Here is a 144179-nt window from a genome sequence, read left to right as displayed (position 1 = left end):
TATATTTATATTTATTTTATTTATATAGCCACCTGTCTCATATACGTCTCTGGGTGGCTTACAAAATGAAAAACAACAACACAAAAGTAACAAAATTCATGACAACAAAAAGCATGAAAACATTAATATAATTAAAAATATCAGAAGCATCAAAACAGAATAGCAATAGCATTTAGCTATTAAATAGCATTTAGTTATAAAAAATAGCAAAAGTATTCACAGTACTTACAGCCCACTCTAAGCAGTTTATAGAGTCAGCACATTGCCTCCATCAATTTGGGTCCTCATTTTACGAACCTCGAAAGGATGGAAGGCTGAGTCAACCTTGAGCCGGTCAGGATCGAACTCCTGGCAGTGGGCAAAGTCAGTACTGGGCAGTACTGCATTCTAACCATAGTGTCATCACAGCTCATTAGCAGTACAGATATTTTACAGGCTCCGTACCACCATTATCAGCTCCTCAGACCAAATGACAAAGCCACATCTTCCGATTCTTCTAGAAGGCCAACAAAATTGGGGTCAATCTGACTTCAGGAGGAATGATGTCCCAAAGGTTGGAGGCCTCAGTTAAAAAAGTTCTCCTCCTGGGTTCCATCAAATGACACCCTTCATGTAAAGGACCTATAACTGTGATGGTAAACCTATGGCACATGTGCCAGAAGTGGCACGCAGAGCCATCTCTCCGGGCACGCCAGCCGTCGCTCATTACTCTTCCAGATTCCGGCACACACATGCATGCTGGCCAGCTGGTTTTTGTGCACGCATGCATGCCAGAAACCGGAAGACCAGGTAACCGCTGTGGTTGCGTACACTGGAAACTGGAAGCTCAGCTTCCCAGTGCACACATGCTCCACCATGGCTCAGTGTAGAGTAGAACAATGATCCCATTCCATTCAATTCAGAAGCCGTTCAAAGTGTAACCATTGTTGTTTTAGGCCTGAAACACAAATGAAAGGGGGTCCAGATAATCCACTTCACCCAGGATCCTCTGAAGTTGCTGCACAACCATCTTTTCAACAACTTCCCTAAAAGGGGAATGTTGGATTCCGGACAAACATTCTCCAGCATGGTTGGCTTTAACAATGGCTCCTCCTTGGTGCAAAATTAAATAAAATTCAAGTGCAAAAATCCTCTATCTAAAGAATATCTGAGGGGCTGCCACAAAGAAGAGGGAGTCAACCTATTCTCCAAAGCACCTGAGGGTAGAACAAGAAGCAATGGGTGGAAACTAATCAAGGAGAGAAGCAACCTAGAATTAAGGAGAAATTTCCTGACAGTGAGACGAATCAATCAATGGAACATCTTGCTTTCAGAAGTTGTGACTGCACCATCAAGGGAGTTTTTAAAGAAGAGATTGGACAACCTTTGTCTGAAATGGTATAGGGCAGTGATGGCGAACCTTTTCGGCATCAAGTGCCCAAACCGGAAAGTGTGTGCACGTGCCGGAGCACCGGAAACCTGAAGACCAGCTGGCTGGCACATGCATACCTGTTTTTGGGGCTGTTTTCAAGCCGTTTTTTTGGGCTGTTTTCTGGGCGTTTTGGGGGGGCATTTTTAGGCTGTTTTTTGGGCCATTTTCAGGCCGTTTTTCAGGCTGTTTTCAGGCCGTTTTCCGGTACTCCAGTGCCCATGAAGACTAGCTGGTCGGCGCACATGCCCTTGCCGGAAACCAGAAGAGCAGCTGGCAATGGCATGCATGCCCACAGAGAGGGCTCTGTGTGCCACCTCTGGCACGCTTGCCATAGGTTCGCCATCACGGGTATGGGGTCTCCTTCTTGAGCAAGGTTGGACTAGAAGATCTCCAATCTTCTCCAAAGATCATTTCCAACTCTGTTATTCTGTATTCTGTATTTTTTTTTAATCTGAATCCTGTTCAGTATTTGGTTTGTAAACAGTGTTGGAAAGTATGAATGCTTATTGGACTTAAAATGTAAATTCAGATCAGTGATAAAGTACGGAAAATATTTAATGCCATTCCCCCCCCCCCATCTCCAATCTGTGTGGCTCTCTTTGAGAGAGCCACACATCTTCTTTTAATGCTTCTCTGAATTTTAGGGACATTCTCTTTAGTTAAAAATTGCACAGATCCATCTCCCCAACCTGGTGCCCACCGCATATTTGGAATTGCAATTTCTTGAGCAACTTGACAGCTTGGCAAACCAGCATGCTGAACACGTTTTCACAGAAGGCAGAGAGTATGTTTCCTAAAAAGATTAGAAACCAGAACCTTAGTTAGCTTTTGTTTAGCTGTTTTGATGAGGGTGTACTCCAAGGAGTGTGCCAGCCATGAATGAAAACCTTGACGATTATTTAAAAGCTTTATTTCCGTAAAAAAAAAAAAATGACAGCAAGAATTAGTACTGGTTGTCCTGTTTCAATTACGGCCAAGATGTTGAAACGACAACAAATACCATTACATTAGCAATATACATTTCTGGGGATAAAAATTGTCATTACTAATTGGGGTAGAACGTTTTATCATTTGCCCTCCAAACAAACAAAATCAGTATAAGATGTTTTTAGCCATCAGCTGCAAATCAACATGAGAAATGTGAAATGAGACTTGCCGGCAATGATCAAAAAACATCCTGTTTAATTTTGGTTAAGCTTACTTTAAAAAAAGAAGAAGAAGAAAGAAGAAAAAATAGTCTTAAACACGAAGGGAATAATGAAATTACAGTACTTGATTTCTGGCAACTAATCTATATACTAGAGGCAAAAGAAGAAACTTAATGTATGGCACAAGAAAGTTTGGGATTACAGAAAAGAGATATATATCCCTGGGAGTTTGCACAAGTATTGGTACAACACTTGGGCCAATCTCTCCGAAGGCCTTGTTGGAAGAAATATCCTTTTGGGTTCAGTTCCAAGTGGGGAAAAAGACACTGGAAACATGGAGACTGTTTGGAAAGATGGTTTTAATGGTGCACAGGATCACACGGCTTGAGTTCCTGAGCAGAAAAAGGGGCGAGATGCTGAGAGTGCCTTGGTTTTATGCCCTCTGTTGGGCTTTGAATTTGAGCTTGTATTCTGATTGGTTGTCAGACTCCCATAGGGCCATGCAGGAGCAACTCTGTAGTCTGTCCTGAGTCCCAAGCTTGGTTGAGCCTTGCTGGGTGATGCAATCTCCCCAGATGCCATGTGGTGTGTTCTGTTGCTAGATGGGTAGAGGGCTATTCCTATCTTTGTTATGTATAATGGACTGGCTCAGGCCTTAATGGCTCATTAACAAAGGTGTGGGGGCTGAGTTTCTGCTTTTTGGGGGAAATATTCTGCACTTTTCATATTTCCTAAAATATCTCATTTTCCTAGGAGAGGGGTGGGTGCTAACTTCCTACAGCCTAACAGTGCTTAAGGGGGCTGTTTTAAATCATGGAAGGGCAAACTGAAGTCTGATGACCCCTAAGTATTTTTTACTTTTTTATTTTTATCCTGTCTTTATTATTTTTTTATAAATAACTTTAAGCGACAAACATACCTTATGCTCCTCCCTTCTCCTATTTTTCACACAATAACAACCCTGTGAGGTGAATCGGACTGAGAGAGAGTGATTGACCCAAAGTCACCCAGCCAGTTACGATGCCAAAGGTGGGACTAGAATTCACAGCCTCCTGATGATGAGCCCAAAGTCTCCCAGTTGGCTTTCATGCCTTAGGTGGGACTAGAACTCTGCAGCAGTGGTGGGTTTCAATTTTTTTTTACTACCGGTTCTGTGGGTGTGGCTTGGTGGGCGTGGCATGGCTTGGTGGGTGTAGAATAGAATACACAATGATTGGACACATGATTGGACACACAATGAATTTATCTTGGTGCATACGCTCTCGGAGTACATAAAAGAAAAGATACATTCGTCAAGAATCATAAAGTACAACACTTAATGATAGTCATAGGGAAACAGTCAATATAAATCTTAAGGATACCAGCAACAAAGTTACAGTCATACAGTCATAAGTGGCAGGAGATGGGTGATAGGAACGATGAGAAGATTAATAGTAATGCAGACTTAGTAACTAGGTCTTAGAGGCTGGTTGCATCGCAAGGGATGTCCTTGAAACCTGGACATCCAAAAACTGGCCTCCTTTTTGGGGTGATCCTTCTGCTCTCCCACCTTCACGCTCCCCACCCAACCCAGAAACCTACAAACGTTCCCCCCACGGGCTCCATTTTCTCCCAATCTGAGAGCCATTTGTATGTATAATTGAAAATTAGCAGTGCAGCTGTTTGAAGAGAGTAATTTATCACGCCACATTGTTCGCGCCTGACACTTTAGACCTGGCTCTAACAAGGCAGTGGTTGCCGGGGGTTGAGCTACAGAAAGCGATTCGGCTGTAATGTCGCGTTTCCCCTGCTTTGTTGCTAATTGTAGCCTCTTTTTCTCCATTGAATTGGGAGTTGAGTAAAAAAAGAGCTTGTTTGCTCTATCCAATGCTGCTGCCAGGGTGGTTTGGGCTATTATCACAAGATACTCTTGATCTTTTGAAAAGCAGGAAATAGAATTTTTCTCCAACAGGGAAAGTAATTTGCGATGCGTCCATTAGTTCTTCATTAAAGCAAGATTAAATAGCACGGCAAATCACATCTGTGTTTGGATGATTAAAGGGTGGCATTTTAGAGGCCAAAACTAATTACTAGCCCAAATGAATGGGAGTGAAAAAACAGTCATGTTTTTACATTAGATAGTGTGGTTTGTAATTAGATTCAGGCTAATTCCACTATTTCTTCTCATTTAATGTGATGAGCCTGTCCTCATCGTTTTCTAGGCCACGCTAGCACCACTAAATGTATAATTTTGATAATACTGAGAGTTTTACTTTATTGAAATTTCTTTGCTACCTGCCACAAGTGACTCTTCGGTCTAGTAGTACTTCATTATGCAGAAACACAAGTGAACGCAGCCGCCACCGCCATTAAGACAGGAAGAAAGAAAGAAAAAAACCCGAGAAAATGAAAGATACGATCGCGTCCCTGCATCCTTAAGGAAGGGGATAGACCTTCGAAGATAGCTGTGACCGAACAGTATAGGACACAGCTGTGAAAAAAAAAAAAAAATCAAGGGGAAATTACTTGGTTGACATGCGCAGAAAGATGCGAACTAAAACGTGAAGGGGAAGTTCCACGAATATTTCATGCACAGCTGTAATAAGAACAGGTGCTGCTACTGCCGTTTCAAGATTGATCCTTGTCATAGTAGCACGATTTTCAAGAGACAGCGGAACGAACTAATCAACTCAACATCCTTTCAAAAGACTCTTCGGCTGGAGTGCTTGGGTACGAGTCCCATTTCTCTTCCAGCTGAACTGAACAAGAATTACAACTATGTTTTGATTTCCATATTCCATGTCAGGAAATCTAATGTAGGTCTTCAACTCTGCTATATTTTTGACTGTCTATCCACACTGGTCCCTACAGCCGGGCCGGCTGGGGAATTCTGGGAGTTGAAGTCCATACATCTTAAAAGTTGTTGAGGTTGAGAAATAATGCTCTACTGCCGTCATCTCCAACCTTGGAAAGTTTAAGACGTGTGGACTTCAACTCCCAGAATGCTCCAGCCAGCACGGTTCTCTGAGGAATTCTGGGAGTTGAAGTCCACAGGTCTTAAAGTGGCCAGGGTTGGAGATCCTTGGTCTTAGGTTGCTTTGTTCAGGGAAGAGCATCAGTGTCATATCAGTGTAGCAACAGATTTCCAGAAATATACAGTATATTAGGTGAGGTCCTAGGTGCTCCCTGAGCTTAGCTGTTTGCTTGCTGGCACTCAACTAGGTAACCAGGTGTGGACTTAAAATTTTTTAGCAAGGGGTTCTCTGCCTGGTTGCTGGGTAGGTGTGGCCATGGTGGGCGTGGCCTAGTCAGTCTCCTGCACCATGGTGGGGGGGCGTTTTTGCCCTCCCCAGGCTCCGGAGGCTTTCCTCGAGCCTTCGGGAGGGCAAAAATGGCCTCCACAGGCTCTGGAAGCCCTCTGGAGGCTGGAAATGGGCCCATTTCCATCCTTTCCAAACTTCCAGTAGGCCCGTTTTTCGCCCTTCCCAAGCCTCCGCGCACGTCCTACACTTACCTGCATCCAAAACGGGCCGTGTGGGGTCTCCTGGGAGGGGTGGGCGTGGCAGGTCCAGCCAGGAGTGGGATTTGGGAGTTCTCTTCCACAACCATTTGCACTACTCAGGTCACCCTGCGGACACAGACAAACCTCCAAGTGTCCTCAACAACTTTCTAAAAGGATGCAAATGACCAGCTGTCTGCCTGTAAGGAGTATAAATCCTTCCCTCTGACCATCCAGTCAGAGCTGAAGAAGCTTCTTGGATGAGAAGAAAAACGTCTTCTAAGAAAAACAAGAAAGTCCAGTTGTCTTTTGAAAAAAAAGCATTTTTGAGTCAATATTCTTAAAGGAAGTTATTGATTGCATCAAGTCAGAAAAGCACAGTGTAGTATCCTATTATAGATAGGAAATCGCAAGGATTTTTGACCCAAGATTTAATTGGCATGGCTTCCCCAAGGAGCCTGGAAAATTGCACCTTTCATTATGTTGCTGACATACAAACCTCTGCTCCTTGTCCCTAAACTACATTTCCCAGGATTCTTTACGGAAAGATGGCAATTAAATCATTTTAGAGTTCTAGTTTGCTGATTCCTTTGATGTCTTAGTTCATTTATACAGTTCACTGCCACAAGGTGTCATAACAGTCATTAGTTTAGATCAGTTTTTTTTAAAAAAGGAAGTTCATGACAATCTAACAACGGTTATTAACTGTCACAGTTCAATAATATGCTAAAGAAATATTTTTCTTAAATACATTATTCAAGAACCTGTACCAAGACTGCTAGGCAAGGGTATCCGCAGCTCTGTAGGTTTTGCATTTTACATCTTAAATGTATCATGCTATATATTGACTGCAATACTTTTCTGTGATTTTTAAATGTTCAGTTTTTATTTGTTCATTTTAATTGTAGTTAGAATCTACCCTAGGATGAGAGTGGGAGGAAGGATGGTGATGAAATGTTTGCTTACTTTATAAAGAAATCACATCAAAATTTGCCATGTAGATTTTATTTAGAAAATTAGCACAGTGATATTAAATATTTCTTTTCTATTAAATATATTTCAGAGGAAGAGAATAGGTTCAAAATAGACATTTAAAAGAGGAATGCTCAAATGGGTGAACATACTACTCCATATTTAATACCATATTTAGAAGCTTTCCAGGGTCCTTGTTGACATAGTGATGGAAACACAGTGATGCAGTAGATGTGGGACAAGAACAGGCAGAGCTGGGGTGGTGGTGGAGTTAAATGCATCATCAGTTTAGAATCCTTGTGTTGCCACACAAAAAAAAGCTAGCCTCGGAATTAGTGGTGATAGTTAGTTGACTGAATTCTTTGGATATAGATCTGAATAAATTTTTCTATGTGCAACTTTATGAATGATCCCGATTCTTTGTGCCTAACATTAATCTGGTTTACTCATGGTCAGCACCAAATTGGCTCTAGATAAGGGTTAACAGATATCAAGAGAGTTGTAATTGGATCTCCAGCTCTTCCTGATCTTTTCCTGCAGTAGATCGACTTTTCATTTGATCTAGCATTATTGTTGTTGTTGTTAGTTGCGAAGTCGTGTCCAACCCATCACGACCCCATGAACAACGTTCCTCCAGGTCTTCCTGTCCTCTACCATCCTCTGGAGTCCATTTAAACTCACACCTACTGCTTCAGCGACTGTTTCCAGCCACCTCGTTCTCTGTCTTCCCCTTCTTCTTTTGCCCTCAATCTTTCCCAGCATTAGGTTCTTCTCCAGTGAGTCCTTCTTTCTCATTAGGTGGCCAAAGTATTTGAGTTTCATCTTCAGGATCTGGCCTTCTAAAGAGCAGACAGGGTTGATCTCCTCATCTTTTAAAAAGCTGGGTGAACACCTTCCAATGAGTCATCCACCAGGAAAGGGGAGATAAATAAAGTTAAGATGTCAGCCTGTGATTTAAGTCCTGCCCTGCTAATGTTGGTGCCTCCCAAAGCATCTGATAAATTGCTCCCATGTCAAGAGACCTGGATAAATGGAATCTATACAAAGGTACAACTGGTAAAAAAAAACTACAGTGTTAGTTATAACAGTTGTTATAAATCCAAGGTGTGATAGGAAGGTAGATTTAGCTTTCTTCATATTTTTTTTAAATTTGCTGAGTACTTCCGGAAATCATAGACAGAGAATTCAGCAATCAGTCTCTCAACAAAAAAGGGATTTCATTTATCTCCATATAACAGTATAAATAAGGGAGGGAGGAGGATGGGGAGGGGACCCTCTGCAACCATCTTTTCACCAATGAAGGTGTACTAAAAGTAAAGAATTAAAGAAAAATTATTCAAGAAAGTCATGAGCAGCATTTTAAACCAGGGGTGGGCTTCAAAAATTTTAGCAAGGGGTTCTTTGCCTGGTTGCTGGGTGGGTGTGGCCATGGTGGGTGTGGCCTAGTCAGCCTCCTGCACCATGGCAGGGAGGGCGTTTTTGCCTTCCCCAGGTCCCAGAGGTTTTCTTCGAGCCTCTGGGAGGGCAAAAACGGCCTCCACGGGCTCCGGAAGCCCTCTGGAGACTAGGCCCATTTTTCGCTATTCTCAAGGCTCCGTGCGCGCCCTGCACTTACCTGCATCCAAAACGGGCCGTGTGGGGACTCCTAGGAGGGGCAGGGCAGGGTGGGCGGGGCTAGCCAGGAGTGGGATTTGGGGGTTCTTCGAACTGCACAGAATCTTAGCTAGAGGTTCTTCCGAACCCGTTTAGACTGACAGATGGTATTGACTCTTTATCTATTTTCCCCAAGAAATTGCTCTTTATATCTAGAGACATGAATGAATGAATGAATGAATGAATGAATGAATGAATGAATGCATGCATGCATGAATGAATGAATGAATGAATGAATGAATGAATGAATGAATGAATGAATTCACTGTTTAGGCATGATCTCTACATGAATCTACAGATCCTGTAGCGTATTCAGTATTCGATGAAGGAAAAATAAAATTCTTCTTGCGTTGTCTTGCTCTTCTCATTTTTCATATTTATCTGATTAGGTATCTGGTCTTGTTTATCATTTCTGCCACTTGCCTGTTCTTTTGGCATTTCTCTCTGCTTATATGTCTGGTTCCATTTTTCTTTGTAAGATCTTAAGCAAAACTTCATAAACATGAGGACTTAATGAAATGGTTCAGTAATTTCATTCAATGCATATTTTCTAGCATTTCCTTTCTTTGCTATAGGTACTATATATGTATATATGAAATTTTCCAATATCTTGGTCATACAACCTTGGTTTGTATTTGTTGACACACAACTTTTAGTACGTTAACTATTTCTTTGCCTGTAGATTTCTTTTTAAACAGTTCAGTTGGTATTTCATCTAGTGTCTAATGCCTTTCTGTCTAATAGCTGGCTTGTTAACTAGCTGACTATTGCATCTAGTGGAATTAATTTCTGACCATGCAGGTAGTCCTTAACGTATGACAGGTTGCTTAATGACCATTTGAAGTTACAATGGACATTTAAAAAAGCTACTTATGACCTATTCCCAAAGTTGCAACTGCTCCCCCTGTGGTTATTTTAATTGCATGTTGGTTGCTTGGCAACCGACTCACATTTACAACAGGTTGCAGCATCCTGTGGTCCCGTGACATCAATTTGTGACGTTTTACTGGTTACTGGCAAAAAAAATGCCTATTCAGAACAATGGATTTCCTTAACAACCATGTGATTTGTTTTACGACCATGATGATTAGTTTTATGACTATGATAAAAAAAGTTGTAAAATCAAATCTGGTCATGTGGCGCCTCAACATAGCAATGTCAGGCCTGGAAGCCATCTTTTGCATGGGGCCTTCAGGCCTGCCACATTTACTACTGTGGGAAACTGGGAGGGGTGATTGTATGGAGCAAGGGTGACATATAGTCATAATATATATGTATTTCGCTGTGCCCTCAAAACCATGTTGTTCTGCCAGGCTGGGCTATCAATATAAAGATTTTAATTGGTTTTAAATGGGATTTTAAATTCAGGGTTTTATAAATTGGGCCTATTATTTAATAATTTTAATTATTTTTTTTAATTTTGTCTGTCTTTGTGTTTTTAATTAGGCTGTACACTGCCCTGAGTCCTTCGGGAGAAGGGCAGTATAGAAATAAAATAAATAAATAAATAAATAAATAATAACATTCCGTTCTCAGAGAGTCAAGGACATCTTGCCCTGCACCTGGAGGGCTGGAACTGGGAGGCATCTCCAGTTGGGATGGTGGTTTGATTGCTGAAAAGCAATTAATGACCAGAAATTCCAGGCTCCATTTTGGTCATAAGTTCATAACTATCTGTATTTTTCTCTAGAAATGTTTCTATTATGTTTTTAAAGCATATTATCAAAACTTCTGAAGGCAAGTGATTAATTGTTCTTACTGTCAGGAAATTTCTCCTTAGATCTAAATTGCTTCTCTCCTTGATTAGTTTCCACCCATTGCTTCTTGTCCTGCCATCAGATCCTGCCTGCTTTGAAGAATAGTTTGACTCCCTCTTCTTTGTGGCAACTCTTGAGATATTGGAACACTGCTATCATGTCACCCCTAATCCTTCTTTTCATTAAACTAGTTACTAGACATACCCAATTCCTGCAGCCATTCTTCACAGGTTTTAGCCTCCAGTCCCCTAATCATCTTTCTTGCTCTTCTCTGCACTCTTTCTAGTGTCTCAACATCTTTTTTACATTGTGGTGACTAAAGCTGGATGCAATATTTATTTATTCTCTGTTTCCTGTTACTTTATTTTATTTTATTTTATTTTATTCTGATGTTGTCCATCTGGTTGGCAATAAAAGGAATTGTCCTCACAGTTTGTCTCCTGCATCACTGCATCAGCCCAGTCCAAATCCTTTTGTGATTCCAGGATAGTCCATTTCCACATTCCAATTATGGTATATATTGGTAGTACATTGTTTTTTATGTTAAATTTAGCATTTAAGGTTTGTTACAGAAACACCCAGTATTTTTTCCTGTAGTGCATCTGCAGAAGGTGCTTACAATTGTATAATAATGATATTTACTGGTTATTTAATAAAATTAGTATGTATAACCCTGTATTTTATTGACTTATCGCTGAGCACATATGTGTTTAATGACATCCTTTTTGAGTATAATTCCACTCTTTTCTTTCTTGTGGATCTATTCCCTGAATAGTATTTCATGTGTCACTCATTCTAGTTCATCTAAGTTCACATTGCTAAGATATTCCATTTGATATGCTGAAGGACTTCTTTGACAATTTCTGATTTTCCTTGGTTCATGCTAAATCCAGCTAAAACAGTTGCTCTCACAGTACCATAAAGTGACCCACACCACAAATGCTAAATCAATTTGTGCAATCCACCCATGAAATAAAGCTAAATATTTCATTTTGGGGCCGGGATTGAACAAGAAATGAATATACCCCTTTAAATAGTGAAATGATTACATATCCCAAAGGTGCTCAAATTTTGTGGAACCATAGCCTGTCAGGGATGCAATGGCTCAGTAGCTAAGATGCTGAGCTTGTCGATCGAAAGGTCGGCAGTTCAGCGGTTCAAATTCCTAGTGCCACGTAATGGGGTGAGCTCCCGTTACTTGTCCCAACTTCTGCCAACCTAGCAGTTCGAAAGCACGTAAAAAATGCAGGTAGGAAAATAGGGACCACCTTTGGTGGGAAGATAACAGCGTTCCATGAGCCTTTGGCGTTTAGTCATGCCGGTCACATGACCATGGAGACATCTTTGGATAGCGCTGGCTCTTCGGCTTTGAAACGGAGATGAGCACCGCCCCCTAGAGTCGGGAAGGACTAGCACATATGTGCAAGGGGAATCTTTACCTTTTCACCTGTCCGGTATGAATTTGTGAAGACAGAGCAAGAAGTAAAGCTCAGAGGAAGTTTTGACATGTTTCTACAGTGGAGAAAAAACAGACCTAACAACTAAGGGGCAGCATGACATGGGTTTTGTAATTTGTTAACTAACACAATTACTTTGTATTTTAATTTGACTTATTTTCTATATTCAGGCTCATTACAAACTGGAACGTAGGACAACTTTTATCCTATGGTTGTGTGGATGGATTAGATAGCTTCTAACATTCCTAAACTGAAACGGTAAGTGACAAAAAGGATGGCTGGATCCTATCTCCTGATAGGAAAAAAAAAAATTCTTAGTGTCAACGGGCATTTGGTTATCTGACTTCAAACAAGATTTGTGGTTGATTTACTGTGTGAAGGAGAGGCTATTCTTATCTTGTCGAACCAACTTTTCTCTTTCATTTTTCTTTGTTGTGTTAACTATAAAAAGGAGTGTAAGATGGGTCTCAAGGGAGATCCCACCTTACCAGGGCACCCTAATAAACTTCTTTTAAATTATCTTCCAATTCAGTTGTTTATTGGGAAGGTAAACCGAGGCAGAACCTAAGGCCAGATTTGGCTATCAAAACCAGAAAGGAGATGGCACCCCTCTTTTCTTCCTGTCCTTTAGACGTCACCAGGGCCAAACCCAGTTCCTCTCTTTGCCTAATTGTCAACTCGCAAAGCATCCCTGGCCTACTCTCGAGTTGCCATAGGCCAGGGGAAATGGGAAATCTGTGAAACTGCACAGCAGCCAAAAACAGATGCACATTCCACACTTATCTCTCTCAAGGCTGTATCCCAGGGTTACCTACAGCAGCAAGGGGAATGACCTCTACAACCTGTGAAATTGCTCCGTTGGCGAATGTGATTGATGACACACCCTGCGGGAAGGGGGGAAACAGGGTCATAATTGGAGCGTAAATTACGTAGGGTCAGAGCTGGCTTCAGTTGGGAACGTGCCGACATGAAACTCCTAATAAATAACTGGATTTTTTTTGAAGCCTGGTTCGAGACTCATGATTTAATTAGGGCATCCATCGGAGCTCTGACATTAATCACATCAGACCCACACTGACCCTCCCTGCCCCAGACAATTCCCTGCAATCCCATCTAAATCCCATCTAAACCAAAGAGTAGACGTCTCCTGACTAGCTCAATATACAGCCTAAGAACAGTCCATACATGGAGTTGCAACCTAAAGAAACCCCAACCTTTCATCTTTTCATCAGCTGATGACCTCAACATTCTATCTTCTTAAATAATAAACTTCTCCAGCTCCGCTGTTGCTCCCAAAAGCTCCATTTTGCCTAACAATAGTAATCATCCTATTGTTCCTATCATCAGGGGTCGGCAACCTTAAACACTCAAAGAGCCACAAAGGTCCTAACTAGAAGCCCCGCGTTCAATTCTGGAGCTGACTGGAAGTCCGGTTCCCTCACCATAAAGTCTCCTCCTAGCACAGCATCCTTTTTCCTATGCTGACCGGAAGTCTGGCTCCCCCCACCATAGAGTGTCCTCCTAGCATGGTGTCATTTTTCCTCTATCTGTCCTAACCGAAAGTCCTATCAATTATGGAGCCGACCGGGAACAAGGAGCCACAGCAGAGGGATGAAAGAGCCACATCCAGCTCCAGAGCCACGGGTTGCTGACTCCTGTCCTAGCTACATTGACAAAGCCTACCTAGCTTCCCCAAACTAACTAGCCAGTCAGATCCCTAGGATTTCTCACCTTGCAGCCCTCAACTTCTATACAAATCTTCTATACAAAGATAGCTTTTTCTTGTAAATCTTAACATCCTGGCTATAAAAGATGACTCAGTGGCATGCTCTTTATTTCGATTGTTTCATGACAGTTAAAAACTCACTTGCATTTTGCCTGGCTGAGCATACAGCTGGTGTGCATAAACCAAGCTGATATGCATGGAGAGAATTCCAACAGCCTGAATCAATTTTTAAGGGAAAATGTGCATCCATTTATGGATCCCAACATTCCACTGAAAAGTTGCTAAGCAAAGGGTAAACTGGAAGATATATAAAATACATACTATGCTATACTATTTGATCCTTGGCCGGCTCAAGGTTGATTCAGCCTTCCAAGGTCAGCAAAATGAGGACCCAGAGCGTTGGGGGCAATACACTGGGCTGTCCACTCATTCACACTCATAACAGTGATTTAGTGGATTTATTAATATTGCTCAGCAATTCCCTTCACCAAAACCCCAGAACTATCCCAATTAAGTCCAGCCAAAAGCAGACCAATGCTAGTCCACAAAGTACCGTATTTTTTGGAGTATAAGACACACCTTTTTCCCCAAAAAAAGAGGGTGAAAATCTGGGTGTGTCTTATACTCCGAATGTAACCCCGCTCAGCTTCTCAAACGTAGGTTTCAGAGGCTGAAAAAAGCATCAGAAACGAAGCTTCAGAAAAAAAGCCCCCAAACAGAGCTTCGGAGGCTTTTTTTCTGAAGCTCTGTTTCAGAAGTTTCAGAGGCAGAAAAAAAAAGCAAAAAAAAGCAAGGCACAGAGCTCACAACCAAGGAACCTGTTGCTAAAATTCACCTCTGGGAACAGCTGATTGGGGGTATTCCAGGAGGCCGATCCACCTGCCAATCAACTTTTTTCTTATTTTCCTCCCCAAAAACTAAGATGCGTCTTATACTCTGAAAAATATGGTAATGGCTAATGAGTTCACAAGGCACTTGAAGGTTACCCATACAAGACAAATCTACCAGGGAAAATTAAATCCGCAACACAAGAGGATTCACGAGGCAAGAAAAGTCCCGAGTTCACAAGGCACAATCCAAAGTCAACACACATCATCAATCCAAAGCAAGAATCACAACAACCAGAAAACTCACAGCTAGGAACTGAACATGTTCCCAGCATGGTCTCCATCTGTCTGCTGTGCTAAATAGCCAACTTCCGGTGCAGCCCATCAAGAAGGACGAGGCTGCCTCCACATGAGTAATCTGGCTGACCTTCTCTGCTTCTGCCTTTTCTCTGCCCTATGTGTTCTTGGATCAGTTGCAGAAGGCGGTTCCTCTTCGTCCTCACTGACCAGCTGCAGCTGCGGGTTTTCCCCACCTGATGCCTCAGGGCTGTCCTGCTGCAGCTGTGCTTCAGCCAAATCCCTCTCAGGTGGCTGGTCTGAGCCATTGACCAACTTCCCTCCTGACATGTCCAGAACGGTTCATCCTCCTCTGAGCTGACATCTGGAGAGGTATTTGGGGAAGCATCACATATACTGACTCTGTAAACCACTTAGAGAGGGGCTGTAAAGTACTATGAAGTGGCATATAAGTCTAAATAGCTATTGCTATACTACATCTGAATTTTGTTTTAAATAAAGTAATTTTATTTGCTTTGTTGTAAATGTACAGTGGTGCCATTTGGATTAGTACCCTTAGAAGAAGCTTTGGAAAGCCTTATCGTTCTCCCTTTAATCCATTAGCACAGGTTATATAAGATTTCCCTTCCTACACAGTTACCGTAATACAATTACTACCAACCTGCCTTCCATTGAGGACCTGTATACTGCATGAGTCAGAAAGAGGGCTGTGAAAATATTTACAGATCCCTCACATCCTGGACATAAACTGTTTCAACTCCTACCCTCAAAATGATACTATAGAGCACCGCACACCAGAACAACTAGACACAAGAACAGTTTTTCCCCGAACGCCATCACTCTGCTAAACAAATAATTCCCCCAACACTGTCAAAATAGTTACTAAGTCTGCATTACTATTAATCTTCTCATCATTCCTATCACCCATCCCCACCCACTTATGACTGTATGACTGTAACCTTGTTGTTGGTATCCTTAAGATTTATATTGACTGTTTCCCTATGACTATCATTAAGTGTTGTACCTTATGATTCTTGACGAATGTATCTTTTTTTTATGTACACCGAGAGCGTATGCACCAAGACGAATTCCTTGTGTGTCCAATCACACTTGGCCAATAAAGAATTCTATTCTATTCTATGATGTGCGATTATGACTTCATTTTTTTGAATAGAGATAGGATCCCCCCTCCCACTTCACATTGAATGATCCCATTCATATCTCAAAGGTTGTTTTTTTTTTCCCCAAAAAAGCAACTGGATCATATTTTTTCTTGAGGAAGAAGAAGACAATTCGCTTCTCACCCAAGAAGGTTCATGAGTTCTGAACTCTTCTTCCTCAAGAAAAAACATAGTCCAGTTATCTTTTTTTTTTAAAAGCACCTTTGAGACAACTATGACCTGGATGATTGAGAAACTCCACAGACATTGATTCCATCTATAATGGGGTTATCAGACACTTTCAATAAGGTCAATAAAAGGCAGAAAGAACAGTATATCGTGCATTCACACATTGCTTCATTTAACCCTGTGACAACAGAATTAATAGCAAACTTTGGACAGATGGATTGAAGGGAGAAACTTCACTTTTGAAGTTTTGATGGCCATTCCAATTTTACAAGAGTCGCTTGGTGTTTAAAGCAAGCATCTGGTGAGGCCCGAACAATCCTCATTTTGTCTTTTGGTACTTTTGAAGCTTGTGAGAACTCATAAAACTGCAGACTTCAAAAAGTAGCTATTATATTAGAGTTGGCTGCTGCTGCCTTTTCTCATTTAAGTACTGTTTTAAAATATCTCTGTATGCTCTCCATAATATATATGCTTTTTTTTTTCTTTTTAAAGAAAAAGAAAGTCCAATTGTTTGCTGAAAGGAAACCTAAGTGGTGTACGGGAAAGGAAATTCTTTGCTAGATTCAATTCTGCCTGTCTGTATTTTTTTTTTTCCCTGCCTAGTTCCAGCCCTGTTAAATTTCATTAATTTCCTAGAAGTTGAAAGTGAGAGGGAATAAGAAAAGGTAAGTTTTTAAAAAAGCACCTCATTCAAAATCATAGAGTGAGCTTTTTGATTTAGGGGGAATTGGGTTTAGAATAGAATAGAATAACAGAGTTGGAAGGAACCTCGGAGGTCTTCTAGTCCAACCCCCTCTTTAGGCAGGAAACCCTACACCACTTCAGACAAATGATTGTCCAACTTCTTCTTAAAAACTTCCAGTGTTGGAGCATTCAGAATTCTGGAGGCAAGTTGTTCCACTGGTTAATTGTTCTAACTGTCAGGAAATTTCTCCTTAGTTCTGGTTGCTTCTCTCCTTGATTAGTTTCCACCAGTGGTGGGTTTCAGAACCCATCATTACCGGTTCGCTCGTGGGCGCATGCGCACTTGCACATACAACACTTCTGCACATGTGTTGAGGGTAAAACTGCCCTCTGCAAAGTGGTGCAATGGACCAGACAGCGAATAGATATGTTGCTTAGCAAAACACACAGATACTCACAGACTCTGAACGTTTAAAGAAAAATAAACAGTCTTTACTTGTAGTAAAAAAAAAAAAACTTGGCTTCTCAAAACAAAGATAACACTTCTTCAAATAATCACGATTCAACAAAAACATAGTTTGCTTACAATTCCGGTTCTCTTCAGTAACACAGACACAGTTCCTTTCAGCAGTTCAACCTTCTCATAGCAGGAGCAGAAGTGAATGAACTTCCTGCCTTCTTTTATGTCTGCTTAGCACAGCCAATTAGTCATCTTGTTAGCAGTTAAAGTTACAGAACATAGTTTTCTATATATTACCTACCCAACCATAGGATAAGCATCCAACATTCTCCCCTTTGGGTAGACTAATATATTTACAATCTTAAACCATACTGTTCATATGTATCTATATGTTTCCTACTTCCCTGTGCTTTTGTGAAATGATCAGCCACATTGTCTTCTGATGCACAATATACAAGTTCTATCATCTTGTTCATTATACATTCTCTTACATTGAGATACCGAAGATCTGTATGTTTTGTTCTAGTCTTTACAGCTATATTTGTCGCCATTTTTATCGCTGCCTGATTATCTTCGTATACTATTATAGGATCTTGTATATCTAGAGTACATTCCTTACACAGGAACAGGAAGCTCCAAGACAGGGCCTAAGAGAGGGTATAAATCTCTCTCCCTCTCTCACCCATGTGCTCATTTTGCCCCAGACCTCAAACCATGTGGTCCTATCCACCATTAAACCATCTTTCCAAATAGCTTCCATGTTTCCAGTGTCTTTTCCCCAGTTAGAACTGAACCCAGATGGACATTTCTTCCAGCAGCTTCTTGTCCTGCCCTCAGGTGCTTCAGAGAATAGGTTGACTCTCTCTTCTTTGTGGCAACTCCTGAGATATTGGAACATTGCTATCATGTCACCCCTAGTCCTTCTTTTCATTCAACTAGGCATGCCCAATTCCAGCAACCGTTCTTTATATGTTTTAGCCTCCAGGCCCCTAATCATCTTTGTTGCTCTTCTCTGCATTCTTTCTAAAGTCTCAACATCTTTTTTACATCATGGTGACCAAAACTTGATGCAGTATTCCTTTGGCCTTACCAAGACATTATAAAGTGATATTAACACTTCACGTGGTTTCCTGGAAGTTTTCAAGAAGAGACTGGACTGCCATCTGTCAGAAATGGTGTAGGGTCTCCTGCTTAGGCAGTGGGTTGGACTAGATGACCTACAAGGTCCCTTCCAACTCTGTTAATCTGTAATCTGTAATCCTCAATTCAGTTTTAGGACTACTTAGGTAGAAAAATGTTGAGTCAGTTTTTAACTTTGCTTCCAAGGACCACATCACACATGATTCCCACCTCCCCAATACTGATAGTGCTTCATTTGCAATCATTCATTTGACTACCATTATAACAACAGTGATTTACAACTAATCCTTGCACTTACAACAGTTCACAACCTTGCCAGGGTCTTGTGATCAAAATTCAGGTACCTGGCAACCAACATGTATGCACAATGATTGCAGTGTCTCTATCCAGCACTGTAGATGAAGATGAATTGCACAAGAGAAATCTCTGTGTGAATGAAATTTTAAATGGAACAGTGATTGCACAAGGGCAACCCCACTCTCTCGGCTGAAGAGGCCTTAATCCCGTGGCACAGAGAACTGTTATAGCTGGGACCCCTCCTGCTCCAGTGAAGAACCAGAATATCTGACTATCTTGTCATGCTTGCTTCCTTGATCATCAGATTGTGGATCTATCTCCTCTTCTCTTCTAGAACTAAGGAGGAATTTCCTACCAGTTAGAGCAATTAATCAGTGGAACAACTTGCCTCCAGAAGTTGTGAATGCTCCAACACCGGAAGTTTTTAAAATGTTGGATAACTATTTGTCTGAAGTGGTGTAGGGTTTCCTGCCTAAACAGGGGGTTGGACTAGAAGACCTCCAAAGTCCCTTCCAACTCGGTTATTCTGTTATTCTCAATCTGCCAGGACCAGACTTTATATACCAGGATAGACTAATCCCTTATCTCACAGAGAGTTAAAGTCCCTCCACCTAGCCTTACCTGCTTTAGCCCATGAGCCAAGATGGCCGCTGCACCATGTTACAGCTATTTGGAACCTCAGGTGAGAATTGAGTACTGGGGAAAACCAAAGGTGAACAAGGAGCCATAAAAAGGGGCATGGCAGGTGCCTCCACCAGATGTTTTACCTCTCCCAGAACACTTTATACATCTCCATTATCTATCTATTATCCATCTATCATCCATCCATCATCTATCTATCTATCTATCTATCTATCTATCTATCTATCTATCTATCTATCTATCTACCTATCTACCTATCTACCTATCTACCTATCATCCATCCATCCATCCATCGTCTGTCTATCTATCTATCTATCTATCTATCTATCTATCTATCTATCTATGATCTATCTGTCTCTGTGTGTCTCTCTCTCTCTTTCTCTCTGTCTCTCTCTGTCTCTCTCTGTCTCTATCTCTATATATTTCTAGCACATATATATATATAATATTAAGACATAGTAATTTAGCAAATACAGTTGCAGAACTTCATAAATTATGGACCTGTTTTGCAATGGGGGAAACTATTACTGTAGAAATATATTCATCAATATTCAACTGGTGGGGGGGACAATCTATGTGTTATGCACATCTTTTGGTTTTGTATTGTTTTGTTTTTCCTTTCTTTTCTTTTTTTTGGATTTTGTATTCTAAACAAAAGTAAAAAAAATATCAAAAAAGAGACATAATTTTCTGAATAGAACTCAACTGTTTGGAATGACGTTATGAACTATATTTTATAAAATACAGTGGCTTAATTTGCATAGCATACCAAACCAACATTAAAGAAAGTGTTTTATGGCTTAGTGTAATGTGTGAATCAAAAATATATTATAAGTATTTAAAGAATTGTTTACAGGATGAACAAAATATGCTGACAACATTGTCTGTATACTACCAGTGTGTAAGTGTGGCATTCAAGTTGAGTCAGTTAAAGAACTGCATTGCTGCAGTTCATTAGTGCTTACTTCTTTTGTGGAAGGCTGAAATTGTGTTTGCATTGCTCTTGTATTTCTTAGAAAAATGAAATGATGAGGAGAAGGAAGAGGAGGAGGAGGAGAATGGCGCCAGAAGGGACCTTTAAGGTCTTCTAGTCCAACCCCCTGCTCAAGCACACAAGTGGCTGTCCAATTTCTTCTTAAAAACCTCCACTGATGAAGCACCCACAACTTCTGAAGTCAAATTGTTCCACTGGTTAATTTTTTTTTTTTTTAATTTGATTTATATGCCGCCCTTCTCCGGAGACTCAGGGCGGCTTACAGTGCGTTAAGCAATAGCCTTCATACTTTTGTATATTTATACAAAGTCAGCTTATTGCCCCCACAAACTGGGTCCTCATTTCACCTACCTTAGAAAGGATGGAAGGCTGAGTCAACCTTGAGCCTTGGAGAGATTCGAACCAGCAGTAAATTGCAGGCAGCTGTGTTAATAACAGGGCGCGTAGACCACTGTACTATCAAGGCTGTTAAGAAGTTTCTCCTTAATGTTAAGAAGTTTCTCCTTAATTCCAGGTTGCTCCTCTCCTTGATTAGTTTCCATCCATTGTTTCTTGTCCTGCCTTCAGGTGCTTTGGAAAATAAGTTGAGCCCCTCTTCTTTGTAGCAGCCCCTAAAATACTGGAATACTGCTATCATGTCCCCCCCAGTCCTTCTTTTCTCTAAATTAGCCATACCCAGTTCCTGCAACCGTTCTTCATAGATTTTAGTCTCCAGGCCTTTAATCACCTTAGTTGCTCTTCTCTGCGCTCTTTCTAGAGTCTCAACATCTTTTTTTATATTGTGGTCGCCAAAACTGTATGCTGTATTCCAGGCGTGGTTTTACAATACTAATACTAATACTAATATTAATACTAATACTAATATTAGAAATACTAATGCTTCACGTGATTCTGATTCTATGCCTCTGTTTATACAACCAAGGATTATATTAGGGGTTTTTTTTTTAATTGCTACTACACACTGCTACAGCTGCTGCTGTTGTTCTTTGGTTTTACAATTCCTTACGCACTGTTGTGCTATTACAGTTATGTAAAATGTAATATGAAATTTCAGTTTAATGTGATTCACTCATGTATCTAAACTACGAAATTATGTGGGGTCAGTTTTATTTATTTATTTATTTTAAAGTGTTATTATTTCATGACAATTGGCCAAATCAAATTATTTTGCAATTGATCAATAGGTAGGTTTACGATTCCTTGTTTTTGCTTCATATGAAACACCTTTTTTTTTCCTTTTTACAATGACCAGATGGAGTAGAAACCATTCACAGAACAAAAGAGCCCAACAGCTGTGGCTATACCAGGTTGGGAGGTTGCAGCAAAGGGCTTCCTTTCCTAATTGGCATTCTGCCAACGTTCTCATCATCCACCGCAAATGAAAAAGCCATTGGCAACACACTGTATTTGTCTATGGAGATTCTCAGTCATCTAGGTCATGGTTGTCCCAAAGGTGCTTTTTCAAGAGGCAACTGGGCTTTCTGTTTTTTCTTTGAAGACATTTCGCTTCTCATCCAAGAAGCTTCTTCAGCTCTAACTGAAGAATGGTGGGGATGGTGGGGAATGGAAGGATTTATACTCCTTGCAGACAGCTGGACATTTGCATTCTTTTAGTGAGTCCTTAAGGTCACCTGGAGATTTATCTGTATCACCAGGGTCCCCTCAATGGTGCAAATGGGTATGGAGCCTTCTTGGAACTGTTGAAAGGAGTGTGTTGTAGATTGAAGATAGAGGATTTCGTATCCCTTCCCCCCTCTTGAGAGAGGGCTGTTCAATTTTGACATAGATGGCCTCTTTGACCCCTCTTTCAAACCAGCAATCTTCTCTGTCCAAAATGTGGGCTTTGCTGTCTTCAAACGAGTGACCTGTGTCTTTTAAATGCAGATGGACTGCTGAATCTAGTCCTGATGTGTTTGTTCTCCTATGTTGTGCCATGTGCTTATGAAGTGGTTGTTTTGTTTCCCCAATGTACAGATCTGCATGTGGCTTGCTGCATAGACCACGCTGCTCACTGTACAACACACTGTATTGTATTCACCACACTTCCATGGCCACTCTTTCATCCCCCTGCCCAATCTTCTGCTGCCCTTCTTCTCTGCATCAAAAAAGCAGGATCCGCATCAAGATCACAGGAAGTATAATATTTTATTTTATTTATTTATTTATTTATTTGATTTGATTTGATTTGATTTTTATACCGCCCTTCTCCAACAGGACTCAGGGCGGTGAACAGCCGAGATAAAACATAACATATAAAATTTAAAAAACAGTTTAAAAGACATTAAATAATTTCGGCCCTCAATTTAAAACAACCCAGTTAAAACCAATTTCAAATTAAAACCGAAAGGATGGGATCAAGCCAGCCCGGCTAGATGAAATAGATGTGTTTTCAGGGCCCGATGAAAAGTCCGGAGGTCTGGTATCGTGCGTATCTCTGGGGGTAGGTCGTTCCAGAGAGCAGGTGCCGCCACAGAGAAGGCTCTCCCCCTGGTCACCAGCCGACATTGTCTGGCCGATGGCACCCTGAGGAAGCCCTCTCTGTGCAAGCGAACTGGCCGGTGGGAGGCTATTGGCGGCAGAAGGCGGTCTCGTAGATACCCCGGCCCTGAGCCATGGAGCGCTTTAAAGGTGGTCACTAACACCTTGAAGCGCACCCGGAAGACCACCGGAAGCCAGTGCAGCTCGCGCAGGAGAGGTATCACATGGGAGCACCCCATCGCTCCCATAATCCCCGTGCGGCCGCATTCTGGACCAACTGGAGCCTCCGGGTGCACCCCAAGGGGAGCCCCATGTAGAGAGCATTGCAGTAGTCCAGGCGGGAAGTGACGAGTGCCTGACTGACCGTGCATAGGGAGTCCCGATCCAGAAAGGGACGCAACTGGCGTATCAGGCGGACCTCTATATCACTCTATACAGGTAGTCCTTGACTTACAACAGTTCATTTAGTGACCAGCAGTGAAAAAAAAAGTGACTTAGGACCATTTTTCACACTTGTGACCATTTGCAGCATCCCCATAGTCACACAATCAAAATTCAGATGTTTGGAGGCCGACTCGTATTTATGACGGTTGCAGTATCCCAGGGGGTCATGTGATCAACTTTTTTATGACTTTCTGACCAGCAAAGTCAAGGGGAAAGCCAGTTCCACTGAACAATTGTGTTATTAACTGTAGGAAGTTAAAACCCACCCCTCTCCTAGAAAATGAAATATTTTAGGAAATATTAAAAGGGCAGAATATTTCCCCTAAAAGGGAGGCAGAAACTCAGCTCCCCCCCCCACCTTTGTTAATGGGCCATTAACGTGTGGGCCAGTCCATTCTACATAACAAAGATCTACCTCCTTCAGGCAGAGCCATTTAATTGCCCTTCATTGCATCACCCAGCAAGATTCAACCAAAGTTAACACACAACCTAAAAAACTACCTATGACCTCTGACAGCAACTAATCAGGATACTCTTCCTGTGCCTCAAAGCCAGAGAGGGTATAAAATCCAGGGACTCTCAGCATCTCTTCCCTTTTTTCGCCCAAGATCTCCAAGGCATGTGATCCTGTTCATCAATAAACCTTCTTTCCAAGCAACTTCCATGAATCCAGTGTCTTTTTCCCCACTTGGAACTGAACCCAGAAGAACATTTCTTCCAACATAACTAAACAATTGCAGTGACTCAGTTAACAACTGTGGCAACAAAGGTCGTAAAATGAGGCAAAACTTACTTAATAAATGTTTCACTTTTGCTTCTCATCCGAGAAGCTTCTTCAGAGCCTTTCTGACATTGCTGCTAAATAATGCTCAATATTGATTTTAATTTTTATTTACCAATTGGAACCATGGAATATCAGTCGGATAAAGGAGGGGTAAATGGATTCTTACTGTATTCATGTCTACATGCATCCATGTATAAAGATATTTTAAATTCAATGCTCGGATGAATTTTGCTGGCTTGTTGATCCACAGATAGAAATATATATTTCAAATTATATAGTTGTATATAGCTAAAATTATTTAGGTAACAGCAGCAGGGCAAAATATAAACAAAGACTATAGATGGGAGAGATGGGGGAATAAATCAAACAGCTATCCTGATAGAGTTTATGATTTTTCCCTTGTTAATTTGAGTCTCTCATTATAACATTAATGCATTTATTTTCACTAGCATTTTATACCCTAGATGGCAGCAGTGGAACAAAATAGCCGTGGAGGAAAATATAGTTTGCTAATCATAATTATATATGTTATTTTTGGTGTGTTCATTTAGGTGGTAATGAATTTATTTATATAGTTCATCAAGTTTAACTACTGAGGAGATGATTTTCTGAATGAAACAATAGAAGCTAATTGTCCAATACAGTTTATAGCCTTTACCCGAATTACTGGAAGAGCTTGATTTACATTATCTTAAAACTTTTACAACAGCCCTATGAGGCAGGCTTGTACTATTTCTGATTTTCATATCAAATACGCTATGAAACTTACCAGCAGCTGAAGGTAAGAACTCATGGCTCTACATAGTAAATTCCTAGATGAGGCAAGATTTGAATCAGGGAGATCATGCTAGTGACACTCGCAAAACATTAACGTTCTTAATTAATAATCTGAATGACTAATCTAAATAACTGTGTCTGAGATTCTGAGGAATAAATCAAGAATCTTGGTTTTAGCGCTGTCCAAGCGAAGGCAGAATTAAGCTTATCTTCCAGTTACATCTTTCTCATATCTTGCTAAGATTTTATTTGGCTGACTGACCGACTGATTGATTGATTGATTGATTGATTGACTGATTGAAAGTATCTGTAGGCTGCTATAGCAGTTTGGTAACAGGGGGTTTTAGAATTTCAATCTTGTCTTTTGTTATCATTAATAATTTTTATTAGCTTTATACTATACTGTTTTTATTATTATTGGTTTTCCTGTTAGCTATTTTGATATTAATATAGTATGTAGATGACAGACTAATAATTTGTAAACAGAGTGAATAGTTTGAAATTCTTTTGGCCTGTTCTGCAAGGGATGGGAAATTAACGTTGTGGTATTCTATCAATCAGCGTTCAATTACAGAGGATAATATGTGCATATGTGTTAGTCTTTTTTTTTAAAGACACCTTTTTCTTTTTAATGTCTTGCTTGTTGTGTTTTTTCTTCTTTTATCCTTTTTTAAAAAGTATTTTGGTATGTTGTATTTTAACTTTGTTTCAATAAATTAAATATGTGAAAGCACCTGTGGGCTTTTTGCGGCATCACAGAACACTTTAAAGTTACACTTTAAAAGTTTTCAAAACTATATACTGATTAAAAGTAACCAATGTAGAAAGCCCCCCTGCTCCCCAGAATAAAATATTCCACAGAATAAGAAAAGAAGCAGAATAGAATATTTTGCCTAAAGGAGAAGAGGCGAAAACTCTCCTTAACAAAGGCAGAGAGCAGCCCCTGTCTCTCCTCAACTAAAACAGCATGCAGGCAAAACTTAAGGAAACTAAGTTTCATTCATAAAGCAATGTATATATTGTAAAACCGGACTTGGCTAAAGCAATCTCCAAATAGATGGCAGAAACTGACAAGATTAGGCTAACACAGTGTCGGCAAATCTTTTCGGCACCGAGTGCCGAAACGGGAGTGTGCGTGGGCGCAAGGGAGCACCAGAAACCGGAACAGCACCTCCCCGGCGCGCCAGTGGTGAAATCCAATTTTTTTTACTACCGGTTCTGTGGGCATGGCTTGGTGGGTGTGGTGTGTCTTGGTGGGTGTGGCAGGGAAGGATACTGCAAAATCTCCATTTCCACCCAACTCCAGGGGAAGGATACTGCAAAATCTCCATTTCCACCCTACCCCAGGGGAAGGATACTGCAAAATCTTCATTTCCACCCCACCCCAGGGGAAGGATACTATAAAATCTCCATTCCCTTCCCACTCCAGGGGAAGGATACTGTAAAATCTCCACTCCCACCCCAGTCCAGGGGAAGGATACTGTAAAATCTCCATTTCCACCCAACTCCAGGGGAAGGATACTGTAATATCTTCATTTCCACCCACCCAGGGGAAGGATACTGTAAAATCTCCATTCCCACTCAACTCCAGGGGAAGGATACTGTAAAATCTCCATTTCCACCCACTCCAGGGGAAGGATACTGTAAAATCTCCATTCCCATCCCACTCTGGGGCCAGTCAGAGGTGGTATTTGCCAGTTCTCTGAACAACTCCAAATTTCCACTAACGGTTCTCCAAATTGCTCAAAATTTCTGCTACCGGTTCTCCAGAACCTGTCAGAACCTGCTGGATATCACTCCTGTGGCGCGCATGTGCAGGAACGCTGGAAACTGGAAGAGCAGTGCCCCGGTGCGCAAGTGCAGGAGCACCAGAAACCGGAAGAGCAGTTCCCTGGCGTGCATGCACGTGCCGGGAACCTGAGCTTCCAGTTTCTGGCACGCATGCACGCCAGAAACCAGGAGCTGCTCTTCCAGTTTCCAGTGCTCCCGCATGCAAAGACCAGCTGGCTGGTGCGCATGTGTGCGCTGGAACCTAGAAGAGCAACAGGTGACGGACGGGTGGCGTGCCCGGAGAGATGACTCTGTGTGGCACTTCTGGCATGCGTGCCATAGGTTCTACATTATGGGGCTAACAGGTTTAGATCAGGAACAAACACCTAGGATTTTCATTTCTCCTTTACCTTTAGGGTCAGTCACAACCTTGCAGACCATAATAGAAATCTTGCAACACAGTTAAATAATAAAGTGCACACAGACCTAAACATGTCAATTACAAAGCCTCAAAAACATATAAAAACTCATCTACCGGTACTTACCAGACTAATTTGCTAGCTGCCCCCAGAAACGTTTGCTGTTGTCACTGCTGTCTCTGGGCCAATAAACCTCCTTTCCAATTGCAGCTTGCCTCAAACCTATTTTCCTCTGCCTGCGTTTCTCTCCCAGTTTGAAATAAGACCCGGACCGGATTTAACCTCTAACACCAACATAAATGAACATATGGACAGCAGACCTAAATCAGTTCTATTGCAACCTCGAAATTTATTGGCAGTACATTAAAAGACCTGGTTGAACAAAAATGTTTTTGAGTAGGTCCCACAAAGACAATAAAATGCATGCCTCACTAGGGAAGGCAGCCTGGAGTTCTGAGCATCACTAGAACATTTGATGGCCAGACAGCTGCTTGTCACAGCTGTTTGACATGGGAGAATATCTGGAGCTTGGCCTCTAATAGGTGATCAGAGAACATTACACACTATCGCTATTTCCGTTGTCCAAGAACTAGTTTCAAAAAATCTGCAATTAACCATCTTCTGCTTTTCCAACTTGGAAACTTTGCCCCAAATTCTCTGGCCTGTTCCGAAGCTGCCGCAAATTCTGTTGCAAAACAAATGCATCCTGTACCATTCCGACCAAAGGAAATGCTTGTTTGTTTGTTGAGATGAGCAACTAAGATGATTAGGGGACTGGAGACTAAAACATATGAAGAACAGTTGCAGGAATTGTCTAGTTTGATGAAAAGAAGGTCAAAGAGTGACATGATAGCAGTCTTCCAATATCTACAGGCTGCCACAAAGAAGAGGGAGTCAAGATATTCTCCAAAGCACCTGAGTAGGACAAGAAGCAATGGATAGAAACTAATCAAAGAGAGAAGCAATTTAGAACTAAGGAAAAATTTCCTGATGGTGAGAACAATAAACCAGTGGAACCAGTGACTTGCCTCCAGAAGTTGTAGGTGCTTCAATACTGGAGGTTTTTAAGAAGAGATTGGACAACCATATATCTGAAATTACATAAGGTCTCCTGCTTGAACAGGGGTTTGGACTAGAAGACCTCAAAAGTCCCTTCCAACTCTGTTATTATGTTATTCAATGACAAACGTTAGTTGAGAACTGAGCAGATAGAAAGCCAGAATGGAAATTGAATAACCTTACCCAATCTGTTGTTTTCTCAAAATATTTGATTGCCACTCCAGGAAGATTGTTCGTTAAGGAGTTAAAGTTTATCACCTATGGATGGCATCAGCTGTTTTAAACTAAGGGCAGAACATATGGATAAAAGATTTAGAAGGTGGAAAACAGATGGGAGGAAACATTTTCATATCAGCTTTCTCCCTTGAGATTAACAGCTAATGACGTTTCTGAGTATGTCCTCTTTCAAATGGCACTGACATGCTATGATTTAGCTGTGCTGTTTAATATTGTACTTTGCTTCTTCTCCTTCTCATATTTGTTCCCCATTGTGATCTGGCTTTGATGAGAAGATGGATCAAAATTTAATTGTCTTCCATTCAGTCATGTCCGATTCCTGGAGAATACCTGGACGAACCCCTCGATTTTCTTGTCAAGGATTTTCAGAAGTGGTTTGCCATTGCCTCTTTCCTAGGGCTGAGAGAGAGAAATGGATCGGCCCAACTTCTCCCACTAACTTCATGCCTAAGGCAGGACTAGAATTAGCGCTCTCCCAATTTCTGGCTTGAATCACTATATCAAACTAGCTCTTGGATTAAAGTGTGGGAAATTATAAATCGGATTTTGCCCTTAAATTGACTTTAAACACTAAATCAAGGGTGTCAAACTCAATTTTACTGAGGGCCGCATCAGGGTTGTGTTTGACCTCAGGGGGCTGGGGGCCATGGCCAGCTTGATGTCACTCATGTCGGGGGCGCTCTGCCAGTGAAAACGGGCTGCTGAGTTCCATTTTCGGATGCGATGGTTTCCTACAACCCTCTACCAGCGAAAACGGAGATGTTTTTGCTGGCAGAGGCATCACAGGCCTTGAATTTGACACCTCTGCACTAGATGATGAAGATAGAAATTGAAAAATAGTATTTCATCTCATTGAAAGTAGCAGTATAGGGGATAATGCCCAACCCTTTACTTCCAAGGCTATTGTAGGAGGTGACCAGGCTGAGCCTGAGGGGAGAAGTCAAATGTGTCATCAGTTCGGAGTCCCTTTATGTCCACAAGAGTTCTAAGTTCCATCCACCTTGAATTCCTTTGATTTTTATCTACCGCCAATTTGCTTTGATCGTTGGGCTCAAGTGTGGTCGTAAATCAAGGACTACCTGTACATGTTTCTTAACAGAAATTTGAGAAAGCCTGTCGGGAAAGGATCAACAGTATCCCCACTCCACTCTGCTGAAAACCGGCTTCTTTAAAAAACAACAACAACGGGGGGGGGGGAGTAGTAATGTATAATTTGCCCCTGAGCATTAAGTCCCCTGCTTCTTTCTGTTCTGTTCGGATTATGAGACAGGAAGATTGGCTAGCCAGCGTGAACCACCATCCACGGCCACAAAAGTCAGTGAGGCCTTATCCTAATTTTATCCGATGGCTTCCTCCCAAACTCTTTGTTTGAACTGCTCTTCGAGAGAAGAACGAACATGGAAGACTTCAAGGCTTCCTAAAATTGAAAGCTTCTCCCTGGGGTAATTGAAATATGTGGTGTTTTTTTTTTAATCAAAGGACTGATAAAATCGGATTCCAGGAGCAACACAGAAGAAACAGATAAAGCCGAGTGGGAATTTGGTGAAACCGAGACAGAGGCATAGGCCTATTTGAAGACGGCCAAGCTAATTAGAATCGGTAACTCAGGCATTCTATTCCATGCTGTGCAAATGACCTCAGAAGTTTGAAATTTCCCTGTTCTAGTTTCTGTCTCTTTCTATCTCTCTCTCTCTCTCTCTCTCTGTGTGTGTGTGTGTGTATTTCAGAAGTAAAAATAATAATGTGACCGATGGATTTTATGTCCTTGAGTGGCCAACCCCCAAACAGGAGTCTAGAATGTGGCAAATTTCTTTTAAACAAAAGAGTTCTTTTGAATTCTACATATGTTTCTGCTTTCACCGCTGTTTAAAACCCCTCTTCTAAAAATTTCACACAGAGCTTTCTGAGTTGATATGTTCAACAGGGTTGGGGTGTGTGTGTGTGTGTGTGGAGGGAGGGAGGGAGGGAAAGAAAGAAGCAAGCAACAAGCAAACTGTTTTACGTTTTTGGGAAAAAAAAACCCGCCGTTAGAGGGATGAGGTGGTTTAAATTCAGGTAGATTGATGAGCAGAAATGTCAGCTTAGATTAAAGAAGAATAACTGTAGCTTTTTTTTTTTATGAGGCAAAATGGTCAGGGGATTTTAGCAAGGGGTTCTCTGCCCAGTTGCCAGGTGGGCGTGGCCATGGTAGGTGTGGCCTAGCCGGCCTCCTGCACCATCGCAGGGAGGGCATTTTTGCCCTACCCGGGCTCTGGAGGTTTTCCTCGAGCCTCTGGGAGGGCAAAAACGGCCTCCCCAGGCTCCAGAGGCCCTCCCGTTTCTGGCCTTCTTGAACTTCCGGTAGGCTCTGTTAGATATTAACAGAGTAGTTTTCCATCTGGTCCCTGTTTGGGCGGGAAGAATGTTTAAATGTGATTGGCTGAGCTGCCTGACAGCCCTCTAGATAAAGGCTGGCTGTTAGAGGGACTGGCTGCTGGATTGTAAATAGTTGCTGAATAAAGAGCTGTTGTCTGAAGCCTGACTCCAGTCTCTTCAATCCACCTATCTAACAGGCCCGTTTTTTGCCCTCCCTGAGCCTCCGCGTGCGCCCTGCACTTACCTGCATCCAAAATGGGCCATGGGGGAGGGGCAGGGGTGGGGGGGAGGGGCCAGCCAGGAGTAGGATTTGGGGGTTCTCTGAACTACACAGAATCTTAGCTAGAGGTTCTCCTGAACCCCTGCAAACCCCCAGGAGCCCACCTCTGAAAATGGTGCTCAAGGAATATTAAAACAGGGAGTCCTCGTCTTACAACCATTCGTTTAATCACTGTTCAAAGTTACAACAGCACTGAAGTGCTGAAGTGTCACTGAAGTGACAAGATTGTTTTTCACACTTACAACTGTTGGAGTATCCCCATGGTCAAATGATCAAAATTCAGGGATTTGGCAACTGGTTGACCCACTAGAGCAAGGACGCAAGGAGTGTTGCGGGTCCTGTCCCCTATAGAGATACATCTGACGGGACCCAGAAGAAGGGCCTTCTCCGTGGTGGCTCCCTCCTTCTGGAACATCATCCCTCTGGAAATTAGACTGGCCCCCACTCTAACAAGTTTTCGGAAGACTCTGAAGACATTGTTCTGCCAACGGGCTTGGGGAACCCAGAGTGAGATGGAGCCAATTAAATGGCTGGTATGAATGTGTGTTGTTGTCTGGGTAGGGGGCATGGTGAAATCTGAACCAGTTTACTACCAGTTGGCTGGCTACGCATGCGCGCTTTGCGCCAAATGTGCCAAAGGTGAGTTTCAGCAGGTTCTGACCAGTTCTGGAGAACTGGTAGCAGAAATTTTGAGTAGTTTGGAGAACTGTGCGGGGGTGAGTGTGTGATCAGCTGTGGCGCGCGATCTTTGGAGCCTTTTTTTACTTTTAAAAGCATGAATAGGTTGTAAAAAAATGCTTTTAAAAGGTAAAAAAAAGACTTTGACGATCGCATGCCACACCTGTGATCGTTGGAGCCTCTTTTTTTTACTTTTTAAAAGCATTTTTAGTACCAGTTCCGGAGAACTGATAGTAAAAAAAATGCCTAAAAAGTGGACAAAAAAAAAAGAAAAGTTCCGACGATCAGCTGAGCAATGCGTGATCGTTGGAACTTTTTTTTTATTTACATTTTTTACTATTGGTTCGGGTGAACCGGACTGAACTGGGAGCATTTCACCCCTGATGGGGGGGGGGTATTATTTTATTATTTTAACTTTTTTGTTAGTTTTATTTTTATTTCTTTTATACTGTGCTTTTATGTCCTGTAAGCAACCTTGAGTCATCATGTGCAAGTAGGCAACAATATATGTTTTCTAAATAAATAAATGAATGAATAAATTCATAAATAGATGTATTTATTTATACAGTTGCACTGTCCGGGGGTCACCGGATCACCATTTGTATTCTTCCCAGCGGACTTTCGACAATCAAACTCAATGGGGGAATCCAAATTTATTTAATAACTTGATGATTGACTTAACAACTGTGGCAAAAAATGTCATAAAATAGGGCAAAACTCACTTAACAACTGTCGTGCTTAGCAACAGAAATTTGGGGGGGTCAATTGTAATCGTAAACTGAGGGTTACCTGTAAAACAGATTGCAGCTGCACATGGAATTCAATTCTGGGCACAGCAGAGATTTCCTAATTCTTCCTCAATAAGGGCGTTGTGTCATGTCATGCCCAGATGTCATGTCATCCCAAAATTTTCTGCTTGTCAAAATTATCCATTGGACCAGTGGTGGGTTTCAAATTTTTTTACTACCGGTTCTGTGGGTGTGGCTTGGTGGGCGTGGCAGGGGAAGGATAATGTAAAATCTCCATTCCCACCCCATTCCAGGGAAAGGTTACTGCAAAATCCCCATTTCCTCCTGAACAGCTGGGACTCGGGAGGCAGAGAATAGATGGGGGCGGAGCCAGTCAGAATTTTTACTATCGGTTCTCTGAACTACTGAAAATTTTCCAGAACTGGTCAGAACCTGCTGAAACCCACCTCTTCATTGGACCCATTATAATCCTGTGTGGTCCAGAAGACACAGCCTTGGAAACAGGCCTTAACAGGCTTGGTGTAAATCCTTCTGTTTTTGTGAGATTCCTTGAAGACTTTAATCACACCATGTATTCGAATTATTACTTTTAGTATTACTATTACTACTACTATTTCATTTGTTTCAAAATCTTAACCTTTGCTGGCTCACGCTACAGTATATGAGTTTAGGCTACCTTCAGTGTCCTCCAGAATATTTGACGAAATATTTTCAAAAATCGTAAGATCCACAACCATCATAATTGGATGCAGAGGCATGAATATATATGCCAAGTTCTACGCTTCAGTCAATTTTGATTGATACAGGTTTCATAGCTTGCTCTTGGAATGTTCAATGTTGACTCAGCCTTCCATCCTTTCGAGGTAGGTAAAATGAGGACCCGGATTGTGGGGGCAATAAACTGACTTTGTATAAAAAAGAACACCGCTTGGGGGGGCCAAAAGCCCTACTAAGCAGGTATATACAAAAGTATGAAGGCTATTGCTTAAAGCATTGTAAGCTGCCCTGAGAAGGGCGGCATATAAATCGAACCAACCAATCAATCAATCAATCAATCAATCAATAAAGTTAGTCCTCAATTCCTCCCGGTTCCGTCCGGTTCCGCCCGGTTCTGCCGAACCGGTAGCGGTGACAATATGACGTCACTGACCCGGTTCTGCCCACCCACTCCCACGTTATTCTTACCTTTTATTTGGCCCCACCCCCAATCTATTGCTGCCTCCTGAGTCACAGCTGATCGGCTAGAGGGAAAAAAACCTGTTTAAACTCTTGCCCCGGGGCTTCAATGGGCTGGCCTACAGCTGACCAGTGTTAAAAGAAAACAAATGAGTAGACCGGTACAGCTCTGCAAGCAGTTAAAAGCCTGGTAGACCAGTACCTCTGTTAAATCCTAAAGAATTGTCACATGACCATCAAGCCACGCCCATAAAATAAGGCACACCCACAGAACCGGTAGTAAAAAATTTTAGAACTCCCCCCTGGTCTGAAGTTACAATGGCACTGAAAAAAGGGATTTACAACTGATCCTCACACGACTGTTGCAGCATCCCCAAGAACTGATGGATCAGCGGAAGCAAATCTACAGAACAATTTTTTGTAGCCGGTGGAAGATGATCAAAAACACTGATTTCCAGGAAAAAATGACATTGGGTTTTGTCTGGAGCTGCATCATGATCCTAGAATGCCCTTCTCCTCAATTCTGGAGATGCAAGAAAAGATGACTGATTTTTAGAGCAGGTAAGAAAAAAAACTATATTGCATATTTTTCTTAAACAATATTATTGGTAGAGAAGACTATCGATGCACGCTCATATGAGAACATGAGTGATTCAGGGGATGGATAACCAAGAGATATACTTGCATGCGTTTTTCTTTCTTCCCTTCAATCGTGTCCAATTCTCAGAGACTGTCTGGACAAGTCCCTGCAGTTTTCTTGGCAAGGTTTTTCAGAAGAGCTTTGCCATTGCCTCCTTCCTAGGGCAGAGAGAGAGGGACTGGCCCAAGGGCACCCAGTTGGCTTTGTGCCTAAGATCGGATTAGAACTCACAGTCTCGGTCATAAATCACTTTTTTTAGTCTCATTGTAACTTCAAAGAGTCAGGTTTATGGAGATTCTCAGGTACCCAGGTCATGGTTGTCCCAAAGGTGCTTTTTCAAGAGGCAACTGGACTTCTTGGGTTTTCTTTGAAGATGTTTCGCTTCTCATCCAAGGAGCTTCTTCAGCTCCTGAAGAAGCTACTTCAACTCAGAGCTGAAGAAACTTCTTGGATGAGAAGCGAAACGTCTTCAAAGAAAAACCAGAGTGTCCAGTTACCTCTTGAAAAAGCACCTTTAGGTCAAAGAGTGATGGTTCTAAGTCAAGGACTACCTGTATTTCAAATAAACAGGTCTGTGCATCAGGCTAGTTGAATCATAGTAGATTGTTTTCTCTTTTCTACCAATTAAATGTCTCCCTGGTGTATTATTGGTCTTACTCATATTATTTGCAGCCAAGATGGCCATCAGGAATTCTAGCTGAAGACCTTTGGAAGGAACCAGTTGGAACAGGGAAAGGCTAATATTGTCCATGGACTTTAGTGTGATCAATATTGTCAGTCTGATTTCCTTTGTATTGTTCCCTCTTTAGTTGAGCCCCATAAAAACAACCGGGTTTTTTTTTGGTCCAGCTGCAATGAGTGACCCCAGTATCAGCATATGAATACACTTTGCTTTTTAAACGCTGCTGAGTGCATATTTCCAGCACTAACAATTTTAATCAGGCAAATTCACATGCAGATTACAGCAGGCCAAGCCAACTCTTGTTATCATTATTGACCAGAACGGTGAATAATATTCCAAATATAGCCTTGCTGATATTTCTTGTGGCTGTCACATCAACTCACTTGGAAATTAAGCAGAATCTTAGCCAATTCAAAGTCTGCAGGGTTGTACATTATCCTGACTGATTGCTCTTTTATTCTGACCATGTTCTAATGTTATTTGTGTCCCTTTATGACCTAACTAGTTTGTGAAGAAGGCAGTTGTGTAGTTGTTTCGTTTTCAAAAACCCTTCATTGGGCAGGGCAACTTAAAGCCAGAAAACAGGAGGTAAAACGACGTTCGAGGACTAAAGTTAAACTGTTTGTTTTTATGAATCCCTGCCCTTCCCCCACTATTTAAATGTTAGATATTATGATTCTTTTCTGACTATCTTTGTCCCCCAAAGAATTGATAGTTTTCAGGGAATTAAACTTCTGTATCTGAATGTCTACTGCTATCAAGTTAAAAATTGAACAAATTGCATTGAAGGGGAAAAAAAGTATAGATAAATCTCTATTTGCGACCCACAATTGAGCCCAAAATTTCCATTGCTAAGCAAGACAATTGTTGAGTGACTTGTTCTTCATTTTAATTTACTTTTTTTTTTTGCCACAGTTGTTAAGCGAATCACTGCAGTTGTCATGTGAATCTTGGGGTTGTTAAGTGAAACTGGCTTCTCCCATTGACTATGCTTGTCAGAAGCTGGCTGGGAAGGGTATAAATCAGTGCTGGGTTGCTCCCGATTTGGTCCGGTTCTATAGAACCGGTAGTAAAACCCGCGGGAGGCTCCGCCCACCCACCATGTCATCATGTGTGATCTGCGCATGCGCAGAAGCGCGCCCGCTCCCGCTGCAAACCGGTAGTAAAGGTAAGTAGAACCAACCCCTGGTATAAATGGGTTGTAACTTTGAACGGTCACTAAATGAATGGTTATAAGTCAAGGACTACCTATATTCAGAATGTGAGTAGAATACACTACAGGTAATCTTCCACTAACAATTGTAATTTTGCCCACAATTTTGGACAAAAATCAAAATGGTTGTCAAGCACATCACCATGTGACAATCTTTTTTGTTGCAGCTGTTAAGCAAACACTGAGGTCATTAAACAAACTCATTGTTTGCTATAGGGCAGTTTTGCTGGAAATTGGAAGTAAATGCTGTTTTTCAGCAAAAACATTGTAAAATGCTGAGCACATTGTAAGCCGCCCTGAGTCTCCGGAGAAAGGCGGCATATAAATCAATTTTTTTTTAAAAAAAATTGTGGTCATGTGATGATGGGGCAACCGCAAATGGACATAAATGTAACGTTGAGATTTGTGTGTTTCGGACATCAGAACGTTGAATCTGGGTCATAAGTCTCATATTTGGGATCCGTTGTAAGTTTGAACATTTGCCAAGCAACCAAGTTGTAAATCGAGGACTATATATGGCAGTGTTTCTCAAGCTAGGCAAATTTTAGATGTGTGGAGCCAGTCTGGTTGGTCAGGGAATTCTGGGAGTTGACACTCAAGTCATCTGAAAGTGGCCAAGGATGAAAAACACTGGTATATGTACACTACTGTTACAAGGTCACAATTTCCTATAAGTGATTAGGCAAATGCATACAGATGTTATGTCTATCTTATATGCAGCTCTATCATTCCTCTCTATTGTAGTTGTTTCCTTATCACATTGCCTCTCCAGGATTCATGTCTATTGTTCCTTAGATACATTTCCTGTTCCTGTTGTTCACTATCTAATAAAATGGTTTTTGCACAGTGATGGCTTGTAGTGTGTTTACTTACTCTACATGAAACAGCAAATACACAGAACACCATTTTGAGGCATCTGCTAATAGCTATCAGATAGGAGGATTCCATTCTTCATAAGAACATAAGCAATGCTTGGCTGGATCAGACCTCTGGTCCATTCCGATCAGCAATCTATTCTTCCAACTTAGTGATCAATCAACTTTCATGGACATCTATGGAGATTCTCAAGCTTCTAGGTCAGGGTTGTCCCAAAGGTGCTTTTTCCAAAAGGCAACTGGACTTCCTTGGTTTTGTCTTTTAAAATGTTTTGCTTCTCATCCAAGAAGTTTCTTCAGTTTCTTCATCAAGAACTAAATTAGCTTTTTGGACGAGAAGCAAAATGTTTTAAAAGAAAAAAAAACCAAGAAATTCCAGTTGCCTTTTGGAAAAAGCACCTTTGGGACAACTCTCACAGACCAACACACCTAGGAAGCCCAGTAGTTTCCTAGCAGATGGCTATCAGAGGCAGACCCATTGCTGTTAAATTAAGAACCATGGATCTCCATGACTTCCAAGAATGAATCCAACCCTTTTCTGAAGCCAACGTAGATGGTATCATGCCACATCTTGTGCTAACAAATCTCAAAGTTTGATTATGTGTTGCATTAAAAAAAAAACACCTTTTCATATGTCCTATTCTTCCAGGGTTCATTTTCATTAGATGATCCTGATTTGGGGAAAAAAAGGTTTACCTTGTCCATTTTATCCGCCCCATTCACTTTTTAATATCTCAATCACCCACTTCCTATTAGTCACCTGCTTTCTAGTCTGAGTTTTGTTCCATATAGCATCAACCTTGTGAATTTTCAAGTTTTCTCTTTCCGCTATGTGTTCAAAATGGACAGTGATTAAGATATACATGTATGGCTGTAGGTATAAATATATATGTATATAGCATGTGTATATGTGTGTTATGTATGTGTATGTGTAGATATATACTTTAAGAGCAGGCAACAGAATTTCATTTTTAATGTGTGTGTGGATACCCACAGTAAAAAATGACAATAAAGGTTATCTTATTAAGAAAACCCAAGAACCCAAGAGTCATAATCTTCATGCAGATGCTGCTTCAATGTTGAACCATTTTAGCTGTCCTCCTCAGGAGCTTCTCACTTTATGTCCTGTGCTCCTGTCAACGACCAAAATAGCACACAATACCAATAGCCCTTGACTGACGACCACAATCAAATCCAAAATTTATGCTGCTACGTAAGACATTTGTTAAGTGAGTTTTGTCCCATTTTAAGTCCTTTTGTTTTACATCCAGTTGTAAGTGTATCACTACAGCTGAGTTAAATTAGTAGCAAGGGGATTAAGTGACTCTGGCTTTCCCACTGACTGCTTGTCAGATTGTAAAATGTGATCACCATCATAGTAAGATGTGGCAACCATCATAAATATGAACCATTTACCAAGATCACATAACCATTGGGAAGTATGAAAAACGGTCATAAGTCACTTTTCTCAGTGCTTCTTCGAACAGTCAGTAAACAAACTGTTATTAGTTGAGGACTATCTGTAGTTCTCATGCAGAGGCACACCATTGATTTGTTTTTTTAAAAAAATAAATTTTATTAATTTTTCCAAGTTTAAAATCAACATAAGACAAAAACATTGATCATACATAAAAACAAAAACCATACATTCCCCTCCCTCCCTCCCTCCCCCATTCATAACACTAAACATGCAAACACATCTATCCCGGCAGATAATATTCCTGCCCTCATTAATAAATAATTATGCCCACAACATGGAATAAAGTAAATAATCTCCAAATATGGTTTTCACACAATTATCTTTCAATCTAGATAAATATCTCTCTCCTCATATTGACTTAGGCCCTCACTTCATCTCAATCCTTTTATTCAACCACCGATACCAACTGTCCCAAGTTTGAAAAAAAATTCAGAATCCTCCTTTTCTTTCAACATAAACGTCATTCTATCCGCCTCAGTGCACTCTTAATATTTTATTTATAATTTGGGCACTAGCTGGTATCTCTTTTTCTTTTCCACTGTTGGGCGAACGCTATTCTATTGATTTGTATAGGATTAACTGCTCCAGGGCAGCCACCCACTCCGCCTTCACCTTTATTGCTCCCCCTATGGCTTGTAACCATAAAGCAACGTTTCTCAACTTTTAAAAGGTGGACTTTTAAAAGTCCCCGAATTCCCCAGCCACCAGAAACCTGACTGGGGAACTCTGGGACTTTGAAACCCAGGCTTCTTAAAAGCAGCCAACGTTGAGAAGCACAGCCAGCTTTTCCTTCCATTCGACTTTCTATCTATCTATCTATCTATCTATCTATCTATCTATCTATCTATCTATTTATCTATTTATTTATCTATCTATCTATCTATCTATCTATCTATCTATCTATCTATCATCTATCTATCTATCTATTTATTTATTTATTTATTTATTTATTTATTTATTTTTCATATTTGTATACCGCCCTACTCCCGAAGGACTCAGGGCGGTGAACAGCCATAATAAATACAAATACATATAGAAGTTAAAAATTTGAGCCCCACTTAAAGGATGCCCGGCTGTTACTGGAGGCCTCCCTGCCGCCTCCCCCCCCACCTCACCACAGGTGTTTTACACTACAACTCCCACGCCTCCCGCTCAGGTGCATAACGGCTTCGAGCCGCTAGGAATGCTGGGAGTTGAAGTCCCGCCACCGCCGTGGCGGCCAGAGGCAGGCGGATGAAAGTGGTGGGGGGGAGGGAAAGAAACACTAGCCACGCGAAGAAGACGCGCAAGCCCCGCCCCCTAGGGGGTGGGGGTGGAAAGGAAGCCAGAACTCGCCTTCGGGGCTTGCGCGAGGCGCCCGAGGAGGGACGCAGAACCGCCGAGGAGATCCTTCCGCCGCTGTGAGTCGCCCGCGGCGACTGAGGGCGGCGCCGCCCCCGCCTGTCGCGTTTGCCCTGCCGCTCCGCCTCCCACGGCCCTGGGCCTGCGCCGGGTGTGCGGAGGGGGTGGGGGGGAGAGCCCTGGGGGCGGAGGGGGGGGGCGCGTCCCCTCCTTGTTCTTCCTGCCTCCTCTATAACCCGCTCAGGTGGCGATAGTTTCTAGAAGCCCGTCCCGGCGTCCTTTGCGGCCCCAACATGGAGGAGCTGACGGTGGAAGTGCGAGGCTCCAACGGGGCCTTCTATAAGGTACGCCGCGCCCCGCTCCTCTTCGGGCCCCCTCCCTCCCCTCCGGGCCACCGGCTGAAGCGGGAACCACCGGGAGCTGCGACTTCGGGGCGGGGTGTGTGTGGGGGTGTGTGGGTGGCTCGGCCGCCATCGCCCCTCGGTCGACCATTGTTGGGGGGGGGGTGTCTTTCCGCCCTGGGCCGGAGAGGGGGAAGGCTGAGGGGCCTATAGGGGGTCGCTGGGGTGGGGGGTGAGGAGGGAGGGGGGAGAGGCGTCGGGGGCGGTTTGTGGTGGGCGTTTTGTTGGGGCTGCGGGGAGGTTTCGTCCACAGAAGTGGGAGCCCGGAGCCTGGGGTGGGTGGGAAAGGGATGTCGTGAGGGCTAAGGCGGCTTTTCATCTCTTCTTCCAGCCTTTGGAGGATGGTTTTCTCGGGATACTTTAAGCCCCCCCCCTCTCCATCCATACCCATAATAATAATAATAACCCAGTCCATAACCTTGGTCTCCTTTGGGTTTTTTTTAGTGCAGAGACATGGGGTGGGGGGGTGGGGTGGGGGCGGGCATGGTTTTTCAGGACCCCAGGATGAGTGTGGGGTTAGGGATAACTCTGTTCTTAATCCCCTCTTTTCTGCCCCCTTTACTCATCTCCATATTTTAAGGCCTCTTTACTCATCCCCCTCTTTTCTGGCCCCTTTACTCATCCCCCTCTTTTCTGGCCCCTTTACTCATCCCCCTCTTTTCTGGCCCCTTTACTCATCCCCCTCTTTTCTGGCCCCTTTACTCATCCCCCTCTTTTCTGGCCCCTTTACTCATCCCCCTCTTTTCTGGCCCCTTTACTCATCCCCCTCTTTTCTGGCCCCTTTACTCATCCCCCTCTTTTCTGGCCCCTTTACTCATCCCCCTCTTTTCTGGCCCCTTTATTTGACCCCCTCTTTTCTGACCGCTTTATTCATCCCCTCTTTTTTGACCCCTTTACTCATCTTTGATACACTCCAGGAGTTGTGAAGTCATAACAATTAAAATAAAATGTAAAAAAGAGACCCGCTGGCCTGAACGTTGCCCCTGGAACATTGTGTGAAGTTCTGATCCTCCTAAATTGAGGAAACTTTCAGGTCACAACTTTGTGGCATAATGGTGTGGCTTCTTTCGTCTTGGGTGCTCTCGGGAGTTTATTTATGTCATCCGAAAGCCTTTTCCCCTGCTACCCTCTCTGGAATGCCAGGATGTTGCAGGATCAATACAGGATACTCTTTCAGCTGTTGCTGTCAATCTGTCTTCCTGAGCCAAGCCTTGGATTCTTGAAAATCCTAGCCCTTTTTATGGTGTGTGAGGCCTGTGCGTTCCTTTAGAGAAGTACTGCTAGCGGTCAGTGGTGTGTGAATGTTAGTTTATCACTGCATTGTGTAAATTAATTGCATGTAATAACATGAATGTATGCTTGTTCTATCCTGCTATCAGATTCCATGTTCTTTTTTGTTTTTTGATTTCAAGTTGAATGAGTCGTGGTTAAGAACAATAGGGCTCATGGAAATTTGAAGGATTCTTAAAAAAGAGATGTTCCAAGCACTGTCCTTAATAGTTTAGTAAGACTAATGGGAGGAATCCCTATAAAATGTTATTTAATAGCTCTAACAACTATATTTCATACTTTTGAATTCCTACATAGCATATGAGCTGTGCTTTTCATCTGTTGTGCTAAGAAAGTCTGTCTTTTTAAACCAAATGCCTCAAGTTTTTGAACTGGGAGGGCTGTTTCTGTTTCTATAAAGTGTTTTGGCCTTTCCTTGCTTCATAATGTTGAACTATAAAATGAAATTTTTTTAAGACTTTAGTGTTTAACGTGTATTCCATATTTAATTTACTTTTTAAAAAAGATAAACTGGATGGACATCTGGAGCCATCAGTTGAGCCATTACTTTGTATATATATGTAAAAGAAGTTGGGATATATTCTGTACTGAAACATTTCTCATTTAGTTCGCTCAAATTTATTTTCTCTTCAACTATTTTATATCAAAGGAATGAGACAACGCCTGAATTTGTAGAAGATACCTCACCCCAAAAGTACCTGCAATCCACTAGTATTGATGTTTTAACAGAAGTTTGTTTCTTTATTGCTTTTGTGTATTATTGCTTGTGTGCACATAAATGAAGGGAAGTGGAAGTGATGTTGTTAGAACAGAAGCTGTTGTGATGGTATCCATTCCACATTAGTAGGTGTGTAGCTGGAGGCCTCTCCTTGTGTCCATTTTGTTACTAGAGACACAGGCCATCTCAACAACAGAAGGATCTATAATCTGCTCATTTAGCAGTTCAGGTCTCTTGGATTGGGATAGCTCAATGTGTGTTTGATAACACACAAATGGTTTATACAAATGCACTTGACATTGAGATACCCTTGAAGGTTGTCCAGAAGTTGAAATTGCTGCAGATCATAACTACCTTCTTATTAAATTATATGCTAAATTGCATCACATAACATGGGCCTGAAAGTGCTGCACTGGGCTTCCCTCAATTATTGGATCCAGTATTAGGTGTTGGCATTGGTCTATAAAACTTTTAACTAGGTACCAGGAATTTAATATTGTCTTCTCCAGTACAATCTAATCTATGCACTGAAGGTAGCTGGGGAAACCCAACAGGTTGATTTGGTTCAGAGTTCAAGGGCTAACTTTAAGAGTCATAGTGGCATAGTGGTTAGAATGCAGTATTGCAGGTTAACTCTGCCCACTGCCAGGAATTCGATTCTGACCAGATCAAGGTTGACTCAGCCTTCCATCCTTCGGAGGCTGGTAAAATGGAGACCCAGATTGTTGGGGGCAATATGCAGACTCTATAAACCACATAGAGAGTGCTGTAAAGCACTATGAAGCAGTATATAAGTCTTAAGTGCTATTGCTATTAGGACATTCTCAATAGCAATACCTCAGTTACAAAATTCTGCAAAGGAAAGGTAGTTTATCTTTTAGCTGTCAGCTGAAGATGTGCTTGTTTACCCAGGTATTTATAAAGTAATGATTCTTGAACCACACAGTTTTCATATTTCCTGTTTATTCGACTTTTCTTACAATTAACATTGTTTTTAATTTTGAAAGTAGTTTTAAGGAATTGTTATTTAACATTACTATATTCCTTTTTTAAGTTGCTTAGGAACTTAAAAGGTGGAAGTAATAATAGTTATTTGTAGTGGGATTTAAAATTACATTAAGAAGTTATATTAAAATAATCATTGGCAGATTTATTTTCTCAATGCTGTTCTACATTTTATTTAGATTGAGCTTGAATACTGAGCAGACAGCAACATCAAACTCTGTTTATATCCTGTTTCTTCGTTCAGATGGTTAAGTGGATAGCTGTAGTTATAATGCCAAATGTAAAATATAAATTAAAACTAACAGAAAAATAGACAGTTAAAACTTTGATTAAGGATATGAGTCCACAGCAAAAGCAAAATAAAGACCAAATATGACTTGTGACAGAATGTTTTGTATAGCCTAGGAATAAGGACAAACAAAATCCACTTCTGCATGCTGGATAAATGGACTTCTGAGAGGAGATACTTTATCAATAGGGTCTGGTCTGTTTAATATCAAATCCTTGATTTTAAGCAATTGAAATATCCCATTTTTCTGGTGTGGACTTTATAAAATATGATTATTTCTTTAGTTAGAGTTCCATATCACCTTTAAGCATTTGTAGGATTATCACATATTTTACTTGTTAATAGCTATTATAATCACATGAAAAATAATATAGTTAGACATACCGTAAATCATTTTCACATATTCTAAGAGATGAGTACTAGTGTTTTGGAAATCTATATCTAGTTTTCCCTTTATTTACGAAAAGTAATCTGAAAGACGTTGAGAGCCTGTCTTTTGAAGAACATAATATGCCAGAAACATTTTCATCAAAAAAGAATGTGTAATTTATCTGAGGCCCTCAGAAGATGCTGAATCACAACTTGTAGTCTCCATCATCATTAGCCACAGTTGTTGGAATTGCTGATCATTGCAAGGGAACACATGAAAGATCTTACTTTCCTTACCCCCAATTTAGGTGACAGCTTTCAGTAGCTAGATTTGGAAACTAGGTTGAAAAAAAATCAAGCAGGCTGGGTTTAACCAGAGTTTTGGAGAAGATCTCTACATCTTTATTTCTATATTAATCAAGCCAAATGTCCTGCCTCTGGAGAAATATTGTTGATGCCAATTTTCTCCCCACTCCACAAAGGAATTCTACTCTGCATTTCCTATTTGTCATATTATGATCAGTCAGTGTGATGATCATTGATCATAGCAATGTCATTAATTGCTACCACCAATAGCCTCCCACCGGCCAGTACGCTCTCATAGAGAGGGGCTCCTCCGGGTGCCGTCGGCCAAACAATGTCGACTGGTGGCCCCCAGGGGGAGAGCCTTCTCTGTGGGGGCACCTACTATCTGGAACGAGCTCCCCTCGGAGATACAGAGGATCCCAGATCTGTGCACCTTCCGCCGCGCTCTTAAGATCTTGTTATTCCACCAGGCGGGCCTGGCCTAACTTTCTCCCTCTTTTTAAATATTTTTTTTAATATTTTTAATATTCAGAGTTTAATTTGTTTTAAATTGATTGGGGTTTTTTTTAATTTGTCTGGGCCAAACTATTTAATTCGATTTTATTTCTGCTTTTTAAATTTTGTATGTATGTATTTTATTGTTGGCTGTTCACCGCCCTGAGTCCTTCGGGAGTAGGGCAGTATATAAATCAAATAAAAGTAAAAAGTAAAGTAAATTGAGAGTCATGAAAATCAGAATACTTAATAATGCTTAGTTCTGCTGAACTATAACTATTATGGTTAACCTGGCTGAAATTAGTTTTTTTTAAAAGTTACGCTCAAATTGCTGTTTCATTGTTTACCACAATTTGCATAACTAGAAGGCAGTGAAGACGATCTGCGTCAAACCAGCTGAAGTTTGTGGTGGGGAAGGAAGCACCAAAAGAAGAGTTACTTCTCATATTTTGTGTTCTGAAATCAACACTTATGTTTTGGACTTTCTCTTCAAGGAGTTCTAGGGGATTCTCAAATAATTGACAATTAATACCCCTCTAAAATAGTGAAATATTAATTAAACATGTAGTGAAATCATCCAGCAGATGACTTTTTATTGATTTTAACAAACTGCAAAAAACTTTTCCTGTCACGACTTAGATTAGCTGTTTGAAAAGACTTTTCATTTTAAGAGAGGTCTGAGGCATCGAAGAGGCCCTCTGAACATTATTTCAGTAAGTGGTTAATTTCTTAAATGAAGAGAGGGCCTTTGCCATCTATCTGATCCTTAACCATTTAGGATTTTGTCACATAAATATTCTTTTAGGAGAACTTTAATACTTGCTGAGAACTTTAGCACTTACATGGGAATACCTGGAGGCATAGAATAGGCAGAAAAGTAAGAAAAGCATATTGGATGAAGACGGTGGCAATCTATACCTGTTCTGTAGTCATAAAAAAATTCCATGGATTATCCATGAAGTCTGCTTCAGGCATGGAAATAAAGTTACATGTATCCTATAATTACAGAATATACCCCAGGACTGGCTTTTCTGTTCAGATTTGATTTGCTGTGAGCATTGTTGGAGGGAAGGAATGCTGAATAATCCCATTCCACAGGAGGCCAGCAGGTTGGGGGGGGGCAAGCCAACAGTTTGCTGTCTCTGGTTGCCCCTGCCTTTAGGAAGATCTTGTGTCCTGACATGAGGAATTTCCCTAGCTCCTTGGTTTTCAAAAAGATCTTGAAAACTTTAGTTTTTGGCAGAGAGGGTGCACACTGATGGTGCTGGAATTGTCTTAACTTAGTTATGTTAAATACAGTTTGATCAGGTTGTGTTATTTTGATTATAAACTGCCTTGAGTACTTTGTAGGAGTGGGTGATCACCTAATGTGATTGTTTGGGAATCACTTTTATTTATATACGAGTAGAATTAGGTTGCAGCTGTTCTGCATTATTGTATACTAATTAGTATTCTTACAAATTTTGAACCTAGCTGAGAAACGTGTGTAATATTTTGTTCTTTTAAAGAAGCATATACCGTCAGTGTTTCATATAGTTGTCTTAATATGAAGGCTAAAATTTCATGAATGAATTTGTTGAGAGAAATCCCTTGTTCTATATTACCCACCCTACAAGACAGAATGACTTTCTAAGAAGTTTTGGATGTGTTAGTCTTTTCTCTGGACAGAGTTTTCAAAGTAGTTCACACTACTACAGATAAATATGCAGAAATCTAAGAAATATTCAGTACTTGCAATTTTAAAAATCTTCAGCTGGAAACTCTGTAAGGCGTTACCTTTGTTTAGGTCAGAGTCAGTGTTGTCCAGAGAACAAAATAGTCCTGGCTGAAAAAAAAATCTATATCCATTTTGTCTAGTGGGAATATTTTTAATTTTAACAGTTATTTAAAATAATTTGTATTAATTGGACTAATTAAATATGGAGTATCCCTGATAGGTTTTTTTGAACAGAAGTGACAAAATTTGCTACCTTTCATATGTTTTGAAATCATTAATTTGACTATAAGCTATACCTGCCTCTACTTTTGCTTGCTTCTGCTACCCATGAGTCATATGTCTTTTTTAGTTTGAGTTCTCATTGGCTCTCTCACATTCACTTGTCACTGTCAAGTTGCATAGCTGTGAGGTTATTTTAGGCTATCTGATTTTGATAGTAGAGTTGTGAGTTAGCTATTGAGCATTTTAAATAGTATATCTTCTGTTGCTTTTTTGTAGTAATCAATTATTTTTATAGTAATATAAAAAAGATAGTTAAAAAGATAAAAACTAATAGAAACAAAAAGAAAAAATAAAGTGCAGAAAAAAATATATATAAAAATAAGCATATAGTTAAAAAAGCAAAAGAAATACATACATTTCTTCCCCCTTAATCACAAGTATAAACAATTTTAGTAACTTATCTTCTCTTAAAATACAACACATTATCTCTTCTTCCCATATCTCAACTCATATCCTCAAAAACTTCTCATTCATGTCTAGTTAACAAAAAACCACTAAAGGTTAACAGAGATAACAATTGATCTATTTTAACCTTGATCAGATAAACAAATTTATATTCCTTCCTTGTATTTTTAACAATCTTGATTTTTAGTGCTTTCAAATAATTTCCTAAAATTTTATTTCTTATTTTTTTATTTATCCCTTCTCACAAAAAGGATTTTAAGTCATCACTTAAAATGGACTGAGTGCAGTCCTCACAAGAAATCTACTCGCAGTTGAGCCCAAAAGTATCAAGGTAGTCAGTCCCCTTGGTCTACAGGTGGTCCTTGACTTATGACTACAATTAAGCGGCAAATTTCTATTGCTAAGTAAGGCAGTTATTAAGTGAGTCGTGCCTCATTTTATGACCTTTTTGCCACAGTTGTTAAATGAATCATTGCAGTTGTTAAGTGAAACATTAAGCTACTCTGGGTTCCCTCATTGACTATTGATTATTGGAAACTGGCTAAGAAGGTAACAAATGGGGATCACATGACCCTGGAACATTGCAGATGTCATAAATTCAAGTGAGTTGCCAAGCATCTGAATTTTGATCCCGTGACCATGGGGATGCTGCAGTGATCATAAGTGTGGAAAAGAGCCATAAATCACTTTTTTCAGTAGTGTGTAACTTTGAATAGTCACTAAAGAAATGGTTGTAAGTCAAGGACTGCCTGTATTGCTCTTTCCCAAAAGATCTGAACTACTAATACTAAGGAGCATTTTGGACTTTAATATTTGAAAATACTTGAGGAGTAATTGTTTGACCAGCATGTCTGAGCAGGGCTCCCTCAAGAGGAGGCTAAATTTGTCTGTAACTGCTGATACAGTTTGTAGCTGTTGATACTGATATACTTACTATAGTGAAATGTAACAAAGGCAATTGTTGAGACTTGTCTTCTGATGGGAGATTATTTTGACTGGAGATACAGCAAATTGGATTTGACATATTATACATAAAATGTACACCTTATTACTGAGCTGTGGTCCTTCACTTTCCTGTAGTAATGGAGCTTTTACAGTGGTGTTTGATTCCATAATATCTCAGTATTGACTCCCTTTCAATTGATACGCTTCCACTGCAATTCTGAAATCCTATTAAAATTGTTTCTGTAGAAATTTACTGTTTCATTAAAAGGTTTATGCAGTTTCAAATTTGCTGACTTTTATTTCCTTATTACCTGCTTTATACTTTGAGATCTATTCTGATGCATTTGTGTGGTTGTAGACTTTCCCAATGGTGTGTTGTCTGCTTATTTCTCACTGTAGACTAAGATCACTAGAAAGGATTAAAATGGCATTTTGATTAGTAATTTGAATGATAAATGATTTCCAGCATAATTATCTTTTTTATGTTAAAATGTTTATCTTAGGAAGAAATTATGAAAAATAGTGTTGGTTTCTATGTTGTGATATTCTTGTGTATAAACTGATTTTGTGTAAAGCCAAAACTAGTATTTTTACAGTGGCTTAACACTGTATTTTTAATTCAATTTAATTACTAAATATGTATGTAGAGGATTACAGTTTAAATCAGTGGATTTCTACTTATGTGTCTGAATTAATTTCTGAGTAGATTTGTGTAGAATGGGTCTGTGAAGCAGTAATTTCAATAATTTTGGTTATGGTGATGGTATTATTTGCTCAATTAATCAAAATTGTCTTTGAAGGTTACAGAGTTAAGCATTTAAATCAGAAAAACAACATGTATTAAGTAGATAAAAACTTAATTACATATAAAAGCAATATCCAAGGATTATGGTCATTTAAAATTAAAAGTAAACCAGTGCCCTTAAATGAGCAGTGCAGAATGCACTTGCCCATTTGTTAAGTGGGCAAAAATGAAAGTGTGTAATGCTTGTTCTACAAGCATGGCAATGGCTTTGTGTGACCAGAACTAATTGAATGTGTTGAGATGAGTTTAAAAAGCCCTGAATGGCTTATAGTTTAAGAACCTCAAGGATTGGTTCTGATATACCATCTAATCAGTGGGCTAATTGGGGAGTGGGGAGGCTTGTACTTGTGGGAATGGTCAGGAAGGAGGTCTCAGTGACAGTGCTTCAGTTATGGAAAACTCAGAAGGTTTCTATGCTTTGTTTCAGAAAATATATGAAAAGTATGCCATTTAATTCAGGCACACGTAAGCTACCGTGTTTCTCCGAAAATAAGACCGGGTCTTGTCTTATTTTCAGGAAGGCTAGGGGTTTTATTTTTTAGAGGTCTTATTTTTTCCCCCATGTACAGGGAGGTGGAGGGCAAGGGGGTGGGAAGCTGCCCCTCTTACCAGCAGCTTGGTCTGTGGAACAGCTGATCAGCGGGTGACCTCCCGCTGCCGCCTCGAAGAATCCTGGCCACTCTGGCAGTCGATTGAGGCTGTAAAAGCAGCAGGAGGCCCACGCGCCTTATGCCCCCTTCAAAAACAGCCTTACCTCAATCGGCTGCAATGGCCCAAGTTCTTGGCACACCCCAGCCTCCGCCTGCCCTGCTTGCTGGCCCTGCTGCTGCTGGGACACTTTTGGCTGCTGACAGCCGAGTGGCTGTCGGTGCTGCTGCCGGCCTCATGGGGGCTCTTCGCCCTTCTGGCAGTGCTGCTTTTGGCCGTCCTGCTGGGCTGCTCCTGCCTGATGTGGGGCGAGTTGTCCCAGATCTGTGATCTCCAGAGCGCACAGACACGAGATCTAGCGCCAGGTGAGCTGCGGAAGAGAGAGGGGCCCTCGGCTGGGAGGTTGCCTGGTGCCGCAGCAGGGCTGGGGCTGGCAAGAGTGTGCAAGAAACCTCCAGGTACCCAGAGAGATAGAAGAGAGGCAGCTCCTGATCAGCTCAGCTGTTCTGCGGGTCGCGATTAAGGGGCCCAGCTGCCATTAGCTGACCAGGGAAGGGAAGGGCTGCCTCCTGTGCTGGCCATGCCCACCCCTTCACTAGGGCTTACTTTTGGGGTAGGTCGTATATTAGGCCCACCCCCCCAAAAAAATCAAGCTAGGACTTATTTTCTGAATAGGTCGTATTTTTGGGAAAACACGGTATCAGTTGCCATAGAACAGAATAACAGAGTTGGAAGGGACCTTGGAGGTCAGCTAGTCCAACTCCCTGCACAAGCAGGAGAGTCTACACCTGTGATGGAGAACCTATGGCACATGTGCCACAGGTGGCACACGTAGCCATATCAGTGGGCACACCAGCTCAGCTCTGGTGCGCATGCACGCCCCGGCCAGCTGATTTTCGGGCCTTCTGGGCCCACCAGATGTAGGGAAACAGGCTGTTTCCTGCCTCCAGAGGGCCTGAGAGTGGGTGGGGAAGGGCCGTTTTTCTTTCTTACCTGGCTCCAGATCCTCTCTATGCATCTGTGGAGGGCGAAAACAGCCTTTCCCACTCCCTCGGAGACCCTCCGGAGGTCTGAAACGGCCCATTTCCCAACTCCCAGTGGGACAGGAAGTGACTTTTTTGCTGTCCCCAGCCTCCAGAGTCTCCTAGACCGGGCCATCGCATGCCAGAAGTGGGGGGGGAAGGGAAGGGAAGGGGGGTTGCACACGTATGCGTAGGGCAGGGTGCATAGAATTATGGGTGTGGGCACGTGCGAACCTCCCCCGCTACCCCTCTCCTGGCATGCGATGGCAAAAAGGTTAGCCATCACTGGTCTACACCATTTCAGACAAGTGACCAGTCTCTTCTTGAAAGCCTTCAGTGATGGGACACCTGCAACTCCTGAAGGCAAGCCATTCCACTGGCTGATTGTTCTCACCATTAGAAAATTTCTCATAGAGAAATTTAGAGTCCAATTGTTCATTAGGTTGACTATTTTTATTGCTCAAGGATTATTGGTTTTATTCAGGGGAATACAATTGAGAATTGAGGTCTACAGTTTGTACAGTTGCCATAGTTGCCCACCCCTGATTTTATTGTATTGTATTATTGGCAGCAGGGTGGATTTGATTTAAATCGAGTTGATTTAAATCACAATTTAAATCATGATTTAAATCACAATTTAAATCATGATTTAAATCACTAGTAAAAAGGCTTGATTTAAATCAACTCGATTTAAATCATAATTTTTAAAGAGCAACTGTCATCTCTGCTACTCCTTTGACCCACTGTTGACTCACCTATAGTCCCAGTGTTGCAAAATACACAGCCTCATGCTACATAACTAAGCTCCATTTCATGCTGAATAAACTAAATTATTTATGTATCTTAAATAGAAAACTATCTTACGATAGATTTTTACCCCAAAAGTTTTTTATTAAAATAAATTCGATAAAAATAAAAAAAAATCCGATTTAAATAAAAAAAATCTGATTTTCTTTATTTTTTTTTTAAAAATGATTTTTATCCACCCTGATTGGCAGTTATAAAGTTAAGAGCTTAGCGAGTAAGCAGATAGGGACTGTAAATAGGAAAATGAGGAGGTTAGGATGGGGTCTCAAATTTCAAAAGCCACCACAACAGAGACACGACTACGGTACTCAAAACCTCAGATGTTCCACACTACTGCACAAAGCATAAAAAGTAAACAATGAGAACTAGTGATCCTGATTCAAGGACAGAACTTGGTGGGATGGTATACATGATCGGCACATAGCATGAGAAGTCTACAACTTATTTAAAAGTGGAAAACGCAGCAAAACATGGAATGTTGCATTGTACATAAAGAAAACAATATATTTGCACAAAAATCTTGGAGTTGCAGTGTGGCAATCTTTTTGAAATAAGATGAATAAGAATAAAAAGAGAGAAATAAAATGGATACATGTGGTCTATACGTTTCAAAATGGTACCGGTTCTGTTTTTCCTTTTATTCATACCCAAAATCTTTCCCACCAGTTTGATTTTTCTCCAGGACATGTTACTGGAGTCCTTGGAGTCTCTGAGTTTGGTTGTACCAAGGACTCCACAGTTAAACCCTTAGCTACTGCAATAATCTCTTCTGTTGCTTTATTCACTTTTCCTCCTCTTAAGAAATTAAGACTGTAGGGCACAGAGGAGGTTTTAAGATAGGCCATATTTTTGTCAAGAGATCTCTAGTGGTTACAGGTGAGAGCAGTTGTCAAATATTTATTTTTTGTCATAGTCTAGGACTGTGTTACCTCATGTCCTGCCTGTTGAACTGTTTCTTCAAGCTGTTTGCCTTTCCTGCTGAACCATGAGACTTGACTTTAGGACTTGGAAAACCTTCCAGTCTTGAATAATTTAATGAACATACTAGAGTAATAGCTTCTTTTATTCATTCTATCATTCACTCTAGGAGCTACACAACTGGTTTGGCGCTATTTTTTCAAAATAGGATTTCTATTACTCACGTGGTCCCAGATTTTGGTTTGCCATGTATATCCAGGTACTGGTAAGCTGTCTTTCAATTATTGGCCAGTCATTTCATTTATGATTGCCTCATCACCTGGAATTGAATGTGAAGATGGAGTGAAGAAATGTGATAGTAGAACAATATTTGTCTTGCTCTCGGTCCAGCAATGGAACATTTGGCCTGACTTGTTGCCATTTGCAGAATTTGCTTTTAAAATACTCTTTTAAAAGTACTCTTTTAAAGTACTTTACTTTGTTGTACTCTTGGCATGATGCAGAGTTTATGGCTGTAGCACACATGGTTTACTCCAGCTTTGAGTTCCTTGAGCCTCAAATTTTCCCCATGGCTGTGCGTAAATGGATAGCGTATGTGCATAGAGAGGAAGGATCAAGAATTACCGTGTGGGATTTGAGTGGTTTTCCATTTAATTTTTACCTTACTTCTGCCTGTCCACTGCTTTCTCTTTGTGCAGGAATGGTTTCCCTGTTCCATGTATTCAGCATTTTCCCCTCCTGTTCTAAATTACACCTCTCTTCCAGATGAGGGGAATACACAATTCTATGTGCAGGAAGAGGAGGAGATTAAAACCTTTAATTCACTGAAAGGGCTGTCCTGACACAAAGCGATTATTGGAAGCAGTGTCAAATGTTGTGGAAAGCAGAGGAAATGGCCTTGAGGAACAGGTAGAAGAGTTGATGCCAAGGCTGGTCAGATTAAGAACATTGGCCTTGAGTTGCAACTCTAGTCTTTGTCGGTTAGGATCATTATTCTCCATGCAGTCCATGGTGGAAGGAGAGTGAGCATGAAGAAGGAGGTACTATCATAGCTAACAGGCCTTGGAAACATGGAAGATAGAAGAGAAAATTATACAGGGAGCTGGATCACTGCAGAAAATATTCCTTACTTCAGAAGAAGGTGGTAGCATGGTATGAGAAAAAGACCAACTCTGCCTTAATTAAGATAGGTATGTTAAATGGGAGTATTGATTTGACAAGCTTTCAGGGCTGAGTTACATTATCTTGCTAGCAATATAATCTTTGCAGAAACCGAAATGGTTTTGTTTTGTTTTGTTTTTGTTTCTTGAGTTATGCCAGCCTCGCAGACCTTGTCAGCCTTCAATATAGTGTTTTATAAAAAAACTCTTCTTAATAAAATGGTTAAAATATGAGCTATATGTTACTGTTGTTAGTTGGGCTCACAATTGGTTGAATGAATGCATCTCATTAATGGCTCCACTTCAGTTTGAGTTGAATGCCGCATGATTTAATCCAACACCAGGTCTGCAGATATTACAAAGCTGGGCTGAAAGAAACACAATTAAAATGTGACTCTTCAGTTGCTTGGATCAGGATGAATAGGGTTCTCTCTTTTAGTTCTGATTGCTATTTAAAGTTTTAGTTTGCTTTAGTGTTATGTGTTATATTTATCTTGTATCATTATTTAATTATTCTGTATGTCATGTTGATTTTGGTAGCTATATAAATGTTTCAAATAAATCAGAAAAATCTAGTCTGGCCTGCTTATGGACTGAAATTAATAAGAGGAAATATCACAGGGAATTCTACATCTGGGTAGGAAATAAGAAATATAGGTAGTCTTCAACGTACGACCACAATTGAGCCCAGAATTTATGTTGCTAAGTAAGAAATTTGTTAAGTGAATTTTGTCCAATTTTGCGACTTTTCTTGCCACATTTGTTAAAGTGAATCACTGCAGTTGTTAAATTAGTAACATGGTTGTTAAGTGAATCTGGTTTCCCCATTAACTTTGCTTGCTGGAAGGTTGCAAAAGGTGATCACATGACCCCGGGGACATTGCAACTGTCATAAATATGACCCAGTTGTCAAACATCTGAATGTAAATCACATGATGGGGATGCTGCAAGGGTCATAAGTGTGAAAAATGGTCATAAGTCATTTTTTCAGTACCGTTGTAGCTTTGAACAGTTGCTAAGTGAATTGTTGTAAGTCGAGGACTACCTGTATAGGGCAGGAGAGGTCTGGCTTGGTGATAGCACATGTGAAAGGCTTCTGGGTGACCTTGTCAACCAAAAGTCAAATGTGAGCCAGCAGTGTGATACATCTACTAAAAAAGCAAATGCTATTTTTTGGGAGTGCATTAACAGAATCATAGAGTCTACTCATAGGAAGTAATTGTACCAATTTGCTTACCTTAGTCCAATCCCATTTGGAGTCTTCAAGTACCCCATTCTACTACTTTTTCAGATTTCTTTCAGTTTTCTTTCAGATTTCTAGTGATTCTTCAAATCCAGGGAATAATCCTGGGAACTTTCATATTCATCATTCATTCATTTAATTTGTTTGTTGTTGATTGATATTTAGTTTTGAATTAATTGATATTAATGTGCAATGTTGGGATTTCTAGTGTTTGTACTTATTGCTATTCATTCAAATAATCGTTTGAATTGTACACAATAAATAAAACCTTTTTGTCCATCAGTCAGGTAACATTAGGAAATAATTTTTAATAGAAACAATTAAGAAAGTTTATATCTTTTCTTTTTACTTCTCTATATCACCTCCAGTATTATAAACTCATTGAAAGCTAGGAGTCTTATTCTATGATGGTCAAGGGATTCAACTTATGGCAAGATTGATGGCAGATCCCATGCAGACTTGGGATACACTACTCAAAATAGTAACAGATACAGAAATGAGGTTGCATTGTTGTTGTTAGTCGCGAAGTCATGTCCGACCCATCGTGACCACATGGACAATGTTCCTCCAGGCCTTCCTGTCTTCTTCCATCCCCCATAGTCCATTTAAGCTCACACCGACTGCTTCAGCGACTCCATCCAGCCACCTCATTCTCTGTCGTCCCCTTCTTTTTTTGCCCTCAATTGTTCCCAGCATTAGGCTCTTCTCCAGTGAGTCCTTCCTTCTCATTAAGTGGGCAAAGTATTTGAGTTTCATCTTCAGGATCTGGCCTTCTAAAGAGCAGTCAGGGTTGATCTCCTCTAGGACTGACCCGTTTGATCGCCTTGCAGTCCAAGGGACTCTCAGGAGTCTTCTCCAGCCCCAGAGTTCAAAGGCCTCAATTCTTTGGCGCTCAGCCTTCCTTATGGTCCAACTTTCACAGCCATATATTGCAACTGGGAACACCATAGCCTTGACTATACACACTTTAGTTGGCAGGGTGATGTCTCTGCTTTTTAGAATGCTGTCTAGATTTGCCATAGATTTCCTTCCCAGGAGCAAGCATCTTTTAATTTCTTGGCTGCAGTCCCCATCTGCGGTGATCTTGGAGCCCAGGAAAATAAAATCTGTCACTACCTCCATTTCTTCTCCATCTATTTGCCAGGAATTGAGAGGGCCGGATGCCATGATCTTAGTTTTCTTAATGTTGTGTTTCAAGCCAACTTGATGTGCTCTGCATATAAATTAAATAGTCAGGGTGACAGTATACAGCCTTGCCAAACTCCTTTCCCAATTTTGAACGAATCAGTGATTCTGTGTTGCATTAGAGCTTTACGCATTAGAGGTTTTATGCATTAGAGGTTGCATTAGAGCTGTGTAATTAAGGCGTCAGAAATCCTGGGGTGTTTCTTTTTTATGCTGGAAGAAGAAAGTACATTAGTGCTTAGTGACCACTTGTTCAGCAAACATTCGACGTTATAATGGCACTGAACAAGGAAGCTTATAACCAATCCTCAAGTTGCGCTTGTCACAGTATCCCTGCAGTCATGTAAACCCCATTTGTGACTCTCTACCATCTTCTCAAAAGCAAAGGTTAAAGGTAAAGGGGTCCCTGCGGATTTTACTCTGCTGGTCATTGGCCACTGTAGAGGTACTCATCTCCACTTCAAGGGCCATTAAGCCAGTGCTGTCTTAAAGATATTACTGCAGCCATGTGGTTAACATGACGTCACAGACACATACCTTTCCCACTGAAGTGGGAACTATGCTCACATTTACATACTTTTGAATTACTAGTTTGGCAGGAGCTGAGACAAGAACAGGAGCTCAATCTGTCGCGGGGTGCTCAGGTTGGGGGTGTTGACTTTCCAGCTGACAAGCCCAGCGGCTTAACCATTGTGCTGCCCCCTTAAGCAAAAGGGGAACCGAGATGGCACAGTGGTTAGAGTGCATTAGTGCAGCTACTTCAGCTGACTGCTAGTTCAGCAGATCAGCGAATCAAATCTCACCGGCTCAAGGTTGACTCAGCCTTCCATCCTTCCGAGGTGGGTAAAATGAGGACCCAGATTGTTGGGGGCAATATGCTATTTAGTATACTGTCTTTGGTGTTAGCTGCCCAGAGTCCTCGGAGAGTGGGCAGCATAGAAATATGAATAATAATAATAAATAATAAAATAAAATAAAAGTTAAAACCAGCCAGAAATCTCAAGTTGCAGTCATGACATTGCACTTAACGATCTCAAACGACTATAACTAGACCTACCATCCTAACTCATGTGATTTTTTTTCCCACTTGGTGACAGCAGCGCTTAACAGTGGAGTTCCTGGTCTGAATTGCAGTTGTTAATTGCCAATTAACTTTGCAGGTTGTTTGTCTGGTCTGAACATTTGCCTTTGGTAGTCTGTATTTTGTCACAATGAAAGTGACAGAATGAAAGTGACAAATTCAGTTTACTAACACAATGAAAGTAATCATTTTTTTTAGCAACATGTAACATTTCAGATCTTTCAACAGCGAGATTGGTGGCATATTTAATAAATAAAGTTTGGGAATTATCTATGAAGTACATAGTTCTTGGGAACTACAAACAGTTATTGGTCTGGGTAGGGAAAAGCCAGGAGAAAATTAGAATAGGAAGCAGGATTTTTTGTTCTATCAAGAATAATTCATTGGGGAATATTCGTCTTTATTAGTCTCGTTAGCACCGCAATAAGACTGAGAGCAATTTATTAGTATCTCTTGTTCAATAAATCCCTGTCTGTTAAATAAATCTACAATTTTTGGTATCTTTTGCGGCATTTCTGTTAAATAATATTTTGTAATTTTATTTTGTAATAATTTTTTTGTGCTATTAATTATTGTAACAATTTTTGTTCTTTTATCTCAGGGATTCATCAAAGATGTTCATGAGGATTCACTCACAGTTGTGTTTGAAAACAAGTACGTATTACAAAAAATGCTTTTCCTCCTTTCATTTTGTTTGCAGAATATGCCCATCTTTTTACTCTGAAGGGAAAGGACTGGTTGGCTAAATCACTGTAAAATTTAAAGATTCCAACACTTTGAATTGCATGCCATAGCCCCACTGTATTGGCAACCAGAGCAACCAAATTAAAATTGGTGTCACTTTACACTGTTGGGATTGTTCTTCCTGCAGTTTAGTCCTCATTTTCTAACAGCTGCATTTCTGACTTGTCTCTATACGCAATGGGGTTCTCTGCTAAATTAAAATTGATAGTATTCCATTTAACAGTCTTGGTGATAGTTGCATAATCTAAAATATCTATTCAATTTACAGTTGGCAACCAGAACGCCAGGTTCCTTTCAGTGAAGTAAGATTACCACCACCACCTGATATCAAGAAAGAAATTGGTGAAGGAGATGAAGTGGAGGTGATTAAATTCAAGTATTTCTTTGTTCGCTTATGCGGAAGTTTCTTCTGGAAGGTTAATGGTCAAACTTAGTGTGCTATCATCAAGACAATTGAACTTTTTTTTAACTGCTTCAAAAATGCAAAAAAAAAAAAAGCATAAACATCATTTAAAAGGAAAGAAATTTATTAGCAAAAATAAAAAAAGGAGTTGCTTTTGAGCAGGTTTTTAACCAACCATGTTTAAATTAGTAAAAAAATTAACCACAACTGTGCCATGAATATTAATTGTAATAGCTACACAGTACAAAAGATTGTCTTGAATTCCTGCCAAACCTGAAGCTGAGATATAGTTAGAAATGACCTCAAACTCAATTGCTCCATATGGAATTTACACTTCTGACAGAAGGCTATTTAATTTTTGTTTTAATAAAGTCCACCATGTGCCAGGGTGGAATATTTTAATGCCAAATAACTTTTGTCATGAATGTGTTTTTAATAATTACCCAAAATATGCTTTCTTGGAGAAAAGGCTCCCTCCTCAGTGGTGGATATGAGCAACATTTTGAAGGGGGATGTTTGGAATGCTGAGAGCATGTTGTAGGTGTTTTCACAAAATGGTTGCTATGGTAGGTTTAACCAGTCATACAATATTTATAGAAGGCAGATAGGATGAGGCTTCCTCCTGTCATATCCTGTAGACCCTCAAGATACTTTATATATTTCAACTTAAATATGCCTTTATTTTGGGCAAGTATGAACATTGTTTGAAAGCTTCTTGGGTGCTTCAAAGATATTCTTATAAATAAATTTAGTCCTACTGGTTTCTTTTTTTTGGTTGGGCTCTATAAAGCTAAATTCCTCTAGTTAGAGGAGTGATAAAAAGCAGTAGGCAAGATTTCATTGCCTATTCTGTAATATTGTCTGAAGAAAATTCAAATTGTTAACCTAATTCTTTTATTCTATCTAGGATGCGTAAGCTATTTATTTGAAATTTATTATTAGTATCTCTGATTAATTCATATATTCAGCCAGATGGTTTGTGCTTCTGTGCTTAGATTTTAAATATGTGGGATGTGTTGGAATGTCATAGCCATTACTTCATCATTTGACTTAGAGAATGGATATAGGGTAGCTAGAAAGAGGTATGACCTTATAATACTTTCTTGCTATAGTATAGTAGAATTGGGGTTTTTTTTTTTTTGTTTTTTTTTTTAATTTGATTTATATGCCGCCCTTCTCCGGAGACTCAGGGCGGCTTACAGTGCGTTAAGCAATAGCCTTCATACTTTTGTATATTTATACAAAGTCATCTTATTGCCCCCACAAACTGGGTCCTCATTTAACCTACCTTAGAAAGGATGGAAGGCTGAGTCAACCTTGAGCCTTGGAGAGATTCGAACCAGCAGTAAATTGCAGGCAGCTGTGTTAATAACAGGGTGCTTTAAACCACTGTAGTACCAAGGCTCTTGGTACTACAGGACCTACCAAGGGTTGGTGTTGTTTTATACAGAAATGGATTAAGTTATATTCAGTCTTAGGTTTTTGACAGTAATTTGTAAATTGTTTATAGTTTTTACACACACACACACACACACACACACACACACACACACACACACATATAGTTTATAGTAATTGTATATAGAATATCAAAAATCAGGCCAAACATGTTTCACATTAGATTATTGTGATGGCTCCATCCACCACATTTTCTTCAGTAGAGAAGTAAACTATATGTGGGCATGTTTAATTTCATTATGAAAGTATGTCTCATTAAGATTAATTGACAACATTATGAATTACATAATAGTTTCATTTCATTTCTATACCATCAACTATTAATTACAAAATTCCATTTTCTTCAGGTTGGGGGAAATTATTTAAAATCGGATTTTTTTTCTTCCATATAAACGTAGTTCTATATTCATTTTATTTTTGTGAACCTTTTATTCCACCATACTCAATTTCAAAGTAATTTGTAATAAGCATTTTTTTAAAAATTATGATAAAATGTTTGAATTAAAAAAAACAAGGGCACAGGAATTTGATCTACTTAAAGAAAAATATTTGTCTGCCTACCATAATACATCTACATTTTCTTTAGTATTTGAATTTCCATGTAATCAGTTTTGTAAGAAATTAATTTCAGATTTATCAAATAGTAATAATTTTTATATAAACATTTTGGAATGTTTAACGTTTTAGATATCTTTTCCAAAAAACTATATTCTCCTTTTATATTTAACTTATCGTTTAAAATAGGCTTTATTTACTATTGCCTAAGGAATAGGATTTTTTTTAAAAAAGACTAACAAGCCTGCTAATAATCTTTAAATTTAAGAAGATTTTCATAGTTAAGATTTTTTGATGCTCCATAATATTAACTTGTACAAAAAATAACCACTTTGGGGCACTTACATCTCAGCATAGAGAAGAGAGCCATCTTTCAACATAGGTACCACTTCTCTATGGTAAGAAGAAAGAAACAGAAAATAATTCAATAAATTGAAATTTCTCATGTCCGATTTTGGGAGCTCTGATGAACAATTAAGGAATAAATTAAATATTAAATAACATTTTAAAATGATTTTCATACTAAAGCGGACGTTCAAATCACAGTGATCTAAATGCTGTGTAATTTACTTTCAGGTTTACTCAAGAGCAAATGACCAAGAGCCATGTGGCTGGTGGCTGGCAAAGGTTCGAATGATGAAAGGGGAGGTAAGTAGAAGTGGGATTGTATCATGAGAAAGATCCATCTAAAGGGAACATTAATTTTTGTGAATTATTTGAATAGGTAAGAACCACTTAGAAGTTAAACTATATATATTTAGTAACTTGCTTCTTATCCATGGGGGTCCTTGGTGCATTCTGAGCTTGACCTTTCTATTGTGGCCCTGGGCAGTGAGGAGGTTGGGGAGGAACTTGGGCCAGTCCTGGAGGCTGGGGAAAGCTCAGATGATGGCTCTATGTCGGAGGCAGAGAGGAAGTTAGACAGCAGTGAGGCAGAGGAACAGCTGAAGCCCATTCCCAGTGTGCGCATGCGCAGAGCTGCCAGAAGACAAGAACAATTAAGGAAGCAGGGTGTCTACTTGCTTTTTTAAAGGAGTAAGGTCACACCTTGGAGATGATTGGCCCCTCCCATAGGACTTAAAAGAGGAGCGAACGGGATGTGGGCTTTTGCAGAAAGCAATTAGTTAATCTCGTTTCAAGATTGGAAAGTTCTGTTCGTGACTCTAATAGACTCGGTGCCAAGTTTGGCCTTGCTCTGCATTTGGAAAGTGGTTCTCTGGCAGCATTCCAAGTGAGATAAGGTGGGGGTTGATAAACATTCCTCTGAAAGACTGTTGGCCAAAGCCTTGTTGACTGAATGAATGGAATTCACAGTCATATTAATAAAAGAGGTTTTACCAGGATTAAGACTTTGCTTCATGCTTTCTAAGGAACCCTAGGTTAGAACAATTTCATTACTCAACTAAGTAACATCATCAGTACTAGAACTGCACTGTTCTAGCATAACTAGCAGTGATGATGTTACTTAGTTGGGTAATGAAATGTCTGCAAGAAAATAAGTCTTTGATAATGTATGGATGCTATATGACCGTGTTGCATTATTTTGAATATCTTAATAGGGCCTTCATTATAATATAATTATTATTGGGTCTTAATATCTTAATTAAAATCACACTCTATAACCTTACCTTACAAGGCAGTTATAAAGAGAAAATGGGGATTAGGAAAGATATGATACTTGACATTCTTGAGCTCTGAAGGGAATGATAATAAACATATAGTAAAGTATATATTCTGAATCTTTGATCAGTCACAACTTATTTTTAAAAATTAAGAAGAATAATCTTTTCTCAGTTTTATGTCATTGAGTATGCTGCTTGTGATGCCACTTACAATGAAATAGTCACATTTGAACGACTTCGGCCTGTGAATCAGAATAAACCTGTGAGCAAGAATACATTCTTCAGATGTGCCGTAGACGTTCCAGAAGATCTGAGAGAGGCGTAAGTACTCTAAAAATTCCTTATATTAGAACTATATCTCTATTAGGAATTGACTTTCATAGGATATCCTGAATTTTAACACTTTCTGTCTAATGAAAGAGTGAAGCAGCCTATCTTTGCAAATTAACACAGAAATTCTCTTTTTGGGCTGGCACTCATATTTTGGAAGGTCATAAAAGGATATATATAGGTAGTCCTCGCTTACAGATAATTTGTTCAGCAACCATTCAAAGTTACAGCAGTGCTGGAAAAATAAGTTTACAGCCCATTTACAACCTCTTCAGGGTCCCTGAGTCACATAATCACCATTACAGTCAGAACATGTTATCCTGTGCCTGACCTGTGGATTTTTCTTTCTCCCCCGCCCCTCCCAACTGAGCAGAGAGATTGGAGAGAAAGGGATTGCAAGAAAGTAAGCAGTTTGCTCTTCTACACAATGCAATTGTGCCAGCAGCCCGGGGCTGAGAACTGTGATCATACTATGCAAACAGCTTACAGTGCTGTCTTGAAATCCTTTCTCCAATCTCTACTCCAGGGGTGTCAAACTCGCGGCATGCAGGCCAGATGTATCAAGCGCTGGCCACTCCCACCCCCAGTTTAGCGAAGGGGAAAAAAGTTGCGATAAGTCATGTGATGACAATGTGACGATGCGAGTTTGACACCACTGCTCTATCCTGTAGAGGTTGGGGGGGAGGGGGGAGACAGAAAAGAAAGTGATTCCAGTAGGCAATTCCTTCTTTGCTAGATCCTTCCCTCCCAACATCGCAGAGTGTAGAGATTGGAGAGGAATTTCAAGAGAGCAAGCTGTTTATTCTTCTGCACATAGAAAGCAATGCAACTGCACCAGCAGCCAGGTGGCAAACAAAAGCTGAAACTGAGTACAGTAATCTTGTCTCTTTCTAGCTGGAAAGAGCAATCGTGGTCATGTGATTTCCCACTTAGCAACTGCTTTGGTTAGCTGCAGAGTTGCCAATTAGGATCGTTGAGTGAGGACTAACTGTATGCGCAAGCAAATTATTCTCAGTTTGCATAAATCTGAACGTGAAACTTTGATTTAGCAGAACTCAATGCAGTGGATCTCAGATGCAGCAGATGAAATTCTTCCTGCTTTTACATCATTTGTATAAAAACACTTTGAGTCTTACTTTTTTTTTTAAATTTGATTTATAAGCCGCCCTTCTCTGGAGACTCAGGGCGGCTTACAATGCGTTAAGCAATAGCCTTCATACTTTTGTATATTTATACAAAGTCAGTTTATTGCCCACATAATCTGGGTCCTCATTTTACCTACCTTAGAAAGGATGGAAGGCTGAGTCAACCTTGAGCCTGGTGAGATTTGAACTTGCAGTATCTATAGTATATAGAACTTGTATAGTAATATTCTGATTTAATGGACAATTGGGAATAATTGGTCTGTTAAATCAATGTTTCACCTTGTAATGTTTTGTTGTGTTTTATTCATTTGGAAATAATTTGGTATATGTTTTCAGTTTTTTTTCTCAATAAAAGCAAATGAGCTGGTTACAAGTTTTTTTCTGGCTGTGCCTTAGAGATTTTTCAGTATTTTCAATTTCTCCAACTTCGTGTCTTCTTGCTCACCTTTCAAAATGAATTAATTAATCCATACGTTAATTTCCTAGGTGTGCTAACGAAAGTGCTCACAAGGATTTTAAGAAAGCTGTAGGAGCCTGCAGAATTTTTTACCAGGCTGAAACAGCTCAATTAGTAGTTCTGGTAAGATAAAGTTTCTTTCTTTTTTACTTCATCCGTGAGCAAGTCATTTTTATGTTAACATTATGTTACCGATTTGATATTTTGGGACTGGCTTGTATAGAAAAATAACCACTATTAAAAGATATTACTATACCTTTCCACTGGTGAAAGGAAAACATTCTTTAGAGAATGCAGATTGAAGAGTTGCAGATAGGATCTCATGCAAGCTATAATCCAAGCTGTACTGTTTGGGCCTGGTAACCTTTGCCTGTTGGATCAAACAGCAACCTGGGACCTATAGCAATGGGTTTTGTATTATTTGGTGTCACTTTGATTGCTACAGCTGTTGCATCTGAATCTAGCTTTATGCTAAAAGCATACCAAGCTGCATTGAGCAAAGTAGATCAGCAGACCCTGTTTGCCCACTAATAATCATATGGATTTCACGAGGGACAGGAAAGGAGCCTCCCCCGATTGGCCTACTGGCATTCAAGCGTCCCGTGGGTAAGATAACACCGCCCCAAAAAACTTCCTTTCACAGAGGCAGCCAGCCGCCTCGGTGATCCCTGGCTAACACATGCCATACCCTTTTTTAAAAATGGATTTCACTGCCCTAATAAACTAATAAAAATAAATATTTCAGATTTAAGTAGAAAAAAACCCCTAGCATATCAGATTTATTTGTTCTCTTATCTGACACGTGTTCTAAACTAGAAATGAATCAATGGTAGGTATATGTTTGAAGATTCTCAGTTATCCAGGTCGTGGTTGTCCCAAAGGTGCTTTTTTCAAAGGAAAAACAAAGTCCAATTGCCTTTTTGAAAAAGCATCTTTGTGACAACGGTAGGTGAAATAAGTTTTTTTTTTTTTAATTCATCGCCTGTAAAATGAAGATCCTTACACATAGTTTTTCTTTCAGTCTGCCAGTGAGGCGACAGTAAAGAGAGTGGGCATACTCAGCGACATGCATTTACGTAGCATTCGAACCAAGTTAATGCTCATGTCAAGAAATGAAGAAGCAACAAAGCATTTAGAAGTGAGTGGGACTCAGCTGGTTTTCTCTCTCCCCCCTCCCCCTTTAATTATGCTTCTGGTTTAATCACTGAAACGGTGTTCATGCTTGAAGTTTTTATAAAGAATAAACATATTTTTTTTCTTTTCCCTAGTGCACAAAACAGCTTGCAGCGGCATTTCATGAAGAATTTGTTGTCAGAGAAGACTTAATGGGACTTGCAATAGGAACACATGGCAGTAATATACAGCAAGCCAGGAAGGTGCCAGGCGTTACTGCAATTGAACTTGAAGAAGATACTGGAACTTTCAGGATCTACGGCGAGGTAAAAGAGAACACAGAAAAGTCATGTTTTCAAGTTGGAAAACTCTGACTTCTTTGAGCTTAAGTCTAGAAGTCTGAATATAGACTGGACAAATAGAATAGAATAGAATTCTTTTTTGGCCAAGTGTGATTGGACACACAAGGAATTTGTCTTGGTGCATACGCTGTCAGAGTACATAAAAGAAAAGATTCGTCAAGAATCATAAGGTACAACACTTAATGATAGTCATAGGGAAACAGTCAATATAAATCTTAAGGATACAAGCAACAAGGTTACAGTCATACAGTCATAAGTGGGAGGAGATGGATGATGGGAATGATGAGAAAATTAATAGTAATGCAGACTTAGTAACTAGTTTGACAGCGTTGAGGGAATTATTTGTTTAGCAGAGTGATGGCATTAGGGAAAAAACTGTCCTTGTGTCTAGTAGTTCTGGTGTGAGGTGTTCTATAGCGTCGTTTTGAGGGTAGGAGTTGAAATAGTTTATGTCCAGGATGTGAGGGATCTGTAAATATTTTCACAGCCCTCTTTTTGACTCATGCAGTATACAGCTCCTCAATGAAAGGCAGGTTGGTAATAATTGTTTTTTCTCCAGTTCTAATTATCCACATTATACTGTGATTAAAATTCCAATATTTTAATCACAGTATAATGGAAATAATGAGGAATTGGTGGAAGAGAAGGCAAATATAGAATATTGTACTGCTCTTTTTACTTGTAATCTTCTTCAGACGTCCCTGTGGATTAAGTTCTACACAATTTAACTCTTGTTAAATGTATCCGTGTAAAGCTTTTTCAAATCTCACTTCAACTTTGCTTAAATTAGAGAGCCTACCTCCATGTTGGGTTTTGGTTCCTACTGGCAGTTGATAGAATAATCCCAATTTAAGTAAATAGGAAAATATTGCTAGGGTGTTCCTGATGAATTCTGTAAGGGTGGTTGCATAAAGGCTAATGAACTTGCCTCCCCCAGATGTCCCATTCCTTCAGGGAATGCTAGTAATGAATGGGCGAGTGTGCTTATAAGGAAGAATGGGAAGAAGACTTCAGGGAGTGTTTGAGACTGTTGAAAGCAGAAATCCAACTGAGGCCCTAAGGCTGCATTTGCCAGTAGAAGTTTGATCGCAGCCACAGAGGCTCCCCAAGATGTTGCCACACTGTAATATGCAAGGGAGCAGAAAGGGAACATGCAAACATCTCAAGAAGAATCACATTAACTATAGGTATTTAGTTGTGTTCCTCTCCCACCCCCAGTTTTGATGAATATATTTCATAGTATGCCATTCACCTTCATAATGTAACATTTGGTCTTCATGCTACAATACAAAGCCACGTGATAGATTAGGATGATCCCTGATTTGGGGAGAATCAAGTAGGCGTGCTTTCCTTCATTATATTGTATGATTAGGATGACTCTTCTACAACTAAAGGACTAGATCATGGTTGTCAAACTCACATCACGTTGCTGTCACGTGACGGTTTCATGATGTTTTTCCCTTCGCGGAGCTGGGGTGTGTGTGGCCTGCATGTAACGCATCCGGCCTGCGGGCCGCCAGTTTGACACCCCTAGACTAGATGGTGAAGTTCAGTTGGCTGCATGTTTGGTTCCTTTGCAGGAATACTGGTTAATTAAGGATTATTAAACAATAATCAAGGTTCTCCTCAGATCTGAGAAAATTTTAGATGGGTGGCAAAATGGATATCATAACGTTGAGCTTCAGATAAAAACATTTATTTAAATGGTTGTGTAAAAGTACAGGCACCAATTTGCAAATGTATATGGTAGTTTGGAGATGAAGTCCCATAATCCCATAGAGTTTAAGCAACTGTCTGATAGCCATCATTTTTAATTTGCCAGGTACAAATACTTGCATTTTCTCATTGCAAAAGAGAGTATATGTAGTTTTTTTCTCATTTTATATGGAAATAATTGTTCCCTAAAAATGTTTTAACTGTTAATGTTTAATGTATTCTTTTCTGTTTATTACCAGAGTGCTGAGGCAGTAAAAAAAGCTAGAAGCTATTTGGAATTTGTGGAAGACTTTATTCAGGTTCCTAGGAGTCTTGTAGGTACGTAATAATAATAACAGCAACATTTTAACAGTAGCAGGGAAAAGTTTCAACATAAAAATCTTTTCCCCATCTTCTCTCTCTCTCTCTCTCACTCGCTCTCTCGCTTTCGCTCTCTCACACACACACATACACACTCTGCCAAACTATTTCAATCGAACCTTAGCAAAAAATATTTATATTTTGAGGGCACAGCAGAGCCTAATGGGGAAGTGGGAATTACCCTTCTCCTCCTTTCAATCATAAAAGTCCATCATCAGCCTTAAATAATTATAAAGAATTCTTCTAATTGTTTTTCTTGTTGACGGTTTACCTGAGACCAAACTCCCAATAATAACTCACAACTTCAATATCTTTTATTTGTTAAAGGGAAAGTAATTGGTAAAAATGGCAAAGTTATTCAAGAGATTGTGGACAAGTCTGGAGTCGTGCGAGTGAGAATTGAAGGAGACAACGAGAATAAACTACCCAGAGAAGATGTACGATTTTAACTTCTTTTTTTCCTCTTTCCTTGGCAATGAATGTCCTATGGGGTAGGGTAGAAATTAAAGAGGGATCTGATGTTTTGTTTGTGGAATAATAGTGGGAAGGGTGTGCTGTTCATGCCATATGAGTTGCGGTGGCGCAGTGGTTACAATCCAGTACTGCAAGCTACTTCTGCTGACTGCCAGTTACTGCAGTTCGATTCTCACTGGCTCAAGGTTGACTCATCCTTCCATCCTAACGAGGTCGGTAAAATGAGGACCCAGATTGTTGGGGGCAATGTGCTGACTCTGTAAACTGCTTAGAGAGGACTGTAAAGCACTGTGAAGCGGTATGTAAGTCTAAGTGGTATTGCTATCTTGAGCTCCTGGAAAAAAGGCTGCATGGGTAGTTCCCAATTTATGACCACAATTGAGCCCAAAAATTCTGCTGCTAAGCAAAACATTTGTTAAGGAAATTTTGTCCCATTTTATGATCTTTCTTGCCACAATTGTTAAGTGAATCATTGCAGTAGTTCAGTTAGTAACACGATTAAGTGAATCTGGCTTCCCCATTGACTTTGTTTCTCAGAAGATTGCGAAAGCTGATCACATGTCCCTTGGAACCCTGCAGTCATCATAAATATGAGTCAGTTGCCAAGCGTCTGAATTTTGACCATGTGACCGCGAGGATACTACAAAGATCATAAGTGCAAAAAACAGTCATAAGTCACTTTTTTTCAGTGCTGTTGTAACTTTGAATAGTCACTAAATCAACTGTCGTAAGTCAAGGACTACCTGTACATAAATCTAACAAATATGTACTTGAGTAGCTGTATTGCTAAGGGACGTGGTGGCTCAGTGGCTAAGACGCTGAGCCTGTCGATTGAAAGGTCGGCAGTTCAGCTGTTTGAATCCCTAGTGCTGCATAACGGGGGTGGGTGGGTGGGGGAGCTCCCGTTACTTGTCCCAGCTTCTGCCAACCTAGCAATTCGAAAACACGTTAAAAAAAATGCAAGTAGAAAAATAGGGACCACCTTTGGTGGGAAGGTAATAGCGTTCCGTGTGCCTTTGGCATTTAGTCATGCTAGCCACATGACCACGGAGACATCTTTGGACAGCGCTGGCTCTTCGGCTTTGAAACAGAGATGAGCACCGCCCCCTAGAGTCGGGAACGACTAGCACATATGTGCGAGGGGAACCTTTACATTTACCTTTTTAGCTGTATTGTTAATTGTGAAATCTCATTATTTCTTTAATGTCCTGTGTCAGTAATGATCAGTTGGGCTCAAGAATTAATCCAGGATTTATGTTTCCCGTTGTGTCTAACCAGGTAACTTTCCAAAGATACTGTAGAAAATAGCTCAGATGCATACGGTTCTAAACTGGTATTTTGAAATACTGCACTCTTTCATTGAAGCATATGGATTCTCCGTATGCAGTCATAGGAGAATGCTGTGGGCTCTAGATTGTGCTCTCCTCTTTAGTCTAGTGATGGTATAGCAGCAAGCCTTCACTGATGCCTGTATGAGCTCTGTCTTGTACATCCAAGTAACTTCAACAATACGCCAGCATCTCTGGCAGAGTACAAAGGTTCCTCGCTAATTAGAGACACAATCTTGACATTAGCTTATTCTTGATCAAATGATTATATAGATCAGTTATGGCTTTTGTTCCCCATGGGTTGGCCATAAACTAGCTAATTCTTTTAAAAGTTGATTTCAAAAGTCAAAATCTGGGTTCTGTTATTTTTAACATTTCCTACAGATTTTATAAAACTCCAAGCCAATCAGTTTAGCCTCTCTTGAGAAGTCAGGTTAAGTTCTTAAGATTTACTCGTTTGTAAGATATACATAAAGCAAATCTTAACAACTGGCTCACTATCCAAATGGAATTGTATAGACAGCATACAAATAAATAGACCAAGCTTATGCATAGCAACAAAACAAAACAAAACAAAACCCTCAACCACTTCATACTAGAATATTGTTGAGACTGCTCTGGAATCATAATCATAAATAAGACAGATGCAGTCTAGCACATCAATTACATGGGTAGCTTAATTTAAAATAGTGTTTGGGTTTGTGTGTGTCCAGGCACACACATATAGTTGCAAGAATTATTTGTGATTTAGTTTGTGTATATATTTAAACAATATATTTTATCTTTATAGGGAATGGTTCCATTTGTGTTTGTGGGTACTAAAGAAAGCATAGGGAATGTCCAAGTACTTCTTGAATACCATATTGCCTACTTAAAGGTAAGCATTGCTTGATGTAATTTTCAGATTTAGTTTGAACCCACTCTTACCAATGAGGGGTTTGTTAAATGAATGTGATTTGCTGTTGCAGAGCTAGGAATCGGGATTGATTCTAATTATTTTCACTTAAATCTACCTTATCTTGAAGGTGATCATTCTGCTTTTTCCTTATGTCTTTCAGTACACATGGGCAAAATTTTTAGATCAACCTTGTTATATTCCCAAGATGATTGTTGCTATTTATTTTTATGTATCTTTATACTGTATTCTTCAACCCCTGTATAAAAGACTGTTCGTTTTCAGTCTAATCGCTACTTTTTCATTTTATAATTTCATAACTATTATAAGACTACACAGTAGTCTTCAACCTCAAGGATTTTAATTCTGGTAATTTAAAAAAGTTGATGTGAACAAATCTAGCTAATACCTAAGTGACACCTTATACCAAGAAATGTTGGAAATTGGTCCTTGATGTGAAAAAACAGATTGCTGCAAGTAAAAATTCTGAAACATTTAAAAAAAATGTATACCAAACTATCTAAAATATATTAGGGTATTTCCAGTGAATCACATCTTGTTGATTCTCATTGGCATTTAAGCAATCAGAAGCTCTTTGACCCTGTAATTTTGTGAACGTAATTATTTGTTAGCATAGTTAGAAACTGCTTTTTTTTTTTTTCTAAAGTGAAGAGTGCATAAAAAAATAACTTGGAGAAAGATAACGTTACATAGCTTAGTTTATATTTAATGCAACTCTCAATTCAGGAGGTAGAACAACTACGGATGGAAAGGCTCCAGATTGACGAGCAGTTACGTCAAATTGGCATGGGTTTTAGACCTTCGTCTACCAGAGGCCCTGAGAAGGAAAAGGGTTATACCACTGATGAAAGCAACCCTTCGTCTGTACAAGGCTCAAGGTCCTATAGTGGAAGAGGCAGAGGCCGGAGGGGCCCCAATTACACCTCTGGATATGGTAAGTGTATAAAGAGAAGCTATGAAAATTTGCTTTGCTCCTCTTGTCCTTAATAGAGAATATAACAAGGGCATTGTGCTTTTTTACCATATACACATACAGCACGTGTATATGTGTGTGATGGGTGTGGGTAGATACATACTTTCTTTTGAGAGCAGGCAACAGAATTTCATTTTTAATGTGTGCCAGTATGCTCACAGTAAAAAATAACAATAAAGGTTATCTTATATATATCTTTTTCAGAGTTTTCGATACACTACAAACCTTTAGAGTATCAAAATTATCAAAATGAATTTCAGAAAATGTTTATTGTTTCTTACATCTTAATTCAAACTTTTTATATTAAGTGCCCTCTGGATGTGATTGTTTATGGGACATCAAGTTGGTATCAATTCTTAGCAATACATAAGACTGACCTTCTCCAGGATGCTCTATCCCCAATGTGGCCCACTGTATTTGAGTGCATTCAGCTTGCTACTGATTGTCTTTAATTTCTCTTTCTTCCCCTCTTTCTTAGAATTATAGATTTCTCAAGAGTGTTAGGTCAGATTATTTATTCCTTCAGCGAAAACTCTGAAGTGATTAGTTCTATGATCTGTTTGTTGGTTTTCTTGGCTATCCATGGTGTTATCAAGAGTCTTCTCCAAAAGTAGAAAAGCCTCAATACTCTTTCTGTCCAGCTTTGGTTCGATAGAAAAGCAAAAAGTAAACCATTGCCTGCACACTTTTGATCTTTTTGATACCATGGCATCTAGATAGCTTTTCTAAGGCTATTTAGTGCAAGTCTCTAGTGTATTTCTTGCCATCTGGTCCCTTTAGTTCATCTTAAAATGTGGTATCTTCTTTGCTACTTCTAAGGCTGGTTTCTTTATATGCTGTAATTAGTTCTTTATATATATATTTTTAACTGTATCTCTTGACTTTTATTGCTTGCAGGTTATTTGCATTTTCAGCTCTCAGAGTAGTATCATCAGCATAGCTCATTTGATGTTTCCCTCCCTCCAGTTTTAAAACCACATTCATCTTGTGAATTTTGACATTTTTGCTGCATAGAATTTCAGTATAGTCCTTCCATTCCAGTTTGAGCTTTGAAACAGCCATTGTCTGTCCATTGGCATCCTCGGGTATACCAGTTCAAGAGTGGAACCTTTTGAGTTCAGTGAGCTTTTGGAAGACTTTTCTTGTATTTTTGTGTCAGTTTTCATATCTTTACAGATGTCATTGTAATACTCTTCTTGCCTTTTCCAACAAGTCTCTCAAATTCTTTGTAAATGCCTAGATTTTAGTGTTTTTTTTCAGCTTCTCTTCTGGCAATTTCTACCATTTGTTCTGACAGCTGGTTTGCATTTTTTGTTTTTGTTTCCTAGTCTTCAGTATTTTATTTTCACACTCACGCCTTTGACAACTGCTTTACAGAAGGCGTTATAGAACGCTGGCCTACCCAGAACTTTCCCATTGGCTTCGTATTTGATTACTAATAACGAAAATTTGAGTTACTGCGAGGTTCCATTGTGGCCATTAGAAGGCAGATTCAATTAATTTCTCTTCGAAGATATCTAGAAGGTAACAGAGTAACAGAATTGGAAGGGACCTTGAAGGTCTTCTAGTCCAACCCTCTGCTCAAGCAGGAGACCTTATACCATTTCAAGTGGCTGTCCAGTGATGGAGCAGCCATAACTTCTGAAGGCAAACCATACCACTGGTTAATTTTTCTCACTGTTAGGAAATTTCTTCTTAGTTCCAGGTTGCTTCTCTCCTTGAGTAGTTTCCATCCATTGTTTTTTGTCTTGCCTTCTGGTGTTTTGGAAATTATATTTTGGATATTTTGGAATTATATTTTGGATGTGACACTTGTGATTTTATTTATTTCTTGCTGCCCTTAAGTTTTATAATGAATGGGGACACTGGTTCATTATCTCAAAATATGTCTTATGCATGACAGAAAATGAAATTTTACCAAATCAGGGCACCTTTTATTAAAATGTGTATAGCACCTGTTTCGCCCATCCAGACTATATCACATTCTGCTGTAGAACAATGGCCCTTATGTAGGATTCTTTGTGTCCTTTGTTTTGGGAGTATTTTTCCCCACTAACAGTATCACATAGTTAACAAACAGCTAGGGCTCATTCCTTAAAAGCAGTAGACTTTAAAATATGTTGGCTCTTAACTATCTTCATATGCTTTTGAGCTCTCTTTGCATCAGCTGTTTTCTAATTTGGATCTCATCTAATACATCTAGTCTACCTTTTGGATTAAGTTCTACCTGCTGCAGATATAGCTACAACAAATAGTCCTGATATTAGATGTATAGTCTGCTAGGTACTGAATGGTAATTTCCTCCTTGTAAAAGCAGTAAATCCAATGCCTGTTAGGCTTTGTAGAACTGCATTTGGTATTTCTTTGTGTCTTTGAAATGATTCAGATCCTTATAAGTATTTTGCTGATTCATGCTTTTATTCTTTTGGTTCCCATTTTCTTCCTGAAGGAACAAATTCTGAGCTATCTAATCCCTCTGAGACGGAATCAGAAAGAAAAGATGAACTGAGTGATTGGTCACTAGCAGGGGATGAAGATAGAGAGGCCCTACACCAGCGTGACAGCCGAAGGCGCCCACCAGGAGGAAGACGTAGTGTTTCTGGGGGTCGGGGCCGAGGTGGTCCCCGAGGTGGGAAGTCATCTATCAGTTCTGGTATGGAAAACGTGTTTCAAATTTATGTCAGAAAGCTCTACTGCTATCATTTTCAAGTTCATTATCTCAATTCACAAAGTAATTAGATGTAAATAATTCTTTAGAGGGCTTCACATTTTTCATCTTGGCCAAACAGGACAGGTTGCTAGACGGTGGTGTTGGGGAGGCCTTGTGGATGCCACTGATGTTGGGACATGGGATTGTCTAATCCAGGAGGCCAAATTTAGATTGCGAGGTCTACTGGTGCATAACACGAAAAACAATAGCAGAAAAGCTTTTAAATTAATTCCTGGGGAAAAGCAGATAGATCCTGAGCACCTTCTGATTTGGAAGGTTGTAGATATTTCAGAAAATATCCTAAGAGATAAGGACAATGTTGCAAGTGGGTTAATAGAGGGACATGACTGACAGATGAAAAAGAAACCAAGGTTCATATCAAAAACCAATGAAGAGGGTCATTAATCAGGGTTATTAACTATTTGCTAAGCAACCAGTCGTGGTCAAGGACTACTTGTGGTAGGGCCCAAGTTTTAAGGGGGAACCTTCTAAAATATGACTGGTAAAAAAACAAACAAACCTGAAAAATTCATTGTTATTTCTGAGCTGGTAGTCTGCCTCCAGCGAACCACCACAGGGATTTCTGTACCTGCTTAAAGCATCCCAGAGTGCTTTCTCAATTGCTATGAGAAAGAAAATGCTGAACTAAATGGGCCTTGGCCTTGATTCACTGAGGTTATTAAAATTTGAACTTCGAATGCTTTTGTGTTGCCATTTTATTTTTTCTCATCCAATGGAAAGGGGTTCAAGTCTCTATCATCAGTCTCTCAGTGGGATGACTTTCTGAAAACTGAGCCAAAGAGGACGAAAGCTAATATAGTGGGATAATTCAGGAAAGGAAAGATCAAGTTTGAAAATAGACTGGGACTGTGGAGAATGATACTCCCAAGAAAAATTCTCCTCATTGGGAGACCGTTGGGCAGCTGCTTTAGGATATTATCAATTTCTGTATTCAGAGAAACGTCTCCTGCTCACAAACCCTTAAATTGAAGCAGCCTGCCTATATTTTCCAGTATGTGCATATAGATAAATATCTCATATAAACACCAGTGGAAAGAATTCCAGTAGCTATGATGTGCATATTCTTCCCTCTTTATTTATATCCTAATTTAAAGACCACCAGAAAGAGACAAGAAATTTATGTCTGATCATTTACCTCACAAGATGAACAAAAAACCAATTGCCTCGGATTTTCTGGAGGATAGAATTAAAACAATGGCCTTAATGTTCATAACCTCCAAAGTCTGTACCATCTACTCTTTAGCTTTTGTTTCCCTCTCAAGAGCAATATTCTCAGGTTTTCAAGAACGTTTCAGATTTTTCCTAGGTTGCTTGGCATATTAGTATGTGTGTTCTGGATTAGATTACTTTGTATTTGGTTACTCTCGCAACATTTTGTTTAAAATGGTAGATGAAAACAACACAAATTTATGTGCCACTTCTGGCCTTTGTGGGGTTTTTTTTTTTCCTCATTACTTTAGTGCTGAAAGACCCAGACAGCAATCCTTATAGCTTACTCGATAACACAGAGTCTGACCAGACTGCAGATACTGATGCAAGTGAATCGCATCACACCACGAACCGACGCAGGCGATCTCGCAGACGGAGGACTGATGAAGATGCTGCCTTAATGGATGGCATGACAGAATCTGACACGGCGTCAGTTAATGAAAATGGCTTAGGTATGTAAATCACTTGTAACAAAACCGAAGAGGTTCATACCCACAAACTTGTATAATTGTAACGCGCTATTACAGTCAATTACTCGACATTTTCATCGTCACCACTCGAATTGTAATTTAATATAGTGTTAACTGTTTGCATAATTAAAGATGTCACTTACATGTAACCAAAACATTTGAGGCCATGTACTTATAATTGCATTAAAATCCTTCTGGTTTGAACAGAACCAAGTTTACACCGCCTTGTTAGAACAACAGAGCATTTGTCTCAACAAACAAGTGTCCATTTTGTACCTACCATGAAGTGCAAAGTTGGTTCAGTCTTGAGGATTTCGAAATCCTGTTTAGAATAAATAAATGTAAACTTAACATCCATTTTATGTTTGGTAGGGCCTGAGTGATTTTGTTGCTTAAATTTGTGGAATTAACAGAATTAGAAGTAATTGAAGTCAGTAGGACTTCTTTGTGTGTAGGTGTCTCTCAGCATTCTGTAACTGCCATTTCATGATAATAGTTTATGCAAAGTACATCAAGGAGAAACATTTCTAATAAGATGGGGAAATGATTCCTTGAACCAGTGTTTAACTTTTGGTATCAAGATAAATTAATGCCAATTTAAACATGGTCTTATACAGTTGCTACTCCACTTGCAAGTATGAAATAGGGCTTTTTCTTTCTGCTTTGTGCTGAGAAAAAATATTCATCTGTAAGATGGTTCATGCCTCAACTTTGCAATTGCAGATGATAGAGACAAAAAAACCCAGCGACGCAATCGTAGTCGCAGGCGTCGCTTCAGGGGTCAGGCAGAAGATAGACAGCCAGGTAACTTAAGTGGAAAGGTGGCCCACCTCAGGTCACAAGCATGAAGGAATGCTCCATGTCTGTTTGTGTACCTCTAAAGCGTGTGAAGTGCCTTTTGTAAATAATTACTTAACTAGACTACAGGCTGAGAAATTACTAGTTACTCATCTTCCAGTAACTAACATTAGTGTCTTATAAACTGGTCATGCTCCCAGTGCAAGCATCATTAAAATGGAATGATTTGTAGATGTCAGAATGGCAATATATGCCATAATGAAAGCAACACTGCCTGGTGAGGCTCATTTCTGGCAACTACTTGTTAGTAGGAATGTTGGCCAGCTTATTAGTACTGCAATAAAACATGAAGTGACTTGCATGGTATTTGCCTGTCTCTCATTTTGAATCAATATGATCAGCATTTCAAGGACAATAGAAATCGCACAACTGCTGTAAAGCAAAAAATAGTTGCATGTTCTGTCTGCCATTGTGGTTTGATGCATCTTTAAATATGTACTAACATCTTAAAAGTGCAGATTTTAGTTTCCAGAACAATCCATGTTTGTTGCATTTGTAAATATCTTGCATTTGCTAAACAAGTTCAAGAACATGAATGTGTCCTCTAATATGTTTCTGTAGAGTTCAAAGGCTTATGAACATTTGAGTACAATTAAAAATGAAATGGATTTCACACCACAAAATGCTATAGAATAATAGACACATGATATTGATCAGTTAACCACAAAAATCCTTTGATGGATAATTAAAAATTGCTTTCTCAATCTGCTCCTGATGGTTTCACTTTAATTCTGGAGAACTGCAGTGTGACTTCACTGGAGAAATATAGTAATCAAAAATATTACACCCATAGGGATCCTTAACAAATTAAGGAAGTATGCTTTTTGATCAATTAATCTTAAATTCTGAGAGAGATAATGACAGCCACTGCTGGGAAGTATTTTCATATATGCTGCATATTTTTGGCCATATGGTGAATTTTATTAGTTACACCTTGTACATCACACAGAACTTATTTTAATACCTCTTTCTTCCAATTCTTTTCCAATACATTATATTGGAAAATATAGTTGCTATATGGAGTCAAATAAGCCAAGGTACACTCTGTCCTAAGAATACCTTTCTCCAAAAGAAGAAAAAAGATTTTTAAGACTTTTATTTGTATCCTGCCTTTAATTATTTCTATAAATCACTTAAGGTGGTGAAATTGGTTCCAACCCGCCAGACCTTCGGCCAGAGACCTGATTCAGCCACTTGGCTTGGGGCTCCAATGGGGAGGGGGCTCCACCTTGGGGGTGACTGATAAATAACAGGTCTCCCTCCCCCATCCTGTTCCCTGCCTCCCAATCTTTTAGTTAGGGTTGAGTATATTTTTATAGTATTTGATTTGTATTGAGTATAGGATTTGTGTAGTTTTATCCTTTTAACATTGTAAGTCGCCTAGAGTTACCATATGGTAAGATGTGTGGCCAATAAATAAAATAAAATAAACAAAACAAAACGTGTGATCTTCCTATTTTTCCCACAACAACCCTGTGAGGTGGGCTAGGCTAAAAGGAGGATTAGCCAAACCCAGCTGGCTTTCATGGCTAAGGTGGGATATTAATGCCCCTTCAATTTTTCCTTATATATTTCTCACTTCAGAAAAAATGTTCCTAAATCTAAGAACATCCTTCGAAAAGATCTCTTTGGGCTCTATATCCATCTGCTTCAAGTCTCTCACCAGTTTGGATTAAAGCATGTTTTTTTTAAAAAAATCATTTTCTAGGTTTCTTTTCCAAATCTGGACCATCTTTCAAATCTTCAGTACCTTTAAAAATACCTAACACCCCCCTCCTTTCCCAGGAAAGTTGTAGAGTTCTCCTTTGATAATAAATAAGGCAAAAATATTTTGAAACTGACTTTTTTTTAAAAAAAAAGCAAAAACAGGCCAATATGGATTTAATTTAAATTAGCTCTATGAAGCTTCAGGATTAATCATTAAGTCTTTCTATTTTGGAGGGCCTCAAAAGATGACTGAATTTGTATAATATGAGCCTTGGAACATAAAAGGATAAACATAATTTATCCTTTTCGATTGTTAACCAGGAGTTGGATATTTCCTAAACGTAAAAGTCTGAAAATCTTTCTCCTTACAGTTACAGTTGCTGATTATATATCAAGAGCAGAATCTCAGAGTAGACAAAGAAACCTCCCAAAGGAAACACTGGCTAAAAACAAGAAGGAAACGGTAAGAAACATATCAAAGTACAAACTAATACCTAGCTAGAGGGGGCACAATGGCTCAGTGCTTTAGAAGCCGAGGTTGTCAGCTGGAAAACTAACAGCCTAGGTTCCAGACATGACAGAGTGAGCTCGTAAATAAATAGCTACCATTTTGGTGGGAAGGTAACAGTGTTCCGTGTTTTTGCCATACATTCTGTGCTGCAGTATGATGTCATACTGGAAATGTCTTTGGTATGTGGTATGTCATCATATAGAAACGACTTTGGACAATGATGGCTGGCTCCCTTGGCTAACAGAGTTGGACATGACTGGATAGGGAAACCTTTTATCTGTACATAATACCTACATATGAATTTACTTCCAAGATTATGTAAATTACTACATCTATCTGTAGGTACTGGAAAAGGTTTGCCAATCTGGAGGGCTCTATAAAAATAGGAAAATTATGTTACAAATTTATTAGCCAATTTAGACAACTTCTGTTAAGAATATCTTGCCCTAATCAGATTCTCCAGCTTTCTAAGAATGGCAGCTTAAGGCAAGAATGCAGTTTATGTCTAGAAATAATTAATAAATAATTACCTACCTTGTTCATTTGAATGTTTTCAACTGGATTTTAGGAATTATTTAAATAAATAGGTACTACAGATAACTGGGTATAACATCCACTATTACATGTAAAACGTTCATCATCTCATCTTTCTAAAATTAATACCTTCTGTGGATTTTCTTATGAAGTCTGAAATTGGGGTGGGGGGTGTATTAATTATGCTGTAATGATTCACAGTTCTCTCGTCAACAATTTTTTTTTTTTTTTGTCCTTTAAAAGGTGAAAGAGGTGATTGAAGAGGTTGGCCTTTCTGAAAAAGCAGTAAATGGCCCGGCAGTGGTTTCTGGGACTGAATCTTCCAAGCAGCAACATAGTCCTGAAGAAAAGCCTAGTACTATACAAGAAGACGGAAATAAACAAGAAGAAGCTGTGTTGAATGGTGTTTCATAAACAAGAGTTCCTAGTTTACAGTTCTTTTACATTACATTTTACAATAGTGCTTGTATAAGCTTGCCAAAGATAGAATATGGATTGCGAGTCTTGACACCGCACTTTCAGTTCCTCCATTTTGGAAAACAACAGGGAGGGATCCTGAAAAAAAATCCAATGTTGAACATACTTTGACACCTACTGTGTTATAAATATCATCAGATGTGCCTTGAGAATAGTATATGTAACATTTAAATAAAAACAAATTGCTGGCTATAGGAAACGTTATTTTGTTTTCAAAATATGACAGATGTGGGGGGCGAATCCCTAACATAACCTACTTTATGAAAGCATTAGCTGCTTTTATTACATTTTTAATAATATGCAACCACTTCTTCACCTGAGGGAAAACTAGAAAAAAAAATGCAGTCTAAAATATTTTGCACTGAATTGTAATTTCTCCATTAGTTTAGTCTGGAAACTGGTCTGTTTTAATACATGTTTTTTAAATGCTGTATGTAGTGGGGGAAAACTGCAGACCACTGGAATACATTTATTAAATTCTCAATCTGCAGGGATATTGGGTGACATTGGCAGTGACTGTTCTACATTGAGGCTTTGTTTGATTTATTTATTAAACTGTACAGTATTTAAAAATCAAACATAGCTTTAGTTAAAACACTTAATTCTGAATTAGTCATGTCCATTAAGATAACCAGAACTACTGAAAAGATCAATTTCCAGAAAGTTTATTCTGTATAAACTACATATGTTAGTCCTTAGAGTATTTTTATTTTTGGTTGTTTGATGTGCAATATGTTTTTGTATGCTGGTAGAAAAATAAACCTTGATCTTCCATTGGTTGATCCTTAAACATTTGCTAGTTATTTGTTCTACAAGGGTTGGACATAAGTACTCATGGAGACATTACCTTTGAATGAAAGAATATATTGTCATTTTCTGAAAGGTTTATGTAGCTGGCAACACTGTTCCTCATTTAAGTTGCAGATCTAAATGTCTTTCCTTTTTACCGGTTATTTCATAGAAAGCAGTAATAGGACAATTTAGGAAAAAAATGGTAAAATTCAATTCACAATTGGATTCTCTCCGATTTATATTTTTGATCCTAAAAATCCTGGCATTCTAATTAGATATCCCATAACACAGATTTTATCTCGAGAGCAAGTCTGACTTCATTTTCTGATGTAGCACACAGAATGCATTGCTTTTGCAAAAAATCAATCAATCAATCAATCAATCATTTTTTTCAGAGAAACATCATTAGAACTGTCACAGAACCTCTTTTATCATGCTTCTCCCCTGTAGATTAAGAAAAGCTTAGCCTTTGGGTCATTCTTATTGCTTAGCATTCCCTATAGCTGTGAATCACTGCCTTGCAGTTCCTGCCATATTCTTGCCACTATAATTTCAAAAGCCTGCTCGCTGCTATCTGCCATCTAGGTTACTGTTACTACTACTACTGGTACTACTTCTCATTTTCTACTCCATTGTTTTTTTTTTTTGTCCTTTGTAAGAATTGGTGTATCCTGCCCATGACCCTCTGATGTGTTTTTTTAAAAAATCCAAAGTATTTAATGTTTATACCATGCAGAAAACTGGTGATAATTATTTTGGAAAGGGAGAGTTTACTTATGCTAATAAATTTGTGAAGCATTTCTTTTTATTTAAAGTCATTATATCTCCTAGATTTCTTCAGGGTAAGGATGCCAACTTCTTTCAACACTTCCTTCTAGAATCTTGTCTTCTATCTTATCATTTAATTCTGCTTCAATATGTTCTGGCCAACATCCTTCTTAAATATGTCAATTATAAATGGTCTCTATTCTAAATGTAACTTGATTGAAATACTATGTTTGCAACAGTAAATTTTTAAGATTCATAGTAACATTTTTTTTTAAAAAAATATTTCTATTAGCACAGTCTGCTAGTGATCCATTAAGATACCTAGCTTGAATTGCCACCTAACTAGATTTCTGCTACCTTAAAATTATGGAGGTTCTCTGCAAAAAAAGTCATTTTAACTGAACTTCAAGTTAAAAGCTAAGCTTCAAATCTATTAAAAATTCTTTTTTCTTATACTCATGACTACATAACATAGCTTTAACATTAGCAATAACATTTCTTTAGCTTTTTGCAGGTAATTTATGTGAGTTTGATACTTTCCTAGCTCTTCCTCTAGGTTGAGACAGAGGAATTATTAAGTAGCGTATGGTTAACCAGCTGTTACGCTACCAAGGAATAAATAATGCTGTTCGTATTTTACTATTGTACCAATAAGGATATCTGAGACAATGTTAATGGATTTGTGAAAAATAGTTGTTGACCACTGAAATATAGGTCGATTCAGTATATAATTTAGTGCAGGGGTCCCTAACACCCAGCCTGCGGCCCGCTACCGGGCTGCAGCTTCTTCAAAAACCAGGTTGCGGGAGAAATGGGCAAGCACGTGCATTAGGTTCCACTTGTGGGAGTGGCAGGCAAACTCCATTCACATGGAGCTTTGTGCACAGATGCAACTGCGTGCCATTTGCGTGAGTGGAGCTTGTGGAAGAGTGCAACTGCAGGCCATTTGCGTGAGTGGAGCTTTGTGCGCAAGCACCCTCTGCTTATGTGCAAAGCTTCATTCGCAAGAGTGCACGTGCGTGCACCGCTTGCACAAATGGAGGTGTGCGCATGCCTGCCACTCACCCTCCCAAGCCGCCAAACTGGAAACATTGGGGACCACTGGTTTAATATCTTATTTCTTGATCTTATGTGCAATATTCTTCCATTCTCCTAATGGTTGCCATGCCTCCCTGTTTCCATGTGCTCTTTCACAGAACTATTCTGTCTTCTTTCACCCTTCCTAAATATTGGAGATAGTTTGTTCACGTTTTTTGTAATTGTATTTCTTCCTATACTTCAGTAGGTAGGCACAAATACGACATCCATACTACAAGTGACAGAAACATGATACCATGAAGACGACAAAATTGCTCCAGATAGCTTCCTAAATATCTCCAGGTCCCTTTGGGAAGAAATCTATCATTTTATGTATTTATATTTATGACTGTTGATGCTGTGTCTTGAATTCTGCCTAAAATGTAAAATATAATATAATTATCTCTAGATGAATCTGCCATCTCCAAATACTTCATATCCTTCCCTACTAGAGTCCCCCAGAAAAATTCCCAGAGCTACTCACTCAAATGTAGAATTCCAAGAGCTGTCCTATAGAGCTTCTTGCTCTAATTAGGTTCAATTATGGACCATGCAACTCGAGTTGATCTGGGTAACAAATGAGGCAACCTCCAAGATAAAAAAAAGTAAAAAAAAAGCATACAGCTTCCAGAGTAGGTTGAGCAATATGTTTTGTAAGCTACAGAAGGCTTAAAACATAAAAGAACAGAGTTTTAGAAGCCACAAAATCAATTAAAATGCCTCAATAAAACTCTTTTTCCCCTCCATTTAAAGGGGGGGAAATTCTAGCTTACATCTAAGACAGAACATTATTCACAATACTTAATACTTGGATTTTTAAAATCCATGACAGCTTCAAGCCAATTTCTTTCCCATTTTAATAGTCTTGAAATGTTCACAAAGGCAGGTGCCATTATCTTGGTATGAAGAATTGAAAACTTGTTTTAAAAGCTCTTATTAGAAAGTTGGAGACTACCAATTAGGTTCTCATTCATGAATGGCTGTTTGACCAGCAGGAAGGTATAGACCATCTTACAAGAGTGACTGTTCTATAACAACACTTTCTTATGCAGTCATATAAAGAAATACTGTATGAATTTTATTGCTCAGCAATCATGGTAATAAAAATCATTTTTGAAGAATACTGCACCATAATTCTATGATAAAATAATACAGCTGTTCTCAGCTGAGAAATAAATTACTTTAAAATATTATTAAGCCTCACAGGTGTTTTCAGCAGAATCTTGGATGTTTGCACTTATCCTGCTAATTTTTTAATCTAAAACGATAACAGTGAATTTCAGATACTACTATCTGATTAATTGGTTCTGTACAAAGCTTGCACTTCATTAAAAGTGCATCAGAAGTTGTGGTTGACATTAATTTCTGAAAATAACCACAGGGAAGGATGTGCCCTACATCAAAACGATTTCCTTTTGGCATGTATGACAGCTTCATTTGTCAATTTTCTTTGGGCTATTTTGAAAATATATTCTAATTGTTAAGTCAGTGATGAGTTTTCATTTCTTAGCTTGAGTTTCCAGTAAATCCTTAGCTTCATTAATTTTGGCTGCAACATAAGGAGACCCACCTGGTAAAGAGGAAAATACGGTTGTCATGTTCACAAGACAGAAATTATTCCATTATTCTGGTAAATGAAGTATATGTGATCAGTGAACTGAATATTCAAAATAATAAAACAGTCATTTCAATAATAAAATGGTCCACATAAAAAAACATTTAACTATATTAGCAGCAGTAATGAAACAATAGTGTGCCAGGCTTATCAGAAAATACTAGTTTTTCCCTCGTGCATGCACAACTTTCAAATAAAAAAATTAGGAAAATAGAACTCAAAATATCTAAATTCAATTCTTAAAATGTTCCCATGCAGCCCCATAGGACAGTCTCGTTTTACATGAGCCATTTAACATATTAACATCTGATTTACCTTTATCAGGATGATTCAAAAGCATGACTCTTCTATGCGCTTCTCTGATTTTTGCTTTGTTAGCTGTAGGACTAACAGTTTATTTTTTAATTAGATAATTTATAACTAGGAAAAATATCAAATATCAGCCAGATTATTATTAAAAACACCAAATTACTGCACCTATGTCAGTTCACTACCTCATTTCACAATATGACTATTAGGAGGAAGAATGATATACTGTGTTCTTGAATTTTACAGTTTGCTTAAGAGATATTTGCAAGCTACGTTATTTTTTGTGATAATCTAGCAACAAACAGTTTATTCTGATTGTTCTGCAATTATACATAGAAATAAACTTATTCCCTCCCCTCCCCCATTGTCTTATTAGGATAGTAAAAAAAATCAGATCCCTTATTACACCACCCAGTTATTGAACTTTTGCTTAATTGACTGAGTGACTTACAAATGTGACAAATCTGTTCGCTTGAGAAAATAGCATTCAAAATTTTATAGAGCTGTGGTGATGCAGTGGGTTAGAATACTGTATTGTAGGCTAACTCTACCCACTGCCAGGAGTTCGATCCTGATCGGCTCAATTCAGCCTTCCATTTTTCTGAGGTCAGTAAAATGAGGACCCAGATTGTTGGGGGAAATATGCTGATTCTGTAAACGGCTTAGAGAGGGCTGTGAAGCACTGTGAAGCAGTATGTAAGTGCTATTGCTATATACCTCTTCATAGTGCTTTACAGCGTTCTCTAAGCCGTTTACAGAGTCAGCATTTGCTCCCAACAATCTGGGTCCTCATTTTATTAACCTCAGAAGGATGGAAAGCTGAGTCCACCTTGATCCGGTCGGTATCCAACTACTGACAGTCGGCGGAGTTAGCCTGCAATACTGCATTCTAACCACTCCACCACCACTTTAAATGCTATATAAGTCTAAGTGCTACTGCTATTCTAGAGCAATCTGAACACTTTGCATCCCTATATCCAGTCACTATCTTGGAGACCCTGTCATTAACAATACTGAACATAAAATTAGCTGTTACATTCTGATCAGAGTTACAGCCTGTATGATGCAAAAAGATTACCATAAGCTTTTTATTATTCAAATCATAGCTACAAAAATTACACCAACTAACATGTTTCCCATTCTTTTCTTATACAGTTTTCCCTGGAAAATATTCCTGTGATTTTTAATTTTAATTTTACCTCACTCCTAATATTAAGGCAGCTTCCCGCTTGTTCATTTTGCTTTCGAATCCACCTCTGTAATAGCCACTGAAGGCCTGAAATTAAAATACATTGTTATTACGAAAGCATTATGCTACCAATAAGAAATTAAAGATGCACATCACTCAGTTGTGGCAAATAGAAAATACACCATCCAATTACATACAGCATTGCCAAAAAGTAGAAGAGACGACACAATTTCTTACTTTTAGTGTCCTCCCACTTGGCTTAGTTCATCATTACCAACTAATCATTTTTTTTTCTAGCATGAGACAAAAATATTTCTATAAAACTCAGCAATTATTTTTAATTAATTTGCACACCTTAATAAACACAAGGCTTATAATGGGCAAATTTGGGATCTCATAATCCAATGCATTGAACTGTTTCTGTCTCATGTCCCGTGGTAAGCAAAGAAGAAAATGATATTGCAAAAGAATACGGAGTTAAAAACAAACTCACTGTTTTTGGCAGAGATTGCAGAGTTTGCTTTACTTGCGGTTCCATTTGCTTCATTGCTTGCAGCGCATAGCGACCTTGAAGGAAAGAAAAGATTCAATTTCAGCTATTTAGATTTGAGATCTGCAGAACCTGTAGACGCAACTAGACAATCCCAGGCCAAAATGGACAAAATGTAATGCTTCCACAGAAGCTTCCTACTACTGCAATAGGCTGAAGAGAGTGTAAACAGACATCCAGTACTTCCTATCCCACTGAAAGGATTTATTCTCCCCCCCCACCCCCAGCACTCAGGCTACTAAATCCCAGGAAGGGCTGCATACACCACTCTCAAAATTATTTTTCCCTCTGCCTTGCACAATCTAAATTCTATTTTAAAGGTCCGAGTACCATTTACTGATGCAATTTTAAAAAAGGCAATATATTTTAAGAATTTCACAAAGTCAACAATAAATAATCTAAATTAATGATTACTTAACAGGGGTACTAAATACATCCCTTAAAGAACCATTTATGTTATGTTTGGGCAGCAGAAACAAAAGAGCAAGGCAGATTCTCTTTATGGTGTTCCTTTCTTTCAGAAAATCAAGTTTCAAGTAATTTATATATACAAAACAAAGACAGCTGTGGTATTGTAATGCGAGAATACACCTGCAATAGAATTAAGAGAAATGCCTAACCCAGGGAAGTGTGCAGGGTGAGAAACGTCAGTTTAAAAAGTTGTCTTGAAAGGGAGATAAAAGTCAGTGGGATGAATGAAATTTCACTAGCGTTACTAATGCTTTTAGTATTACCAAGTTTTGTGATTGTCCATAGCTTTCATGGTAGACATTTTATAAATGGTCTGTCCCCTTCATAATGGTCATTTTGTAATACCTTTGTGGTACTTGGTCAGCATTCCAAGTATGATTCTACCCCACGAGAATGGAAATCCCCATAACCTGGCCATCAGCTTCCTCTGATGTGATAACAAATTCTGAGAGTGTATATCATCTTTTCATATAGGATACTGTACAAGCACAGGTACCTGAGGATCCATCCTCTCTTTTGAAGCTGGACAATTTATTGTGGATGCAATACAATGAGGGCTGTCATTTAAGTCAGTGGTCACCAACCGGTGGTCTGCACTGGTTGTGATCCGCAGAAAAATTTGCATTTTTTATATTGCACTAAACACTTTATTTTTTAAAAAAAGTCATATTAGTGGTCCGTGGGATTTAAAATTATGAATTTAGTGGTCTCTGAGGTCCGACCCCTGATTTAACGAGACCCCAAGGCGACCCTTGATTTAAGTAATTCCCTAGATTAGAGCACTTAGTTGATATTTCTCATCCTGGTGAAGGTGTTAACCATATTTTAAATCATTTTGATCCAAACTCCAGATTTCCATGTGCAAGCCATAGGCAGAATTATGTCCAATAATACAGCTGTAATTCAAACAGATTAAGTCGTACAGAGCCAATTTACAAATTACATTAAGCCGTAACGTAGTATGGCTATGTGAACCTTACTTAACAAATGTTGAGTCAGTCAATAAACTACGGTTAGCAAATCAATGTTTTCTGCAATATGTGAGCCTACATTGATGATATCTATTTTAAACATAAAAGCATCAAATCCGGCATCACAATAACAAATGTGATATGAAATGAAATGTATCAAATAATATTAGCAATATTTGGCAAAAAAAAAATGTGCCACTGAAGCCATTCACACAATCCACTGTCTTTCTGTTTATTAAACCATCCAAAATAGCCTTGTAGACAGACGCTTATGTTTCCCAACATTAGACTGTAATACTACTATCCATTATAGAGTACATATTTAACATAAGCAGAAATAAAGCAAGCTTTCCAAGAACAAACCTGCATAACCAGCAGCAGCTATTGTCAGGCCAACTACTATCATAGTACCAGCCTAAAAGAAAGGAAAAAAGGAATAAAAATGAAATATTAACGTCAGAACATTTTGCTTGTACACTATCAGTGAAAAAGATTTTTTGAATACATAAAAGTGTAACCAAATATCTGAGACAAAGATTGCTTAAACATTATACAGGTCTTCAAGTTGGCCATTTTCAATTCCATGCATTTGAAATCATACTGAATTTACTGTGTGGTGTGTGTGTGTGTGTCTGAGAGAGGGGGGGAAGGGAGGATAATTAGGAAAGTCATCTTGAAACCTAGATTTATATGGTTAGTGAAACATGAATACTGTACTTTACTTTTAAAACTAGGACACAAAACATTTTGGTATTTGTTCATTCCTTTTTGACTATCAGAGATATTCTATAATTCAGAAGCTTCTATTATGCCAATTTCCAATCTTATATAGGTACTGTAATGAATAACTTCACCAATGGGATTTTACTTTAGTGTCTTCTACCAACCTTTTGGAGCAAACCTTTGGTGCATGTAGGTATTGCAAACGTAAGTGACAGCTAGACAATCAATTTAATTGTTCTATATTGAAATAACTGCATATGTATAAGAAATTCAGCTCTTAAAAGTTCTCAGAAATCTTAAGAGTTATTTTTATTCCAGCTGGATAAAATAGCATTTTAAAAATAAAAACATTGTTCCTAAGAAGATTTTTGTTTATTTCTCATCATAAAATACTTATTAAAATACAAGTATCTATTAATTCATGAATTAAGATACTCATGAGTTAAGAACATACTTTCCAGGGTTCTTTCACTGTATATATAAAAATGATTTTATGTTGTCTTTTCCAAAATAATTATAGCAGCGAGCAATCAATGTTATTAATTTTAAGCCATAAATGTTCCACAGGTAGTTCTCATTTATATGTTTAGGCAGTCTCATGGGAAATACTTATTTCTCATGCAAGTTAATAATCTATATTTGAAGTTATATCAGAAATGAGATAAGCAACGTTCCTAAAATTACATCATTGTAGTTTTTTTTTTAATCAAGTATTATAGCACAGCAGAAAACAACTTTCCTGCAGCTACGCAAAAGTCCTAAATAGGAAATATTTTATATCTAAAATTTAGTAGGATGAAGTTCCAGTATATTATTTCAATATATTTTATTTATGTACCGTCTAGTTCATTTCAGTGGGGGTAAAATAGAATAACTCTGGGAGCTGTGCAAATGCAATCAGTTTGGGGCTTTTTAATTTTGCTTTTAAAAGATTGTGGCTTATATCTCAAGAGTATTACAGCTCTATTGTATCTAGCAGATGGTACACTTGAATTTTATTTAATATATTTTAGCCACTTTTTCAAGATCATACTTTCTCCAAAATATTTAAAAATATAAAATAGTAAAAATCAATACCAACTATAAAGAACTCTGGCATTTAAATAATTTTAAAACAATTACTTTAAATAAAATGCAAGTTCAAATATTTATCAGCAACAAATGTAGCAATTTAAAAATGAAAGACAAAGAGAAAAAAATGCATTTTAATGCCCTTTTAAAATGCTGCCAGAGATGGGACTATCCATCTTCTCTTGAATGATGGAGTATGTGCCCTATCACCTGCTAACCTTACATATTTATATAGTGATTTGGCGAATATTGCTTCCAAAGATGAATAAAGCTCAAATCTGTAGGCAGTCCTTGAAATATCATGGATTTAAGTGAATTACACTTTATTATTATGGTTATACATTTATGCTAGCATTTTGAATTCTGCTTGGCCATCACAGTAGTACTTGGATGCATGGGATATGACCATTGCTACAGTATTATCTGAGTTACAAGAAGAGGAAAATTGGATACATTATGTACCAGAAGGTTCTAAATAGTTTTCAAAAACAATCACATACATGTGCAGCACATTACAGTAATTCAAATTATGCCAGCTTTGCCTAGACATGAATAGATAACAAACTCAACTATGTCATGTCCAGGTATCACAAACAGGACAGAGGAACTAAACTTGGGTTTGGAAAGTAAACACATTATGTACTATGGTATATTTTCAACCTACACTTTTAATATAAACTGGTCGAAGGTGTTCTCATACTACCAATCTCCCAAATCTTGCACATGCACACACAGCAGTCATGATCTGGAAATTGAGTCATGGCAACTGAACTTCTTTTCTTGTTGGTTTGAAACATTTCACTGCTTATCCAAGTAGCTTTTTCAGTCTGAGCAAATTGGTTAGGAGGAATCTCATATATATCCTCCAGGGAGGTTTTATTTCTTACTTAATCTGGATAGGCTCAATAGGTGAGTAGGCAGAGAGGAGTTGAGTAGTTTCGACTCCTAAATCTTTTACCTTAACTCCTCTCTGCCTACTCACCTAATGAGCCTATCCAGGTTAGGCACTAAATGAAACCTCCTTGAAGGACATATATTGGGTGTCCCTAACCAACATGGCCAGATTAAAGAAGCTACTTGGATAAATAGTGAAATATTTTGAACCAACAAGCAGTCCAGTTGCCGTGACTCAACTCTGACAACTCTATCTGGTTGACTGAGAACCTTCCACACAGAAACTGTGAATTAACTAAGTTTTATTTAATAGCCCAGCAGATGGCAGCACCTAGCTGACCTTGACTAGGTGCTGAAAAATTAGTTAAGGTTTAACCTGGTTAGTGCTTCAGTTATGTCTACAAAATTGAGACAGTCATCTGATTAAAAGACAGCAAAGAGATATAGAAAACTCTCTTTATCCTCTGAAGCAACCATATTTTGCAGCCCAGATTTGGTATTCTTATTTTGAAGTCCACCCCAAGGAAAAGCAAGACTATGAAGTAGACTGGGAAGTTGGGGGAAAAAAATCATTCCTTTAAGGATATGAAGAAATCCAAGGGAAAAAACCTTTTAAGATAGTGACCTATGAAACCAACAGAAAACCCTGTACAGCCAATCATACATTTGAAGGTGAGATATAGAGAAGGTTACTGATTTAACCACAACTGCAGTGCTATGGAAACCTTAACAGAGATTGAGGGAGAAGTAGTGGATGGATACTGAATTTCTCTTCTTTAACATTTAAGTTGCCCAAGTCTTTTGATGGGCAGTAAAAACTTTAAAATAAATGCAATGACAAGCCATTCTTATATTATGGCCAAAAAAACTACAAAGGTGGCTACAGCCATGTTTAAATTTACCAGCTGTTGGAGATGGCTTAATTTCAGCAATGAATAAATCCCACACTTCAGGTTCTACTCCAGCCACAGTATTTATTCAGTAATAACATAACATTGGCTGTTCTAATCCATTCTGTAACATTGTACTGGACAGAGAAAACCTTACTTGTAAGGGAAGATATTTCCTCAAAACTGAGCTCATATGCCTTATTTCACAGAAAAGGAGTTTATCCAAATGCTTCTTCCAGGTAGTCTGAATGGATGATTTAGTAAAAGATGGTCCTGCAGGTACCTGTGAACTTAAGACTTCTTAGGCATGGAAGCCAGCTGGTAACATTAGGCTAATCACCAGTAGACTGTGAGTTCTAGTCTCTCCTTAGCTAAGAAAGCCAGCTGGATGACTTTGGGCCAAACACCAGGAGACTGTGAGTTCTAATCTCACTTAGCCTATTAAAATCACCTGGATGACTTTGGGCCAATCACCAGGAGACTGTGAGTTCTAGTCCCCCCTTAGCTAAGAAAGCCAGCTGGATGACTTTGGGCCAAACACCAGGAGACTGTGAATTCTAGTCCCTTCTTAGCCAATGAAAGCCATCTGGATAACTTTGGGCCAATCACCAGGAAACTGTGAGTTCTAGTCCCTCCTTAGCTAAGAAAGTCAGCTGGGTGACTTTGGGCCAAACACCAGGAGACTGTGAGTTCTAGTCCCTCCTTAGCTAAGAAAGTCAGCTGGGTGACTTTGGGCCAAACACCAGGAGACTGTGAATTCTAGTCCCTCCTTAGCTAAGAAAGCCAGCTGGATGACTTTGGGCCAATCACCAGGAGACTGTGAGTTCTAGTCTCACCTTAGCCAATGAAAGCCAGCTGGGTGACTTTGGGCCAATCACCAGGAGACTATGAGTTCTAGTCCCTCCTTAGCCAATGAAAGCCAGCTGGGTGACTTTGGACCAGCTGCTCTCTCTCAGCCCACCCACCCCCCTTCCTTCACAGGTGGTTGTTTTTGGGAGAATAGAACAAGGAAGGAGCATTACCTATGTTGAGTTGATCAAAAACATACAAAAAAGGCAGGGATAACCATTTAACCCACCAACATTGGGGCTAAGAATCAGCGAAAAACTGATCAGGGATAACAAAGCAGGCCAGGATATTCATCCATATTCAGAATCGTGGGCAATAGTGGTTAAACAGCGTTGCACATCCTCAGGGAAAGGGCAAGCCCCCCCACCCCCAGAGGCATCCCAACCAATTATTCCTGATTTTTAGCTCCATTTTAAGTTCTGCTCTGAGGAGAACATCACAAGGATGGCCTAAAGCAGTGTTTCTCAACCTTGGTAGCTTGAAGATGGGTGGACTTCAACTCCCAGAATCCCCCAGCCAGCTCTGCTGGCTGGGGGATTCTGGGAGTTGAAGTCCACCCATCTTCAAGCTTCCAAGGTTGAGAAACACTGGCCTAAAGGAAGCTGAAACTCCGTGCAAATCTCTCCTGGGCAAAACCCCTCTGGACAAAGGTAGTTTATTTCGGCCTTGCGCCTTCCTCAGCATCCAGGCGTGCCGGGACTACAACCCCCAGGATTCCCGGCTAGAGCACGACCACGCCCGAGATTCCCACAGAAAAGCCAGGTAAGGGAAGGCCGTGAGGGAGGGAGGACGGTTCAAGGTCACCGTCCCCACGCACTCACCATGCCTGCCGCGCTCCTTCACACGCCCGGCGAAGGGGAACCAAAAAAACGCGGGAAAACACCCCTGGCCCGCCCTCGCAAGAGGCTCAGCGGCCCCCCTCAGAAGCCCTGCCGTAAGCCGAGGGAGGGCCTGTCGTAAAAGCGCCCGCGCGCCCGCTCTTCCGCTTCTCGACCCCGCCCCTCCGGCAGGCTCCGCCCACCCAGGCGCGAATTCGAAGAGAGGAGCGAGCGCGCGGGCTCTTCTTCCCCCCCCCCGCCTCCCCCCGAGGTGCCTGGAGGATGAAGGAGCCGCAGCCTCAGCTGGATCTCGCTTTGTCAAAGGATATGAACCGGGTGCAGCAGGTTTCCCCTCATCTGGTGCTTCCCTCACCTTTCATCCCCCCCGCCCCCCGAGTCCCAATATTGAATTGGGTACATTAGAATGTACAATTGAGTACATTAGAATTGTCTAATGTACTCATGTATACGTTCGAAGTAGACGGTGATGTTTCTCTGAGTCATAATATGTATGTGTGTCTCTTATGTGGAGTTATGCATAATGGTTATCCCCAGAGAGCAGAAATGCAACGACGTTTCATTTTAATGTAGGCTGATTAGTGTACATTTAAAGTGACAAAGTTCTATTCTTCCATCCATTCCTCTATCCTATCCTATCCTATCCCATCCCATCCCATCCCATCCCGTCCTATCCAATTTTCTATTCCTATCCCATCCCATCCTATCCTATCCTATCCTATCCTATCCTATCCTATTTTCTGTTCCTATTCCTATCCCATCCCATCCCATTCTAATTTTCCATTCCTATCCTATCCTATCCTATGATCCCATCCTATCCTATCCTATCCAATTTTCTATTCCCATCCCATCCCATCCCATCCCATCCCATCCCATCCCATCCCATCCCATCCCATCCCATCCCATCCCATCCTATCCTATCCTATCCAATTTTCTATTCCTATTCCTATCCCATCCCATTCTAATTTTCCATTCCATTCCTATCCTATCCTATCCTATGATCCCATCCTATCCTATCCTATCCAATTTTCTATTCCTATTCCTATCCCATCCCATCCCATCCCATCCCATCCCATCCTATCCTATCCAATTTTCTATTCCTATTCCTATCCCATCCCATCCCATCCCATCCCATCCTATCCTATCCAATTTTCTATTCCTATTCCTATCCCATCCCATCCCATTCTAATTTTCCATTCCTATCCTATCCTATCCTATGATCCCATCCTATCCTATCCTATCCAATTTTCTATTCCTATCCCATCCCATCCCATCCCATCCCATCCCATCCCATCCTATGCTATCCTATCCTATCCAATTTTCTATTCCTATTCCTATCCTATCCCATCCTAATTTTCCATTCCTTCCTATCCCATCCCATCCCATCCCATCCCATCCTATCCTATCCTATTTTCTATTCCTATTCCTATTCCTATCCCATCCCATCCTAATTTTCCATTCCTTTCTATCCTATCCAATCCTATCCTTCCAATTTTCTATTCCTATCCCATCCCATCCCATCCCATCCTATCCTATCCTATCCAATTTTCTATTCCTATTCCTATCCTATCCCATCCTAATTTTCCATTCCTTCCTATCCCATCCCATCCTATCCTATCCTATCCTATTTTCTATTCCTATTCCTATCCCATCCCATCCCATTCTAATTTTCCATTCCTATCCTATCCTATCCTATCCTATGATCCCATCCTATCCTATCCTATCCAATTTTCTATTCCTATTCCTATCCTATCCCATCCTAATTTTCCATTCCTTCCTATCCCATCCCATCCTATCCTATCCTATCCTATTTTCTATTCCTATTCCTATCCCATCCCATTCTAATTTTCCATTCCTATCCTATCCTATCTTATCCTATGATCCCATCCTATCCTATCCTATCCAATTTTCTATTCCTATTCCTATCCCATCCCATCCCATCCCATCCTATCCAATTTTCTATTCCTATTCCTATCCCATCCCATCCCATCCCATCCCATCCCATCCTATCCTATCCTATCCAATTTTCTATTCCTATTCCTATCCCATCCCATCCCATTCTAATTTTCCATTCCTATCCTATCCTATCCTATGATCCCATCCTATCCTATCCTATCCAATTTTCTATTCCTATTCCTATCCCATCCCATCCCATCCCATCCCATCCCATCCCATCCCATCCCATCCCATCCTATCCTATCCTATCCTATCCAATTTTCTATTCCTATTCCTATCCTATCCCATCCTAATTTTCCATTCCTTCCTATCCCATCCCATCCCATCCCATCCCATCCTATCCTATCCTATCCTATTTTCTATTCCTATTCCTATTCCTATCCCATCCCATCCTAATTTTCCATTCCTTTCTATCCTATCCAATCCTATCCTTCCAATTTTCTATTCCTATCCCATCCCATCCCATCCCATCCCATCCTATCCTATCCAATTTTCTATTCCTATTCCTATCCTATCCCATCCTAATTTTCCATTCCTTCCTATCCCATCCCATCCTATCCTATCCTATCCTATTTTCTATTCCTATTCCTATCCCATCCCATCCCATTCTAATTTTCCATTCCTATCCTATCCTATCCTATGATCCCATCCTATCCTATCCTATCCAATTTTCTATTCCTATTCCTATTCCTATCCCATCCCATCCCATCCCATCCCATCCTATCCTATCCTATCAAATTTTCTATTCCTATTCCTATCCTATCCCATCCTAATTTTCCATTCCTTCCTATCCCATCCCATCCCATCCCATCCTATCCTATCCTATTTTCTATTCCTATTCCTATCCCATCCCATCCCATTCTAATTTTCCATTCCTATCCTATCCTATCCTATGATCCCATCCTATCCTATCCTATCCAATTTTCTATTCGTATTCCTATTTCTATTCCATCCCATCCCATCCCATCCCATCCCATCCTATCCTATCCTATCCAATTTTCTATTCCTATCCCATCCCATCCCATCCCATCCCATCCCATCCCATCCCATCCCATCCTATCCTATCCTATCCTCTCCTATTTTCTATTCCTATCCCATCCCATCCCATCCCATCCCATCCCATCCCATCCCATCCCATCCTATCCTATCCTATCCTATCCTATCCCATCCTAATTTTCCATTACTTCCTATCCCATCCCATCCCATCCCATCCTATCCTCTCCTATCCTCTCCTATCCTCTCCTATTTTCTATTCCTATTACTATCCCATCCCATCCTAATTTTCTATTCCTTCCTATCCTATCCAATCCAATCCTATCCTTCCAATTTTCTATTCCTATTCCATCCCATCCCATCCCATCCCATCCCATCCTATCCTATCCTATCCAATTTTCTATTCCTATCCCATCCCATCCCATCCTAATTTTCCATTCCATTCCTATCCTATCCTATCGACGCAATTTTCCATTCCATTCCTATCCCATCGCATCCCATTCTAATTTTCCATTCCTCTCCTCTCTTCTCTCCTCTCCAATCCAATCCTCTCCAATCCAATCCAATCCAATCCAATCCAATTTTCTATTCCTATTCCATCCCATCCTAATTTTCCATTCCATTCATCCTATCCTATCCTATCTTCTATTCCTATTCCTGTCCCGTCCCATCCCATCCTAATTTTCCTATCCTATCCTATCCTAATTTTCTATTCCATTTCAATTCCATTCCATTCTGTTCCATTCTGAAGGCTGAGTGGTGCCATGGCTTAACATATTTTTAAATTTTTAATTTTTAATTGGTTTGTCATTTTAAACTGGGGCCAAATTAATATATATTCTTTTAATTGTTTTTAATGTTTGTATTGTATGTTTTTATCTGGCTGTACACCGCCCTGAGTCGCTTGGGAGAAGGTGCGGTATATAAATTCGAAATAAAATAAAATAAATAAATAAATAAATGATAGCTGTGTTTCAATATTTGAGGGCCTGCCCAAAGAAGAGGGGGCCTATTTTCTAAAGCACCTGAAGGCAGGACAAGAAGCAATAGATGGAAAATTACCAAGAAACCAACCTGGAACTAAGGAGAAATTTCCTGAGAGTGAAACAATTAATCAGTTGAACCTCCAAAAGTTGTGAGCGCTCCAATACTAGAGGTTTTTAAGATTTGTCCAGAATGCTATAATACAGGGTCTCCTGCTTGAATAGGGGGGTTGGACTAGAAGATCTGGGTTCAACATGGAGATAGCATGGATCGTGCTTATTGATGATTTCTGGCCCAGATTTAGTGACTGTCTCGCAGTTACATTGGCGATGAAAAAATAACTATATAGTGTTGTGACCCGCCAGCAGCCTGCGTGGATCATGGCTAATCCCGACGACGTGGAGGCTGGTGTGGTGTCACGCCAGCAGCCTGTGCAGCCGGCGCTTGCGTCGGACAGCGAGGAGGCTGAAGAGGATGTGGTGCCAGAGGCAGAGACTCAGCCAGGGCCTTCAGAACCTCCAGAGGCTCCTTCAAGTGAAGAGAGTGAAGTGGAGGAGCCTCTTCTCAATGCTCGAGCACGCAGGGCTGCCAAAAGGCAGGAGTGGCTACTCAGGAGGAGGAGGTCTCCTCGAGAGTAAGGCTTGAGGATAATTGGCCACTCCCTTAGCCTATTTAAGTCACATGCCGTTAGTAAGTTTCTTGCTAGAAACAACTTGTAATTATCATCATTTTTTGAAAAGTCTTATCCTGTCTTGCTTTCTGGGCTGGTTGCCAACCTTTGCCGGACTTTGGTGTATTCTTGCTACTTAATAAATTTGATAAGGACCGTTGGTGTGTGTCAATATCCTCGGGAATCCGGAGCTGGGAACATATGGCCAGTCATTATATTTTTTATTTTCACAAGTCTGGAAAGCAAAGGGAACAAAACAGACCATAATAACAGAGTTGGAAGGGACCTTGGAGGTCTTCTAGTCCAACCAATCATTAGCACAATCACAGATTCGGTTAGTGAGTGTTTCACTTAATGACTGAATTGCTACTCCCAATTGTGGTTGCTAAACAAGGACAACCTGTATTATAATAAATACAATCTATCTGGAGAGTTTATTTAGTTTTGGACCAACAAGTTGTGTAGACCTGGCCATTGTGATATATAAACTTTGCTTGTGGGAAACCCGCAGGGAATGTCAGAAATTGTGGTCACGTGACTATGAGGCTACAGTGATAGCTAAAACTCTGAGCCTGGTTGTAAGTCCGCTTGTTCAGAGCCAGTGTAACTTTGAACAGTCGCTGAATGAATGAATGGACATAACCCAAGGACTACCCTTACATCTCATCTTTTCATCTTAAAGTATGATCCTAGGGCCCCAGGGGCTTTTCAAGACTCTCTCAGGGCTGCTTGAAATCAAAATTCTTTCCCACCTAAGGTGAAAAATAACTCACTATTAAAATTTCATAAAACAACTGTGAGGAGTGATAGCAGCAGCTAATGCATCAGTGGTGGGTTTCTACTGGTTCGCCCGGTAGTGGCAGTGGCGGGAGGCTCCGCCCACCCGGCCAGATGTCATCATGGATGCTCTGTGCATGCGTAGAAGATTCTGCATATGTGCCCATGCGCACACAGTTCCAAACCGGTAGCAAAGGTAAGTGGAATCCACTACTGTAATGCATCCATTTTTATTTTATTTTTTTATTGAAAAGTTTTACAAAAAAAACAAAAAAAATTTCCCCCCACCCTTTCCCTCCCCTCGTCCCACCCTCCCCCCCCAGACTTCCCAGAGCAAAATACAAGGTATTTCATTTAACAGTCATAAACAAGATTAACCTACTTATCCTCAGACTACTAACTCCCCCCCTGAAACCTTAACTCCACTATAAGTAACATAATACTTTTAATACTTAACTTTCATTCATAAGCTATTTGATATTTTCTTGTCTGATATTGGTGCATTGGCCAGGAATCGAACCCAGGCCTCCCGCATGGCAGGCGAGAATTCTACCACTGAACCACCAATGCATTTTTAATTTTTAATGCAGTAAATATAACCCATACAAATAAAACTTTGTGGGGTCTTTCATTATTTTTAAAATTGAGAGAAAAAATGTAAACACTGATGTAGAAAAAATATGAAAAGAAGGCATGAAGTACCTAGATAAATAGGGAAGGGGAAGACTAATCTTTAAACGGAAAGCATACAATTATTCTGAAGTTAACAAGTACATTTGTTCCTGGGAGACAGACATCACCATCCACTAAAGCAACTAATTTCGTTTGATCAGACTGTAATTTACACAGCATTAAATAAAATCCCGCCAGGAAAAATAATGTTGTAATGGAAATGAAACTTTGGGGTACAGTCAAGTGGCAAATACGTTTGCGTCTCCCTGCCCTCCAAATCCCCGTATTTTACATTGTTCTCTTGAACTATTTTACTAAAGCTAACAGGAGTAGCCGAACTGATCATCATAATTGCTAATACATGTAGTCCTCGACTTACTACCACACAACTGAGCCCAAAATTTCTGTTGCTAAATGAGACAGGTTAAGTGAGTTTTGTTCCATTTTTACAACCTTTCTTACCACCCTTAAGTGAATCACTGCAGTTGTTAAATCAGTGACCTGGTTGTTAAGTGAATTTGACTTCCCCACTGATTTTGCTTGTCAGAAGGTCGCAAAAGGTGATCACACGACCCTAGGGACACTGCGACCGTCATAAATATGAGCCAGTTGACAAGCGTCTGAATTTTGTTCCCATGTGACCATGGGAACACTGCAATGGTCGTCAGTGTGATCATAAGTCACTTTTTTTCTGTGTCGTTGGTAACTTTGGTCATTATATGAACTGTAGTAAATTCAGGATTACCTGTAGTTGGACCTGTCCACTTAGATAGGAGAAGATCCACAGGAAAACGTTGCTTCCCAGTTCCAATTCATGCAGAACATCCAGAAGTATGCCATGATACAGAATGAAAGATCTAATAAGAGCAGTAAGATGGTACTTCCTCATCCAGGTTCTAATGAAGGAACCAATGCAGTTTCAATCCAACGTTTGGGTCTGAAATCCGTTTAAAAGGCATCTAGATACCCCATTTCATCCAACGTATTTTGTAGTTGCAAGTCCATCATTTTGTTTATATCAGTGGTGAAATCTGAAGTGGTTTGCTACCAGTTCGCTGGCCGCGCATGCACGCTGCATGCCAAACACGTGCTGCACACACATGCACAATGCACACCAAATGCATGCTATGAGCGCATGCACAGTACACCCCAAAGGAGGCTTGGGAAGGTAAGTAGAACAGCAAGGGGGGGGGGATCAGCTGTGCTGCACGATTTGGATTCACTAACTTTCTAGCGATTTTAAATCATGCGGCACAGCTGATCATTGGAAATCCGACGAACCGGTAGCTTTATTTTTTTTACTATCGGTTCAGTAGTTTTTATCACTACCGGTTCGCCTGAACCGGTACGAACCGGTAGCATTTCACCACTGCTTTATATTTGAAAAGGGAAACTTGATAACTTGGCAGAAGTTGTTCTTAACACTGTATCTGCTGATACATTGAAAGCAGAGAAATATGGATGCTTTACTAAGGTGTAACATGTTTAGTCATACTCCTCCCTCCTGTCACTCAAGGCTTCACTTTTATCAATTCCTTCAATCAGAATAGAGCTGGAAGGAGCCATGGAGGTCTTCTAGTCCAACCCCCTGCTCAAGCAGGAAACCCTATACCTGTGATGGCGAACCTATGGCATGCGTGCCACAGGTGGCATGCAAAGCCATATCTGCGCTCATGTGAGCCGTTGCCCTAGCTCAGCTCTTTTCGGCTGGCCCACACCGCCCCCCCTCCCAGGAGTCTCCACGCACCCCGTTTTGGATGCCAGGTAAGTACAGGGCTCGCACAGAGGCTCTGGAGAGTGCTTTTGCCCTCCCCAGGCTCCAGGAAAGCTTCTGGAGCCTGGGGAGGGTGAAAAACGGGCCTCCCTGGCCCACCGGAGGGGTTCTGGGGTGGGCAGGGGAGGCCGTTTTTGCCCTCCCCAGGCTCCAGGAAAGCTTCTGGAGCCTGGGGAGGGCAAAAAACCGGCCTACTGGAAGTCTGGAAATGGGCCGTTTCCAGCCTCCAGAGGCTTCAGGGAGGCCTGCTAGGGCAAAAATGGGGTGCGGGGCAGGGGGGCACATGCGCATGCGTGGGGGGGGGTGCAGAGTCATTGAATTATGTGTGTGGTCACACATGCCGTGACGGTAAAAAGGTTAGTCATCACTGCTCTATACCAATTGAGACAGGTGGCTGTTCAGTCTTGTCTTAAAAACCTTCAATGATGAAGCACCCACAACTTCTGAAGGAAAGCTGTTTCACTGGTTAATTGTTCTCAGTGTTAGGAAGTTTCTCCTTAGTTCTTGGTTGCTTCTCTCATTGATTAGTTTTCACCCATTGTTTCTTGTCTTGCCTTCTGGTGCTTTGGAAAATAAGTTAACCCCCTCTTCTTTGTAGCAGCCACTCAAATACTGGAATGCTATGCCAGATATCCTTAGAAATGCTTAGTAAACCATGAAATGCCCTGGCATCTGAAGTTTGGGAGATGCCACTTGAAGACAATCATGTCCAGTACTCTTGGTATCTCCATATTCCAGGGATAAAAGCAGCCAAAATATTGTTTGAGAAATATCCAAGTACCTGCTGAAATCCGATCAGATCTATCAGGTTTTTGGCACAAAGCATCTTAATTGTCTTCAACCCTTGCACACGTCAGTAGTGTTTGTAGAGCCACGATCTGGCCAATCTGTGATTAATTACAGTGACCTTCACTATTTCATCACAAGCCATCTGCTCTGACTGAATACATTTTAGTTTAATGTTTTATGTAATCTGTTTCATGGATTTATTCTTCAATGTATTCAATTTCGCTCAATTTCAGCCAAAACGATTCGTTTTTTTATTGCATTTTCCAACATAGTGCCTCAACTGTAACCAAATGTGAGCTGTAATATGAGTTCAAGAACAATCACAATATACAGGTAGTCCTTGACTTACAACAATTCATTTAGCGGCCATTCAAAATTACAACTAAAAAAATGACTTACGACTGGTCCTCATGCTTATGACCATTGCAGCATCCCATGTTCAAAATTGTTCAAAATTTGGGTGCTTGGCAACTGGCAAATATTTACAACAGTTGCAGTGTCCCAGATCATGTGATTGTCATCTGCGAACTTCCCAGACCCCTTCCAACAAGTTGTTGTGGCTCCGTTGCCTGAGCCTGGGCTATCGACAGATGCAGACTCTGAGAGTGAAGGGGAGGAGTTGGTAAGGCCTCCCTCTCCAGGACCCTCCTCTCTGGCAATGCCTCCGGAGGACACCGAAGGCCAAACGATAGGCTCAGAACCAAGCATGTCCCCGCAGCCACAGGTGGACAGCGACGAGGAAAATAAGTGCTGGCTGGACCCTCGCCAGAGGCGCAGGGAGAAGCGTGCGCAGCAGAGGGGAAGGCGTGCCAGAGATTAGCTGAGTCACTGGACCACACCCCACAGGCTATAAAAGGGAGTGTGGTGGCCATTCGGACTCTGTGACGGACAAAGCTAATCTCTGGTGAGGCACTTTGCACCTTCGGACACAACACCTATTTGCTGTGGATTTAATTACAAACTGGACTATTCAAACTGTGTGTATTTTTGTCTGTGTTATCGGAGTAAAAGTTCTTGGCAGGCAGCCACGGAGTTGCTGCCAAGTTCCTTATCACTGACGTTGAATGTTTGAAGAGTTTATTTAACCCTCGGCTGGCTGGTTGGGTGTATGCGTGGTACGGGGACAGAACACAAGTAAAGCCAATGGGGGAAGCCAGATTCACTCAACAGACGTCTGATTCACTTAACAACTGCAATGGTTTGTTTAAGAACCATGGTGAAAAAGGTGATAAAACCTGGTTCAATTCACTTAACAAACATCTTGCTTAGTAATGGAAGTTCTGGTCTCAGTTGTGGTCATAAGTTGAGGACTACCTGTACAGTATTCTAGTAGAAACCTGCTCATTAAAGCATCTGATTTAGAAACACCAAGGCTGATGTTGTTCAGTTGCTAAGTTATGTCCAACTCTCCAACTCTTTATTTGTAAATATTTTAATGTTTTAATGTTGGAAGCTGCCCATGGACCACAGCATGCCAGGCCCCTTTGTCCTCCACTGTCTCCCAAAGTTTGCCCAAATTCATGTTCATTGCGTCAATGATACTATCTAACCATCTCATCCTCTGTCATCTCCTCCTTTTGCCTTTCATCTTTCCCACCATCAGGGTCTTTTCTGATGAGTCCTCTCTTCTCATTGGAGCTTCAGCTTCAGGATCTGTCCTTCCAAAGAAGAGTCAGGATTGATGTCCTTTAGGATTGACTGATTCGATCTCCTTGCAGACCAAGGAATTCTCAAGAATCATCATCAGAGTAGAGCTGGAAGGGACTTTGGAGGTCTTCTAGTCCAGCCCCCTGCTGAAGCAGGAGACCCTCTACCATTTCAGACAAGTGACTGTCTAGTCTCTTCTTAAAAATCTCCAGTGACCAACAACCTCTGAAGGCAAGCTGTTCCTTCTTCTCCAGAACCACAATTCAAAAGCATCAATTCTATGGCGCATAGTCCAACTCTCACAGCCATACATTACTCCTGCAAAAGCCATAGTTTTGACTATAAGACCATGATAGCAAACCTATGGCACGCATGCCGGAAGTGGCACACAGTGCCATTTCTCCGGGCACGTGAGCCGCCGGCGGCTAGCTGGTCTTCACGCGTGTGAGAGCACCGAAACCGAAAGAGCAGCCGCCCGGCGCGCATGTGTGCGCTGGGAAGATGATCTTCCGGTTTCTGGCATGTGCATACACATCGCCCAGCTGATCTTCGCGCATGCATGGATGCCAGAAACCGGAAGACCAGGTGGCCGGTGCACATGTGCACGCCGGAAACCAAAAGAGCAGTGCCTGGAGCGCACATGTGCACCAGGCAGCTTCTCTTCCAGTTTCTACCATGCACATGCAGTCCAATTTTGGCACTTGGTGCCCAAAAGGGTCGCCAACACTGCTATAACCTAAAACCTATTTCTTTCAGTTAGCCGGGCTGGCCTGAGTTTATATTGGTTTTTAAAATTGATACTGATTTTAATTGAAATGTTTTAAATTATGGGCCAAACTTTATTTAATTATTTTAAAATTATTTTAACTTTTGTGTACAAATGTTTTATTTTTGGCTGTTCACCGCCCTGAGTCCGAAAGGAGAAGGGCGGTATAGAAATTTTAATAATAATAATAATAATAATAATAATAATAATAATAATAATAATAATAATAATAATATAAGAAACATCAAGGAAGTACTGCTAATATGTATGAACTGTGAGAAACCAGGAGACAATTTCCATGTCTATTTTTTCCCAAAGCTGCTTATTAACTATAGGTTGCAAGTGAAAAGCGCAGGAGAGAATCTACACAGGATTACTGCAAACTAGTTATAGCAAATATTCACCGTGCAGAGTCCAATGTCAATATAACATATAAATAAGCAATCTTTCTCTCCGAATCTGTGTATAAAATCTGAACAACAACAGCAGAGCTGGAATTTTCCCTGCTCTGTGAACTTTCATTCTGAACCATGGAGGAAAAAAAATGATTTCATAATGGAACCAAAAGATGTACTTTCTGCTATTGCTATTGTTATGTGTGAAACACTATTATTAATACATGACACTATATTATTAAGAATACTCACAAACAAGTACCAGAGCAGTAATTCACCCTCATTTTGTGATAATCTCAGCAATCAAACAATTCAGCTTGTCCATCTGGAAAATGCACGTGGTATTAAGTTTATCCAGATTACTGCAGTGGTCAGTTGTATTTGTGCGGAGCCCCAGTAAGAGACATGGCATTAGAGTGTGCATTCATTCAAAATCCAGTGGTAATGTGTTCAGAACAAAAAAGGAAAGGAAAAAAGGGGAAAGTGTCACGGGTAGTAGGGATGAAATTGGAGGTCATGGACTAAATGAAAGAACATAAATACAAGCAAGGGATAGAAATGATAAATATAGATCTGAGGGAACAAAGGACGTTTTTAAAAATGGAAGTTATACAGCTGTAAAATGATTAACAAAGATATTATTCCATTTTTTTTATGACAGGTTAATTTGTTATTTGAGGAAAAACTGTACAGTACTCTATTATAGAATGAACTGTAAGTTCCTGCTTTTAACTAAGAGGGACAGTTGCTTTCTAATCACACTGTAGAGACTCCAACTTTGGGAACAGATTTTGGGAACTGCTTTCAAGCTTGTTCATGTTTTATAAGCTCTAGTCTAGTGTATTCCTTCAATTGTACACAATTCTCTAAGTTAGTCACCCGTGACTTATTTAGCATAGAGCTATACTGAAAATACATTATAAGCCAATCTGTTGCTTTAAAAAAAAAAAAAAAAAATTGTCTACTTCTCTCAAATGTTCAGGTAAAAGCATACATATTCTACTTGTATCAATCAGTCAATCAAACAATCAATCAAACAAACAAACAATCAGAATTCAGATGGAAGGGTCCTTGGAGGTCTTCTAATCCAGCCCCCTACTCAAGCAAGGGACCCTATACAATTCGAGACGTGGCTGTCCAGTCTTTTCTTAAAAACCTGCAGTGATGAAGCACTCACAACTTCTGAAGGCAAGTCGTTCCACTGGTTCATTGCCCTCACTGCTAGGAAATTTCTCCTCAATTCCAGGTTGCTTCTCCCCTTGATTAATTCCCATCCATTGTTTCTTTTTCTTGTGCTTATGCTGTAATAAATAAGTAAAGTAAAAACAATTTAATCCCTGAAGGGCATATGGCCAGGTTATCTGCCTCTTCCTGACAGTATCTGCCAATCCTTCTTTTCTTTTTTCTTTCTTTTCTTTATTCGGCTTATATGCCGCCCTATCTCACAATGGACTCAGGGCGGCTCACAACAATAAAACACAAGCCACAATAAAAATGAAGACTAAAATCTAAAAAATTTAAAATTAACCCATTAAAACCCTTAAAACCCCGTCATCAGACCAGGTCAAGGGATTTGAAAAGCCAAGTTTTTAATTCCCGGCGGAAGGTGCGAAGGTCAGGCGCTAGTCGGAGCTCCAAGGGGAGTTGATTCCAGAGGGTGGGCGCCCCAACCGAGAAGGCTCTACCCCTGGGGGCCACCAGCCGCCACTGTCTAGCCGACGGCACCCTGAGTAGGCCCTCTCTATGGGTGCGAACCGGGCGATCCTACCAGATCAGATAAGGTGGGCACTTTTCAAGTGCCCTCTATCAAATGATACCATCTGGTAGGAGTAGGAGATGACTAGAAGAAAAGTAAGGACCTACCTATAGGCAAGAAAAACAAAACGCACAGGTATACAATAGGTAGTACTTGGCATCAACAGCAATAAGTGTGAGAGGGATCTAGTTGCCCTGGTGGACAACCACTTACAGTAGTGGCCAAAATTGTGGAAACCCTTTGGGAAAAGTATTTTCTAAAACCAGTTAATAACACCACTTTTTTTGGAATAGTACCAGTGGTGGGATTCAGCTAGTTCGCACCACTTCGGGAGAACCGGTTGTTAACTTTCTGAGCAGTTTGGCAAACTGGTTGTTGGAAGAAATCATTAGGGCAGAGAACCGGTGGTTAAATTACTTGAATCCCACCACTGTATAGTACCATAAAATTATATATCAATGGAAAGATAATTTAATCAACAATGTAATGCAATAACTTTTATGAAGGATTTGCTATTAGAATAGCAGTTACAGTATAAAGAAGAAAAGTGAAACACGTAGAAAAAAATGAGATATACAAAAATTATCACCATAGAAAAAACAAGATATACAAAAATTATCACCATGTCAGTTAATACTTAGTTGGGTAACCTTTAGCATGAATTACAGCCTTACAACATCTTCCCATGGAGTGAACCAAGTCTTTTAGTTCTGGAGCTGTTATCATGTGAAACCAAGATTGAACGATTGCTTCTATTACGGGTTTTATTGCTGGGTCGCTTCTGACTAGCAAGTTTCTTTAGTCGTCTCCATAGATTTTCAATTGGGTTAAGGTCTGGGCTATTCCCAGGCCATTCCAGCAGTGGAATAGGATCTTGAAACTCCAAAAAAAAAAGTGGTGTTGTTAGCCATCAAACCTCAAAAATACACTTTTCCTAAAAGGCTTCCACAATTTTGGCCACTACTGTAAGTGTCAGGGTTCGAGGTCGTCTCAAATAAATTGCATTTCAAACAAAGTCTTTGAAGGAAAACTCCTATTTATTAAGCACAACATTCTAGACCTGACTCCATCGAAGCCAACACTGACTTCCAAGCCCAAAACCCTCCCTTTCCATTCCCCACTCCCCTGCACTCATTGGCCATCTTCCAAGTCATTCTACCCCTAATCTACCGCTCCAGCTCAAAGGAATTTCCCCTCTCCCATCCCATCTCCTAGGGGATATTATCTCCAGGGAAAATAAGTAGGTGAAAAGTCAAACGTCCCTTTCCAGACGCCTCCGCCTCTCCTTCTTATGTCAGCACTAGAGTAAATGCAGTTTGAAGTGCTGACAGTAAGTATGACCCAGCAGTGTGCTTGCTGTAGCTGCCAAAAAAACTCAACACAGGCTTCAAGAGAGGGACAGTATCAAGATCACATGAAGTGTTAGCACTGCTTTTTATATTGCATTGGAAAGACCACACTTAGACTATCGCATCCAGTTCTGGTCACTATGATACAAAAAAAGATGTTGAGACTCTAGAAAGGTGATTAGGGGACTGGAGGCTAAAGCATATGATGAAGGTGTGCGAGAACTGAGCATGTCTAATCTAACAAAGAGAAGGACACGGGATGAAATGGTAGCAGTCTTCCAAATTTGAGGGATGTCGCAGAGGAGACAGGGTCAAGCTATTCTCTGAAGGCAAGAGAAGTAGTATTGGATGGAGGCTTGTCAAAGAGAGATCCAACCTGGAATGAAGGATACATTTCCTGACAACAATTAATCAGTGGAATGGATTCCTCCAGAAGTTGTGGGTGCTCCATCACTGGAGATTTTTAAGAAGAGATTGGTAGGCCATTTGTCCAAAATGGTATAGGGTTTCCTGCTTGAGTAGAAGATTGCATGAAAAGACCTTGAAACTCCCTTCCAACTGTGTTACTCTTTATCTGGGTCCCTTCTCCATCCCTGCCCTATAGAAGCTTTCTTAGCTTTCTTGATATCTGTGAGGGTCTGACTTTCCCCCCAGATGCTACTTCAGGAAGAGAGTTAAACCCAGCATGCGTGTGGTTGGTCTGGGATAATTATGATACCTTGTTGGGAGTTTTATAATTTTCTGAGATTCTGATTATTATTATTTATACATCTAGTGCGACTTTGTTGTTTTGAACTGCCCAAAATATATGGACAACCATACAAATTTTAGGGATTGCGGAGACTCTTGAAAATATTGTTATTTCAGTTTATATTATAAAAATTACGAAGCTGAACTATTCTCTCTTAAATGTTTTTTTTCAGTTCTGGATTCTTTTTCTGATTTGTGTCTCGAATCCTGTTGGCGCAGTGGTTAGAATGCAGTATTGAAGGCAAACTTTGCCCACAGCCTGGAGTTCGATCTTGATGGGGCTCAAAGTTGACTCGGCCTTCCATCCTTCCGAGGTCGGTAAAATGAGGATCCAGATTGTTGGGGGCAATATGCTGACGTTTGTAATCTGCCCAGAGAGTGTTGTAAAGCACTATGGGGTGGTATCTAGATGCTATTGCTGTTTCTACTCAAACAAATATCCAAGAAGGCTTGAAGGGATTATGTTCCATCAAGTTGATATAGATCTGTAGTGGGTTTCAAATCTCGTCGCTACCGATTTGCTTGTGGGCGCGTGCGCAGAAGCTTCTGTGCACACCCAGAGATCTGTGGCGAACTGGGATCAACCCACCACTGATATAGATTCTTAGCAACCATTTACATAGATATTCTCCATGACAAATGTTCTCTAAGCTGATCTTTCAGGTCTTCCTACATGCACTTATCTCCACTGTCTTTGCAAAATTTGAGCCTGGTCATTTGTGCCTTGATTTGTTCAGTGATCTCTTTGTTTGTTTCTTGGCTGGTTATGGTATTCTCAGAAGTCTTCTCCGTCCACCAAAGTTCAAAAATATCAAAACACTTTCTATTTTGCTTCTTCAAAGTTCAACTTTTGCTTCCATAGAATGTAAAAGAGAATACGCTTACTCGCACTGTTCTGATCTTCGTAGTAGAAACACATCGTGAGTATCTTTTCCAAGGGCTTTGTGGCTGCTCAACTAAATGTCACTGCAGTATATTTCTTGACTGCTTATTCCTTTACAGTTGACGCTTGATTCTACAAGGAGAACTATCTGCTACTTCATTATCTCCGTTGTCAGTTCTAAGGCTGGCAATTCTGTGTGTTGTGATTAGTTCGGTATTCTTTATATTTAATTTAATCCCATCTTTTCGCTGTGCTCTTCAACTTTTTTTTTTCCCCCTAGGGCTTGTAGAGACTGTAAGGAGAATACAGTTACTTGCTGTAGATACAGCCAGATCATGGCATTTGAATATCTTTTCCAGGGGTGGGTTCTAAATTTTTTTACTACCGGTTCTGTAGGCGTGGCTTATTTTGTGGGTGTGGCTTGGAGATCATGTGACTAGGTGGGCGTGGCTAGCTGGTCAGAGTCATTTCTGGAAGGTCCTCGCACTTACGACCAGTCCTCGCACTTACGACCCAACTCATTTGTTTGCTTTTAACACTGATCAGCTGTAGGGCGGCCCTTTGAAGCCCCGCGGCAAGAGTTTAAACAGTTTTTTTCCCTCTAGTCATCAGCAGGGACTCAGGAGGCAGCAATAGATTGGGGGTGGAACCAAATAAAAGGTAAGAATAACGTGGGGGGTGGGTGGGTGGGAGGGCGGGGGAGGGAGGGGAGAACCAGTTCGGTGATGTCATATCGTCACCGCTACCGGCTTGGCCGAACCGGACCGAACCGGGAGGAACCCACCACTGATCTTTTCCAAGGCCTCATGGAAACTCTACCAAGTGCTAGTCAGTGGCGTATTTGTTGACTGCTTGTTCCTTTTTGTTTGTGGTTGAGCCTAATGATCACATGGCCCAGGAATATTGCAACCCTCATTGCAATATATTTTGCCAGTTGCAAAATAGTTGAATTTTGATCAAAATTGTTGGTATCCTACAGGTATCCCAGAGAGTTGCTGCAATGGTCATAAATGTGAAAAAAGGTCATAAATAATTTTTTTCAGTGCTTTTGTAACTTCAAATGGTCACTAAATGAATGGTTGTAAATTGAGAACTACCTGTAAAATTCTGCTTTTACTCCAGGACTAGAATTAAAGATACTTTGCCGAAGTCTCTTTCTTTCTTGCTTCCTTGTTCTTTCCCAACCGAGTGGGGTTTAATAGAGGAACCAGGCCAGAGATGCTGTCAAAATTCACATCCTGACAGGCCTGGAAGCCATCTTTTTCATTAGAACTTCAGGCCTGCCACATTTCCTACTGTGGGAAACTGGGAGGGGGGATTGTATGGAGGCAGGGTGACATATAGACATAATAACATTCTTTTCTCAGACAGTCAAGAACATTTCGCCCTGCACCTGGAGGGTTGGAGCTGGGAGGCATCTCCAGTTGTGACGGTGCTTTGATTGGACCATGTGATGGACATGTGGGTGTTGGAACTGTCAATCAAGATATTGCAATGGTGGATAAAGTCTGACTTTTAGGTATGGGAATCAACAGTAAAGGAACCAACAGTCAAGAAATATACTGTAGCATAGCACTTCCTAGAGTAGCAATAAGGTCTTAGAAAAATTAGATGCCATCTAATCTTTTTCTTCTTCTTGTGCCATATCCATCATCGGACATTGGCGATTTTATCAACAGCCGCAAGAAAAACTGCTGCTGAGTTTTGTCTAAACCAGTCCCTTAGATTTTGAAGCCATGATGTTCTTCTTCTGCCTGGACCTCATTTGCCTTCAATTTTTCCCTGGAGGATTAAGTGAAGTATGGCGTATTTTTCCAGGTGTCGCATCACATGTCCACAATATTCTAACTTTCGCTTTTTAATGGTTTTGATGATTTCCCTTTACTTTCCCAGGCGGCTTATCACCTCCTCATTTGTGATTTTGTCAACCCATCTTATACGTAACAGCCGTCTGTAGAGCCACATTTCAAATGCATGTAAGCAGATAGACAGGTAGATATGTCTATACCCAGAAAGATCAGAGCTGTGAAGGCAACACTTTACCTTGTGATGCTCTAAGGAAGCACATTTGGACTTTGAAGAAGTATGATATACTATAGAAAATGATGCTTATGAACTTCAATATTGGAGAAGACTCCTGAGGCAGCCAGGGTTTAAAGAAATAGATCAGGGAGCAAATCAATCCAGAGTTCGCCCTCAAGGCCCAAATGGTCAGGTGCAACTTACCATATTTTGGACACATTATGTGAAGAGTCAGTCCATAATGCAGAGAATGGTGGAAGGAAAGAGAAAAGGACGGAAAGCTCAATACAGGGCATCTAGGAAAATGTGGATGAGGCAAAGTGAAGCTGATCTAACCCATTGCAGATTAGACTTGAATCAGGTTAAAATCGCAGCAATGGATAAAGCACTTTGATGAGGCATTGGGTTAAACCTCCATGGTAATATCACTCCAGGTATTTAGAACATAGAATAATAGAGTTGAAAGGGACCTCAGAGGTCTTCCAGTCCAACCTCCTGCTCAATCTGCAGACCCTCTACCATTTCAGACAGATGGCTCTCCAGTCTCTTTTTGAAAGCCTCCAGTGATGGAGCACCCACAACTTCTGAAAACAAGCTATTCCATTGGTTGATTGCTCTCATTGTTAGGAAGTTGTAGGTTGCTTCTCTCCTTGGTTAGGTTCCAACCATTATTTCTTGTCTTGTCTTTTGGTCCTTTGGAAAATAGTTTGACCACCTCCTCAAATATTTGAGGGAGCCCCTCAAATATTTGGAAAGTGCTACTGTATTCTCCCATCAACATTTTCTTCTTAAGGCCCTATAGGCCAGCCCCCTTTTTTTGGGTAGAAGTTAGTTTCTAGTTCCATGATCAATCTAGTTGTTCTTCTGGGAACCAGTTCCCTTTTGTTTGAATCCATTTTAAACTACGATGCTCAGAATTGAGTTCGTAGGGTCTGACAAGCGCACAATAAACTATTATTTCCTGTGATGCAATTTTATTTGATTGAGCCTAAAATGACATTTTTCCTTTTTATAGCCTTATCATAGTGCTGTTACATGTTCAGTTGGTGGTCAGCTACTAATAAAAAGTATCACATAATTTTTATTCTTAGAATAAAGATTTTGTGTGCTGTTCTGAGGTGGTAGAGTTCATGAATTGATAAAAATCAGATGATCAAGGTCATGATTTATGTTGTAGTGATAGCAAGAGTTACACACTGTGATAGTGGTGAATATCTGTACCTTGGGTGCAGGATGAAGGTGGAGGTTCATTCTCCAAGCTTGTGGGTTGGTTTCCATACGTTTCATTACCAGGCTAAGTAACATCTTCAACTCTTCATGCTGAAGATGTTATCTAGCCTGGTACCAAAATGTTCGGAAACCAACCCACAAGCTCGGAGAATGAACCTCCACCCTCAGAGTTACAATCAATATGGGTACTCCCACATAATGTATGAGTTCAATGCCAGTCCAGACATTAAATTGATCATGGGAAGCAAAGAACTTGCTCCAACAGTTTCAGCAAGAGCCATCTCCTTGGGTTCTTCAAGATCCTTCTTATATTTCTTAGTTCCATTCCCAAAGATTGAAGGTTGAAGATAAAAATGACATTTCACAGGGTGGGTTTTTTTGATTTTTTCAAAGTCTTGGCTAATATGCTTTCCGCCCTGGGAGAACAAGATATACATGGGGTCATGAAATTTAGTTGTGTAGGGCAATGTTTCTCAACTTTGGCATCTTGAAGACGTGTGGACTTCAACTCCCAGAATTCTGGGAGTTGAAGTCCACACATCTCCAAGCTGCCCAGGTTGAGAAACACTAGTGTAAGGAATTCACGCTCAATAATTTTGAAGGCTCTGTTTTAAGATCTAGGATGCAGGCTGCTGAAAGTGTCAAGTCCAGGTCTGCTATTCATTTAGGTCACTCTCTTGTAATCCATGTTAAAGATCTGGCCATTCTTTGGATCTAGAGATCCACTGCACCCTATTTATAGAAGGGTATGTCTAGACTTCTTGGCTTTGTAAGAATTCACCACTTCTCTTTGGCTCTAGATGGAGAATGTTTTAATTTAGCAAATAAGAATAGTTTGTCAAAACTAACTACCAATCTGCAATTTCTCTATTATGTAGTCTTTCAAAACATGTTAACATTATTTTTTGCCATGAACGCTTGACTTAATTAATAGTGAACTAAGTAATTCTTCTTAACAAAACAGCCTTTTCTTGGTTGAAGTTAGTGGGTTTTCTAAGTACTGTTTTGTACGTTCATGTACAACCCATTGACACTTGTTCCCACCCTCATCACCTTCCACAATTATTTAATAGCTGAGTAAAGGTATAAAATCATTAACTCCCAGCTTAAATAAAACTGTGTCAGACTAATAGCTAGATTAATACATTTTAATGATCTCTATTTTTTTTTTTTTTTTGGGTAGTGCAGAGTAACAAAAACAAAAACAAAATTGCTGCATATATGCTGCACCTATGAAAAAGTCAAGTTTAATGATAAATCTGGCCTTAGAGAACCAACCAGAATGCATAGAATCTGAATAGGATTTAAAAACCCAACTGTGCACAGAAATTAGAGTTTTGCCCCTGAATCATATGGAATTACAGTGCTAGATGTGTGTGCCATGCCTACACAATAAAACCCAGAGGAAGCTGCTATTTCTGTTGGTTTTATTAAACCAACCAAGCAATTTAATTCTTTTGTTCAGGAGAGTTCTACTTCATTGATTAACAAAAGCAGGGATATAATTTTTTTTCAGCCTTTTTGAAAAGCCTGAAATGTCAAGCCTTTTAAAGCAGATTATTCTGCCTCTGTGCAGTGAATACAGCCAGAGTAACCTTTTGTCTACAATTAAATATTCTAGCATAAATATAAAAGAAAATCAGAGATGGGAAGATTGACTCACGAGAGATTGGAGAGGTAGATTCGCAGAGTGATAGTGCAAGCAGCTTGCTTCTAATTAAATATGCGACTGAGTCTCAAAGCATTCCCTTTCAGCCTCAGAGAGAAGAAGTTGTTGAAGAATGGGAAGGAAGAAATATATGTCATCTCATCTGTCTGTCCAGAGCATTTCCTCGGGGTATATAGAGGTACTTTAGAATGTTTATATTGCTATTTATTTTCAGGGTGAAAATAGGGGGCCAGAAAGGTTAACTCTGGAGACCAGGACAAGGCAACCGACTTGAAAGTTTGAACTCTCAGCTTGGCATGTTCCAACTCTTTCTGCCTGGCACCTAGATGGGTTCCTATCAAATGTTTTGTGGTTAATGGGGTGATGTTGAGGATGATAAAACTTCAGGTTGTGTTTCATATGCCTGATAACCTTTCTCTGGCATTTCCAGAGTTCAGTACCTTTTCTCATTATTTCGTGTCGTAGCTTATTTATTTATTATTTTTATTATTGGAAAAAAAACATACAATGTCTATGTCTGTCTCTATCTTTATGTACAAGGAAGCCCATGTGCCTGTTCATTATATATATATATATATATATATATATATATATATATATATATATATCCATTTGTAAATGATGAAGCCAAAAGGTAATATTTAAGGCTCTTTTAGCCATTTTGAAGCAATGTATTTTTTTTAAAAAAAAATTTTTTTGATATGATTTGCAGTGGCAGACTTAGCTTTATTTATATTCATAAGTCTTTCATCACATGGTATTTTCAGTAAAGTACTTAAACGTGGTTCTTATAAAATGCTGATGATATAAAATACACTTGATCCTCTTAGGGTTTGCAGCTTCCACAAAAATGTTGCAAAATAATGGAAACCAGTATATTCTTAGTTATAGCCTACTGGATTTGTTTTTTTTTTTTAAAGTTAACATATTATTGAAATTATATTGCAGTTATGTTTTGCTGTCTGTGCATTAACTTTCCTGCAACCTGGGTGAGACAGACCATTTTCTAATATAAATATGCATTTTGTGGTGATTTGATGTTATAGAAATATTCTTCAGTTTACTGTAGCTTAACCTTCTGTAGTTACCTTTTTCCTTTACCTTGATGTTCTGGTTTTATTATTAAATAACTGAGTTAGCACTATTAAAAGAAGGTTTAGGTGAGAGTTATATATCAAAACTGTTGCAGTATATAAACTATCATACTTGTTAGTAGGTTGAGAGTACTATATACTTTATTGGGATTTTGCTGTGATAGTATTTAAACAAACAGCTTTAATTACTAGATTTCTTATGGCTATTACTACAGAGGTACTACATGCTTATATTTTAGCATCAATGCCCCCCCTTGTATTTTACCTCATGTACACAGATATTCAATCAAGAGACATAAATACAATAAACTGTTTTAATCTTTTTCTTTCACTTGTATGGACTAGTCCATTTTATTACTGTCACATAGTGACAGTAATAAACGACATATTTACTGTCATTTAGACTGCCTGAAATAATATATAACGCATTTGTGTACACTAAAATAGCAAGCTATATTAATAAGAAGACCAGATAATGAACAACTTTTATAAATTGGGAATGTTGTGTACTGTGAGGGTGTCAAAATGGTTTGTGGGTGTGCGATATCTACGTGGTATAAGTGGCTGTGTTTGATTTTGTGAGTGTGCCTGTCGATGTGCATATATTCTCCTCCCTCAGAAAGACAAATGTCCTTTTATATAATATCTTGGAAAAACATAACTTTTGGAATTTAAAACCATCTATTTCCTATGCGAGATTCAAAGAGTTGACTTATAGAGATAAGAGTCAGCTCCACTGCTAGAAATACACTGGATGTAAGATTACATTTCTGGCTTGATCCAAAGTATATAATTTATTTAATCTTCACACTAAATTAAGAGCTCAGTGGAAAAAAACATGTGTAGAGAATTTTTAGAAATCCTTTGGACCTTTAAAATCATAGCGAGATCTCATGATGCAGGTTGGAAGAGGCTAGGTAACTATACAAAAACTGAGGTGAGCATTTAAATACTGCAGCTACAACACATAATCCTATTTTTACCCTTTTTGAAGACAAAGAATTATATGCTGTTGAAGAATCATTTAATACGTTGCTATACTGATATATTATCTTATTTTTCCCCTGTGTTTTTTCCAACATTCTATCCATCCTTTGTTCATTTCATTTTTTTTTTTTTTTTACAAATAAAGTAGAAAGCCATTTACAATAATTTTGAATCTTTTTCTGGGACATTTTACCAACAGTACATGAAGCATCCATATTCCAAAAGGAAGTGTTAATTATGCCCAAAGTTATTTTGGATGAGATAATGGACTCTTCATAATTTTTAAAACAAATTTGCAAAAAACAAAACAAAACTGTGAACATAGAATAAGATAAGATGTAGTAACTGTTTATTCATACTAAACAATGCTTTTATTATATGCGGTATACCATTTGTATTATATTATGATTCTTAGGAAATATTCCCCCACCCTCCTTACTTTTGATTTCAGAAATTCATTAAATAGATGTGGCCTTTAAAAAAAAGAACTAGTTTTTTTAAAAAACTGTTAACTTTTTGAAAGCTGTTAACTTTTTTATTAGCTATTTGAATGTTTGTATTTTTAAGATCCTGAAAGTGTAACACTTGTATACACTTATTATTCTCTATTATGTGATATTAGTTCTACATACAGTATTTTTATTATGCTGGGATGAAATGAAACATATGCTGTCTATGTGTTTGTGTATATGTATGATATCAAAAGGCAAAGCTGAGATACTGCACACTATAAGTAATAATTTACTTGTCTGGATGAATATGTCTCAAATAAACACATTAAATTCCCTATAATTTTGGTCCATTAAATACAAATTATTCTTAGCTCATTTTATTCTTGTCTTTACATGGATTTACTGTATTAATTGCTTTTTAGTATACATACATACATATATATATGTATAAATATAATGCTGTTAGCTATATTGACCACAATATGGCTCTTGTATGACCCATCTGTGAGCTGGATTGTGACTATTATTTCTCTCATTGTTATAATATTTGCTTGTGTGTTGGTTAAGAACTGGGGGAAAAATGAATTTTCACTAAGGCATTTGGTGGCATCCTAAGATCAATTGAAAATGATAGATATTATGTTCTTTTCATGTAAATATCACTTTTAACATGTATAATAACATGTTTATTCTTGGTATAGTCTGACACTTTCTCACTGTCGGATTCCTTCTGAAAGACGTGGAAAGCATAAAATGCATTCATAATCTTGATTGATAATGTGTCATCAAGTCATGGTCAACTTAGTGACTATATAGAAGCTTTTCTTTATTAATGTCAACAAACTAATCTCAGCCATTTTAACAGGATTTACATTGGAATGGACCGTAGTGGACAGCTGTCATAAACTAGCCCTAATTATTTAGCATATGATTTATTCCCACTTTATTATCCTGCTAGAAGCAATAGCATAAACTCAAATTAATTTCATTTTTAATAGTTGCTTTTGGTGCGACTTAACTGCAAATATAATCCCTTTTAAGAATAGCTAGCTTTATAGATGTCTAATCTTATACATATTAACATGTAGCCAACTAGTGAAAGCTAAATACATTACTGAATTGTTTTGCTTTGGTTGACCACTAAAAGGGTATTTTTGAAAAAGCAGAATTCTCTGTTTGTCCAGCCAAAGTATGATATTAGACTAGACTGGACTGGACTGGACTGGACTGGACTGGACTGGACTGGACTAGACTAGACTAGACTAGACTAGACTAGACTAGACTAGACTAGACTAGACTAGACTAGACTAGACTAGAATAGAATAGAATAGAATAGAATAGAATAGAATAGAATAGAATAGAATAACAGAGTTGGAAGGGATCTTGGAGGTCTTCTAGGCCAGCCCCTTGCTTAGGCAGGAAACCCTACACCACTTCAGACAAATGGTTATCCAACATCTTCTTAAAAACTTCCAGTGTTGGAGCATTCACAACTTCTGGAGACAAGTTGTTCCACTCTTTTTTACCTCATCTTCAGTTCAAAAAAGATAACTTTTAATTAGATCATTGGTAGAATGTACTATTGCCTAGTTTTATAATATTATAAAGGTAAAGGTAAAGGTTCCCCTCGCACATATGTGCTAGTCGTTCCCAACTCTAGGGGGCGGTGCTCATCTCTGTTTCAAAGCTGAAGAGCCAGTGCTGTCCGAAGACGTCTCTGTGGTCATGTGGCCGGCATGACTAAACGCCAAAGGTGCACAGAACGCTGTTACCTTCCCACCAAAGGTGGTCCCTATTTTTCTACTTGCATTTTTTACCTGCTTTCGAACTGCTAGGTTGGCAGATATATTATATTATAGCTATGCCCAAAATGTTTTATACATTTATTCATGGCTATAAATCAGTATCAGGTTGGCTGGTTTGGGGTTACCAGTCAGACTTCATGGCTAACATTTAAATCTTAAATTTCCCACTCTCTCTCTGTATAAATGGGGCGTAGTACCTTCCCCGCGGTGTGATTGTGGGGTCCCATGTCAAACTGTAGATCACATCATGACTGCCTGGAAGCTGAAGGCATATACCGGTCTAGTATCTCTTTTTAAAAATATATAAATTATACTGCACTTCAATGCAGTATAATTTATGTTGCTACCGACAACCTCCCATCGACCCGTGCGCTCCCACAGAGAGGGCCTCCTCGAGGTGCCATCAGCCAAACAGTGCAGGCTGGTGACCCCCAGGGGGAGGGCCTTCTCTGTGGGGGCACCTACCCTATGGAACCAGCTGCCCCCAGAGATAAGGAGAATCCAAGACCTCGGTACCTTCCGCCGTGCCCTTAAAACTTTCTTTTTTCAGCAAGCCGGGCTGGCTTAACATATTTTTAAATATTTAATTGGTTTGTCTTTTTAAACTGGGCCAAATTAATATATATTCTTTTAATTGTTTTTAATGTTTGTATTGTATGTTTTTATCTGGCTGTACACCGCCCTGAGTCCCTTGGGAGAAGGTGCGGGATATAAATTTGAAATAAAATAAAATAAAATAAATAAATGGTTAGATGGTCTAGACATTGGTATTTGAACGTAGATTTTTAAAAAACATTTATATTTTATTGGGTTCTACTAATCTAGATGAAATGTTAATTTACATTGCTAGTCCATGTATGATATGCCATACGCTAAATAAATAAATTCCCACTGTCGGTTTCTATCGTTCTGCACAAAAACTTGTTCAGTTTGTTCTTGTGGGCATCTGATTGCCCAATATTACACTGATAGGGCCTCACACAGAATGTTATCCATGAGGTGATAACATTCATCTGTGAATGAGATTCATCCCTAATAGAATATCTCCCAGATATTTAGCTGTCTTCATTAACAACAATACTACATAAAACGCCATCTTTGCTTTATATGGAGTATAGTAGAGATCATTAGTTTGCATCCTTTTAAAACCATTGGGTTGAGCTGGATCAGAATGGGGAAAACGTACATGAAGAAAATTTGTGTAGCTTCATTTCCTTGTTGTGTTTCAGCCCAAATCATCTTCTCAAGCTTTTTTTTTTTTTTTCCTCCTTCTGTGAAGATGCTTTGGAGTGGGGAAAAAAAAAATAAAAGGAGAGGAAATAGGAAAATATCAACTTGGCACGCCTGCTTCTCTCACGCAGACATATAAATCAAAAGGGGCAGACACAAATCGCGAAACGCGAGGTAATGTATAGTTTGCGAGCGCTTCTCCATTGGAGACGGTTCATGTATGCAGCTGTTACTCATTTAATGTTAAGTAATCAAGTGATAAGACACCAACTGATCCGCTGTGGTTTTTTTTTTCCTGAAATATGCTTTTTTTTTTTATGGTCTAATCAGTTTGATGAGAGGCCAGTTCTCCTTAGCAGGATATGAAGAATTGGCATGATGATAAAATGTATGGTAATTGTGAAACCTGCATTTTTGATATTACGATTCAAAGCCAAATTACACATCATCTGGGATACTATGGATTTGCTTTCCTCCTGCTTTTTTTTTTTTTTTAAATCTGAGGCATGTCTAGCGAGCTCTAAGTTTGGGCAAAGAAGCAGGTCTTAGGACGCCATGTTTAACTTGACTGTCTGCTTTTGTGGGCTGAAATCAGATTGCATGTGGTCCCAACAACAATTTGTGGAGGAGGTGGGGAATCTTTCTGTGGGAAGCAGGATGGAAAAAATAAATACCATACTTTTCGGAGTATGAGACACACTTGTTTCCCTCCTAAAAGTGGGTGAAAATTGTGGTGCGTCTTATGCACTGAATGTTGCTGAAGCCCCGCCCACCCACCGGCCTCCACCCTTTGGCCATTTTTGGCCTCCGTGCATCGCGTTTTCGGCCTCCTCATGCCCCATTTTAGACCCAGGCTGCAGGGATTGCCACAGCACATCGCCACCGATCGCCACCTCCGGCGTTGCGTTTTCGGCCTCTGTGTGTCGCATCTTTGGCCTCGGCATGCCCTGTTTTTGGCCTCCATGCATCGCATTTTTGGCCAGTTCTAGGCGACAGGGATCGGCGGGTGGCGATCCCCGCCTGGAACCGGCCAAAAATGCGATGCATGGAGGCCAAAAACTAGGCGTGCGGAGGCCAAAAACGCGATGCGCAGAGGCGCTCTGGTGATCCCTGCAGCCTGGAACAGCTCATTGGCAGTATTCCGGGAGACTGATTCAACTGCCAATCAGCTGTTTGTGCTAAATCAGGCTGCAATAACATGGTGAAGCTTAGCAGGCTGTTTGCTGCAAGGACGCTAGCCAGATGAATACTGATGGATGCTGGTAGGCAGAGGCAGAATTTTTGTTTCTTGTTTTCCTCCCCGAAAACTAATGTGCGTCTTATACTCTGGAGCGTTTTATACTCCGAAAAATACGGTCCTTTTACAGGTTAAGCTGGAGTGTGCAATAGAAAACTCGGGTAAACTAAAAATTACCAGGAGAGCTCATAATGTATCTTCTTTGTAATGTGTCATCTGTATATTAATGCAGGAAATTCAATTAATGTTAGTTCCAAGCAATCTACTGGTAGTCCTCCATTTACGACCAAAATTGACCCCAAAATTTATGTTGCTAAGTGAGACATTTTTAAGTGAGTTTTGTCTCTTTGTACAACCTTTCTTGCCACATTTGTTAAGCGAATCACTGCAGTTATTAACTTAGTAACACAGTAGTTCGGTGAATCTGACTTCTGCATTTACTTTGCTTGTCAGAAGGCCACAAAAAGATGATCACGTGACTATGGGACTCTGCAACCGTCATAAATATGAGTCAGTTGCCAAACCTCTGAATGTTGATCACATGACCATGGGGATGCTGCAACATTGTAAGTATGAAAAATGGTCATAAATCCTTTTTTAAGTGCCGTTATATCTTCAAACGGTCACTAAATGAACTGTCGTAAGTCGAGGACTGCCTGTACAGTGTATTGTTCTGCACTCGTGGCAATAATGTTGTTGACCTCAGTGGGTGTCATTATAGTCTAAAATTGAACCATAGCAAGATGTGGTTACTGTTCATCCATCCTACCAGAGCCACGGTGGCGCAGTGGTTAGAGTGCAGTACTGCAGGCTACTTCTGCTGACTGCTGGCTGCCTACAGTTCGGCAGTTCGAATCTCACCAGGCTGAAGGATGACTCAGCCTTCCATCCTTCCGAGGTGGGTAAAATGAGGACCCAGATTGTTGGGGGCAAATATGCTGACTCTGTAAACCGCTTAGAGAGGGCTGTAAAGCACTGTGAAGCAGTATATAAGTCTAAGTGTTATTGCTATCATGGCTATTGCTGTCTCTGAAGCTTTAACCCTGTGTATGTTTATAGACTGGAATAGACATAGCAACAGATCAGCCAATGGGGACTGTTTGGATAGACATGATAACAGGTCAGCCAATGGGCACTGTTTGGAAACTGAAACATAGTATTTGTTTGTATGGGGCCATAAGAGACAGTTTAGAGTCTGGGCGTGGTTTAGACTTGCTGAACTGTATATAAGAGTTGGTTTGGCCTCTGTAATGGGAGCCTCTGTCTCTCTCTACTCTGTAATGACTTACTTCTATGAATATTGCTGCTGTGTTCCTGTTTTTGTATGCTGATTTGTGCTGTATGGTATTGCATATAAAGAAGTTTCTTATATGTAGATGAATCCTGCAGAATTATTTAATTGTGTATCTGATTGTGTGTGCTGCAACAAACTCTGACACCCTGACACTTAACTTGGCATGGCCGGCTAGGGAATTCTAAGAGTTGAAGTCCGCAAGTCTTAAAGTTGTCAAGTTTGAAAATCCTTGCAATAAGATTTGGAGTCATAAGTGTTGCTTCATTTCTCCTAGTAATGGGTAGGGAATATGAGAGATGCTGTGGAAGTTATACCATTATTCTGTTTATAATGTTATATTTAGTTTTTCTCCTATTACTTCTTTGGGATGTCTGTAAAGCACTAAGAGTCAGATATCGCTGGAGCAACATATAAACCCTGTCAAACAAACTGACAAGCAAGGAACAAATAAATAACAATTTTCACTACTTTGTTGTCAGACTAAGTAAAATGGAAGTTTTAGTAACATAATATCTGGATTCCACAGTACATGTACTTATTAGTTTATGACTGCATATCTTAACTGAAAACTACTTTTTTAAGGTTAAAAAAAAAAGCTTTTATATTCCCAAATATAAAAAGTGTGGAATCTGTTTAAAATCATCAAATATATCATTTATTCCTACAGAAGACACCATTATAAATGGCATATCTACTGCATGCAACCTAGGACTAACCCAAATGAAACATATGCTTGTTAGTCAACATGTTTGGTACTCTGATTCAGGGGTCTCCAACCCCCTGGCCATGGACCACTGCCAGGCTGTGACCCATTGGCTGTGACCCCTTCATTTGCATATGCATGGGATTTAGGTTATGCAGATGAAACTACCTCCCACCGCTGAAATCACAGAAGCTGCCAGTAACATTGCTGGTCTGCCGAACCCAAAATGTTGGAGACCCCTGCTCTAATTCATCAATATTGTAGTTAGATTCCAAGACATTGCATATAAAACATTTTAGATTCACCTCCTATTTATTTAGATAGACATCCCTTCATAAAAACGTTTTTCTACTTAGAAACCTAAACAGTTCAATCATGAATTCTCATCAGAACCATGAAGCTATCAAAATCACTATTAAAACTAACTTAAGCCATAAAGGTCAGACTGAAGAGGAAGGTCTGTATTCCCCCCCACTTTTAATGACTCTGCATTGGGGTGGAGTCAGGGCGACTGAATGGAGGTGAGCGTTTACTGGCTGGATGCCCTTCCTGACACCTACATGGAATTCACAGTAGATATTTTCTCTTTTCCCCCAGAGAATTGAAGTTGCAGTCTCCTGATTGTGAGGCAAGAACTTCACCTCTAGGTCACCATGCCACTCGCAAGAGGAAGGACTTCATCAATCTCCCCAAAACAGTATGAGTAGAGCAGGGGTCCTTAACCCCCAGTGTGTGGACTGGTCTGCGGTATGCCAGAAATTGGGATATGTAAACAAGCGAAGCCCCATCCATGGGATGCAGGCAGCATGCAAACCCACACCCTCTCCAGTCCACAGAAAAATCTCTCTCCAAGGAACTGATCCCTGGTGCCCAAAAGGTTGGGGGCTGCTGGAGTAGAGGATAAAGGTATCTCCAAAGGGACTATCCCTGAAAATAAGACCCTGTCTTATATTTTTTTGAATCCCGAAATAAGCGCTTGGTCTTATTTTTGGGGAGGTCTTATTATTTTGGGGTGCATGGAGCAAGACGATGTTTCTCTTGCTGTCTTTCCTGATTTCCAGCTCTGTCTCCCTAACCCTAACCAGAGGAAATGGCGGGGACCGGCTGCACATGTGTTTAAATATTTTCGGGGAGGACTTATTTTCGGGGGGGGGACTTATTTTCAAGGGAGGTGGACTTATTTTAGCGCATGTGCTCAAAAGCTCAATTGAGCTTATTATCAGGGGATGTCTTATTTTCAGGGAAACAGGGTATTATAAAGCTTGGAAGCAAAAATAGCAGAAGCTCTTACCTATATGCCCAACAGATAAAACTCGGAAAATGAAAGTCTCATTAAGAGGGCCTTTCCCGCTGATTTAAATATCTGGGTACGTTTACATCAAGCTAGGTGGTCCCTTAGCTAATTAGCAGGATGTTTAGGTCTAACTACTTAAAAGTATGCCCGGAAAACAATTAGCAACCAGTTGGCAGCTTGGTATAATCAAACTGAGAAATAACTGAAGCATAAATGACGGTTAGCAGTTTGACTGGCTCAGGCATAGTTGCAAGAGGCTCATTACACATTATTGTACATATGTTTCCTGTGCTATTACCTCCACCTGGCTATCAGGTTGGGAGTTGGAGCATACTCCCAGATGGCAGAGCTGTCTACTAAGGTGGAGTGCAATCTCATCCAGAGCAAACTGAAATAATACATAAGAGGTAGTCCTTGACTTGCAACTTTACATTTAGTGAAGTTGGAAAGACATTGAGAAAAGTGAGTTGTGACCATTTTTCACACTTACAACTGTTGCAGCATCCCCCACGGTCACATGACCAAATGCGGATGCTTGGAAACAGACATATTTATGATGGTTGCAGTATCCCAGGATCATGTGATCACTTTTGGTGACCTTTTGACAAGCAAAGTGATGGGGAAACCAGATTCACGTAACAACTGTGTTATTAACTTAACAACTGCAGTGATTCACTTAACAACGTTGGCAATAAAGATCGTAAAATAGAGCAAAACCCACTTAACAACTGTCTTGCTTAGCAACATAAATTATGGGCTCAATTTTGGTTGTAATTTGAGGACTACCTTTAATTCCTAACATAGATCACCCACTCAGACAATCCAAGAATCCTGAGAATCTAGTTTCCTATTGACAGGAGCCTCTCTGCCACGTCTTGATTTAATTTTGGCTTTTTCTTATACACCCAGTCAAAAGAATCACTTGATTTCCAGATGATAAAAGGCAAGTTTTGGTCACCACAATGTAAAAACGATATTGAGACTCTAGAAAGAGTGCAGAAAAGAGCAACAAAGATGATTGGGGGAGTGGAGGCTAAAACATATGAAGAACGGTTGCTGGAACTGGGTATGTCTAGTTTAATCAAAAGGACTAGGGGAGACATGATAGTAGTGTTTCGATATCTTAGGGGCTACCCCAAAGAAGAGGGAGTCAAGCTATTCTCCAAAGCCCCTGAGGGCAGGACAAGAAGCAATGGGTGGAAACTGATCAAGGAGAGAAGCAATTTAGAACTAAGGAGAAATTTCCTGACAGTTAGAACAAGTAATCAGCGAAACAACTTGCCTGCAGAAGTTATGAATGCTCCAACACTGGAAGTTTTTAAGAAGATGTTAGATAACCATTTGTCTGAAGTGGTGTAGGGTTTCCTGCCTAAGCAGGGGGTTGGACTAGAAGACCTCCAAAGTCCCTTTCAACTATTCTATTCTATTCTATTCTATTCTATTCTATTCTATTCTATTCTATTCTATTCTATTCTGTTCATTGTTCGCATTATTTTTGTTGTAAGCCGCCCAGAGTCCCTTGGGAGTTGGGCAGCATAGAAATGCGATAAATTAAATTAAATTAAATTAAATTAAATTATTCTATTCTATTCTATGAGTAAAATAGTACTTGTATCAGCATACCGATGGCCTTGTATTACCAAGCCCCACATGACCTTGTGCAGCTGTTTCATGAAGATATTGAACTTCATAGGATCAAGGTGAGGCCTGTGAAGGAACATAGGTCATTGGCCTAGGTCAGGGGTTGGCAACTTTAAAACTTGTGGACTTCAACTCCCAGAATTCCCCATCCAGCATGGTTGTAATAGCATGATTGGCTGAGGAATTCTGGGACTTGGAGTCCACAAGTTGCTAAGTTTGGAGTCCCCAAGCCTAGCTGCTGAACAGGTCCTCCATGGCCACTGAAAAACAGGGCACTCAAGGTAAAACAGCTGCATGAGATGGTTCAGAAGGAAACCCTGTATTGTAAGAGGCCCTGAGGCCCCCTTAGAACAGACAGGCCCCATTGCTGCTACCTAATTAGAAGACTAACTTTTTAATTGTTGTTAAAATTGATGTTGAGTCTGAATTTTCAGGTTCAGAAGCTAAAGAACGTGACCAAAATGAGTGTTCACTGGAACTCAAGTGTTATCAGAAGAAACTGTATCAATGGAAGAGGCACTTGAGAAGACGCAGGTACAGATAGTCCTCGACTTATGACCATAATGGAGCCTTATGGTCATACGTTACAATGGTCGTAAAGTGAGTCACCTATATGACCAACCCGATATTACAACCTTTTCTGTGACGGTCATAAAGTGAGCCCATTGTTCATCATGGGCTGGTTTTGCTGAAAACTGGAAGGAAATGCTGTTTTTGGCAAAACTGTTGTAAAACACGATCACGTGACAGTGGGATGGAGTGAATGGCTGGAAATGTGAGTAGGTTGCCAAACTCACAAAATGCAATCACATGATTATGGGGGAGGACAGCCATCAGAACTTTGGAATCTGGTCTTAAGTGCCCCGGGAGAGATCCATCGTAAATTTGAGCAGCTGGTAAGTGACCGGTCATAAGTCAAGGATTACCCATATAGACTAAGTCAGGTGACCCAAATCCTGAGTTAAGTAAGGTTTCAACAAGTCCACCAACATGTCACCGGCTATGCAGGGAGAAACAAAAATACTCAAGCCATTTATTTTATTTGCAAGACTTAGAAAATAACTCAAGCTTAGTCACGGCAATATGAAAAAAATGGTAATAGCTTCACGGGATCTTTGTCATGATAATTGTTCTCCTTCCCTGCCTGAAACTTTATTTGTATGCTGTATTGAATTATCTGGATAAAGATTGGACTAGAAACTGATTACCCCTGGATCAGAGGTGAAATCCAGCAGGTTCTGACAGGTTCTGGAGAACCGGTAGCGGAAATTTTGAGCAGTTCAGAGAACCAGCAGCGGAAATTTTGAGTAGTTCGGAGAACTGGCAAATACCACCTCTGGCTGGCCCCAGAGTGGGGTGGGAATGAAGATTTTGCAATATCCTTCCCCCAGGAGTGGAGAGGGAATGGGGATTTTGCAGTATTCTTCCCCTGAAGTGGAGTGGGAATGGAGATTTTGCAGTATCCTTCCCCTGCCATGCCCACCAAGCCACGCCCACAGAACCGGTAATTAAAAAAAATTGGATTTCACCACTGCCCTGGATCATGCCTGAAGCTGAATTTCATCTCAGCCCATCCACCTCATTTGGACAAATAAGCTTTTGTGTCTATGTTCTCCACATAGAAAGATTTAAGTCTGCACAGATTTATCGTGTGTACCAGTTGTATCTTTTCATGGATTGGGAGGCATTGCTCACGATCACTCCTGCCTTGGTCACCTCCTGTAAGGAGGTGCAATGTATCCTACCTGGGGCTGCTGCTCTTGAAGACTGCTCAGAATTTGCAGCTGGTCTGGAATGTAGTTCCACAGTTAGTTTGGATGAATCTCTGTATGCCCATGAACTAATCAATCCTGGGATAGGTTATCCACAATGACTGTCTGATCAACTTGAATTTTATATCCCTCTGATAGCTGGACTAAGACAGATCTAGATGATCAGGAACATTTAGATAAGACTGGGGAAAATAAAATGTTAAACTTCATCTTTTTTTGAGATGAAGTTCATCTGGATGCAAAAAATTAATAATACAGAAAGGTTTTTAGACCAAAGATCTTTGAGTTGCAGTGTGCTAATTTTCTATAAGAAAGGAGGAAGCTGTTTTGTTTGGATTGTTGTTTGACTCTTTGCATTATAATCTAAGGCAAAGATGCCTTCTCATCAAGCTCAGCTCTTGGTGATGTGGAATGAAGGGACCAAGCAACATTCCTGGGTCAGCCAGAGACAGTTTTATTGCACAAGGTTCAGAGCCAGATTTGTACCTGAAGCTTTGAACAACCCAAGAGCTGTGATATCCCTGTTTTTATACATTTATAAGACAAAGGATTCAGTGAGATCATACATTTTCCATATATGGTTACATACATCCGATTTTCCCTATATGGTTACATACATTTGATAATATGTTCATCTAATTACTTAAACCATTAATTTTAGTTTATAAAATTATCTTAGCCACACAACTTTTTCTTAAGTGCTCGGAGTTGCTAATGGGAGATTTACTACTGTCCTTGGGTAATAAGAGGTAATAAGTGACTCTTTGTTTCTTGTGGCTGTTTTGTGTATCTGATAGTGGGGCCATTCAGATGTCTTCCATCTGGCTGTCCTTCCCTGATGGCTAGGCCTCATCAGAAGATTTATTACCCTTAATGGGGTTTAACTGTTTGTTAATGTAATCTCCAAGCAAGCACTTTCCTCTCTTATAATAATGTGAATAGAGAGGGTCTTTTAGAGCTCATGTATCTGACTCTGTATTATTCCTTTCTTTTATCCACATTATTGGTAACCACATGGTTACCACCATGAAGTCTTCTTGGCAACATCAGCATTGCCTTCTTGTAAGAAATTCCTGACCTAAACTGCATGCTTAGAATTCCATGGGAATTTCCCGTCCAAGTACAAAGAGACTAGCATGCTTGGTTTCACAGTTTAAGCAAGGTCAGACTATGACTGTAGTACTTGCCAAGAAGACCAATAATTTGCCAGTGACCATCAGTTTGGGTGGGATTAAAAAAGAAACAGACAAATATATGGACAATACTGCCAGTGACTATTAATTCAATAAGAATAAAAGACAATTCATTTTACCGAGGGGTCCTTGGTGCTTTCTGAACTTGTTTTCTTGAACACACTTCATTACCAAACTAAGTAATGTCAGCCATGCTAGAAGGTAGAGGGGTTTGTTCACATTTTATGTTGTAGTGCAGGGGTGTCAAACTCAAGGCCGGTGGGCCAGATCCGGCCTGTGGGGTGCTTAGATCTGGCCCATGGGGCCGGTCTGGAAATATCAATGGACTGGCACAGGGTGCCTCTGCTGGCCAAAACAATGCATGGGGGGGCCGGGCCCCCGTGGCCCATTTTCAGCTGGCAAAGTGCTGCAGGAGGCTAAAAACAGACCATGGGGGGGCACGTGAGGTTCCCCCGCGGCCTGTTTTCGGCTGGCAGAGTGCTGCAGGAGGCAGTGGAGGCCAAAAACAGACCGCAGGGGGGGCATGTGAGGTTCCCCCATGGCCTGTTTTCGGCTGGCAGAGTGCTGCAGGAGGCTGTGGAGGCTGAAAGTGGGTCGTGGGGAGGCTGCACATGGCCCCCACTCCCCATTTTGGCCAGCAAAGTGCTGCAGGAGGCCATCCAGGCCAAAAGCTTGGCACGGGGAGGTGTGTGGCCCTCTGTGCCCTATTTAGGCTGGCAGGGTGCTACAGGAGGCATCCATCCAGTCTCCCCCCCCCACAACCAGCCCGTAGAGGAGAACTACAATGCTGATCTGGCCCTCGAAGAAATCCAGTTTGACCCTCCTGTTGTAGTGACTTGTTCTGTCAGTATTGGTGGGAGTGTTCCTGGTGCTTCTTTGGTTGGGTTTTTAAATATTAGCTTCTTCGGCATTTCCTTGATCAGAGTATTGTTTGCTGTTTGGTTGCTGGTCTAAGGTTAATTTGATGTTAATCTCTACTCATCTGGATGATGAGCTACAAATATTCTCTTCTACTGCTAATTCATTAAATGAAAAAAAAACATTCTTCTCATATAGTCTTTTTCAATTTGGTTGTTTTTAGATGGCTTGGAATTATGGGAATTGAAGTGGAATATGTATTTGTCAAATCTATTTTTGCCATATCAATTTGACATTGTTTTTTTTTTCCGGATCAACCGAATTTTGATCCACTGATTGTGACAGAAATTGATTGACCAGCTCATTGCCTGAGTGTGATGTTGTGTCTTGAGAGAGAGAGAGAATGACTGCCCAAAGTTACCATCTTTTCATTCCTAACACAGAACTAGAACTCACAGTCTCCTGGTGATTGGCCCATAGTCACCTAGCCAGCTTTCATCCCTAAGGAAGGACTAGAACTGATCATCTGGTTGTTGTGGCCTGCCAGCTGCCAGTGGAGCTGGCGGCAGACTCGGACAATGAGGAGGTTGGGGAGGAACTTGGGCCAGTTCTGGAGTCTGGGGAAAGCTCTGATGGATGCTCTGCATTGGATGCAGAGATAGAGCCAGGGCCGTCCGACATTTCCCAACCACCGGAGAGGCAGCTGCCTTTGCAGGCTGATATGAGTGAGGGGGAAGAGCAGCTGAGGCCTGTTCCAGATGTACGTATGCACAGAGCAGTGAGGAGAGATGAACAACAGAGGACAAGGAGTCGACTCGGGAAGCAAAGCACATGTGGACGCTGAATGGCCCCTCCCTGGCTGGGGAATAAATAGAAGGAAAGGGGAGTAGTTGTCGTAGGAGACAACAGTTCGTATTTCTGAAAATTTTGCTCATTGTGTTTCGTGCCACAAAGACTGCTTGCCAGAACTTAATTTGCAGCCTTTCATCTGGGAGCTCACGGCCTGGCAAGGAACTGATAAGGTCTGTTACTGAAGTTAACTCCTTGAAGGACTTTTGCTTGGACTTTTCGGTGGGTGAATACAATGAATTCACAAGAGGTAAACAAAGAGGGGTTTTTCGTGACCAGGTGTCTGTTTCTTGCTTCTGCTAAGGTTGGGTCAGAACACTGGTGATTGGCCCAAGATCACGTAGCTGGCTTTCATGCCTAATGTCAGACTAGAACTCAAGTTTTCTGATTTCTACCCTGATGTCTTCACCACAAATGCAAACTGGATCTCATAAATTTAATAGATAAATGAATCAATCAAAATACAGTCGGGGAAAGTTTCTATGTTCTCTTTACCTTTAGGGCTATCAGTGCTGGTGACACACTTGGATCACTTCTATGTTTGTATTATTTGACCAAGCCCTTCATAAGATGCCACATGAGGAGGTTGATCTTGTACTTTGAAATCCCGTAATATCCCTGTAGGCATTGATTTTCTACCTTCGATTTTACACCAAAGATTTCAGAACAACAACAGCAAAGAAGTTTTCGTGACAAATATTGTATCTTTCATCAGAATCTTCATTCTTCTGTCATAAAGCAAAAGGAAAATGTTATTTTTGTTGCTAAAATCGTTATTAGAATAGAATAGAATTCTTTTTGGCCAAGTGTGAATGGACGCACAAGGAATTTGTCTCCGGTGCATAAGCTTTCGGTGTGGAAAGTGAACAAGTGATAAATCACGATCATAATCATAAAATACAATCATCATAAATCATAAAATACAATACTTACTGATGGTCATAGGATACTATATAAGCAATCAACATAAATCATACTAGGATACTAAATAAACAGTCAATATAAATCCTAAGATACAAGCAACAAAGTTATAGTCATAAGAAGCTAGGGAAATAGGTAATAGGAAAGGTGAGAAGGTTAATAGTAATACAGCTTTACTAGATAGTTTGACAGTGTTGTGAGAATTAGTTGTTTAGCAGAGTGATGACATGGGGAGAAAAAACTGTCCTTGTGTCTAGTTTTGGTGTGCAATGCCCTATAGCAGGGGTGTCAAACTCGAGGCCCAGGGACCGGATCCGGCTCGGGCGGGTGCTTAGATCTGGCCAGTGGGGCCGCCCTGGGATCAGCGAAGGACCAGCCTGTGATGCCTCTACCAGCAAAAATGGAGCTTGGAAGTCAGTTTGTGCTGGCAGAGTGCTTGGGCCACCACAGTTACCCCCCCAACACGAGTGATGTCGAGCTGGCCACGCCCACCCTGGCCACGCCCACTCTGGCCCCCAAGGTCAAACACAACCCTGATGCAGCCCTCAATGAAATCTAGTTTGACACCCCTGCCCTATAGCGTCGTCCTGAGGGAAGAAATTGAAACAGTTTATGTCCAGGACATGAGGGGGTCGGTCATTATTAAGAAATAAACATTGGATTGTAGGTTGGCTACAGTTACTTTACATAGCAGAAACCTGTAAGATCATTCAGAAAAAAAAAAATTCTACCAGTGCTATTTATAATAATAGCTTGAATGTATAAAAAGTCCTAAACTTCACAAAGCTGATTTTTTTTTTTAAATTAATAATGAATTTTGAATCGAAGCACGATTGTTTGGATTCGTGGCACTATAAATTTCTTTGTCCTTACAAGAGTGCCGGTGCCAATGGTGAAACCACATTGGTTAAATGTTGCATTGGATAGCTGAGAGCCCAACGAAGCCATCAATGTTAAACCTCTTCCTTTGCAAATCCAAAGGTATATTTTATTACAGGGCTTATTGTAAAGGTCTGTATTTTTCAAAATGGCCATGTTGGTGCTATAAGTGGAGCGTTGAGAATGATCTTTTTCTATCATCTGTGTTCTTTAAACCACTTCTCTGCTGTGGCGATTGAAATTATTTTGCCTGTAAGTGTGCCATTATGTGTAATGACACATCCACGTTTCGACCTGATGCTTTTCGAATGCCATCTCTTAAGTGCTTCTTCGGAACTGACACATATCTGCTGCCGCCATGCAACTTTTCTCCTGATTGCAGCCACACCACAATTCTTAGGCTGTCAGCAAATGTAGTTCGGATGATTCTAAGAAATCCTTGTTTTCTTTCATTGAAATGGATTCCTTACCCTACTTTTTTCTCTGCAGATTTGTTCAAATTATTTCTCTGCCAGCCACTTCCCTTAATAAGTATAGACTTACTACCTACAGGTTGGAGAGTTTTGCTTTCAACTTCTACCCTGTTTCAACTTTTACCTGTTTCAACTTCTACCCTCAAAAAGATGCTATAGGGAACTGCACACCAGAGCAATTAGACACAAGGACAGGTTTTTCCCGAATGCCATCACTCTGCTAAACAACTAATTCCCACAACACTGTCGAACTATTTAGTAAAGTTGTTTTACTATTTTTCTTCTCATCCTTCCTATTACCTATCTCCTCCCACTTACGACTATAACCATGTTGCTTGCATCTTTACAATTTATATTGTTTTGTTTCCTAGTATGATTTGATTGCTTATTAGTAACCTACGACTATCACTAAGTGTTGTATCTTATGATTCTTGATGAATGTATTTTTTTCTTTTGTTTTTATGTACCCGTATTTTTTGGAGTATAAGACGCACCACCGTATAAGACACACTTTAGTTTTTGGGGAAGAAAATAGGAAAAAAAAAATTCTGCCTACCAGGTATTCATCTGGCTAGTGTCCTTAGCCTGGTCAACTTCAGGACATTAGTTTGCTCGCTGGTTTTGAGGTTAGGGCTGGTTGGGGCTAAAAAACAGCTTCTAAAGTACAGCTGATCGTCGGAGGGAGCAGCAATTAGAAAAGCAGACAGAACATGGCAGATCACTTTGCTTGCTTTGTGGCCGAGAGATAGCTTCAAAAGCACAGCTGATCATTGGAGGGAGCTCCAGTAACTGAAGCAGGCAAAGGGCGGAAGGGGTAAGAGTAGGCAGCAACTGTTCCGGGTAGCCAAGTGCGTTGTGTTTTCGGACGGTGATGTGCTTTGGCGATCCCCTTCAGCCTTGAAGAGCTCTCAAACAGAGCATTTGGAGGATGAAAACGTGACTCGCTGAGCCCAAAAAAACACAAGCCATTGTCTGTGGCAATCTCTGCAGCCAGGAAGAGGATGCGCGGAGGCGAAGGGTGGGGGCCGGCGGATGGGCAGGGTTACATTTGGGTATAAGATGCACCCAAATTTTCAGCCTCTTTTAGGAGGGAAAAAAGTGCGTCTTATACTCCCAAAAATACGGTACACTGAGAGCATATGCACCAAAGACAAATTCCTTGTCCAATAACACTTGGCTAATAAAGAATTCTATTCTATTCTGTCATCAGTTGGAAAATATCTGCATCTTTCCTGGCTTTGGATACTTTCATGTCTTTTTGGTCTAAAACAGTTGTAAAAATCAAAGATTTGCCTCAATCAATCTTCTTGGCTTTAGTCTCCTACTTTGAAGGCCTACCTGAGAGATGATTTTTTTTTTTTTGGCTATTGTTTTCAGAGTACAGGTAGTCCTCAATTTATGACTGCAATTGAGCCCAACATTTCTGTTGCTAAGTGATGTATTTACCCCATTTTATGACCTTTCTTGCCACTGTTGTTAAGTGAAAATGCAGTTGTTAAGTTAGTCACAGGGTTGTTAAGTGAATCTGGCGTCTCCATTGACTTTGCTAGTCAGAAGGTTACAAAAGGTGATGACAAAATCACGGGGCGCTGCAATCGTCATAAATATGAGTCAGTTGCTGAGCATCCGAATTTTGGTCACGTGACCACAGGGATGCTGCAACGGTCGTATGTGTGAAAAATGATAATAAGTCACTTTGTTCAGTGCCATTGTAACTTCGAACCTCACAAAATGAACTAGTCTAAGGCGAGGGCTACCTTTATACCGATTCTTCTTCTGATGTTCTTCTTTATTTATTTATTTATTCAATTTATATGCCGCCCCTCTCCGAAGACCCAGGGCGGCTCACAATACACTCAAAAAATCACTATAAAAACACTTAAAAATTAAAAACATTAAAAACATTAAAACCCATTCACACTATTCATGGCCGGATCTCGTCAGGTCGCAAAGCGAGATCAACGGCCCCAGGCCTGCCGGAAAAGCCAGGTCTTCACCACTTTTCAGAAGGCCTGTAGGGTAGGGATGGTTCGGACTTCAGGAGGTAACTGGTTCCAGAGAGCTGGGGCAGCCACAGAGAAGGCCCTCCCCTACGGGCCCGCCAGCCGGCATTGTTTAGCTGACGGGACCTGGAGGAGACCAACTCTGTGGGATCTTGTCGCTGGGAGCTATGCGGTAGAAAAGCTTCCTTTTTTAAAAGCTTTATTTCATTTTTCAGAGGATAAGAAGGTTGCACACATCTGAAGAACATAAGCAAGGGTCAATAATTGGAAAAGGTCGTGAAAAGAAAATCTAGGAGTTTGATACCGGTTAATCTAATATTTCTTAACTTGGGCAACTTTAGGATTTGTGGACTTCATCTCCCAGAATTCGCCAGCCATCATGCTGAACGAATGGTTGTAAATTGAGGACTACCTATTACTATTAACTATACATATTGAAATTCCAGAGTCACATGGTTACAAACTGCCCAGTGCCCCTGTTAGGTGAAATTCCATTTGAGTGGAATTTGTATAGCAGAAGCAATGGCTAAATTGCAGTTCTTTATGAATTTCTGCTTTGAAGTATATGGCAATATGAGCAGATCAGAGGTGGGATTCAGCCAGTTTGCACCAGTTTGGGCAACTTGATTGTTAACTTATTGCCCAGTTCGGAGAACTGGCTAATCCCACCTCTGGCTGGCCCCACCCCTCCCCGCCCTTCCCAGGAGTCCCCCCGCATGCCCCATTTTGCCTTCCAGGTTGGTGCAGGAAGTCTTCCAGGTCCAAAATGGGGCACGGGGGGATGTCGCACGGCCCCCCCGCACCCTATTTACCTTCCAGGGTGGTGTAGGAGGCCTTCCAGCCCAAAAACGGGGTGCGGGGAGCATCGTGCAGCCCCTCCTGTGCCCCATTTGCCTTCCAGATTGATGCAGGAAACCTTTGAGGCCCAAAATGGGGTTTGGGGGGACATTGTGTGGCCCCCTACACCCCATTTTGCTTCCAGGGTGGTGCAGGAGGCTTTCCAGGGTTGGGAATGGGGATTTTGCATTATCATTACTGTGGGGTGAGTTGGGAATGGGGATTTTGCATTATGATTGTTCATAAGTAAGTAGGAACCAGTAAAAGAGGAATGGAAAAATCCCTATCTGTAGATAGGTATTTTTCAGTCTTAGCAAGTTTAAGATGGGCGAACTTCATGCTGCCCGGGGAATTCTGGGAATTGAAGTCCATGCACCTTAAAGTTGCCAAAGTTGAGAAGCATGGGTCTACAGTAGAGTTTAGGATTTTCCATTCCTGTTTTATTTAGAGTTTGGTGCAATTAAATAAATCAGTTGTGGTTTCGTTAACAAATAGTGTTTAAAGCGATATGAACCATTACTGGACTTTTTGTGAAAACCTGAAATTAAAAGTTGATCTGGGCTTTGATAATTAAATAAGGGATTATGGAAATAATGTAGACAAAAGAGTTTGATATATTTTTTTTATTTATATCTGTACCAAAGAATGTTGGAAGTCATTCTTTTTCAGTTTTCCTTCTTTTCCTCTTTCTTTCTTAAACTTTCACTCTTTTTCTTTCCTGAGTCTTTTCTTTTTTCAAATCTGTTTTTAATTTGTTTATCCCTTAGCTTATATTTTTATTGATGTATTTTTTGATGTATGAAGAATCAAATACTCAGCCATTATAATTCTACATTCCTTATTTACAGAAATCATATCAAAATTTAGAATGAAATCCACTGGGAGCCATTTCATATAAGGCAGGCTCTGAGTCCCTCTAACCAAAAAGGGTTTATCGATAGAAGAGAATATTTGTAGCTCAGGGTTGAACTGTGGGGTCCTTGGTGCTCTCTGAGCTTGATGGTTTTCTTGCAGAAGTTTCATTACCAAACTAACTAACATCATCAGTACTAGAAGGGAGTGGAGTTTGTTCGTATTTTCATATACTAGTGGCTTATCAGGGGTGGGTTCTACTTACCTTTACTACCAGTTCGCAATGGGGCTGCGCGCGCGCTCTTCTGCGCATGTGCAGAAGCATTCTGATGACATCAGGGTCGGTGGGCGGAGCCTCCCTCCGGTTTTACTACCGGTTCTATAGAACCAGTCCGAACCGGGGGCAACCCATCACTGTGGCTTATTCTGTCAGCGTTGATCAGTTGCTTCACAAAAAGTGTTTTGATTGGTGCTGGGTCTCTACAGCAGTGGTGAAATTCAAATTTTTTTACTACCGGTTCTGTGGGCGTGGCTTGGTGGGGGTGGCAGGGGAAGGATACTGCAAAATCTCCATTTCCACCCCACTCCAGGGGGAGGATACTGCAAAATCCCCATCCCCACCCCACTCTGGGGCCAGCCGCGGTGGTATTTGCCGGTTCTCCGAACTACTCAAAATTTCCGCTACCAGTTCTCCAGAACGTGCCAGAACCTGATGAATTTCACCCCTACTCTACAGCCTCAGGCAGAGAAGGTCTATTCTGCACCTCTCCCTCAAATGTTCTTTAAAATACAGAGTTTCCCAGCATTCCTTTAGGAACCTCCAACATACAAACTGTGGTTACTCATCCTAAAATGAATCCTCTTTACCTGGAGCTTCAAAATTTGCTGTTTGCTGGGGAGGTGTGTAGCTAAAAGTCAGTCTGCATTTTTTTTTTTATTTGATTTATATGCCGCCCTTCTCCGGAGACTCAGGGCGGCTTACAATGCGTTAAGCAATAGCCTTCATTCTTTTGTATATTTTATACAAAGTCAGCTTATTGCCCCCACAAACTGGGTCCTCATTTCACCTACCTTAGAAAGGATGGAAGGCTGAGTCAACCTTGAGCCTTGGAGAGATTCGAACCTGCAGAAATTGCAGGCAGCTGTGTTAATAATAGGGTGCATTAAACCACTGTACTATCAAGGCTCTTGATTTAGTGTACATCTAACTTTGGGGATATTTCTCCATAACCAAACAAAAGTATATTTTCTGTGCAGTTCACACCCCTTGCTCACTGGGTCTGGATGTCACAAAGCCAAGCTCACATTTTGTAATTAACCTCTGCACCCCATTTTTGGCTGGTAAGGAGGCTTGAGTGCTGTCACACCCCCTGGCCATGTCCACTCTGGCTATGCCCACTCACCCACACCCACCCAGCTGGTCATGAGGGCAGAGAACCTGTTGTTAAATTATTTGAATCCCACCACTGGAGCAGGTCCTTTCTTACCAAAATAGTGTTAATAGTCATCCAGATTTAATACTACCACTACCACTAGCCATTTTTCATAGCTTTCAGATTAAAAGCTTTGCTAGCGAGAAGTACGGGATACGGTTGCTTAGTGGCTAAGACACTGAGCTTGTCGATTGAAAGGTCGGCAGTTCAGCAGTTCGAATCCCTAGTGCTCTGTAATGGGGTGAGCTCCCGTTACTTGTCCCAGCTTCTGCCAACCTAGCAATTCGAAAGCATGTTAAAAAAATGCAAGTAGAAAAATAGGGACCACCTTTGGTGGGAAGGGAACAGCGTTCCATGCACCTTTGGCGTTTAGTCATGCCGGCCACATGACCATGGAGACGTCTTCGGACAGCGCTGGCTCTTTGGCTTTGAAACAGAGATGAGCACTGCCCCCTAGAGTTGGGAACGACTAGCATGTATGTGCCAGGGGAATCTTTACCTTTACCTTTAGCGAGAAGTACTTCCTGGATCAACTCTTATTCCCTCTCAGGGGCAACTATCAATCATACTTCATAAAGAGCATAAGGGCCTGCTGTCCATGGTACTAGCATTTCAAAATGCAAAAATGTAAGTTTTTATGGCTTGCTGTAGTAATAGTTTTTGGAAACAATGTTCTCAGAAAATGGCTCTTTATGCATATACTTTTTAAGCTATATGACAGTGTGATAGGGTTATGAATGGGACACAACAAGATGTTTCTCTTTTTTACAGAACTATCCCAGAACTAACTTTTTTGAGTTAGTCAGAAGAAGCTGATGCTAAAAATTATATTTTCTTTTAAGGATCTGGCTGATATTATGGAAATCTAGAGACAGCATATGGGCCATAATGCTGATAGATATTCTAATCCTAACGGGCACAGAACCTGTAATTAATATGTACTTTTAACTTTGAAGAGTACAGTAATACAATGTCCTTGGAAATTGATTTATGTTTTTTTCCTAAAAAGTATGTATATATGTTAAATTTAATTTTACCGACAAAGAAATAAAGGGAGGCTACTATAGCTCTTCAGCTAGCCATACCCTTCTGGGGTATTAACCTCTAGGTCATAGGCTTCCTTCGCTTTGTCGGCTGTACCAGGGGGGAGATTATGGATTTTTGTGTTACTATTTATGAGCTTTCCATAAATTAGAGGACAGACTGTCTACAGCTCCCTGCCAGATCCAGCACATTACAGGTAGTCAGTCTGACTATAATTGAGCCCAACATCTCAGTTGCTAAGTGAGACAGCTGCTAAGGAATCACTGCTTATGTTGTTAAGTTAGTAACACGGTTGTTAAGTGAATCTCGCTTCCCGATTGACTTTGCTTGTCAGAAAGTCACAAAAGATGATCACATGACCTGAGACACTGCAACCATCATAAATACATGCCAGTGGTCAAGCGGCTGAATTTTGATCACGTGACTATAGGATGCTGTAGCAGTCATAAGAACTGGTGGCGGCGGCTGCGGGAGCTCCACCCACCCGTCTGGACATCATCACGTCCTGTTTTTGACACTCTGCGCATGGGTGGAAGGCCCTGCGCATGCGTGGAGGTGGTGGATGCGAGCGAATTGAGCGCGCACATGTGCACACTCACATTTGCGAACTGGTAGCGAAGGTAAGTGAATACTTGGTAGTACAGTGGTCTAAGGCACCCTGTTATTAAGCTGGTTATTAAGACCAGCTGCCTGCAATTACTGCAGGTTCGAATCTCGCCAAGGCTCAAGGTTGACTCAGCCTTCCATCCTTTCTAAGGTAGGTAAATTGAGGACCCAGTTTGTGGGGGCAATAAACTGACTTTGTATAAATATACAAAAGGATGAAGGCTATTGCTTAATGCATTGTAAGCCGGCCTGAGTCTCCGGAGAAGGGCAGCATATAAATCAAATTAAAAAAACAAAACAAAAAAAAACCCCACCCCTAGTCATAAGTCACTTTGTCAACGTTGTAACTTTGAGCGGTCACTAAATAAACAGTTGTAAATTGAGGATTACCTGTATAATATCATGATTCCAGGTTCTATGATTTTGGCATCATCCTGGTTAAGAACAAGCACCTACAATCCCAGGTCCTCCTCCTTGTCTCAGAAAACGAAGCATCTCTCTCTCTCTCTTTGTTATCCATTTCCATCTGTAGATGAAGATTTCTTCCCAGGGTTTCCACTGTTTATGGGTTATCTAAGTGACATCTGAATAAGGAGTAGTGTAGAAACATTTTCCAATCAAGCCTGTGTGTTTTTATGTCTAGGAACACAATGCTGTGGGTTGGTCCATAACTGAGAAAGGGTAGAGAGGCACCAAAGAGTTAGGACAGGAATTGGCTTTCAGATGGTCCACTATATCTAAGCTACTCCCCTCCTAGAAGAATGAAATATTTTGAGATATATTAAAAAAGGCAGGATGAAATATTTCCCCTAAAAGAGAAATAAAAATCTTAAGGGAGACAGAAACTCAGAGCCCCAGCTTCCTCCCCCTAGCAGATATTTTGTGGCCATTGGGCCAGCCTATCTACAAAACAAAAGACCTTCAGCTCCAGAGTGAATGGATTAAGACATGATCCTTCAGGACTTTATAGGATTAACCCACTACCATCTAGCAGCAGAGCTCACCACATTGTACAATCTCCTAAGAACATTGCATCAGCAGCCCAAACTTCAACCAAACGTAGCTCAGACAAAATCCTAGGATTTGTACATGGCCCCATGGGAGTCTGACAACAGCCAATAGAATACATGTTCTTGCACAGGAACAGGAAGTTCAAGTGCAAAGCCCAAGAGAAGGTATAAATACCCTTCCCCCTCAACTCAATGTGGTCAACTGCCCAGAACCACCCATGTGGTTCTGCTTCATCATTAAACCATCTTTCCAATCAGCCTCCAGCCTCCATTTTGTCTCCAGCTTGGAACTGAACCAGATGGATATTTTCTTCCAATGGGAGCAATTGGGCTTATTTGCAATAAGGACCCTCTGAGCTGCATCATTGCAGTTTGGATAGATTGTCAATCATCCAGGTCATGGTTGTCCCAAAGGTGCTTTTCAAAAGGCAGTTGGACTTCCTTGGTTTGTTTTTTCCCCCTTTGAAAACATTTTGCTTCTCATCCAAGAAGCTTCTTTAATGCTTGGATGAGTAGCAAAACATTTTTAAAGGAAAAAAACCAAAGAGAATCCAGCTGCCTTTTGCAAAACACCTTTGGGATATGTGTTTTCACATTTTTCTTCCACAATTCTTCATCAATTTCAAAACACATCTGTTCATTTCTATTCTCTGCTATTCAAATAGGATGAGGCAGTTTCTGAAGAATAAGGCTCGGGTCAAATGCTACCGGTTCGCACCAGTTCAGGCGAACCAGTAGTAAAAGAAATCTACCAGTTCGGGCGAACTGGTAGTTAAAAATCTACCAGTTCAGGCAAACCGGTAGTTAAAAATCTACCACTTCGGGCAAACCAGTAGTTAAAAAAGCTACCGGTTCAGGCAAACCGGTAGTTAAAAAGCTACCAGTTCGGGCAAACCGGTAGTTAAAAATCTACCAATTCAGGCAAACAGTAATTAAAAATCTACCACTTCGGGCAAACCGGTAGTTAAAAATCTACCAGTTCAGGCAAACCGGTAGTTAAAAATCTACCACTTCGGGCAAACCAATAGTTAAAAATCTACCACTTTGGGCAAACCAGTAGTTAAAAAGATACCGGTTCAGGCAAACCGGTAGTTAAAAAGCTACCAGTTCGGGCAAACTGGTAGTTAAAAATCTATCAGTTCGGGCAAACCAGTAGTTAAAAATCTACCACTTTGGGCAAACCAGTAGTTAAAAAGCTACTGGTTCAGGCAAACCAGTAGTTAAAAAGCTACCAGTTTGGGCAAACTGGTAGTTAAAAATCTATCAGTTCGGGCAAACCGGTAGTTAAAAAGCTACCGGTTCAGGCAAATCGGTAGTTTAAAAAAGCTACCGGTTCGTCTGAACTGGTATTTCTGACAATCAGCTGTGCCGCGTGGTTTATATTCGCTAGAAAGCAGGAAATCCTGCTTTCTAGCAAATCTAAACCACGCGGTACAGCTGTCCCCCCCTCGCTGTTCTACTTACCTTTTCAAGCCTTCTTTTTCCACGTGAAGCGTGCGTTATATGCACACTGCGCATGCATGCACAGCGTGCTTTTGGTGAACATTGTGCATGCGCATGCACACATAGTTTGCTATTGGTGTGCATTGTCCATGTGCGCACATAGCACACATTTGGTGTGCACCGTGCATGCGTGGGCAGCGAATCGGTGGCAATCCACAGAATCACTGATAAGGCTCATTGTTATTTGAAGTCTTTTCTTGTTCCAAAGTATCAATTTATGAAGTGTTTGTAAAGCCTTTTCCCCCTCTAGGCTTCCACAGATGAATATTTACGGAAGGAACACTTGAAAAATAGGGACTGACCAGGGAACTGAATTAATGAAGTGGAGTAAGAGGTCAGCTATTTTCCAAAGGAAATGATGCAGTTCGAAGAATCCTTCCTGCAAATAAGCCTCATTACCCCATTAGATGTAGTGGATCACTCAATTTCTCCTTCTTCCCCTTCCCACCTCTTTAACTAAAGAGAATGTACATTTTATGGACAGATAGAAAATGGAATTTCTTTGTAATAGATCTGTGCACGGGGGGGAAAAATCCATATTCTGCAATAACCAGCAAAGAGGCATTGGTTGAACCTTGCAAATTCCCAATGGCTTCCATGTCTGTTCTAGATTGTAATTTAATTATTTTATTTTTAAGTTCTCGTGAGCAAACGGCGTTTTTTTAAAAAGCCTCTGGCCTGAGAGGACGTTTTAATAGGAAGCATTTGAAAGGGAAGGAAATAGAGGAAAGCCAACTCCTTTCCTACCGCTTTGATGCCCCTCTAGCCTTCCTCGTCTATGGACCTGCCCACAGCATTATTCCTTTAACCTGCCCAACAGCAGCTGAATAGGAAAGAAAACAATAGGCCCATAAAATACCCATTCAGTAAATCCTCCTGCATCACAATTATCACCAGCTGTAGCCAATTAATCTCAATCGGCCATTTATATTCTGCTAAAGCAAATCTCAGGCTCGGGATAAAGACATTAAAAAAAAAAAGATGTCTGATCCTTGTTTATTTTCAATGTTTTTTTTTAAAAAAACTCAGGGTTTATTTTGGTTGCTTGCTAGGCAGGGAGTTCAGTAAAAGCTGTGAGTGTGTGCTGTACACTGAGGTTCTGTTGAAATCCACCGTATATGTGACCAGGGATTTATTTTTTAATATATGATGTACACTAAGAAGGAAGCAGATTTTTATTTGGAAGGGGTATATATATTTTAGGACAAACTTTTGCACATGCAGTGTAAAATGGAGGCAGTGTCCATAAAAATGCTCCAGTTGAGGCTCAAGAAATATTGCTGGGGTAGGTTTTTTTTTTTAATTCAAAGTGTAATAGGTGTGGGGAAGCAGGTTATTTAAAATTGCTCCCTAGAACAATTAGCAACCTGCAAAATCGTGTTTTACTCAAGCTTCGTAAAAAAGGAAGTAGAATTCACCGATATGTAGAACTAGCTGCACGCCTGTGCTTCACTACGAAACTATGTGAGTGTTAGTGGGCACACACTAACGCCTGAAACTTAATGTAGAATGTGTAACTCCGTAGCATCAGGGCATGTTAATATAAGGCAACTGGCAGTTGGAACAGAGGGGGAGGAGGAGTAGAATGTCCCAGGCCAGAGGCCGGATGAGTCACGCGCTGGCCACGGTCATGCGAGGTTTAGCGAAGGGGTAGCATCAAAGCGTGTTAATATAAGGCAACTGGCAGTTGGAACAGAGTTCTTTTCAGGTAGGGAGGGGGAGTAGAATGTCTAACTCCTTAGCATCAGAGCATGTTAATATAATACTGTATATGTATGTATATAAATGTATGTGCTCCAGGACAGGAGTTCTAAGGGATTGAGCAGAAAGATCTTTGGGGGTACATTCATCTCTAAAATCATGGATTGTTCAACCTCTGTTGATAATTCCACCATTTGTCTAACTTGTCCTGAATAGTTACACAGTATTGACATTTGCTGAAACAGATTATTTCCTTGGCTAAAACTTGGCTTCCCAAAGGATTTCTATGGAGATTCTCAATCATCCAAGTCATGGTTGTCCCAAAGGTGCTTTTTCCAACTGGACTTTTTTGGGTTTTTTTGAAGACATTTCGCTTCTAATGTAAAGAAGCTTCTTCAGTCAGAACTGAAGACGTTTCTTGGATGCGAAGCGAAAGATCTTCAAGGAAAAACAAGAAAGCCCAATTGCCTTTGGAAAAAACACCTTTGGGATTCCCAGAGGATAACACATAGTTGAGTTTTCCTGGAAGAAGAAGCTGAGAGAATGTGGTGACTTTGTGGTGAACAGAAGTAGGGACCAGTTTTACCCAGAGCAACGCTCGTTCTGCCCTCCGCCAAAAGGTTTAACTGTCTTTCCCCGAATCTCTTTCTTTTGTTGCACTCATCACCAAACTGCCAGTCTTCTTGTTTTCTGTACATTTCCCCCACAAATCTTTCTTTTCTGTACTTAGCTGAGAGGACACTTGGTGAGGCTTATGACTTGCATGGCGCTCTGCTGTACTTCCACCTCACCCTTAATTGATGAACAAAAAAATAATGCTATTTTTACCTTAAAAATAATGATGAGGTAAAGCCTACTCAATCTCCCCTTTCTCAATTACTATTATTGACCCACCAATCCTTGACTTTTTCTTTTATAGTAAGTGCCCTGCACAGCCTTTAAAAGCCAGCAAATAAGCTATTTTGGAACATGGTTATTAACTAAAAATTTGCATAGATAAATCACCGTCTGCTAGGTAAATCTAAAATAGCTCAGCCTGCTTCTCTGTGAAGATCAAGCTTTGTTTGTTGTGAGTGGCAATCGGGGTTTGGCAGTGGGTTGGAAAGCCTTGAGCGTTCATGATGACCATGGACCAAGAAATCGCTGGC

At 40.2% G+C, this 144179-nt stretch overlaps 2 protein-coding genes, 1 long non-coding RNA gene and 1 other non-coding gene across 7 annotated transcripts in view; 2 read left to right on the top strand and 2 right to left on the bottom strand.

The window, feature by feature from the left end:
• Nucleotides 1-39542: 39542 nt before the first annotated feature.
• FXR1 (FMR1 autosomal homolog 1) lies at nucleotides 39543-80063 on the top strand. Of its 2 annotated transcripts, XM_034438915.3 has the most exons (17): nucleotides 39543-40073; nucleotides 57422-57474; nucleotides 57833-57926; nucleotides 60557-60628; nucleotides 61775-61923; nucleotides 63564-63657; nucleotides 64556-64672; nucleotides 64803-64973; nucleotides 66965-67043; nucleotides 67413-67522; nucleotides 69678-69764; nucleotides 70530-70737; nucleotides 73226-73429; nucleotides 74968-75168; nucleotides 75910-75990; nucleotides 78123-78214; nucleotides 79040-80063. In XM_034438915.3, exons 1-17 carry the CDS (start codon nucleotides 40023-40025, stop codon nucleotides 79208-79210), a joined length of 2034 nt encoding a protein of 677 aa, XP_034294806.1. In that variant the 5' UTR covers nucleotides 39543-40022; the 3' UTR covers nucleotides 79211-80063. The 2 variants fall into 2 exon arrangements, with proteins under 2 accessions (XP_034294806.1, XP_034294807.1); XM_034438916.3 differs by lacking the exon at nucleotides 75910-75990 and having other exon boundaries at nucleotides 39672-40073.
• A 2904-nt stretch (nucleotides 80064-82967) lies between these two features.
• On the bottom strand, nucleotides 82968-92466 carry DNAJC19 (DnaJ heat shock protein family (Hsp40) member C19). Of its 2 annotated transcripts, none has more exons than XM_034438917.3 (6): nucleotides 92264-92466; nucleotides 87379-87430; nucleotides 85517-85590; nucleotides 85034-85110; nucleotides 83841-83911; nucleotides 82968-83480 (listed from the first exon to the last, which is right to left on the bottom strand). In XM_034438917.3, exons 1-6 carry the CDS (start codon nucleotides 92264-92266, stop codon nucleotides 83410-83412), a joined length of 348 nt encoding a protein of 115 aa, XP_034294808.1. In that variant the 5' UTR covers nucleotides 92267-92466; the 3' UTR covers nucleotides 82968-83409. The 2 variants fall into 2 exon arrangements, with proteins under 2 accessions (XP_034294808.1, XP_060538832.1); XM_060682849.2 differs by lacking the exon at nucleotides 92264-92466 and adding an exon at nucleotides 90751-90874.
• Nucleotides 92467-98157: 5691 nt separating this feature from the next.
• Nucleotides 98158-98228, bottom strand: TRNAG-GCC (transfer RNA glycine (anticodon GCC)). Its single transcript has one exon. It is a non-coding gene; the product is annotated as a tRNA-Gly (tRNA).
• Nucleotides 98229-113344: 15116 nt separating this feature from the next.
• LOC117678153 (uncharacterized) overlaps nucleotides 113345-144179 on the top strand; it is a 560714-nt gene continuing 529879 nt past the window's right edge. The window contains exon 1 of one of the 2 annotated variants that reach the window (XR_015728567.1): nucleotides 113345-113538. This is a non-coding gene — a long non-coding RNA (uncharacterized LOC117678153). The remainder of the gene's footprint in view (nucleotides 113539-144179) is intronic. The other variant, XR_009620371.2, reaches the window with a different exon arrangement.

This window comes from Pantherophis guttatus, chromosome 6, assembly GCF_059756535.1.
Source record: "Pantherophis guttatus breed Tessera chromosome 6, ASM5975653v1, whole genome shotgun sequence".
NCBI lineage: Eukaryota > Metazoa > Chordata > Lepidosauria > Squamata > Colubridae > Pantherophis > Pantherophis guttatus.
Note: the sequence above shows the minus strand (reverse complement) of the source record. Positions and strands in the feature narration are given on the sequence as shown.

Bases quoted from the DNA above. Each gene is read 5' to 3' on its own strand.
- DNAJC19 (XM_060682849.2), bottom strand. From the start codon at position 90,786: ATGAGCTCAGTTTTGAGGAAATATCTTCCCTTACAA. The intron at 87,431-90,750 runs GTAAGGTTTTCT...CCTTTCTTTTAG, and splicing joins GGAAATATCTTCCCTTACAA to GCTGGTACTATGATAGTAGT. The intron at 85,111-85,516 runs GTGAGTTTGTTT...TTTTAATTTCAG, and splicing joins TGCAATCTCTGCCAAAAACA to GCCTTCAGTGGCTATTACAG.
- FXR1 (XM_034438915.3), top strand. From the start codon at position 40,023: ATGGAGGAGCTGACGGTGGAAGTGCGAGGCTCCAACGGGGCCTTCTAT. The intron at 63,658-64,555 runs GTAAGATAAAGT...TTTTTCTTTCAG, and splicing joins CAGCTCAATTAGTAGTTCTG to TCTGCCAGTGAGGCGACAGT. The intron at 64,673-64,802 runs GTGAGTGGGACT...TCTTTTCCCTAG, and splicing joins AAGCAACAAAGCATTTAGAA to TGCACAAAACAGCTTGCAGC.